The sequence below is a fragment of the Macrotis lagotis genome, chromosome 1, assembly GCF_037893015.1.
Source record: "Macrotis lagotis isolate mMagLag1 chromosome 1, bilby.v1.9.chrom.fasta, whole genome shotgun sequence".
NCBI classification, from domain to species: Eukaryota; Metazoa; Chordata; class Mammalia; order Peramelemorphia; family Peramelidae; genus Macrotis; species Macrotis lagotis.
Window position 1 is genome coordinate 908,986,240 of NC_133658.1, and position 123,107 is coordinate 909,109,346.

Genomic DNA, 123,107 nt, shown 5'->3' on the forward strand with positions numbered 1-123,107 from the left:
GTGACTTGATGTTTCATTTGTTGTCTTTTCCTGTCTATATTTGTCCATCTGGCTGCTTCCAATCCCCCAATCTCTCTGTGTTTTAGACAACTTTATTTTAATCTCTGTCTCTTCCTTTCAAGTTTTCAGTCTTTCTGGCTGTCTTAATCCGTCTTTCTCTGTATTTCACCCTGTCTTCACCTGTTCATCTCCATTTGTTTACTTCTGTATCCATTCATGTCTATTTATCCTTTGGTATCTGTACATTCCCAGCCTTTCTATCTCTCTGCTTTTCTGTGTCTCTGCCTGGCTCTGTTGTGGGCTGTATCTGTTCATTTCTGTGTCTGTCCGCCCATCTCTCAGAATGGCTCGATTCTTGTATGTCTCCCTCTGCATCTCTATTTTCCCAACTCAGTTTCAGATTCTTCCCCTCTCTTTAATGTATTAATATTTGGGGCCCTCCCTGAAGAACAGGGCTAGAGTCTCTTAAGGGGGAAAAGTAGAGTGGGCTCAGGCAGACTATGCCAGAGTATCTAGAAGTGTGACCTCCAAGTTCCTCAAAGAGAAAGATCCTCTATAGACTTGATATTCCCATTTTACAGATGAAGAAACTGAGGCCCAGAATGAGAAATGCCTCCCTCAAGGTCACATGGAAAGTCAGGAGACAGTGCTGGAGAGGGATAAGGATAATGCCACAGACATGGAACCTTCTAGGGATTGAGGGGCTGAATCTCAACACTTTTTTGGGGGGAGTCCTGCCTCAGGGGGAGGCAATCTGGAGTGGGGGGGATATACCCTCCCAAACAGTGGGTGTGGGAGCCAGAGCGTGGGAGCGGTAGGTCGGCTCCAGGCCTTGCTTCCTGTTGGCACTGCTGGCAGGCCAGCCCCACCCCCTAGTGCCTGCCCAGCCCCCAGTCCACCCACCCTCTTGCCTGATGTTCTTATCAGCCTCTATGGCTGGAGAGAAGACTGGAGCTACTCAGTATTTTGGCTCTCCAGCCCAGCCACTCCATCTTTTGGGGAGGGGGAACATATCTCCCAACTCTCCCCCCCCCATCCAAGTCTTCCCCTATTCAGTCTCCTGATAGCTCTAACTCTCCCCAAATCAGTCTGCCACTCCCTCCTTGAGCTTTCTCTAACTCATCTCCACCCCCACACCACTGTCATGGGATTCTAGAACCTCAGAGACCAGCCATTCAGTCCAGCCCACACCTGACCAGTAATAACTAGCTAACTAAGTCCTGCGGCATGAGGGCTGCCTTCCAACGTAGTCTCTGTACATTATCTCATCTCGACCCTCATCCCTTCTCCAGCCTAGGCAGCATGTGGTCAGCCAGTTTGAAGCTCTCCAAAGAAGGGAACTCATCACCACCTCAGACAACCCATCCTACTCTTCCGCACCTCTAATCATTTCCTGATGTGAATCTTAAATCTCTCTCTCTAGAACCCCTTTCCTCCCTAGTGTCCCCTCCCATCTCATTGCTCTAGCTTTGCCCCTTGGCATCAAGCACAACAGCGTTCAGCCCTCTTATCTCTAGCTTGAAGGCCGTGATCATCATGCCCTTTGTTTTTCTGTTCTCCACTTTCCTTGACTGATCTTCCCCTGGTATCAGCCTTCTATATTTTGTTGTCCTGGTCACTCTTCTCTCTGCTTTCTCAGTGTCTCTCAGAAGCAACCCCAACCTTCTGGATGAGTTCTGACCTGACCAGGCAAAGGCAGGAATGCCCCTCTTGTTCATTCTGAACAGAGCTTCTGCATTAGCTCTGGGGTGCTACATCACATGGTTGATTCACGTTAAGCTTGCAGTCCACCAAGACCCGGCAGATCCTTTTCACTCCAAATTACAGTCCAACTATACACCTTAAGCCTAAATTCTGAATCCCCAATGAACTTTCACTGGATTACTTTTGGACTTCAGGTCTAGCCTGTTGAGATCTTTAAAGATCCTGACTTTCTCATCCAATGTATTGGCTATCTCTTCTGATGTCGTGCCATTCACCCATTTGATGAAGTTGCCATCTAGGCTTCCATCCAAGTCAGTGATGAAATAGAACAAGGCCAAGGACAGAACTCTAGGCCTCCAGTATGGACCTTCGTCCTGGTTGACATCGATCCATTAATTTGGAACTGATCGTTGAACCAATGTTAAGTTTCCCCAAACGTTCTGTTGTTCCCACATGTCACTAGCCAAGTCACAAAAATAACAAGACTCCTAAAACCCAGGATCCCGGTGTTGTCCCCAGTTTGGTTCTACTTCCACCACGCTCCTCAAACCCAATGCTTGCTAGGCTCCTTTCAGTTCTTTCTTTCGACTAACCCGGGACTCTCTCGAATTCCTTTCTGCAGTGTGATGCCCTCCTCCCTTTCCCCTACTTCCTCAGTATCCCCACCTCCTATTTGCTTCACAACATTTATCGGTTCATCCTCTGACCAGTCCCTCCCTCTACTTTGATTCTTGCCCTAGACACATGGAATGTACCTGAGACTTGCAGGGACCTGTCCCAGCTTCACCTGCCCAGGACGACAGGGTCCCCATCCCGCCACTCCCCACCCCTGGGCAGTCCACCCCTCAATTCTCAACTGTCAGGGGCCCATATATCTTGATCCTTTAGCCGCACCCTACGCCTGACCCCGGCAGCTCGGCCCTTCAACCGCACACCCTTCAGGGACCAGACATTTTTATCTCTGGTCTTTCCCCTTTAGGGCACCAGGGCTTCAGGAGGCCTCACTTCCTAACCTCCAGGGCCACGGCCATCCTGATTCTCACTGGGACTCAGGTCCCAGAGCTTCCAGAATGCCCCAAGAAGGGAGAGTGGCTGAGGCAGTTGGGAGCCGTTAGTGCCAGCCTGGGCAGCTCCGTCTGGGCTCCCTGGAGGGAGGTTCCCCTGTTCTCTCTCCTATCATCCTAGCCAGCCGGTCCCGCCCCACTGTTAGACCGTTAGATAAGGAACTCAGACAGTCCCAAACCAGTTACTCCTCTTTGGCATCTCCAGAAACCATGGCCAGGAGGGATCGCTGGCCCACCGCTCTTGCCAGCCCAAGGCTTAGGATTCCCTGGCGGACGACTGTCCTTGCTCAGGGACCCAAGGGTCCTAATCTCCCGCCCGAACGGGAGCCCCGAGGAGCCCAGAACTTCCTCCTGGAGCGCGGGCTGCCTGGCTCACTCTGCCGGCTCCGGGACCCAAGCATTCCGAGCCCCAGCCCCTGCCCCAGGCTCTGGCCCCCGTTCACCTGGCATTGCCCAAACCACAGCATCTCGGCGTGGAGCACCATCATCCCGATTCCCGCTCCGGCCATCGCCAGCGCCCAGCCCGCCAGGCTCTTCTCCTCCTCCAGCAGCCGCTTCCGTCGCCTCAGGGCGCCTAGCCCTGGCACCAGGTCCATGGGTCTGGGGGCCTTAGGGCCGGGGGGACCGCGCGCCCAGGGTCCTGCGCTGCCCCCACCCAGCGCGCAGAGCGTCGCCAGGGCTGGCTCGGAAGCTAGCGGGGAGCCAGAGGGGAGCCACAGAGTCCGGGATGGAGCCAGAGAACCCGAGGCGCAGCCAAGGAGCGGGGTGGTGGTGGGGTTGGCGGGGGGATCAGAAGCACCAGGGCCCCGGAAAGAGTGTGAGAAAGTTTAGAGAGCCCCGATAGGGCTCAGACCCGGCTCCGAGCGAGCCCAGCAAGAATCCAGAGAGAGCGCAGGCGGGGACCGCTCCGAGTGGGTCAGAGGGAGTCAAGACATAGCTCCGAGAGGAATCGGAGAGAGAGAGAGAGCAGAGAACCAAGGGGGGCGCCGGACAGATGGGGGGCTGGTCGGAAAGGAGCTGCAAACGAGCACCGTCCCGGTGCCCGGGGTCAGGGCAGTCTCTGTACTCTGTACCAGCCAGAGGCTGAGACCCAGAGGGCAGGGAGGCTGGGAGGCAGGGAGGGAGGGGCCTGACCTAACCAGAGCCGGTGGTTGCCAGAGAGGGAGGGGACGAGGAGGGGCTGAGGCGCCTCCAGACACCCTCCCTCCCTCCCAGCTCTCTCCCCTGACCAGGGAAGTGCCAGGGGGTGGTGGAGGCAGAGAGGAGGAAGAGATCTTAGCCTCTTTTCCACATCACACAGCCCCACACACATTCTGAGTCAACTGGAGGGCAGAACCATAGAAAGTCAGAACTGGGGGGGGGGAACTCCCCCCAAATAGATTGTCAGAACAATTAGTCAATCTACAAGAGTTTATTAAGCACCTACCATGTACTGCTGGGGACTGGGGGACTGCTGGGCCTTGGGGATGTGAAAGAATGAAAAAGTCTCTATTTGAAAGGATTGCTGGGAGACCAAGGACAAAGAAACCCCCAAATGGGTGATCCTGTCAGATCTGAAAGAATCTTAGAACACAGAATGTCAACCTGGGAGAAGAATCTTAGAACATAGAATGTCCAGCAATGGAGAATGCCAACTGTATTCAGATAAAGAACTGTGGAGTTTGAACAAAGTCCAAGGACTGTTTCCTTTAATTTAGGGGAAAAAACTGGTATCTTATTGTCTGATCTTGCTCTCTCTTATACTTTGTTTCTTCTTTAAAGATATGATTTCTCTCTCATCACATTCAATTTGGATCAGTGTATACCATGGAAACAATGTAAAGACTGGCAAATTGCCTTCTGTGGGGGGTGGGGTGGGGGAGGGAAGGAAGATTAGGGGGAAAAATTGTAAAACTCAAAATAAAATCTTTAGTTAAAAGAAAGGAACATAGAATGTCAGCCTTGGAGAAGAATCTTCGAACATACAATGTCAGAATTGGGAGAGAATCTCAGGATATGGGGTGTCAGAGCTGGAAGAGCATTTTATAACTTAGAATGTCAGACTTAGAGAGAATCTTAACATATAGAATGTCAGAGTTGGAAGGGAAATTAGAACATAGAATATCACCCTAGACTCTGGAATCTTTTAAGCTAAGAGGCCTTTAAAACACAGAATTTCAGAGGGAGGAGTAACCAAAGAATACAGAATGGCAGAGATAGAGAGGTTCTTATATCACAGAATGTCAACTCCTCTTTCTAGCAACCTGAAGGGTTCCCTGCTTATCTCTTCAGTCATCTTACATATTATTCTCCTCCATCCACACATCCACATTCTATAGTCCAGATACAATGACTGACTACCGTTTCTCACACATGATTTTCCATTTCCTCTCTGTGCCTTTGCATTGTAGTCTCCCCCTCCCCCCATATCTAGAACACTCCCCTTCCTTCATCTCACCTCATAGAATGTTTACTTCTTTATAGGCTTAAGCTCCATCATCAACTTTTGCATGAAGGCTCTCCTTATCCTTCTAACTGCTGTGTCCTTACTTTTCCTTTCTATTTCTCTCCTTCCTTTAAAGAGCCTGTCTGTCTGTCTGTCTGTCTGTCTCTCTTTGTGTGTGTATATATATATACGTATATATATATATACTATATATATCTGTATCTATCTATCTATCTATCTATCTATCTATCTATCTATCTATCTATCTTTTTCTGTTTAAACTTAGGCATGCAATTTTTTAGCTTGTTTGAATGTAAGCTTCCTGAGAGTTTACAGGAAATGGTTCATTTTTACCCTTTTGTTCCTTATTATCTAGCATGGAGCCTGGCAAACAGCAAGTCTTTAATAAATGCTTGTTGGTTGATTGAGTATGTCTAGGAGTATTTCTAGATTGCAGAAGCTTAGAACTGAGAGGAATCTTAGAACTAGAGCTGTAACTCTGCACAAGGTGATCAGGGTCTTGACTCAGCAGCCAACAGTAAGGGAGGGGGTGTCAAACTCCTTCCAAAAACACAGAATTTCAGTGGAGGACTGCAGAGGAAGCGCAGGCACTCTGGGGAAAGGAAGTTTGACCAAAAGCTTGCTCCACCCTCCACCAAAACGACTGTACTCAGCCAGGATGGATTGACTCAGAAAGACTCATCCTTTTTGAAATGCTACTGTCTTTGAAATCAGGAAGATTTGAATTTGAATCCTGCTTTGGACATTTGTTGGCTGTGTGACATTGGGCAGTGTTACTTCTCTGTGCCTTAGTTTCTTTATCTGTAAAATGGGGCAGTTGGACTGGTATCTTATTGTCTGATCTTGCTCTCTCTTATACTTTGTTTCTTCTTTAAAGATATGATTTCTCTCTCATCACATTCAATTTGGATCAATGTGTACCATGGAAACAATGTAAAGACTGGCAAATTGCCAGAACCTCATTGAGGTTCATTTCTGTTCATTTAAAATCCCTGTTCCAATTTAAGCTATCTAAGCTTCATTTTCCTCATTTTTTTTTTTTTTTGGCAAGGCAATGGGTTTAAGCCACTTGCTCCAGGTCACACCGCTAGGCAATTATTATGTGTATGAGGCTGCATTTGAACTCAGGTCCTCCTGACTCCAGGGCCAGTGCTCTACTGAACCACCTAGCTGCCCCCATTTTCCTTATCTTTAAATTGAGTGGGATTAGAGATGTGATTTCTAGGGATCCCTTAAATTCCAAGTTTATAAAATTAATTTATATTCATATATTTTATATTAATTTATATAAAATTTAATTATGAAATAACAGCTAGAATTTATGGAGTAATTTAAGGGTCTCAAAACACTTAACATATGTTATTTCACTTGATCCTTACAACTCTTTGAGTGAGTTTATTATTAGACTCACTTTACATATGAGGAAAACGAGGCAAAAAAGGTTAAGTGACTTACCCAGGATCAGTGGAGCCAGTAAGTGTTTAGAGTTAGATTTGAAGTCCAGAAATCAATTCCTATGATTTCATAACACTGATATACTTGTGTAGTAATAATATTCTCATTTTACAAATGAAGAAACTGAAGAGTATTACATATGCAATTGATAGAATGTAAGCTCTAAGTGCATGGGTGTTTTCATTCTTTATCTTTGTATTCCCCCTCCTAACACAGTGCCCAGAACAAGCATATAAATGTTTGTTGATTGACTTACTGACTTACCTGAACTTCTAGAGTAAGTTAGATAGAGAACTGAGACTAGAACCCAGGACCTCTGACTAGCTATTGAGGGCCCTTCCCATCATGCTACACACCCAGCAACACACAAATATGACCCATAACAGCCTACACAGAATGACACACCAGCCCCATATAGCCAGGCGCGGGGAACATGATACACATAGAGGGACACACCCAGCAACACACAAACATCATCCAGAACGACACAACACATACACACACACACACACACACACACACACACACACACACATAAATGCCCCTCCCCTTGCCCATCTCCCATCGGTTGGGAGAGATGCCCACACACGGGGCTGGATCTCAGGAGCCACATAGACATGTCTAGTCTCCTACATGTCCATGCACATGCATTCACATATATACTCACAAGAACAGGCACAGGAAGTCCTGCTCAAAGTCGCATAGAAATCTGTTTCTGGTTCTGTTTCTCTTCCTTTGACCCATTTTAATTTCTCCATGGAGAAAGCGCACACAGAACTTGGAGGTGAGAACAGCCTCGGAGAGACACAGAAGAAACTGCAGGGAAATAACTTCAGAGACCAGAGAGGGAGAGAGACAATGGGAAAACCAGACAGAGGAATAGTTTTAAAAAAAAAAGTAAAAACATACATAAAAAGAGAAAGAAGCGGAAGAGTACAAGAGAAGAAGCTGAGGCAGAAGTGATATCTTGTTCTAAGGTTCCTCCTAGCTCCAATATTCTCTATGCTGAGGTCAGTGCCAGATCTGACATTCTACATTCCCTACTCCTTTCCAACTCGGACATTCTTCTGGTCTAACTCCCTCCCTTCCCCCCCTCCTTTTTTAGCAGGTGAATTTTAATTCTACCTTAGCTTTATCTGAGTGATCCTGGGCAAGAAATTTCACTTAGCTTCCCTGGGCCTCAGTTTCTTCATCTGCAAAATGAAGGGGATTAAGCTTCAGGAATTCTGAGGTTCCACCCAGTTCTAAATCTCTGATTCTACAAGTATGTGACCCAAAGAGACATAGGATGGAGATCCTAAGAGAGTTTATAGACAGAGACATATGAGAGATAGTGAAGCCAGAGAGATAAGAAATACAGATAAGGAGCAGGAGACTTAGACTTAAGAGAGATCTAGAGATAAGTCTATAAAAATAATGACAGACCCAGAAGAGAAACAGGCAGTGGGAGCGCCCTGTGGGGCTCGGGAGTGACCCCCCTTTCCTCCAGGGGCAGGACTTGGGGGGGTGTGTGTGCAGTGACTCAGTCGGCCTCTTCCCGTGACTCAGTCAGGACCTCACCCCTCGAGGGGGGAGAGGAAAGGGGGGCTCTGCCTGCATTGGGGGATGGGCGGTGGGGTGGGCTGAGTCACAGCCCGCCACTCGGGCTCCGATGCAGAGAGAGGCCGGGCGGAGGGGGCCAGGACGGGGCCTCGAGGCTACTGAGCTGCGGGGCTAGCTAGGACAATCGAGGCTCCGACGAGGGTTGGGGGGGTGGGTGGGATGGGGAAGGAGGGCGACGAAGACGCCTGGGTCCCGGAGGAACCCCAGGGACTGCAGGACCCGGACGCCTCGGAGGCTCGGACCGGGATTTCCCGTTGGCCGGGGTCCAGCCTCCCTACCGCAGAAGCGGCCGTATCTCCGGGCCTGGCGGCCGCCCAGGGCTGGGGACAAAGGAGCGCTTGACAAGCAGGGGGTGCAGAAAGATCACGCGACGCCCGGGGCTCCGGGAGAGGGAGGGTAGGGGCCCCGGGACATCCGGAAAGCGGAGGGGGAGGGGGAGACGTGGCCTGCCCCCCACCTCCTCCTGGGGCCACCTCTTCTGGGGATCCTGGAGCCTCCAGGGCTGGGGGGAGCCGCCACCTGGTGACAGCGGAAGGGACTGCAGACGGACAGACAGCCGCCTCTGGGTCCGCTTCGGCAGCTCCGTGTGCTTTTTCTACCTCAGGGGGGTCTTCTTTCCTGTTGGGTCTCTGTTTCTGCGTCTCTCCGCGGGTCTCTGTCTGCCTCTCCGTGGTTCTACCTCTTTCTGTTGGTGTCGGAAGCTCTGTCCACCTCTGCTCTGTCAATTTGGGTCTTTCTCTGGGTCTCCACCACCCTACCTCTCTCTGGGTCTTTCTAGTAGTTTGGGGTGCGGGGGCAGGAGGGGTAGTTTTGTATATATCGACTATTCCAGTCTTGACTTCTGCTTTTCCTCATCCTCCCCCCAACGTGTGACTGTGCGTGTGTTTGTGTGTGTGTGTAGACGAGGGTTGACTTCCCTACCCATGCTAGTCTTTACTTCTGCTTTTCCTCATCCACCACCCGTGTGTGTGTGTGTGTGTGTGTGTGCGTGTGTGTGTGTGTGTGTGTGTGTGTAGACGAGGGGAGACCTCCCTACCCACTCCCTTCTTCAGACCCTACGTACCCTGTCACTGTCCCTGGTGCTGAGCCTATAGGAGGTGGAAGAAGAGCCCTGTCCCCGGTGCTGATCTAGAACCCGACTAGTTGCTGTTGAGTGAGTGGGAGGGTGGAATGTAGTCAAGAGCCAAAGTCTGACCTCATCCCTGGGTCCCCTGTTGGTCAAGGAGTACGAAATCAGAGTCTCTGGGGTGATCAGGTATTAGTTGGATGCCTAGCAACTTTGACTGGAGAACCAATGAGCCTGGGGATCCTAAGGGAGGTTCTGCTCCCTAGTTCATGTGTGACCTAAGGCAACTCTTGTCTCTCACTTGGCTTACAATTTCCATCTGTAAAATGAGAAGCTAGACTACTAAACAGAATGTTTCCCCTTCATTTTTGAAGGAGATCATTACGGAGGTATGATGATGTTTTTCCTTTCATTCTGGAAGAAAACGATGACATCAAAGAAGGTGATACCATGACAAGCACATGAACTGGATTTGAGTGAGGGGGTGCTATGTTAAGTCACCAGCCTCACTTTCTCCTCCAGAGCCATCCGGATCCATTGGTCAGATATGAATCAGGATGACTGGAGATGTCCTTGGATGCAAGGCAATCAGGGTTAAGCAATTTGCCCAAGGTTACACCGCTAGTAAGAATCAAGTGTCTGAGGCTGGATTCAAACTCCCACTCCCCTGACTCCAAAGTCAGTGCTCTATCCACTACACCACCTGGCTGGCCTCGGAGACTAGACTAGATTATCTCTAAAATTCCTTCCACTGACATTCTCTGTTCTAATGTCTGTCCCAGCTCATTCCTAAAGTCCCTCCTAGTTCTCTATTCCAGGCTCTTCCGGCCTCTCCAGCTCTGACATTCTATGTTCTTTGATTCACATTGGAGGTTCAGATCTTGTTTTGTCCCTCCACTTACCCTTGGCCCTCCACTTATCACGTGCTTCCCATTTACTCTAGGCTCCCCCTCCTTTTCCTGGTCCTATTCCCTCATGTCACATGCTCCTTGGGAAGAGCTGCACCCCATCACAATTATTGGTATCCCTAGGTCTTGGGGGGGGCACAGGTTTGGCAGGCTGCCCTGTCTCATAGGGTCAAGGTCAACAGAAGGACAACAGTACTTCAATCACAGAAAATCAGAGCTGCAAAGAATCTCATTTTACAGATGGAGAAAGCAAGGTGCACCAGACCTAGTTCTGATCAGGGAAGAGCAAAAAAAAAAAATTGTGGAATAAAGACAGAAGGAATAGATATTTCATCCCTCAGGAATTTCAGGAGAGAATGTATTCAGTGGTCCAGACATGTTCCTCCCCATTTTTGTAGTTCAAATCCTGATTTCTAGTTATTTTACAGGACAGTTTCTGAAACATATCCTTAGATCAAAACATGCTCTGGTTCTTTATCTGTGTAATCTTAGTCAAATTCTGTATCTTCCCTGAGCCTCAGTTTCCTCAAATGTAACATGAAGTTTTCCAGGTTTAAATTTTAAGAATTCAATTTTTTTGTTTAAGCAATAAATTGAACCCTAATTTGTCATTGTTTTACTAGACAAGCTATGAGATATGCTGTTTTTTTGGCAAGGCAATGGGGCTAAGTGACTTGCCCAAGGTGGCACAGCTAGGTAATTATTAAGTGTCTGAGGCCAAATCTGAACTCAGATCCTCCTGACTCCAGGACTAGTGCTCTATCCACTGTGCTACCTAACTGTCCCTGAGATATGTTTTTGATTGACCTATATTGGTGGATTTTTTAATGCACAAGACAGAGTACATATTAATTCCAATTTTTCTTTAGCTATACAGGATAATTTTTGAGTCCTTTTTTTATTATTCCATGTATATTGTATGGACTTGAATCCTACTTTCCCCTCACCTTGTCATTGGATTGTCAAGATTAGTCATCATTTATTAATTTCAAACATAATCTCATTTTATCTTTATCACAATCATGGGAAGTATTATCATTATTCCCATTTTATAGATAAGGAAACTGAGATGAAATGATTGCTTAGGCTCACAGTACTTAGAAATGTCTGAGGTTGAATTTGAATTCAGGTCACCCCGCTCCAGTCCTGGGACTTTGTGTGGCGCCCCCTAGCAGTCTAGACTGATGGTTCTTGAGCAATATCCTTGGGACATATCCCTGATAGCTTGCAACAATGCAAAGGGCAGTTCTTCAAGCCAGACATTGCTTCCAGATGGGGTTTTTTTTTTTGGTTTTTGTGAAGCAGTGGGGGTTAAGGAACTTCTCCAAGGTCACACAGCTAAGTAAGTATTAAGTATCTGAGGTCAAATTTGAACTCAGGTCCTCCTGAGGTCCAGGTGCTCTATCTGGGGCAGCTAGGTGGTGCAGTGGATAGAACACCCAGGTCTGGGTGTTTATAAGATATTGTGCAGCAGACTCTGAAATACAGATTAATGTCTAGGGATAGAAATTGGACCTGGGTTAGAGAACTCCCAGATGAGGAAATGCCTTCCACCAATGCAGATTGGCACATTCTCTTCAAGTTATTGTCTTTTTTTTTTAGATTTTTTTTTTTGCAAGGCAATGGGGTTGAGTAGCTTGCCCAAGGCCACACAGCTAGGTAATTAAGTGTCTGAATCCAGATTTGAACTCAGGTATTGCTGACTCCAGGGCCGGTGTTCTATCCACTGCACCACCTAGCCACCCCCAGGTTATTGTCTCTTTAGAGAGTTGCTGAGAGAATTGAAAATTTCCCACTAGAAAGAATGCTGACAAACTGGATCAGGTCCTCAGGGGATCTGGGGAACAGACTCAGTCAGGCTCTTCAGAAAGAAAAGGATTGGGGGGGGTGTTTATAAGGGAAGGGAAGGGAAGACTTGGTGACAGACAACTAACTCCAGCTCTCTGAAGGGCTGCTGGGCAGAAGAGGATTGCTGTGGCCCCTCCCAGCTCTGACATCCCCTGTTCTAATGGTCTCTCCAGTCCAATTTGTCAACCTCTCTGCTGAAGAACCAAAGTTGAGAGCTCAGGGGCTGGTGGGTAGAGAAGCCGCAGAGATGATGACCTCAGGTGAATGTAAAGAAATACTTTTTAATAATAAACACTGTCCAAAGAGGAACAGGGTGCCTAGGCCCTAGAGAAAGAATGTATTCACTTTCAGAGGACAGCTGCCCTGATCCTCTCTCCCTGCCCACCCTGCCCAGAAGCACCAGATCCCTTCCCTCTCTAAACAAAAACAGAAAGGCTCCAGGATTGAAGGGAAGCCAGGCCTTCTTTCAGACCTCGAACAATAAGGGGATAGTCAGGAGCAGGGGCAGGGCCAGGAGTGCAGGGGCATGGGAGGGCTGAGTATTGGTGAATGGAACTTCCTGGACATTGGAGCGGTTATTACAGAGACTTCCCTGACAGCAGTTCCCTTTGAGATAGTTGTCTGACCAGTGAGTGGCAGCCCCAATAACAGTGCACGAGGGCTCCTGGCATGTCCTCATGTAGAAAGGGTGAGAGAAATCATCTGGGAAGGGAGGAGGGTAGAGATTAGCAGGAAGAAGGAGGCTCTCCCCGGGGCCGGGCCTCCCCCACTGGGTCTCTCCCATTCCTACTCACCAATGGCTAGGAAGCCTTGACCTTGGAAGCAAACACTCTGGCCTCCGTGACACTTGATCTTGTGGGCATTCTGGAGCTCACAGCCCTCAGCCGTGGTGCTGACACAGGCCCAGCACTCAATCCCACTGAGCTCAGTGTTTTCTGGGGCTGGGGAGGCAGAAGGGGACATTGCCAGGTCAGGGTGGATCTCTCCTGCCCCCCATTAGCCCCTGGCTCCTGAAACTGGTGACTTTGCCCACACATATCCCCATTCTGTCTATCACATATCCTGGCAATGAGGGCTTACTACAGGCAGCTAGAACTAGAAAGACCTAGGCCCCAGTTTTCCCATCCTTAAAATAAAGGATATGAATTAGATCATCTCTAAGGTCCCTACCAGCTCTGACCTTCCCTGTTCTAAGGTCCTTCCTAGCTCCTTGTTCTAAGGGACCCTCCAGTTCAATTTGTCAGCATCTCTGTTGAAGAACAAAAGAAGTTCAGAGCTCAATTTCTGGGGTCTCTAGAAGCCTCTAGGCTGCCCTGTTCCCCCTGCTTCACTTCACCTTGGCTGAGGTTGGGGATGCTGTTGTGGTCCTCAATCTTTTGGTTGCACAGATTCTCCTGGCATCGCAGTAACAGGGTATAGTCGGGGGGCAGTGAGTAACCCCCTGAGGTCATCTCCCCAGAACCTGGTCCATAAGAGCAACCCTTCTTCACTAGGGTTAGTGAGTTTCTGTAACCTGGACATGGGAAAGAGGGAAAGGAATGAAGATGTAACTCTGTCACGGCTCCTCTGCCTCATCCCAAGTTTCATCAGCCATCTTCAGCCATGGCATGTTCTTCACAAAAGCTGTCTCTGGGCCTTCCTATTCTGACCCATTTCGATTCCACATCAGGATACCTTTCCCTCCCAATATTCTTTTCACAACTTAGTGATCTTTAGTATATCAATCCCTCTCAGCATCTATAGACTGGACCTTAGTTTTCTTCTCTTTCCCTTCCCAGAGGACTGGACTAGAGAATCTTTAAGATGCTTCTCAGCTCTGACCTTCCTGTTCTAAAGTCATTTTTCCCTTTCGTAATTCAGTTGACATTAATATAAAGTCTTATACTTGAAGTTTTAAAAAGCAACCCTACAAATTCAGGAAGAAGCTAGGGGGCAGCTCATCTGAAAATGATCTGAGGGTCTTGGAATCCACATGTCCTATGTTCACCAAGGTATGACCTGGTAGCCCAAAGCTCAAGTGATCCTCAGTCAGGGTATAGCATCTAGGATTAGGGTGTTGTTGATGGTCCCCTGTAGTCAGGCCACGTCTGGAGGACCATCTCCCAGTCTGTATGTCACATTATCACAAAGGCAAACTAGAGCATGCCTGGGGGTAGGTGACCAAGATGGAGATTGAGAGATAAGGGATACTTGGAGGGGGGGGCATGATAACTGTCTTCAGCTCTTTAAAGGATTGTAATGTGGAGGAGAGACTGACTAGCCTTGTTTTGTTGGGGGCCTCATAGGACAGAAGGAAGAGCTAATTATGAGGCCCATGAGTAGCAGAGTCTAATGGGAAGATCTTGACTCATCTGAAGAATGTCTTAATCAAAATTGGGATGAGCTGCTTCATAAGGTGGCAGCTAAGTGGAACAATGAATAGAGCTCCAGGCTTAGGGTCAGGAAGACCAGAGTTCAAAAATGGCCTGAGACACATGCTACCTCCAAGACCCTGGGCAGGTCACTTAATCCTGTTTGCCTCAGTTTCCTCATCTGCAAAATGAACTGGAGAAGGAAATGGCAAATCACTTCAGTTTCTTTGTCAAGAAAACCTCAATATTCATACACAACTAAAAATGACTGAACAACCACAAACTTCATAAAGTAATGACCTCCTTATTGACAAAGGAATTTGAACCAAGGATAGAGAATCAATTGATACTGAAGAATGGATTCCTGCTCAGGAACAAGTTGGACTAGATGCTTTCTGAGGTCCTTTTCAGCTCCGAATTACCAAACTACCAGATCTGTGGTTCTGAGCTATGTGGTTTGATTCTGTCATCCCCTCTTGTTCTTTTTATTCCCTCCCCAATCTCCCTCCTCTTGTTCCCTACCTGTACTAATGGAAGTCACTGCCTCCAGACAGGCCTCTTGGCCTGCATCACATTCCACAATGGGCATCGAAAGACTGGAGAGATCAAAGGGACCAGTGAAGAAACGTTCAAAACTGTAGCACTGCAGCGCCTGGGTGCCTGTGGGAGACAAATGATGGGCGAGAGAGTGGGGAAGGGCAAGGGGATGGACCACTTTGTCTGAGCCCCACAGCTGAGATGGGAGACATGGGGGCATTGACTAAGGCATGACCTGCTGTATTACTCTCCTGTCCCCAATCTTATCTCCTCGCCTGAGTCTGGTAATGAACTGGACACACCAGCTTGTCCAGTCTTTACTCTCCTTCCCTCCCTTTCTTCATTGAGCTAATGGTAAAACCCTTCTTCCTCCAGGTAGTCCTCTGGGATTTCAAACAAGAGAGGAGATGAGTCACCTTTTCTATTCCCTATTTCACATCTTTGTCTCACTCATCTCTACTCTTTGGTTTCATCACATACCTGCTTCCTCAATGGGTAACAGAGAGAAATGATAAATTAGGTGTATTATATATGTATAAATGTTTATACACACATTTATATAATATATATATACACACACACACACACACACACACACACACACACACACACATATACACACAGAAATAGAAATAGACAATTGCATAGCATAGTTAAAAGAGCTGTGACCTTGGAGTCAAACACCTTGAGTTCAAATTCTGTCTTTAAAAATTTGTTTGACTTAATAAAGTTCCCTCCATTTTCCTCATTTGTAAAATGTGGGAGAGTTGGGCTAAATGACCATTGAGTTCCCTTCTGGCTCTGATTGTCTGAGACTGTGAACTGGTTCAAGGAGCTTCAGAGAGATCTCTTCCCCCAAAAGATCTACAGACACATGGAATCTGAGGTGACTTGGAAGATGATGAGACAGATGACAGAAGAAAGACAGAATACAGACACCAAAAGAGATTAAGATTCAGACATCATAAACACTGATCCATAGAGTATGCAGAGAGACAGAGGAGACAAAGATGAGGAGACATCAGAGAGGTACAAAGACCAAGAGATGGAGGGACAGACTCAGAGATGAGGAGATTCAGAGGCCAGGACAGGTTCATCTCAGGCAGGTGGGGTCTGGTCCCTCCCTCCCCTTCTATCCATCTTTCCCTTCCAGGAAGGCAAAAATAGGCTTGCCAGGGGATACTAAAGACCTCAAAGGGACCCAGGGATAGAGCCCTCTCCTCCTGCTGTCTGACTTCTGGAGTGGATATTTTTCTCCATCATCAAGTCTGCCAGAGAGGATAGTCAGAAGTCCTGCCTTCCGGCCTGATCCCCTCAAATGCCCACCCCACTGTGACCGGAGGAAGAGGGATGAGGTTGAAGAGAGGATGGAGAAGACAACAGAGCTCCCTTTTCTCTCTGCTGCCCCTGCCCTCTCAAGGACCCTAAAATGTGGATCTCTGCCCAGTCCTCCCTCCACCTCAGTCCCAAGTGGTTCACTACCTGTCAGTGTCACAAAGAGGCTGAGCAGAGACCAGGGAAGCATCATGATGATGGAGAGGCTGGCAGTGGGATGCTAAGAATGATGCTTCAGGTCTGGGAGCAGGTTTTTCTCCTCTTAACTGCCTCCTTTATCCTCCACCCTTCTTCTGCCCTCCCCCCCTTCACTCCCAGGGCTGGGCTTCTCCCGGGTGTTCTGAGGTGTGGTTTGGGACCTGGACCTCTGAAGAAGCTGGAACGGCCATGAGGGGCAAGGCTTTTATGGGTCTCCCCTCCTTACCTCAGGGCTAAGAAGATTAAGTGCTCCCTTTTACATCTTTTTTTCCCCAATTGATAATTTATTTTTATTTCATTTTTCCAATTCCATGTTATGAAAGTTTTTCAACATTCATCCACATGCATCTGCATATTTATAAGTTACATAATTTCCTTCCATCCTCCCTTCCCACTCCACTCCCCTCACTGGCAAACAGTCTAGTGAACATTCTGTATGAGGAATTAGGACTAAAGGAAAAAGAAAGAAAACCATGAGATAAGAAAAAACACAAGAAAAAATTTTTAAAAGTGAACATAATGTTTATTCAGATATTGTAGTTTCCCTGCCTCTTGATCTGCCCCAAACTATTGCCCGAGCTGTGTCTTCTCCACTTTCCAAAATTTGTGGCCCCCTCCCTCAAAATATCCTCCTCCTCCTCCCATTCTTGGTTTCTGACTTTCTCTTCCCCATCCCTGCCTCTGTCTCCCCCCCCCTTCTCTATTTTCTTTCTTCTAACTCTCCTTTTTCTTCCTTTTTTTCCCTTTCTATCTTCCTCTGCTGTATCTGGAGAGAGGAAAGCCCTGCCCAACCATGTTCCTATATAATTCTCATGGATGAATCTGATGTCATATGGATAACATTTCACTGGACAACTCCCTCCTTGTCCCATCAGCACAGTCTCCCAGCCAGTTTCTACAAGTTAGTCTTCAGGTACCCACTTAAGATCCTGCCTCCTCCCAGAAGCCCTCCATCAGCATTAGCTGATTCCAAGAACTCTTCTCTATGGCCCACATTCCCTGGAAAAATATGGTTCAGGGATGATTACCCTGAAGACCAGTGAAAGGGAACATTGAGGGCTCATGTGCCTGGATCATTATTGGTTCCTGAGGGACCCAGGTATAATTGACTGGGGTCTTTTATGTCATTCACCGCCCTCTTTTCCTGAGAGGTATCTTCAGCTCCTGGCTAGGCTCCTTAGGCAGGGCCATGATGAATGAGAGAGTCCTCCCTATTCAGAAGGGCTCTCATTACTTTCTGGGTCCTCCCTGCTTCTGGAAGGGTTAGAATTGAGGCTCTAGTCACTGTATGTTCGGACTATTGTTCCCAGAAGTTCCACCAGGACCAACTAGCAGAATTGAAGGTAGATCTAGGACTGAGCAAAAAGATGATGTGAACCCATATTTCTCATATCCATATATCTATTCCTGACCTCACTCCAAGCCCTGGTCCTGTTTTTCTACCAGCATGTAGGGTGTCTCCACCTTGATGTCCCATCAGCACCTAAAATTCAGTCCCAAATTGAATTCATCATTCTGTCCCCTAAATCAGGCCCTCTTCCCAGAATTCCTGATCTCTTGATGGCACCACCTGACTCCCTGACCTTTGGGTTCCAAATTTCAGAGCCATCTTTTGCTCTTCCTTTTCACTCCTCGACCACAGCAAATCAATAGGTACATCCTCCACCCCTCTCTGATTCATTCCCTTCTCTCCACTCTTAGGGCAACAGCCCTAACTTGGTCTCCATCACTCCTTGACTAGACTCTTTGAGCCAGAATCTCCTAACTGGAATCAGTGCTCCTTTCCTAGTGTCTCCAAAGGCACAGGTTTGATCTTGTCACATCTTATACAACAACCCTCAATGGCTCCTAATGATCTCTAGGGTAAAGCCCCTCAGGCTGGATTGTAAAACTCTCCCCAATCTGATTGCCTCCCACCTTTCCATCTTTATGTTTTACAGTTCTAATTCACTTACTCTAAGGCCCACCTAAACAGGATGACTGTCATTCTTTCATTTGGTCTTGTTTTCTCCCGCCTACATATATTCAGGAAGGTTGACTCACCTACCTGTAATACCTGCTCTCCTTATTGCTGGACACCAGAAAACTTCTCTTCCTTCAAGACTCATAATGTTGACTGGTGCCAGAGACTTTCCATCTTCCACTCAGATGAAAGAAGGGTTCACATTTTCCATAATTTTTTGCCTACTGGCAGCTAGGGGGCATAACACATGCAAGAGAGAAGTTCAAACATTGCCTTAGATGAGAATTTCCCCCTTGACCAATCACTTCATTTCTGTCTACCTCAGTACCTACTCAGACCTGAGACAAGAATCCAGGTACATGAGCCCTCAAATTCTCTCTTCTACTGACTTCAGGGCAACCATCCTTGAACCACATTTCTCCAGGGAATGAGACCCACAGAGAAGAGTTCTCTGGATCAGCTAATGCTGATGGAGGGTTTCTGGGAGGAAGCAGGATCTCAGGTTGGTACCCAAAGAGAGACTGTGATGATGGGACAAGGAGGGAGGTGCCCAGTTTTAAGGGTCAAATGAGATAAGATATAAAGTGCTATATATCTATGAGCTATTGTTTTTGTCTGTCCATCATGTGATTGGTTGTCCTTTATCCTGGAAGAGGACCATGACATCAGAGATATGATGCCATGACTTGCAAGTAAATTGGATTGAAGCTCTAGTCTCAGGGCATGGCTCTTTTTTCCCCCCTAAAAACATTTATTTCAGGCGGCTAGGTGGTGCAGTGGATAGAGCACAGGCCCTGGAGTCAGGAGTACCTGGGTTCAAATCCGGTCTCAGACACTTAATAATTACCTAGCTGTGTGGCCTTGGGCAAGCCACTTAACCCCATTTGCCTTGCAAAAACCTAAAAACAAAACAAAACAACCCCATTTATTTCTTACAACATAATAGTATTCCATTATATTCATATGCCACAATTTTTCAACCATTCTTCTGTGGAAAGGTAACCCTTTAATTTCTATTTCTTTGTTTTTAATATAAAAAGGGCTGCTATAAATTATACATATATTATATATATATTATATTCACACAAACACACACACATAGATACATAGGACTCACAATGCTTCTCTTTTTTTTATAAAAGATTTTATTTATTTTGAGTTTACAATTTTCCCCTAGTCTTGCTCCCCCCCCCCCATGGAAGGCAGTATGTTAGTTTTTACATTGTTTCTATGGTATACATTGATCTAAGTTGAATGTGATGAGAGAGAAATCATATCCTTAAGGAAGAAAATAATGTATAAGAGATAGTAAAATTACATAATCAGATAATGTTTATTTTTAATTGAAGGTCTTTGGTCTTTGTTCAAACTCCATAATTCTTTCTCTGTATGCAGATGGTATTCTCCATCACAGATAGCCCCAAATTGTCCCTGATTGTTGTACTGATGGAATGAGCAAGTCCATCAAGGTTGATCATCACCCCCATATTGCTGTTAGGGTGTACAGTGTTCTTCTGGTTCTGCTCATCTCTCTCAGCATCAGCTCAATGCAAGTTCTTCCATGCTTCCCTGAATTCTTATCCCTCCTGGTTTCTAATAGAACAATAGTGTTCCATGACATACATACACCACAATTTGTTCAGCCATTCCCCAACTGAAGGACATTCACTTAATTTTGAATTCTTTGTCACCACAAAAAGGGTTGCTATGAATATTTTTGTACAAGTGATGTTTTTACCCTTTTTCATCATCTCTTCAGGCTATAGACCCAGTAATGGTATTGTTGGATCAAAGGGTATGCACATTTTTGTTGCCCTTTGGGAATAATTCCAAATTACTCTCCAGAAGGGTTAGATGAGTTCACAGCTCCACCAACAATGTATTAGTGTCCCAGATTTCCCACATCCCTTCCAACATTGATCACTGACCTTTCTGGTCATATTGGCCATCAGGGTATAACTCTTGATAAAGTCTGGTCATGGATCACATGTGAGCTTACTGGGTGCTGAGACAGATGATAGGGTTTCTTGGTGCCAGAGATGATTACATGTCAGCATTCATACTACACTTTTGTCTATTCTTCCCAGTAGAATGTAAGTTCCATGAAGGCAAGGACTGTGCATTTTAAAATTTTGTGAAATTCAAATCTCAAAGCTCATTGGCATATGGACATCCTTGTCCTCCAAGAGCATGCTCTCTCCACCTCTGATGCCCTGCATGTGTGGATCTCTTTGTCTCTGTCTTCTCCCATTAGAATGGAAGCTTCCTTGAGGGCAGGGAATGTTTTTTTTTTTCCTATTTGTGTTTATATTTTCAGAATTTAGCACAATGCTTAGCCATAAGAACTTAATAAAGGCTTGAAGTGTCCTTGGAATGTTTCTAGGGACTGGGACAGGATTGAACTAGTGGGGCAGCCTTTTGGTTTTAGAGTTTGGGGACTGACTATTTAGAAATTAGCTAGGGCTATTTAAATCTTACCCTATGCTTATGAGAATCGTAGATCAGTGGCAATGTACAAACTAAACAGGTTGTAGGTAACCCAAGACCTAAGTAGCTCTGATCTCATGGAAAGCAAAGCTGACCAGTGACTGGTCAGAAGGGAAATGAGGAGCAAATGTCCTATTTTTCTACAGCTGATTTTCAGTAGGATATTGCTTCTCCCCACAAAGCCTTTCCTGTTTCCCTGAGTGCCGGTGGAGTTCCTCCCTTTTGTGGCTAGTCTGACATTTGCCTTGTATGTATTCTGCCTGTCCATAGGTGTTGACAAGTAGCTCCCTCATGAGACTGTGAGCTCCTTGAGGACAGGACTTGCTTCTGTCTTTTTTTCCCTATTCTCAGTACTTAGGACAATGTCCAGCACATAGGAATAATTATCAATTAATTAATCATTTCATTAATTATTAGTAGATGTCTGCTGATTTGACTAGACCTGCTACTTCTTTTCTGACCCAAGGATCATAGATAGAGCCACGAACAAAGAAGCATCACATCTAGCCCCCTCATTTGACAGAAGGAGGGAAATCTAGTCCCAGGGACCTTAGTGACTTGCCAAAGATCATATAGAATGAAGATAGGAAGTGCCTCAGCAGTACATTTGTGGCTCCTCTTGGACTCAGGACAGGCTGCAACCAGGGGTGACAGAGGCTTCTGAAGCAGGACTAGTTGGAACCTGAGGGTAGGTCAGTATCTTCTCTTTCTTGCTCCTCTCAGGGTCCCAAGAAGAGACAAGGGCTTGGGTCCAGACCCCCATTCTTCCTCCCCTGGCCTTGTCAGACTTGCTCACCCTTGGCAGAAGTCCAGCAGAACCTTCCCCTCTCTTTTTTTCCTGAGTGCCTGGCCTGAGGGCCTCCAAATCTGGATCAATGTCAGAGTCTGGGACAAAGAAAACCATCCACCTCTGGGCCAGGAAAACAGCTCAGAAGGAATTCCCAGACCTTTATGACACTTATTCAGTCATGTGACAAATGTTTATTACTTCCTTCCCTTTATCCTTTCCTTCCCTGAAGAATCTTCAGGGCCCTCTTCTTTAGCTGAGATCTAATTTTCTATTTATGGCAATGGGCTTAAATGACTTGCCCAAGGTCACATGGCTAGGCAATTATTTTATTTTATTTTTTAGATTTTTCAAGGCAATGGGGTCAAGTGCCTTGCCCAAGGCCACACAGCTAGGTAATTATTAAGTGCCTGAGGCTGCATTTGAACTCAGGTCCTCCTGACTCCAGGGCCAGTGCTCTGTCTACTGCACCACCTAGCTGCCCTTAGAGATCTGATTTTCTAACAGTTAGTCTCTGTGTGTGTCTCTCTGTTCCTCAGGTTACAAGATCTCAAAGTACCTTTCCTGTGCTGCCTGGAACTGGTCAAAGGATTAGAAGGTTTGGAGATGGAAGGTAACTCAGGATGATCTTACAAATAAGTAAATTGAGACCCAGAGAACGTTAGTCCAAGATCACATAGCTAATCAGTAAGAGAGTTGGGATTAGACTTAAACACATACTATTTCTAATATGTCACCTTGGAACTTAGTCAAGGTCAACCAACAAGGACCTTAATGGGTACCATTTGACCATGACCAACCTTGTTCAGTGAGTTCCTGATGCCAGACCCAGTTACCCAGTCTCAGCCAAGGAGACTTCTTGAACTGGGTCTACCACTTAATTCCAGAATCTTAATATGACTGTCATTAAAATAGTGAGGATTCTGTATGCAAGAAGGGAGGAGACAGACACATTAGAATTTGTCCTTGGCTCATCAATCAACCATATTTGCACTCCTCTAGACCCAGCCCCACCTTCTAGAAATAAGGCAACAGCAGAGTGGTAATCAGAGCAGTCAGTCATTAGGTCAGCAAACATTTATAAAGTGCTCACTATGTTCCTAGATAAGCTCTGAGGATATAAAGAAAAGCAAAAACATTGTCTCTGCCTCAAGGAGCTTATGGCCAGGCATCAAGGATGCCAACCAAAGTTCATCCACTTCAGCCTAGGCCATTACCAGTCATCTTGACTTGTGTCCTGCCATTGGACTTCCACACCTCTGGAATACAGAGTGAGATTGTCAACTTTGTGAAGCTCTGCCTCACTTCAAGACATAAGTCCAGAAATCATTGGTCTTCTTCAAAAACAAAGGACAAACAAAAAAAAACACATTCTAATGGGGGAGATAACATGCAAATAACTACATACATCCAACTGATATGATTGGTAGTTCAGTAACAATGGGTTCATCTTTTACAAGATGCATTTCCTGATCCTTCCAGTGCTAATGACTGTCTAGAGTTAAATCTTGTAGGAAGCCAGACATATAAGAGGGAGAGATAGAAGGAGAACAGCCTTCCAGGCTTGGAGGACACTCATTCCAGTGACCAAGAGACAAGAGATGTAATGTTGTATATGAGAAAAATAAGGAGGCCGGTGCAGCTGGAGCATAGAGAAGATGGTGGTCAGTGTCAGAAAACTAGAGATAGGATGGTTCTGTGGAGCTTAAGGTGCTAATAGATGACTTTATGCTAATGTTGGAAGTGAGGCATATTAAAAGTTTGAAAGTCATAATTTCTGGGTAACTTAGTCATTTTGTTAATAATCTCAATCAGTTTATTAATAAAAGGTCAGTGATACTCTTGAATGTCAAAGACCCTTGATAGTGGTGGGCTCATGGTTTATATGCCCTTGGAAGATCAGGTTTTCCTGAGGGTAGCAATCTGCTCTTATTGGCTGACAATAAGAAAATGATTATTATAATGGGAGGTGGGCTATATTACAATCATGGTCTTGGAGCATATGACTTGTCCCCCAGATCTTGGTCAAAGGGATTTATCAATTTCCAAATCACTTGTCTGACAAATGGGAGGATCCATATTTTCCCTGACTTGACTGAGTAAACAGAGTGAACAGCAATTCTCCCTTAAGTCCAAACTTTGACTTGCTTTTACTGTCTGATTAGATATTGGCCTGGGTAAGTGTTTGAGAAAGATTTCCCATTTCTGGATAAGGAAGTAGAAAAGGGGAAAACCATCAGTTCTGATTTAATAATTAGTTATTAATATGAGAGAAATAATCATTCCTCATAGGAGTCACTGGTTGTGTGTGTGTGTGTGTGTGTGTGTGTGTGTGTGTGTGTGTGTGTGTGTGTGTTGGTGGTGGTGGTGACAAAATCAGGAATATCTGCCTTAGGTAGATGGTTGAACAATGAGAAAAGAAGACTACTAATTGCTGTCTTTGACTGGAGGTGCAAGATGTCACAAATGTACTAACACTGTAACTTAGCTGGAATATCCTTTCTATGCTATGGTTGAGTAAACTTCCTTCATTAAAGGCTGTAATCTAGGAATGTTTCATTTCATTCCAATATTGAGCCTGAACCTGTTCTTAGTCAGGCCTGGTACAGAACATGGGGGACCTTAGACAAGTTCCCCTTTCTGGTTCTAACTGAAAAGATTCCTGGTTCCAACTCCGGGCAATGGAACTGGACAGAAGGAAGAGGGGAGGGCCAACAGAAATTATCAGCTGTTAGATGGTCAAGGACTTCCTCCCATGGGGCAGTGTTTTTGTGCCTGTGGAGGGGAGAACCTCCATACTCTGAGGATACTCAAGGACAGAAGTTGATTGTCCTCTTTTCTCTTTATACATGCCGGTACCTAAGGCCAGACATTCCCAAAGCGTCTTAGAATGTTTGAGAGAGAGAAATGAGGCCCAGGTTCAAAACTTTTGTAGTTTTATGGTCCAGTTTTCAAAGATTACAGCGTTCATGGTTGTAAGGTATTATGGCTCCCAAATTATAAGTATTCATTCACTAAATACCCTAAAATGCAAATACCTATTGTTTATGATCTCTAATCCATTTGCTAGTGCTTCAGGTGGGCTAGTAGGGATTTTATTTACATTTTACATCTCCCTAGCACCTACCAGTGTTCTGCATACAGAAGATACTTCATAAATAACTGCTGAATAAATGTGTAAACAAGAATATCTCCATCACCATGCATAGGTGATTCAAGTTGATGAGATAACTTTCTTTTAATAAATCTCCTAATGGGTTGGATTGGTTGGAATCTATGGAGAGAAATCTGGATCATTGCAGTAGCCTGCTGGTAGGTGTACCAGTCTCAAGTCTCTCCCTACTCCATTCCATCCTCTATTCAGCTATCAAAATAATTTTCCTAAAGTTCACACCCCTTCTTAATATACTCTTCTGACTGCCTATTATCTCCAGGAGCAAATACAAAATGCTTTTCTGAACATTCAGACCCTTTTATAACTTACTCCCTCTTATCTTTCCAATCTTCTTATACCCTGCTTATTCCCTAACACATGTCCATTACAGTGACAAACATCTATAGCAGAAAGAAAAGACCTTCATAGCAACATATTTTTCATAACAAAGAAAAATAAATTCCCACATTGGCCCTATCCAGTAAGGTTGGTCCCATTCTGCATTTTATATCTATCCCTTTTAGCAGGAAATGGGTAGCAAGAATAAACAGAACTATGTAAGAAAGATCTTAACATCACCAATAACCATGACAATGTGGTTGCAAGTAGGCCTTAGGAAGCATTGCTAACAATAAGACTGGTAGAAGAGATAGAAATTTAACTGAGCTAATGAAAATCCTTAAAGATGATGTCCTTATAGTGAGTGCTGCACTCAATATGCCAGCAAATTTGGAAAACCCAACAGTGGCCACTAGATTGGAAAACTTAATCCTAAAGAAAGGTAATGAGAAGGGATGTTCAAATTACTAAAAATTGTGCTCACTTCACATACCAGCAAGGTTATGCTCTGCAAGGGAGACTTCATAGCAGTACACGAACTGAGAATTACCAGAAGAACAGACTGGTTTCTGAAGAGGCAGAGGAACTAGAGACCAAATTGCCAACATTCACTAGATTACGGAGGGAAAAAAAAAAAAAGGGAGTTTCAGAAAAATCTCTACTTCTGCTTCATTGACTAAACTAGATTTTGACTATGAGGATCACAACAAAATGTGGCAAGACTTCAAGGAAATGGGAGTACCAGATCATCGTACTTATTTCTTGAAGGACTTGCAAACAGGCTAAGAATGAACAGTTGGCATGAAGCAACTGATTGTTTTCAGATTCAATAAGGTGTGTGATAAAGCTGCATGTTGTCATCTTATTTATTTAACTTTCATGCAGAATCTCATTCCTCTCTCTCAAACCTTCTAAGACTTTTTGGGAATGTCTGACCCTAGGTACCAGCATGTGTAAAGAGAAAAGAGGACCCTCAACTTCTGTCCTTGAGTATCCTCAGAGGATGGAGGTTCTCCCTCCTACAGAATTAATTTATATACATCATGGAAAATTTCAGGCTGAATGAATCCAAAGTTGGACTACTGTACTGGAGGAAAAAAAACAATTTCAGATACACAGATGATACTATGAGAAAGCAAAGAAGAGGGGCTGCTAGGTGTCAAAGTGGATAGAGAGCACTGGCCCTGGAGTCAGGAGTACCTGAGTTCAAATCTGCCCTCAGGTACCTGAGTTCAAATGTGCCCTCAGATACTTAATAATAATTACCTAGCTGTGTGGCCTTGGGCAAGCCACTTAACCCCGTTTGCTTTGCAAAAACCTAAAAAAAAAAATGAAGAAGAATTGAGAAGTCTCTTAATGAGGGTGAGAGTGAAAAAGCTGGTTGAAGTTTAACAGTCAAAAAAAAAAGATTTTAGTAATTGGTCCCATCATTACCTGGCAAATAGAGGTAGCAGAAATGAAAGTAGTATTACATTTTATAATTGGGCTCAAAGATCTTTGCAGATGGCACCAGCAGTTGTTAAAGTAAAAGATATTTGTTCCTTGGAAGGAAAGTTATGGCATATCTAGACAATATACTAAAAAGCGGAGATATCACCTGGCTGACAAAGGTCCATAAAATCAAAGTTATGGGTTTTCCAGGCTATAAGGAAAGTTGAGTGCAGCAGAAATGACACTTTTGAATTGTGGAAAGGACTTTCATGTGTCCTCTGGATAGCCAGGAGATTGAATCAGTCAATACTTAAAAGAGATTAATTCAGGCTATTCTAGTTTGGCCACATAATGAGAAGCTGGGGCTTAGTGGAAAAGTCCCTGAGGATGGGAAAGATTGAAGGCAAAAGGAGAAGGGGATGACAGAGAATGAGAAGGCGAGTTACTGTCATGGAAGCAATGAACATGATCTTGGACAGACTTTAGGAGATGGTGGAGGACATGGTGTGGGGCCTGGTATGCTCTGTCCCTGGGTTCACAAAGAGTCAGACATGACTAAATGACTGACCAACAACAAGAATGAGAGGTGGAGAGGGAAAAGTCAAGGTAATCAGATTAAAATTTATATGGCACTTTCACATTCGCCACACCCCAAGCTTAGGAGGGTGGAAGCCTGAGAAACATTGAAGTCAGAAGGAAGAGCTGACCCTAGGGCCTGCCACATCTCTCTTCAGACTTTCAGAGTCTTGGGCATGGTTTTTCTCTACCACCATTGGCTTGAGTTCCCCAACTGTTGCTCGGGAGCCAGCTGCACTGAACCATTTAACATAAATTGGCTTTTGTAAAGGGCATCTTTTTTTTCTTCAAAGATACAGTGAGAAAGAACTGTAAAACTGAACATTTCTCTTATGGTTTAGTCATTGGATTTAATAGTCTCCTCCTTTGTAGGTTTTACTTAGATAAGCTCAAGTCTCCAGGGTCTCAATTCTTCTCTTGTAACTTGTATCTTTACCCTTGAAACTTCACATACTTACTGCTTTGTGGGAAGAGATCACTTAATCTAAGAAACCTTAATCAAAGTTGTTGGGGTCTATTCCCATCACTGTGGACTACTCCCATCTCTCCCAAGGTGGGGGTTGTTTCAGCTTTGCCTGGTGATCTTGGGGGTGATGGGGTCCCTCAGGGGAGGTCCAAAAGATGGTGAAAACAAACCAAGATCAGAGGGTTTTTCCTTCCTGGTCATTCAGAATAAGACACATCTCTGCAGTTTGAACTTTTACCCTGTCGTCTTGTTCACTGCTTATAAAATACTCATCATGCTCAGCCTCACTCGGGGTCTCTGGCATTTGTGCAGTCACCGTTGACCCACTTTGTTAGTGTTTGCTCTACTACTGCTTAGACGGCAGCCAGACAATACGTCCAGAGAAGAGGCTCAAACCTTAGCTGTATACCTCCACAGCTCTGGGCCCACTATATTAGAATTCAGAGTGCTGAATGAACTACACTCCCCCAAATCTTTCCTTGCTCCTGGGGGCATTGATAGGCCTGGTGACCATATCCAATGGATGGTACCTTGCAAGGCAATGAGGTTAAATGACTTGACCAAGGTCATTCAGCTAGTAATTATTATTATTTTTTTATAGGTTTTTTTTTTTTTTGCAAGGCAGTGGGGTTAAGTGGCTTGCCCAAGGCCACACAGCTAGGTCATTATTAAGTGTCTGAGGCCAGATTTGAACTCAGGTCCTCCTGACTCCAGGGCTGGTGCTCTATCCAGTGTCACCTAGCCGCCCCCCAATCAGCTAGTAATTATTAAGTGTTTGAGGCTGGATTTGAACTCAGGTCCTCCTAACTCCAGGGCTCTACCCATTTGCACCATCTAGCTGCTCCACCTTCCATATTCTGAAAGCTTGCTGCTCTCAACTGAGTGGGAAACTCTAGTCTCCTGACCTAGAACAGAAAAGAACAAAGAAAAAGGTTGTTTGAGCTTCTTGGGGTCTGGCTTCTGGAGATGCCCGTGCGTCTGAGGAAGGTTCTGCCTGACCATCATCTGCTCCTGGTCTCCCCAAAGCCCTTTCATGCATGTGCCATCACTGCTCTCTCACAAGCTCGTTCCTCAGCTTCTCCACACTGCATCAACTGAGTAAGCTGAAAAGTTTGGGCACAGACAGCCTGGACCACTGTCATAGCAGCCAGAAACAGCCAGTTATAGTCAACAGCAGGCACTGTGCTTTGTCAAAGGCTGAGAACAGAAATCATAGGAACCATTGAGAAGGCAGAGAATGTAGAGAGACCTGGCTCAAAGGACAGACCCACTGGGAGTCTGCTCATCCAGGGACTGGAGGCTAAGGATGAGCCAGCCAAGGAGACAGAGGTGGAGGGCTCAGAGGGGCAGAAGAACTGTGGGAGAGCAGCATCAGAGGAGCAGGGGAAGGGCACTCATGACTCTGTCCTAGGGGAATGGCATCTAGAAGAAAGGAGGGGGTGGTCAGACCTATGAGACAGTGCTGCAGGGCAGTCAATGAGAGCAGGTGACCGGATGTGACAAGTAGGAGGTCAGAGGTGATTTCAGAAAGAGCACTTTTAGTGGGTCAGGGGGAAGCCAGGTTATAAGGGGGCAGAGCTTGGGATCATCGTGTTAGTTTGTCTTCACTTGTGTGAACACCTCTCCCTTTCCCTAAGGGAGAGGACCCTGCTTCTCATTTGTAAGAAATAAGGATTAGTTTTTTCTGAAAGGCATATAAATAGTCCTTATGAGCTGTTTGGGCTATGCTTCCCTACTCAGCTTCCTACGCACCCCCTGTCCAAGAAGGGTCTGAGCCTTCTGAGTTGCTAGGTTTCTGATGTCACCATAGCCTACCTTGATGACCAGAAGTGTTTCCATATGGAGATGAGGGGGTCTGAGTCCAGAGAAACCAACCCATGCTTGTTGCCTATCCTTTCTGTGTTATGGTAAAAGCCAACTGCTCAATGACTGAAGAGTGGCTAATTCACTTTGACCTCCACCACCATGAACTATGGTCCCCAGCTCTCGGACAGAAGGGGAATACTTTCCTTGACTTCTAGTCTGGCACATTCTAGGGACTTGTTGATTGAGGCATGGTAAAGAAGGGGAGAGAGTGGAGTAGAGATGAATCCTAGCAGTCTGGCTAGGACAAAGGGGAGGCAGGAGCTGGGTGAAGTCTGGCTAGGACAAAGGGGAGGCAGGAGCTGGGTGACATTAGAAAGGTTTTTACATTGGGGAAGACTGTTTGCAGGCAGAAAATCAGAAGCCCGGGGGAGAGGGAGAGGGAGATTGAAGGGAACAAGGACCTGGGGATATGGGAGGTCAGCTGTCTAGATGGAGAGTTCAGTGTAAATAATGGCACGATGGAATGACAGAACATCATAGCCAGGGAACATGGAATCCAGAATGCCAGTCTGGGAGGGCCCTTAGAACATGGGATTTCAGGGCTGGGGAATATACCTAGGAGATCCAAGCAGGGAGAGGCCATAGAAGATCTCCTATCCAATAAAATCTTCAATTCTGGCCCTCAGGGCTCCCACAAGCCAACCTACTGGTCCAGTCTTCTCTCTTCCCTTTCCCTTCACCCAGTCCCACCTCTCCCTGAGCCAGGCGGTTTTCCACCCCACTCTAACCTTGCCATGATCCTTTGCTCATGCTCTCCTTCTGTCTGGACTAGTCCCCCCCCCCCCCAACTCCTTCTCTTCAAGGTCCAGCTCAGGGGTCACCTTCTCCAAGATACCATGGAAGAACCCAATGGTTTGGAGTCAAATCCTTAGGCTTCCACTGAGTTTCTGGGTGACCCGTTCATCTCTGTTTCCTCTTATGATGAGGCTTAGGTCAGTACAGCAGCCAGAGCAGCAAGGAAGAGCTGAGTTCAAATATGACCTCAGACACTTGTGAACTATGTGACTCTGGGCAAGTCCCTTCACCCTGTTTGCCTTAGTTTCCTCATCTGTAAAATGGGAAGGAAATGAAACCTCTCAAATCTCGGTCCAGAAAACCCCAAATGGGGTCACAAAGCATTGTCCAGGGCTGAGATGGCTTCTTGGACCTCACTGCAGGCCCGGGTCCCATCCGAGAAAATCCCGGGGACCTGAAGCCCCGTTGGGCTGCTGCTACTGACACCCTGGGCGGTCACCTGCTGTCTCCGAGGGGAGCGCCGAGGATTTGGGGGTGCCCCTGGCTGCCCTCCCTCCTGAAGCTTTCCTGGCCATCTGTGCATGAATGACTGTTCTGCGGCCTGGAGTGAGCTGAGCCTGCAGGACTCTCCAGTCCTTGCTTTGACTTTGACCGCGGATGGGCAGGATTAGTGGCAGAAGCGGGATTCGAACCCAGGACTCCCGACACCCAGGAGACAAAGAAGCTGAGCGCTCCTTGAGGTTTAGGATTAAATGATCTCTAAGCGCCCTTCGCGCTATGACGTCAGCTTCCGGAGCGCAGCCAGACACGCCCATGCCGAGGTCCTCGGCACCTGGTGGGGGGGGGCCGGAGTGAGGAGCGGGGCGGGAGAGCGCACTCTCAGTCCTAATCAATGACGTTATCGCACCGCTTCTAGAGGTCGGCCTCTAGGCCGAGTGTCGTCACCGTTCATCACTTCCCATTGGTCGACTTGCTCCAGTCCGTCTGTCGCTAGGGGCGACAACCAATGAAGTTTCGGAGCTCGATTACGAGGGGGCGGGCCCTCTTCGGTTGTTAGGATACCAAGTTACGTGAGCCCTCCCCTTCTCCCTCCGCCCCTCTACGGGAAGAGGGCCAAGCTAGAGAGAAGGCCCCTTTCTCCTCTGGCCAATAGAAGAGAGGGAGGCGGGGTCCCGCCTACCCGGGCCAATGGGCGCGTTGTGCCTCGTGCGGACTGGCCAATGGCCTTCTAGAAACCCCTGCAAAGTCGCCCGGGAGACCCCCCCTTCTTCTTCGGGCTCTGCCCCTCCCCCGCCCCGCCCCGTCCCACTCCCTTCCCTTCCCTTCCCTTCCCTCAGCTCGGCTCGGCTGCCGAAGCCTGACGGGAGCGGGACGGAGCCAAGATGGCGGCGGCCGACGGCGATGACTCTCTCTACCCCATCGCAGTGCTCATCGACGAGCTCCGTAACGAGGACGTCCAGGTCCGGGCCGGGGCCGGGGCCGGGGCCCCGGGGGCCCGAGGTTGCGGGCGGCGCGGGCGGGAGGCTCGGCGTTCTTGAGATCTGAGGGCGGGGTGGGGGGGAGAGGGAAAGCGGGCCAATCGGCGTGCGCGTCGCTCGTCTCGCGCCGCCGAGGCCCGCTGAGACAGCGTCCCTGATTGGGCAGCGGCGCCGCTGGGGAGGGGGCGCCGGGCCCGGGGACCCCGGGCCGAGCGGATCTGTCAGGGGGCGGGGGCGCGGGCCCGGGGGCTGCCTCCGGCGCCTCCTGATTGGCCGGCACTCCAGGTTCCCACGGCGCGCTGGCGGCCTCCTGATTGGCTCTCGGGGAGCAGAGCGCCTCCTGATTGACTGGGCCTGGAAGGAAAGCGGGGACCCGGGTGGGGTAATGCGGGGGCGCTGCCCCTGCAAGGGGCGGGGCGGAGCTCCGCCGAGGCTCCTGATTGGTGGCTTGCGGGTTAAATCCCCCGCTGGGGCCGGGCCTCTGGAGGGGGCGCAGGTCCCGGAGCTTTTTCGGGCCCCCCCAGCCCCCCAGCCGCAGTTCGGGGCCAAGACCCTCCAGGGAGAGAAAATCCCCCCTGGGGTGGTGCTCAGCTGGCCCCGGGCCAATCGCAGAAGAGAGCCCGCCCCCTCGGCAGCTTTCCATTGGCGCAGGGGACAGCCCCGGTTGGGCTCCCGACCACACCGCCCCTCCCGGGGGCCTGGCCGGGTGGGACCCCCGGGTGGGACCCCCGTGCGGCCCCCTTGGGGCGGGCAGTGCGGCAGGCGGCGCCTTCCGTCTGGCCTTGGCCTTGGTCCTCCACTGCATGACCTTGGGGAAGGCACGGGCCCTCCCTGGCCTCAGTTTCCCCATTTGTACCACGAGGATAAAGCACTGATCCATCAAGGAGCCCCCTTTTGGGGTCCTCTTCCGACTGAGGCCGCTAGTGTCGGAATGAAATGGATACAGATAGCTAATAGGCAATAATCTGCTACGGGGGGGACCTCGGAGGAACGAAGGGCCCGGGGAGAAAGAAATGGGGGGCATGGGGGTGCCCGGGAAGGTCGTCTGTGGGGTGATGACCACCAGACGGGCAAGAATTCAGCTGGTGAAGAAGGGCATGGAGGTTCTTCCAGGCATAGGTTACAAAGGCAGGGTATCTACAGGGGGTCCAGAGTGACCCACTTCGTGTGAAGCATGAAGGGAAGAACTGGGGGTAAACTAGGAGGGCAGGGTGGGACCTGGGTCTTAAATAGGCAGAAGACGTTGAACCTTGGTCTTCGGACTGTAGGAAGTCTCAGGAGTACGTGAAATCTGTGTCATTTGGGAAGACACGAGTCTGGTAGCCCATGAAGGTAGACTTGGAGTGGGCATGGGAGCAGCACGACCTGCTAGGAGGGTCCGTGGACAGTGACCTCAGCCTTGCCTGCTCAGGCCACTAGTTCCTCTCACAGGACATAAGTGACTTTAGACAATAGCAAAGCCAATGCAAAGCATTCTGTAAAGGGTCTTGTCCAAGATCATGCCATTGGCTTGTAAGTGGTGGAATTGTAACTGCAATCCACATCTTCAGACTCCAATTTCCAGGGCTTCTCACTAAAGCTACACCTTCACCCGGCTAGTAACTTTTCTTAGCTCTCGCATGGGCCAGCAGGATCTGGTTTGGGATTTTTAGCCTCCTGTTAGGGGCATGTAGGTGGTAAGGTGAAAGAAAGTCTGAGTTTTAGAATTATGGGTCTTGGATCCAAATCCCAGCTCTTAGTATTTTTAACCCTTGTGAGTTTGAGTAGGTCACTCCACATCCCTGCATCTTGTTTCTTCTGTAAGGTGAAGGATTTGGACTAGACTCCTAAGACATCCCTCCCTCCCTCCTTCCTGTTTTAAATCTTGTGATCTCTTCAATTACTCCAACAAGCAGTACACTTTTATTAACAATGCCAAGCTTTGAGGAAACAAAAAGAGCCAAAAGACAGTTCTTGCTCTTAAGGATGGACTGTTCCCTTTGCAGTGCTCTGTTTAATGAATGGACTGAGCCAATCTGGAGTCCAGTGTTTAATGGATGGACTGTTCCCTTTGCCTGCAGTGCTCTTACCGCCCATCTTCTCCTTCCCTTTATCTTTCCAGATCTATTTTTCCAGGCTCAGCTTCCTTTGTAGGAAGCTACTCTGGTCACTTTAACTAGAAGTGATCTCTCTCCAAAATTTCACCTGACCATGTACTTCTCTCTCTTAGGTAATCAAAGAGTTTATAGACAGCTCTCTGTAGTTAGAATCTAGGTCTGAATGATCTTGATAGAGTTTTTTTTTGCAAGGCAATGGAGTTAAGTGACTTGCCCAAGGTCACACAGCTAGGTAATTGTTATTAAGTGTCTTAGGTCAGATTTAAACTCAGGTTCTCCTGACTCCAAGGTCAGTGCTCTATCCACTGCGCCACCCAGCTGCTCCCGAATGATCTTGAGAAGTGGCCTGGTGGATATGGTACTAGCATGGGCTCAGGAAGATCTGGCCTCAAATCCTCTTTCAAATACTTTGTAGCTGTGTGATGCTGGGCAAATTACTTAATGTTTGTGTACTCAGTTTCCTTATCTTAAAATGAGATGGTCAGGCTTGGCAGTTTATGATTAGTCAGTCAATAGATATTGATTAAATACCTGCTCTCTGCCTGGCACTGAGGGTACAGCAGGAGGGCCTTGAGGAGCTTATGATCTAATGGGGGAGACAACATCTAATAAGTATCTACAAAGCAAGCTCCATGGGGGATAAATAGGAAATAATAAACAGAGAAAGTATTACTCTTCCTACTTGAGGCATGGATTTTTTTCATGGCACTCTTGAGCTCAGAAGCCTTCAGTGACTTCCTCCAGACCATACTCTGCTTCTTGTGATTTGCTGTCTTTGGCTAGACTATATCCTCCCCTTCTGTTTTTTTGTTTGTTTGTTTTTTCAAGGCAATGGGGTTAAGTGACTTGCCCAAGGCCACACAGCTAGGGAATTATTAAGTGTCTGAAGCCCAATTTGAACCCAGGTCCTCCTGACTCCAGGGCCAGTGCTCTATCCCCAGCACCACCTAGTAGCCCTATATCCTCCCCTTCCTCCTCCTTAGTTCCCCTCTGCCTTGGCCAATGGGCTCGCCTCATTAGTTTCTCCTGGCAGCCCATGCTTTGATATGGTTGTGGTCTCCTCCATGGGCTGTTGCTTCATTTTGGTATCAGAGAACATTTGCTGAATTGTTGGAATGAACTCTGAAAGCTTTTTGTAAACCTTAAAGCTCTTTACCCATGTCAGGGAGCATTGTTCCCATGGTGCTGGGGGAGGCGGTGGTGATGGGGGAATCTTGGAGGGGAAAGAGGCTAGAAGCCAGTTATTCATTTATTCAGTGGTTTCTCCATCTGCACAGTCAGGAGAGTGTGGATGGTTTATAAAGGCCCTCCCATCTCTGATCGGTTTTGTTCTAAAGGCTCTTCCTCCATGCTTGTGTGGCTAAGCTCCATGCTTCTGAGACACAGATGAATAACAGTCTTGTCCTCAGAGACTTCTCATCTGGAGGGTTGAGTCACGCGTGGGAGAGGTCATTCTCCTTGCCAAAGACTTCCTGGAAGTGGTGGCCAGCAGGTGATGACTTTCTTACTCCCCCTCCCATGGGAGAGGAGGAAATGTGGCTCATTGAGCTTAGAAGGTTACTCCCTGATGGAACCAGGCCTTCTAACAGGCCTTCTGGCTTCTCCCCTCTTGAAACTGGCCTTCGTGGGCTACCAGACTACATTTTCTAATGTATAAATTTGTTTGTTCTGTTTTATCGTTATGGAATCTGAGGCAATTAAATTGCCTCATGCTACACAGAGATGATTCTAGAAGAGAGGCCTAGGAGTCATGTGGCTGATCTTTCTACCCCCTTTCCCCATGTTTCCCTTACCTTTCCAATCACTTTCCCATGTTACAGGTGGATATAAGCATTGCACCTCCCCCCTCCTTTTTTATTTTTGACCCTATTTGGGGTTTTCTTGGCAAAGATACTGGAGAGATTAGTCATTTCCTTCTCCTGTATCCTTATTTTATGGATGAGGAAACTGAGGCAGACAGGGTAAAGTCATATAGTGTCAGAGGCCAGAAGGGGAACTTAAGAAAGTGAGTCTTTCTGACTGAAGTCTTGGTAATGTAACCACCGAACCACCTGGCTGCCCCATGGAGCTTGGGCTGTCAAAGAAGGAAGGGCCCTGAGAACCAGAACTCAGAACTGGGAGGGCTTTTTAAACCCAGAACATGGATTGCTTAGAACCCAAGGTTCCTGATTGTGCACTCTGCAGATTGCTGCTGGGGCCAGATGGTGGATACTTCATCTCCCTCATGATAAATCTTTGTTGCCTGAACCCTCTAATCCCCCCCACACCTTTTGTAGATATGGTAGAGATCGGTGGGCATGGTCAGGTTCCTGAGTGGCCTCTCCTGAAGTCCTTGGTCGTTACCTTTGCTTTCTCCTGCAGCTCCGGCTCAACAGTATCAAGAAACTCTCCACTATTGCTTTGGCCCTTGGTGTAGAGAGGACCCGGAGTGAGCTCCTTCCATTCCTCACAGGTAGGGGGATCCTGCATCGAATGCTGGGAGTGGGAGTGGAGGGATGGGGAATGCTACCTGGCTATGTGGCTGTGTGGGAAGGGCATGGTGGGATTCTTCTGGGGCTGGGGCCACTCTTCTGGATTACCATGCTTTCGCTGCTATCATTGCTAGGAAGAGGGACCAGCCTCTTTTGGGGAGACTGTAGACTTTCACTGAACTAGGAGATCAATGAAATGTCCAATACAAATGTATCTGACTTTGTGTAAACTCTTTGACTGGCCCCAGAAGAGATGGGGGATGGGGTGCTGCAGTTCCCTGGGTCAGGAGGCCTTGTCTGACCGGGCTGAGTGTTTGCTGAGTCATGGGTTGCTGTCAGCTGGGAAGGAAGCTCTGGTGGCAGGTCTGGGAAGGACCGGGATGAACGCATTGAGCTGGAGAGGAATAACTGGCCTGTTGGATGGCCAAGGTAGAACCTCCTTCTGTTTCTCCATCTAACAATATGAACTGGATGAACTGGAAGCCCTGCCCTTGGGGAATGGGAGAGAGGAAGTGGCCGACACTTCCTGGGAGGCAGACCTGAAGGTCCTAGTGGCCTGCAAGCTTGGCAAAGGATCTTCAGTGTCAGCACCTCCTAGGAGGTTTCTTGATTTAGTCTGTGTGGGTGATGCCCACCCTCATACCTTAGAAGGCCATCTTGGAGTTGGTTGGGTCTGAAAATGGCATCATGCCTTGGTGGCCACTTACCCAGGCTGGCATGTGCATGAAGAGAGGGTGTGGTCTTTTTCTGGGTTGGCCTTTAAGTCTTTTTAGGCAGGTAGGTAGCGCAGCACCAGCCCTGGATTCAGGAGGACTTGAGTTCAAATCTGGTCTCAGACACTTGATGATTACCAGCTGTGTGACCTTGGGCGAGTCACTTCACTCTGACAGCCTCGCATCCAGGCCAGCTCAAATTGTCCCGATTCATGTCTGGTCCCTGGACTCAGGTGACTCTGGAGGGGAGAGTGAGGCTGGTGACTTAGCACAGAACCCCTCGCTCACATCCAGTCCATGGGCTTGTCATGGCGTCACTTCCCTGATGTCATCGTCTTCTTTGAGAATGAAGGAAAAGCATCATCAGCCTTGAAACCTTTCTAGCTTAGTAGGACATCTCAGTGCTTGACCTCTGTTCCAAGACCCCTGGAGAGTACAGTCATTTCTGTGCCCTCAGAGCATCTGAAGAGGACTGTAGTAAAAGGAATGTAATCTTCTCTTATACAAATAGAAATGTTCTATCCATACTAGGGCAGCTACATGGTAGAATGGATACAACACCAGGCCTGGAGTCAGGAAGATCTGAATTCAAATCCAACTTCAGATGCTTAATAGCTTTGGGACGCTGGGCAAGTCATTCACCCTGTTTTCCTCAGCTTCCTCATCTATAAAATGAACTGGTGCAGGAGATGGCAAACCATTCTAATATCTTTGCCAAGAAAATCCCAAATGGGGTCACAACGAGTTGGAAGCGACTGAAACAACCCAATAGCAACAGTGACAAAATCCATGTTGGGGGAGGTGATGATCCTCCTTTCCTCTTTCCTGGTCAGACTCCACGTAGATGGTTATGATCAGATGAAGACCCACATTTTAGGACGTGGATCCACAGAAGGCTGGGAGGCTTGGAGATCAGGTCCAGTGGAGAGTCATTAAAGGAACTCCGACCTTTTTAGCCTAGAGAAGAAAGAAACATTAAGGGGTGGAGTTCATTTGTTATCACAAAAAAGTTGATGAGCTCTTTGGAAAGGAGGAACTAGGCTTATTCTGCATGACTCCAGTGGTTTGGACTGGCCTCAGGAAAAGGAATTTTTGTGAGATTGTTGAGGGATGGTCCGAGAGGAGGGGGCTCTGCTTGCCCAGTTGGTCCCAGCTGGCTTCCTGAGGCCTTGACAGACAGACTCTGGGTTAGGCAGAATTTTCCAACTGGAGGCAGTCTCTAATTGTGAGGAGTAGCATTAAGGTTGGTGGGAATAGATGGAGGAAAGTGGTAGGAATTGAGGCAGCTGGACACCTCTTCCTGGGGAGGACCTCTGTTGTCTTCTTTCCTCCTCCTCCCCCCTTCCAATCTCCCCCCTCTCCTCCCCAGTTGGGACTTCATCCCAGTGTAAGGGCTCATGTTTTCCCCCTTTGCTTGTGACCCTTTTGAACCCCAGTATTCCGACTGAATCTGACTTGTTTCTACTTCATTCTTCTGTCCCCCATCAGTACTAGGCAGCCATGGGAAGCTCTTCCTCAGGTGAGGGATGTGATGGGAATTGAGAGTCAGGAATAAAAGTTGGAGGGGGTTAGAGGTCATGTGGCCTCTTCTCAGCCTCAGGGCAGAGTCTCTTCGACTGGGAACACTCTTCTCCCCCACTGTGCCTGCCGATTTGTTAATGTTTATTTTGATAGGGGGCCTTTGTCACTTTGAATTTCTGTGATTCTGAGTGATTCCTTCTTTGCAGGGCTATCTGTTTCAGGTTAATTGATAGACAGTTTTTCATACTTGACTGAAATCTGCCTCCCTGTATCTGGGGCTCATTGGTTTTAGTTCTGTGATCAAAAGGTCACTTTTAATACTAATTGTCTCTTCTGTGATACAGAAGGTTGATGTCTCCTTGAGATTGGTATTGGAACCCAAGGGGCCTGTTGGGATTGATAACTCAAGTCATGAAACCGGAGGGATCATGGTGCCTCTGCCAGAATCTAGAAAATTGGCAAGGGGAGGCAACCTCAATCTGTTGTGTGGGTGGGGCCGGCACCAGGCTCAGGCTCCAGTCAGTGTGGGGGAGCAGATTTCATGGCAATAGAGGGAAAAAAGGCTTCATTCATCCAGTTATCCAGTGGTGGAGCATGTTCTTTTTAGAAAGATTTTATTTATTTTGAGTTTTACAATTTTTCCCCCATTCTTGCTTCTCTCCCCCCACAGAAGGCAGTCTGTTAGTCTTTACATTGTTTCCATGGTCTACATTGATCTAAGTTGAGTGTGATGAGAGAGAAGTCATATCCTTAAGGAAGAAAAATAAAGTATAAGAAATAGCAAAATTATATAATAAGATAACATTTTTTTCCAAATTGAAGGCAATAGTCTTTGGTCTTTGTTCAACCTCCACAATTCTTTCTTGGGATACAGATGGTATCCTCCATCGCAGATAGCCCAAAATTGTCCCTGGTTGTTGCACTGAAGGGATGAGCAAGTCCATCAAGGTTGATCATCACCCCCATGTTGTTGTTAGGGTGCACAATGTTCTTGTGGTTCTGCTCATCTTGCCTTAGCATCAGTTCATGCAAATCCTTCCAGGCTTCCCTGAATTCCCATCCCTCCTGGTTTCTAATACAACAGTAGTGTTCCATGACATATATATATATATATATATATATATCAGAGTTTGTTAAGCCATTCCCCAATTGAAGGGCATTCACTTAGTTTCCAATTCTTTGCCATCACAAACAGGGCTGCTATGAATATTTTTTGTACAAGTGATATTTTTACCCTTTTTCATAATCTCTTCAGGGTATAGACCCAGTAAATGGTATTGCTGGATCAGAGGGTATACACATTTTTGTTGCCCTTTGGGCATAATTCCAAATGGAGCATATTCTTTTGAAAGGTAGTAACAACCTCTTCCTTGGAGGTTTTGAACAGAAACTGGATGACCACTTGTAATAGTTGTTGTGGAGAAGATTGTTGCTTGGGCTTGTGGCACTAATGGGCTTCTTCTGACACTTCTCAACTAGAAGGACCTTTTAGAGAGTGGCTCCTTTATAGAGGGAGCTGCTGAGGGCTGGTAGCAGCCACAGGATCTGGAGCTCAGGTGAAAGGTCAGGGCTTTTGGAGTGGACAAGGGAATTGGCTCCATAGAGGTGATAATTGATACTGCTCAAAGGATGAAAGAAGAGAATTCCAATCATAGCAGAGGGCTAGGGACTGGTCTTTGGAAGATCTGGTTCAGGTGTAGATAGAAGGCCTGTTTGAAGAGGATGGAGAAGATAACTGAGTGGTAAATGCAGTGGTAAATGCCTCCTGTTAAGGAGGATGAGAATTGAGAAAAGCCTTTGAATGTAATGATGAGGAAGGAAGGAAGCCACTCTGGAATTTTGGAACTCAAAATATAAATCTTAGAGCTCCTCTAGAACTTGGAGTGTCAGAGCTGGGAGCTTGGACTTTTTTTCCCCTGCAGTGTCTGCAGAGTTGTTGGGGGGGGGGGGCATCAGAGAATCAGGTCTATAGACCTGGGAGAATGGTGGCTTTCTGGATTCCTTCCCTTCACCTGGGTCCTTGGGGATCCTCAGGGAGGAGAGAGAATGATGAGCTTGATTCTGTCCCACAGACACTATCTACGATGAAGATGAAGTGCTCCTGGCATTGGCTGAGCAGCTGGGGACTTTCACCACCTTGGTGGGTGGGCCTGAGTACGTCCACTGCCTGCTGGTGAGTTTGGGATGAGCTGGGAACAGGGGTCCCTTACCCTAGGCCCAGGGGCAGTTCAGCAGATGCTTACCAGGCACCTCTTGTGGGCATTGTGATCTGGCCTGGGGAAACTGGGTGAGCGAGGACACCATCCCCACCCTCACGGAGTTTACAATCTAATGGGGTGCTTGGGAGAGAAGAACAGGAGACTATGTGACCTGGACACAAATGAGAGGGATGTGAAACTCATGGGTGGCTGTCCCTCTAGTCCTGGAAGGACCAGCCAGAATCATCTCTTCATTCACACTGGAGGAGGGAGGCTGAGGCTGGCCCATGGTCCCATGGGGCATTAGTCTCAGAGGCAAGAATTAAAGGGATTCTCCACCTCCACTCCAGGGAGCTCTCCCTGTGCTGGGGATGCCAGGGAGCCAGGCAGTGAGGTGCCCTTCACTGGGACATTTAAGGTCATCATGCCAGCCCCCTCTGGGTTCCCTGGGCCCCTGGGGAAAATCTGGAGGCTCATTGGGGCTCCTTTGACCCTTTATGTTTGAGATCTTTAGGCCCATTCACACACATAACAAGTGCCTTCTGTGACCCAGGGTGGGTAGGTAATGTGAGCTATTATCCCCATTTTACAGATGAGGAGACAGGCCCAGAGGGTGAAGTGAGCTGGCCAGAAGACAGATCTCTGGAATACAGTTAGAGTGTAGCGGCAGTGCGAGTGTAAGCTCTGTGAGGGCAGGGAGGGTGCCTCTGTCTCACCTGACGCTGCATACAGGAGGTGCTCAAGAAGTATTTGCTGACCTTGTTGTTGAGTCAGATTTGAGAACAGAACTTAGGGACCATTTAGTTTGAGACCCTCGAGCTCTAGAGAGGGGGAAGGGACTGGCCATGCTAGAAGGGCCACACTTTCACCAAAGGCAGAGGTCTCCCAGATCCAGGATTCTGAATGTGGGGGACCCATGTATCCCTTGTGTTCTGTGGCTAGATTACAAGGAGTTCATGCACTTGGATGGATAGTGAGCTCATCTTAATTTTCACTAACGTCTACCCAAAACTTAGCATTTCCTTTGATTATTGAAAAGTATTATTCTCAGAAGGGGATGATAGACTTTACTGGATGACTGTTAGAGGAGTCTGTGACAAAAAAAAAAAGATAAAAATCCCTGACCTAGAGAAATATCATAGTTTTCCAGAGGAGCAATCCAAGACCTTGAGCTGGGTGGGACTTGACCTTCCCACTTGCCTGCTACCTATGGGTGAGGCTTTAGGACCTGAGCTTGAAGGGGTCATTTAGCTCACCCCTTCATTTGTCAGGCGAGGTAACTGACTCCATAGAGGAGAAAAGACTTGCTCAAAGTCCCCCAGATTGTAAATAGGAGAGCCAGAGCCTGCCCCCTGCAGTGCACTGTGCTGACCACTAGGTTGACCATGTGGTCCATATGGACCTTCAAGCCTGGAGGCGGGGAGGGGGAATGTGCTGTGAGGAGGCGTAACCCAAAGCCATCTTTGACCAGGGAGAGCAGGAAGGGAGAGGAAGGAGGAGCCTGAGGGAGAGGGAAGGCTGAAGGAGCTGACGGGGCCCTGATGTTTCCCCCCCACAGCCCCCCCTGGAGTCCCTGGCCACAGTGGAGGAAACAGTTGTTCGTGACAAGGCAGTGGATTCCCTCCGGATCATCTCCCACGAGCACTCGCCCTCAGACCTGGAGGCTCACTTCGTGCCCCTTGTGAAGCGGCTGGCGGGCGGCGACTGGTTCACTTCCCGCACCTCGGCCTGTGGGCTCTTCTCTGTCTGCTACCCCCGCGTATCCAGCGCCGTCAAAGCAGAGCTACGGCAGTGAGTGCGACTTTCCTTTGGACACTCTGGTTATGCACTCTCCTCCATCCCAGCCCTCCTTCTGGCCTTAGCCATTCTTTCTAACCTCCGGGCCCAGCCTCACCCCTTTGTCCTAACCCTGAGGTCCCAGCCCCTTTCTTGGGGCTCTGCTCCCAGCAGCCCTTTGAGGGAAGTAGGCTTGCCTGTGCCCATTCACAGTGCTTCCCTGAGATGCTTCCCTGGGGATTCCCTATGCCAGGCCTCCATGTTTCTCACTTAGCTCATTGGCTGGCACGGAAGGATTTGCTGAATAAATACTTCTTTCTCTCCATCCTCCCAGGCCCAGGCAGCCGATTGTCTTGTACTGCCTCTTTTGCACTTTGGTCCCCTTGTAGCTGGGAATCAGATTGCCGAGCAAGAATGGCCCATAGAATAAATCACCTAGTCCCATGTGGAAAATGCTGAATGAGATTGTACATGTATAAGCTATATCAGATTGCTCACTGTCATTGGTGGGGGGGGGTGGGGAGAAAGGGACAGAAAATGAATATTGAAAATCATCTTTACATGTAATTAGAAAAAAATAAAATTTAAATTAAAAAAAAATTAAAGAAAATTATTTTGAACACAAAGTAAAAAAAAGGAATCACCTAGCGGTCAACCACTTCATTTTATCTACTAGCAATTAGGGGTCGGGCAAAGACCACTTGGTTGAGCCCTGGTAGAATTGGGCTTACTGTCTCCCAACTCCTGGCCTGGTTTCTTCTGACCTGGCCAGGCATGCCTCACATGGACACAGGTATCCATATTCTCCCATCAGTGTGTAAGCATGTTGATGAGGAGCCTTGAACACATTTCACATTGGACAGGCGGTGGGCAAGGGGCTCCTGACATTAGCTTTGACTTACTGTGTCCTCTCTCAGTCTCCAATGGGCAGGTAACCCTTGAAACGGCACCAAGGAGAGCTCCCTGAGGGCGGGAGCTCTGATTTCAGCCACTGCTGCCCAGGTGCCTACTGTCTGTAGAGTGCCTTGCCAGGCTTAGTACTGGGGAGGAGACAAACCTCCCTCCCTCTGGGGCCTCATGACCTGGAGCAGTTCTGTCTGAGATGCTTGTCCTCTCCTGAGTCCCCCCAAAACAAACCGGACGTGATACCAGCATAGGATGGTTATTAGCAGAATCTGAAATGGGCATCTTGTAAGCAAGGACTTAAGTGAAGGAAGTACTGAGATGATTTGGAAATGAATGCTTATGTGGGAAGAAACTGAGAAATGTCCTGAAGAGTGTTAAAAATGTCACTTGTGTGAAAACCTGCCAGGAGCCAATCAAATGAGCCTTGATAAAGCCTTTCCCATGTGTCAGATCCTGGGCTGGATCTGGGGCTTTTGAGTAGAAGAAACAGGAACAGTCCCCACCCCCAGAGCTTCCATTCCCCAAGGGAATGAGCTGGATGAATATGGATATGAGCCAGGCAGATACAGTGGAGGAGAATGTCCATGAGGGCCCCTCTCTGTCCATGAACAGCACTCAAAATTGCCAAGGGCCCTAGGGAGAACCAGCTAGGGCTGAAAACATTTAATCACCCTTAGGTGGGAAGGGATATTTTTGGTTAGGGATATTTGCTTTCTAGAAATTCTGATTTGTCAACTCCAACTTTCTTAAGTGCCCAGAATTGTCTAGTCTTGAAAAGATACAGGGGAAGTCCTTTGGAAGGCGATGCCATCTTCAGCTTCTTCCTATACGTTCCTTACAGGTACTTCCGGAACTTGTGCTCTGATGACACCCCTATGGTCCGAAGAGCCGCTGCCTCCAAGCTGGGAGAGTTTGCCAAGGTTCTTGAGCTGGACAATGTCAAAAGCGAAATCATCCCTATGTTCTCCAACCTGGCCTCTGACGAGCAGGTGAGGAGCCTTTGACTCTCCACCCCAACTATGGAGCAAAGGGAGGGGGAAGTTTGGGCTTTGTGACAACATTGTTCTTGGTCTTATCCAGTCTCTAGGGCTATGGGGTAGATGAACCCTCTCCTTAGTGATTCCCCAAAGGAGGAAGGGGGTGCCAGATTAGTTAAACTTGGCAGAAGGCTGGTGGACTCAAGAGCAGAGTGCCACTGCTCAGGGCAGGGACAGGTCAGGAAGCAACCTGGTGTGGGAGATCTTAGAAGGGATCTAGATCAAAGGTAGAAACTCTCAGAAGGAAGTAGACAAAACTCCCAGGATGGGAGCCAACTGAAAATGTCCCTGGAAAATGATCGATAGTGTAAATTGGTAGTTTTCTAAGTCAGTATGTTGACTTGAAAGAATCTGGTTCATTTGAGTTTGACACTCCTCCTCTTGTAGATGAGGCAGCTGAAGACCTGGGATGGGGTAGGGAATGACACAGAGAGGCAGGGGAAGAGACTGAGGGTTTGGTGGAGTGAAACGGGTCTTCTCCCTCTCCTTCTCCTCCCCCACTGGCCTTTCCATCTTCCTCTTCCATCATTTACCCATGTCTCATGAGGAAGGGTTGAATGAACCTCATGATATTTGAAGACTTCTGAAGGCTGTGAAGATTATGTTTAAATAACCTTTGTGATGGACAGGGTTTATAGTGGTTTTGCTTGCCTTTAGAAGTCATATTCAGGGGGGCTAGGTGGCACAGTGGATAGAGCACTAGCCCTGGAGTCAGGAGGACCTGGGTTCAAATCCAACCTCAGACACTCAATAATTACCTAGCTGTGTGGCCTTGGACAAATCACTTAACCCCATTTGCCTTGCAAAAACCTAAAAAAAATGCATATTCAGGATTAGCAAGGTTTCAGGGAGAAAGATTTCGACTTAATACAAAGAAGATGTGGGCAGGGGGTTGCCTTGGGAAGTGATTGGAGGTTCCTGATGATCTTGCCATCAGTATTAATGCTAGAAGGAGCTTTAAAACCTAGAATGATCAATATTGGGTCTGGAAGGAGCTGGGATCAAAGAGATACTGGATAACCACTAGTCAGGGGTATTATAGAGGGGATTCCTAAAAGAGATGCCCCAGCTCCCAGGTTCCGTAATTGAGACCCTCGGGGGCCTTCCTTTGGGGCCTCCCTCCTCTCCTTTCTCAGGACTCGGTGCGGCTATTGGCAGTGGAGGCCTGTGTCAATATTGCCCAGTTGCTGCCCCAAGAGGACCTGGAGGCCCTGGTTATGCCCACGCTACGCCAAGCAGCAGAGGACAAGTCCTGGCGAGTTCGATACATGGTGGCTGACAAGTTCACGGAGGTAGGTTGGGCTTGCTTGGAAAGTTGCTTCTGGGGGTAATGTATTCTTTTTTTTTTTTTTTTTTTTTGGTAATGTATTCTTAATTTAATTTTTTTCCCAGTTACGTGTAAAAGCAAATTTTAACATTAATTTTTAAAACTTTTGAGTTCTAAATCCTCTCCCTTCTTCCACCCCATTTCCCCCTCACTGAGAAAGAAAGTTATTTGATATATATTAAAAATATGTAATCATGTAAAACATTTCCCTAATAGTTATTTTGTAAAAATAAACACAAGGCCCCACCTTCTCCCCAAGAAAAGAAACCTCAAGAAAAATTAAGTTTTAAAAAAAGTATATTTCAATCTATATTCAGACACCATCAGCTCTGTCTTTGGGATGGATAGTATTCTTTATCATAAGTCTTTCAGAGTTGTCCTGGGTCACAACATTGCTGAGAAGAAGTAAGTCATTCTTGCAGATCGTCCTACAGAATTGCTGTTACTTTGTATGTAGTACATTTCCCAATGCATCTACTCTTGTAAGGCTTTCCAACTTTTACCGAGAGCATCCTGCTCATCATTTCATATAGCCAAATAGCATTCCATCACATTCATATACTACAGTTTGTTCAGCCATTCCCCAACCGATGGGCATCCCCTCAACTTCACCAGAAGAGAGCTTCTGTAAATATCTTTATATATCTGAGTCCTTTTCCTTCCTCTTTTTCATCTCTTCTGGAATATAGACTTGGTAGTGGCATTGCTAGGTCAAAGGTGAGGCATGGTGTTATAGCCCTTTGGGCATAGTTCCAAATTGCTCTGAATCATTTTACAGCTCTTCCAACAGTGTATTTATAGTTTGTCATTTTCTCTTTCTGTTCTATTAGCCAATCCAATAGGTATACAGTAGTACATCAGAATTGTTCTATTTGTATTTCTCCAATCAGTAGTGAGTTAGGATATTTAAAAAAAATATGGTAATAATTGATAACCTCATCTGAAAACTGGTCATATCTTTTGAGTGTTTATCAATTGGGGGGCTTATAGTTTTAGTAAATTTTACTCAGTTCTCTATGTTTGAGAAATGAAGTTTTTGTGGGGCAATATATTCTGAAATATCTACTTTCCTGTTTTGGGGAGTGAACGTTCGATTGCTCTGGGGCTGGTTCCCAGCACTTTGAAGTAGTCTGACTGGTTTGCAGAAGATAACACAAGACTGAACTGAGAGCCTTGACTCTTCAGAGTTTATGAATTGAGCTCAGTCTGTCCTGGAGAGCCTGGTGAGCCCTTAGTAGAGTGATGCTCACAGTACTGTTGTCCCTTCCTATTCCTCAGTTCTTGATTAAGCCTTTATCTTTTAGCTCACAGCCAGGGCCATGTGTTGCCTTCCATGTCTCCTGCCTTTTGGGACCTTTTCTTTCCTTCTCTAGAGAAGCAGTTGATGTACTTTGCCCTTTCCTACCCTGCCCATGAGTCAGCCAGGGAAGGATCCAGCCTTCTTTTTCTCTCCCTTCTTCTCCATACCATAATAGTGGCTTATATTTCTGGAACATCTTAAGAGTTACAGGGTGCTTTCACCTCATTAAGACTATGATATAAATAGCGTAGCATTGTTGTCCCCATTTTACAGATGAGGAAAGTTGCCCAGGGCCAATTAGTTGGTATGTGGTAGAACCCTGGGAGTGAAATCAGTGCTTTTGAACTGCCAATCACCTGCCTCACTGGGCAGTGTTAAGGCAAGATTTTTATACATTTTAAAGCACTGGGTAGATACCAGCTCTTATTTTTATTATTATTATTGAGGCCAAAGGATCATAAACCCAGAGCTGGACAGGATCTCAGTGACCATCTGTTCCAATGAGGAGATGGAGACCTTGTGGCTGGGCATTCACCAGATCTTCTTGTTTAATAAAAAGCCCCTTTTCTACTCAGCCATAACTGTGGTTCAGGGAAGTGAAATGATTTAGTGCTTAAGGTCCCCCAACTATTTAGTGTCAGAGCTGGTGTTTGAACTCTGGTCCATTGCCTCCAAAGACTGCCCTGTAGTTTCCCTGCCTTAGTTGTTTCAGGACAGAAGTAATTCATCACAATTCCATTCCACTTCCTATTTCAGGGATCTTTTTCCTTTGCAAAGGTCTGGGAATCAGTAGTTATTTTAGACTTAGTTCATAAGAGTCCAATATCCTGAAAAAGGGAAATGATGACATTAGAAGAGCCTGTGGGAATTGTTGTGGGCCCCTTCCAAGGCTACACTTAGCAGTGACTTTATTAAGTTGGTTCTGTTCAGCATGTCCAGACGGGCTGGAGAGAGGACTGGAAATCAGCCAAACTGCTCCCCCTCATCCTCCTCCCCCTCCACCCCTGCCCAGTTTCTCAGTGATGGTTTTCTTGCCAATCATCAGCCTTCTGAACCCTGCAGCTTTTGATTCTGGCAAAAACCTTTTCTCTCTTGATTATTTCTCCCTCCCTTATAGGTTTTTTTGTTTTTTGTTTTTAGGTTTTTGCAAAGCAACTGGGGTTAAGTGGCTTGCCCAAGGCCACACAGCTAGGTAATTATTAAGTGTCTTAGGCCAGATTTGAACTCAGGTACTTCTGATTCCAGGACCGGTGCTCTATTCACTGTGCCCCCTAGCTGCTCCTCCCTTATAGGTTTTAATGGCACAGCCATCTCCTGGTTCTCCTATACATTTGACTGCTTCCCATTCTCCTTCGCTGATTCTTTTATTCATGTTGCATCCACTCACTGTGGATGTCCCCTAGTGCTCTTCTCTGCAACTTTTTCCACTTTTTGCTGTCTGGTTTACTTGGTGATATCATCAGACCTCATGCATCCCATTATTATCTCTTAGGTAGATGATGCTCAGATGTATGTATCCAGTCCTAGTCTCTTTCCCGAACTATGATCCCACATTATCCATGGGCATTTCAAACTCATCATGTCCAAAACAGAACTCCACTTTCCCTTAAAATCCTTCTTTTTTTAAATATCCCTGTTAATGTCAAAGGCACCACCATCCTAGTCTCTAGGCTTGAAGCTTGTTGCCATCCACGTTGTCGGACTACTGCCAGATCTCATTTCTGCCATCATGGCATCTTTCATGTTCACCATTTCTTTACTCCAGAGCCATGGCCACAGTCTGACCCTTGTCACCTTTTGCCTCCAGATTGGTTTCCTGGCCTCAGGTCTCCCTGCTCCAGTCCTCCCATCCTCCATTCAGCTGCCGAGGGGGTTTTTCTTTCTGGCCATGATCACCCCTGCTCAGGAATTCTGCTGCTCTAATACCTGCAGGATTAAATGTCTTGGTTCCTCTTTGGCAGTGAAAGTTTTTTTTTAATTTAAATTTTATTTTTTTTTGCAATTACATTTAAAGATAGTATTCTGTATTTTAAAGATAGTTTATAAGATTTGTTTCACATTTCTCTCCTTTCCTTCCCTCCTCCCCCTTCCTGACATTGAGTCACCTGATATAGATTATACATATACAGTCATGTTAAACTTATTTCCCTATTAATCATTTTGTGAAAGAAAAATCAGAACAAAAGGGGGAAAAACCACAAGAAAGAAAAAAATTATAAAACAAGTTTTAAAAAGTGAAGTTAGTAAGTTTTGGTCTGCATTCAGACTCCATCATTATTTCTCTGGATGTGGATGCTATTTTCCATCACAAATCCTTTAGAAATGTCTTTGATTATTTGCTGCTGAGGTGAGCAAGTCCATCATAGTTGATCCTCACCCGTGTTGCTTTTAATATGTATGCTATTTTTTTGGTTCTGGTCACTTCACATAGCATCAGTTCGTGCAAGTCTTACCAGGCTTCTCTAAAGTCTGGCCACCCATAATTTCTCCCAGAAACATCACAATTTGTTCAGCCCTTCCCCCATTGAGGGCTGCCCCCTCCATTTCCAGTTCTTTACCACTACTGTTCTCAGCATGAAACTCCACCTGCCCTGATGGCTCTTTCCTACTCTCCAGTCAGCATCCATTTTCCTCCTCCAGTGTGCCATCCACTCCCATCTTGCAACTTCTTGATCAGGATGCTTCATATTCTGTCTTCTTTCTGTTTCTTTGTCCTGACTCTCTTACAGGCCCAGAATATGTCTTCTTGCCTCAACCTGTTAGTTTCCCAATTTCTTTCTAAACTGAGTCTTTTACAAAAGACCTTTCTTAGCTAAGCAGGCAGGACCCCTCAGATGACTTTTCATTTACTCTGTATAGCAATTATTGAGTTGGTGACACATCATCTCCTCCCATAGAACTGAAGTTCCTGGAGGGTTTTTCTTTTGTTTGGATTCCCAGGGCTTAATGTTGTTACTGACACACAGCAGGCACTTAATAAATGCTGGTTAAATGACCGACTGATTGTGCTATAAGAAACTGTTAGATTCAGAGAAGGGAAGATTATATGGGGGATGCAGACTTGATTTGTCTTCAGTTATCTTATAGGTTTTCCTTGAGCAAGGGATTAGCTGGGTTCTGCTTTGCTCTGGGATCGGGGGTGGGGGGGAAGACCTGTGATAGTTAGAGGGAGATTTGTTTTTGACATAAGAATATTTCCTTTGGGGCAGCTAGATAGCACAATGGATAGAACATTGAGGGCCTGAGTTTAAATCCGGCCTCAGACAGTTAATAGTTACCTAGCTGTGAGATTTTGAACAAGTCACTTAACCCCATTGCCTAGCCCAAAAAAAAGAATATTTCCCTTGTGGGGCCTCGAGGAAGGACGAGTGTACAGCATGCCATTCTCCCAAGTTTTTCTTGTTGCCAACCTACATAGATGCCAACTGGCACCTCAAGAGCGCTTGTGAAGATGACTCTCTTGGTGTTTCAAGGACCACTTTCTACATTCACCCTTCTCCCCTCTTCTAGAATCCTGTTTTTCTTGCTCCATCAGGGAGTGCATTTTAGCAAGAGTTTGCTAACTCTGAGGAAAGTAGAATAAATTGATAACTGTCTCCTTGACGTCAGTATAATTTAATACACTCCCTCCCCTCATTTTGACGTATTGTGGCCTATGACCCCATTTGGTACAAGCATGTCAGTTTTTCCTTTCCAAACCTAGTGGAAAGAGGCGGCTTGGTAGCCCAGTGGATAGAGCACCGGCCCTGGAGTCAGGAGGACCTGAATTCAAATCCAGCCTCAAACACTTAATAATTACTGTCTGTGTGACCATGGGCAAGTTACTTTAACCCCATTGCCTTGCAAAACAAAAACAAAAATAAAACAAGCAAACGAAAAAGACCTAGTACAATCTGGGGAAGCCGTTGATGTGTTGTCAGAAGACCAAATTGGAGAACCTGATGTGGGAGGGACCACAGGGGCCATCTTGCTTATCCTATTCATATCTGTATGAGAATCTGGTCTATAGGATAACTGGTGAGGCCTGGTCCTCTTTTCTTGTACCCTTCCCGAGGTGGCCTGTCTTCCTTTGGGCAACTTGCAGAATTCAGGAGTGACTGTATTCCCATTTATTTATTTTTTATTTTTATTTATTTATTTTTTTTGCAAGATATTGGGGTTAAGTGGCTTGCCCAAGGCCACACACTAGGTAATTATTAAGTGTTTGAGGCTGGATTTGAACTCAGGTACTCCTGACTCCAGGGCTGGTGCTCTATTTATTGCACCACGTAACTGCCTCTGGAGTGGCTGTATTTCAAGCTTCTTTTGGCTTCTTTGTAGTGTCCACCTGTTCTTTGCTGTTTGGGGCTGCACTCTTCTAACTCATTTTCCACACGGCAGCCCTTCTTTGAGCCTTGTCTTCTTTAGTTTGTATCTCATCATGCCTGTCAGTTCTTCTTCAGTCATATCAATGACCTTCACTGACCTGACACTGAATACAAGACTTCCATCCCCTGAATGGAATAGGGAAATAATCACTAAATAAAAATACACCAAAACATAGATGATGTTATATTTTTAAAATTGAGTCAGTGTGTAGCAGCAAAATCCCTATATACTGTTCAGTGGTTCCAGGTCCAAGTCTCTATATTCTTTATAAAACATCTTGCAGTTTTAATTATGGCCACCAAAACCACTGTGACCACAAAATTTTTTTTCAAGTAACAAAAAAATTGATTCCCTCTTCACCACATTAGGGAAAAAAAGATTAACACTGCTTTGACAAATTTGCATAATCAAGGAAAACAATTCCTAGATTGGCCATGAAAAAATCAGCATCTCCTTGTGTTGTTCAAGTCTTTCCATGCTAGAAGGAGGCTGGGAGAGGCGAGATGCTCCATCTTCACTCCTCTCAACTCAGGGTTGTTTTTGAACTTTGGTTAGAGTTCTTGAGGCTTTCCAAACTGATCATTTGTTAGTGTTGTTATTATAGACATTGTTCTAGTTTTGCTCACTTCCGTCTCCATCCGTTCATACAAGAGCTCAGATTTCTCTGAAGTCTTCCCCTTCGTCATTTCCTGGAGCACAATAATAGTCTGTCGCCTAAGTAGACCATAGCTTGTTTAGCTATTCCCATTCCCTAGTAAGCAAGCACTCCCTTAGTCTGCAGTTCTTTAACACCACAAAGAGCAGCGTTCTGAATACACTTGCACATGGATCCTTTTCTGCTTTTGAGCACACCCAGTGTAGTGACTGTTTGAGTCAAGATCCAAGTGACTACACCACTTTTCTATGGTTCCACAGCCTCCTCTAGAGTGACTGCTAGGTCATCCGTGTCCTTGCCAAGCAGGAAGTATCTGCAGGCTCCAGCATGTACTGGGATGATGAAATAATGCAAGGACCTGCCCATCTAGCCTCAATCAGCCCTAGACATGCCTAGTGCACTGGGCAGAAAGGAAGGGTCTTTACTTTGCACTCTGCACCTCCCTGCCAGTCCTGTCCCTTTATGGGAGGTGGGTGGGCCACAATGGGAAGGACCTGGAAATTGAAAAGTAATGTCCTAGATTCAGAACCACAGGAGAAGAGTTGAGGATAGGGACAGGATTTATGATTGCATTGTAATACGCAGTTCCCAGATGAGGAAACTCCTTCCACCAATGCAGGGAAGCAACTTCTTTGCAACTTAGTCACCTAAGAGCGTTGGTGTTAAACTCATCCATACTTGGGCATCTATGGATCTTTATAGTACACAGAGGACTGGATGTGGAATCAGGAAGACTCATCTTCCTAAGTTTGAAGTTGACCTCAGATACTGTTGTGTGACCCTGGGCAAGTCACTTATCCTGTTTGTCACAGTTTCCTTATCTGTAAAATGAACTGGAGAAGAAAATGGTGAACCACTCCAGAATCTCTGCCAATGAAGAGTCAGACATGACTCATCTGCAGCAGCTTAAGAATTTCCATGGGCCAGATATCAACTTAGTTTTAAAATGTGATATTATCTGCATCTTATTATATTTTATTTGTCAAATATTTCCTGTTTTAATAGTTTATTAGTTCCATTTTAATCTGGTTTGGCCTTTATTTGACATCTCTAGCCTAGAACACTGAGAGTTAGGTTCAGTGACTTGCCTACACTTGTACCATCACTATTTATCGGACATGGGACCTGAATGCAGATTTTCTTCTCTGCAATATCCTGTTCTTTATCTGGGGCTCTGTGGCGACTTTTTCATAGTTATGTGAGTCTGGGCAAATCAGTTGAATTTCCTGAGGCTCAGGTTCCTCTTTTTTATATATTTTAAACTTAATGAGAAAAAAAAAACTGTTGCCAAGTACTCAGCAGAATGTGAGAAGATTCAGTATAGAATGATAAATTTCCAAATCAAGAAAACTATATAAAAAATTCTACACAGCTTTTCTTTGCTTCCTTATAGGTTTTCTTTTGTTCTCTGCTGTGCACTTTTCACATTGTTTTTTCACCTTTCCCTCTCCTTTCCACCCTAAAGAAAGCTACAATTAAGCCTGGGTATGTATATAGTTATATATAGTATATATAGTTATATATAGTATGTATCTATAAACATATCTATAAACGTAAACATACATGCTCATGCAAGTATATATAAGTATATATAAGACCGTTCTATCCTTATTTCCACTTCTCATCCATTTTTCTGTAGCTCTTTTTAAAAATAATATTTATTTTCCCCAGTTATATGTAAAAACAATTTTTTGGTTGATGTTTAAAAATTTAATAATACACTTTCCTCCCAATTACATGTAAATACAATTTTAATGTTTATTTTTTAGAATACTAAGTTTCAAATTCTCTCCCTTAGAGCCTACCCCATCTCTGAGATGATATTCAGTCTGATATAGTTAAGTATGTGCAGTCTGTATTAGTCAAATTGTGAAAGAAAACAGATGAAAAAAAGCTATAAAAAATAAAAGAAAGTGAAAGCAGTAAGCTTTGATCTGTATTCAGATGCCATCAAGTCTTTCTCTGGAGGTGGATAGCATGTTTCCTCATGAGTCCTTTGGAATTATCTTAGATTATTGTATTTCTGAGGATAATCAAGTCATTTACAATTGATCCTCTTACATTGTTGCTGTGGCTTGTACAATGTCCCCCTGGTTCTGCTCACTACCCTTTGCATCTGTTCATGTAAATCTTTCCAGATTTTTCTGCAATCTGCCTGCTTGTCATTTCTTATAGAATAGTACTATTCTATCACAATCCTATTTTGCAACTTGTTCAGCCATCCTTAATTGATGGACATCTCTTCAATTTCCAGTTCTTGGCCACCACAAAAAGAGCTCCTATGGAGATTTTTGTATAAATAGGTCCTTTTCTCTTTTCTTTAATCTCTTTGGGATACAAGACTTAGAAGTATATTACTGGGTCATTTCATTGACCCTTCATTGACCTTTAGGCATAGTTTAAATTTCTGTGGAATGGTAGGATCAGTTCACAACTCGTACAGTACATTAGTATCCCAATTTTCTCACATCCCCTCCAATATTTCCCTTTTTTAAAAATAATTTTTTATATTATCAACCAATCTGATAGGTATAAGGTGGTACCTCAGAGTTGTTTTAATTTTTATTTCTCTAATCAATAGTGATTTAGAGCATTTTTTCCATTTGACTATAGACAGCTTTGATTTTTTTTTTTTTTAAAGTTGAAAACTGCCTCTTCATAGCCTTTGACTATTTTGTTTCCTGTTTTGTAAAATTGGGATGATTGCTTCAGGACTGTTAGGAAGAAAATCTTAAAATCCTATAGAAATACAAACTAGTAGTAATATTACATTTTAATAAATTATATATTATACGCTAGGTATCTACCTTGACAGCTTTGACACATGATAGGTCCCAGATACCTCATTACTGCTGACATTAAGTGTGTTGTTATTGTGGTAATAGCTTCCCTCCCACTTAGGAGAAATGGATCTTGTATAACTCTGCCCACTGGAATGGTGGTGAGAGCCAGTTCTGAGAAGTTGCCAAATCCCAGGCTAAGGAATAGAGTCCTCAGCAGTCCTTTCTGAGATTAGCACATAGGGTGTTTACCCAGCAGGAACTGAGGTAAGTTGTAACTTGATTATCAGCATTTATCCTCCCAACAAGACTTCCCCCTGGAGTGTGGGTTTGGCCGCGTGCTTGGAGCAGCCTAGGCCTGCATGGCAACAGTGGTTCTGGGGGAAGATAAGATGGGTCCTGAGTGGATCTTCCCAAACCAGAATGAGGCTATGGGGCAGCAGCATCAGGGTCCCACAGATGGCATGGGTGACTGGAGCAGTGAAGAACATGAGGAAGAGCCTGAAGATTTGGGGCCAGGCCCAACAGCCTATTCGTCCCAGCCTCTATACCAGGACCCTGAGCAAGAAGAAGTCGACCTGGCACCAGTGGAAGGTACTGAAGGTGCAGTCACAGACATTCAGGAATGTATCCACGCCCTGTGGCTGCACCTGCCTGACCCTCCTGTGGAGAGTGAAGATGAGGAAGAGGAGAGAGCTATAGCACTAAGACCTAGAACATGTGGAGCTGGTCAAACAGACAATGGCTCGAGTAAGCCTGGCTGCCCCAGGAGTCCCTGCTTGGGCCCAGGAGATTTCAGATGCCCAGTGGGAGGATGTGGTACAGAAGACTCTACAGGCTCAACAGGCAACCTCTACATGGAAGTGACTAGCAAGAACAGCTTCATTTCTTTTTTCTCCAATTCCAGACCTAGTTCCATCTTGATACACAACTGGATAAATTCCTGATCCCAAACTATTTGTTCCTCTTATTCCCTTCTACATCACAGGCAAAGTCGGACTCCTCTCCATAGATCCACTTTATTCAGTTCTGTACATATGGGGAAATCTGCCCAAGCTCAACCCCCCCTTAGCATGAAACACTTTGCAGAGAGCACCCTATGTACAAAAAAAAAAAAAGACTTCCTGAAGAAAATTCATCACTTGGAGGAGCTATTGGGTCCCCTTCAGGCCAAGAAGGGGTCTTTGTCTCAGTCCTTTCCCTGTTACTTTTGAATTCTCCAGATATCCTGGGCTGTTAGCGTTGGCACTTAGCAAAAGCACTATTTCAGAAATGCAACTGAAGATATTTGGAAATACCTTCCTATCCCAGACTCGGCCTTATCAACTACTCCAATGTCAGGGAAGGGTAGAGGACTGGGCTGCGGAATCTCTGTGGTCATAAATGGCCCTGGATTTGAACCTGAGTCAGGAGCCACTCTTTGTACAATGTCTGAAGATTATTCCACTAGTTCACAACTTTGGACGATCTCTGGGGAAATGGATCGACTAGTCAACAGACACTGATTTAGTCATTCAGTGCCTGAAGATGAAAATGAAATGCCCTGCCTGTCTTGGCAGACAGACCTGTAGCAGAAGCTGCAGAGTAGACTACCAGGACTGTTTTACCTGGGGAGAAGAGGGGATTAGTAGCAGTGAAGGAGGTGTGTTCTAGGGGCAGGAGATAGCCTGGTCCAAACACAATGACAGGAGGTGAATGTGAATGTGGTGGGAGATGAAGCAAAGAAGGTAGAGTGATGTGGAATGGGATAGGCCTGAGGGAGACAATGCAGAGGTCCAAGTGCTAAGCAGAGGAGCTTCTAGAGCAGCTCAAATTGAGCAGTCCGAACTCCCTCAGGGCAGCAGGGGTAGTTTCCTCCTATCACTTCTTAGAAGTGTGCTCCCTCTGTGGTCTTTAAATGTTTCAGTGGCTGAAGAAACTTTAGTTGTGGTTTCCTTGATCAATATTTTGGTAATGTCATGATAGAGTTGATACTTCAGGATCTCTGGGGAACTGAGACTGAGACTGAAAGCTCAGTGACAGACCCAACATCTCATTGGTGGTAAATGAGAGGGAGGTTCTGGGCCAAAAGCTATGCTCACCCTAAGATCACACATATAGTGCTGAACCCAAAGAGCGAGACAGAGACCAAAATTTGGTAAGTTTGTAGATCTTTTAATTTCCTAGGGACTGCCTGGGGATCAAGAGGACCCAAATCAAACAGTCCCTGAGTGTTCAGGGGGTAGGGTTTTTATATTGTTTTTGGGGGGGGGGGGCCTGTGAGCAAGCAGGATCCAGAAGCAAAGACAGCAGTTAGATATATTTTCTGTATTTTCTATACTACTACAAACATATGTAAACATGGTTCAGTATAGATAGGGGGCTGGACAGAGTGGGAAAGGGTCAGGATTTCTGTGTTATGTCTGAACATGTTTCCTGAGATGGAGGGAGTCACATATTCCAGGGCTTACTGCAGATTTGAGGGAGGAAATTTACTATCTGATGGTTCCTGCTGCATCTGGGGAAGAGGAGGCAGTCCTGGGAGGAAGCAGGAATTTTACAGATACAGCAAGATAATGAGGCTAACAAGGGGGCTTTGTGAATCTTAGACACATTTATGGTCTGTATTTGGGTCCTGTCAGACAATTTTTAGACCCAAAGGTGCCCAACCAAAGTTATATTTCTGAGGAGTTTCTTGGGACCCAGAAAGGTGTCAAGGACTCCTATACAGGGATTACACAAATATTGATATTGTACTTCAATAGTAAAATGGGCTCTTTTCTTTTACCGTCTTCAAATATCTGCCGGGGACATGGAGGAAGGATGGATGAGACTGACCCCAGTCAGTAGGGACCTCAAAAAACCCCCTGTAGACCATCTTGTACTTGAGTGCTTGAGGACCTTGGGGCGGTCCTCCCTCCAATGGGAGATTGAACTACTTTTGGAAGAACATAGTGATAATGCATGGTGGCCTAGAGCTTAAGGAGCTGCCTGGGATGGTCCTGAATCATCCTCAGGGGAAGGAGAGGGATACATTTGACCTGGGTGGGTTTCCTGGCTCTCAGGGGGCTGCTGACTCTCCTCAGTTTATCTTGTGTGAGGTCCCTTATCTCTTGAATTTTCTCATCTGTAAAATGAAGAGGTTGAATTAGATGGTTTCGAAAGTCTTCCAGCTCTATGATTCTCAAATACTAACATCACAGATATTTTATATAAACATTTAATTCAGTTCAGCAAGTATTTATCACTATGCTAGGTACCCTTCCAGGTAGGTCCTGGGCATATATAAATCCTCCATCATTTTCCTGGAAGCTGTAACACACCCAGAGATAACTATATAGTTATTTGAAAAGGGAAAGGCTTTGAACAGGAGTTGGCCGGCAAGCCTCACAGGAACAGGAGATTTTGGAGAAGAACCCATGATGAAAGGACATTCTGGGGAAGGAGGCCAGCCTATACAAAACTGTCGTAGTAGTGGTAATAAGGGTGGTAGTACATGTCCTTCAGTATCAGGAAATGACTTGCACCTAAGACTGATTAAAGTGAAGGGCTGTAGGGACAGTGAGGTGAGCCCAGTGGCCCAACATAGTAAGATCAAGATACTAGGTAATCAAAGGGAGGCCCTGACCTTTTAGAGTTAGGTCTTTCTGATTGCTGAGGTTCTTTGGCAAACTTTGGACTATCACCTGATGGCATATTCTTTTCTGGAATCCAAAAGCTTCCTCTCCAAGCCATGGAAAACAGAACTAGAAGACTCAGTTCTGGGAGTGCTGGTAGCAGTGCTTTTAGACTGGAAGAGTATGGAAAGGGGAGATCTGAATAGGCTAGAGGCAGGTGGTAGAGCCTCTAGATGCCAAGTGGAGGCATTTGTGTGTTATTTCAGAGGCACTGAAGGAGCTTGCGGCAGGTGACTTGATAGTCATCTCTATATGCTTGGGTTTTTTTGTCATGGCAGCAGCTAAAAAGGTGTTAATGGGATTGAAGGATGCGCTGAGAAAGCCGCAGCTTCCAGTCTGGCCTGTGGTCTGGTCAGTCTGCTCTGGGGCTCATGCTTGTTTTCAGGCACCATCATATAGGAAGGATGGATGTTGATCAGCTGGAGGATGCAGAGGATGGAAGCCAGCGGGATAAAAGGAAGCCATGTGTGAATTGGCACAGAGAATTAGGGCTGTTTATTCTGGAGAAGAGAACTTGGAGAGTGGATCCAGAGACTGCTTTCAATTGGCATGTCTTTACACTCTAAGCAGGGGGTCACCTAAGAGACCAATGGCCAGTTTGACTTAAGGAAACCCTTTGTCACTTTGTGAGTCCTTCACAGTGGAACGGTGCTACCCTTGAGAGGTGGGCTGCCTTCCCCTTGGCCTGGCTGGGCCTGGTCTGTTCATCTGTCCCCAAGAGTCTGAGTGCATACTGGTCACACTGGACAATGGGGCACTCCTCTTGCATCTCCAGTTCGCTTTTCTCATGGGAAGAAGGAGCTCATCTTCCCTCAGTCCTCCAAAATTAAGGCAGGTCCCTGCATGACCCAGATCTCTGATGGGTAAAGCAGCCTCTTGCTTCTGCTGACTTTGCTTCTATTCTTCCCAGTTTTCCTTGAATTCTTTATATTCCATTACGTTCATAAAATACAATCGCTCAGCAGTCCCCAGCTCCCGGAATTCTGCTTAGTTTGCAGTTGTTTTGCTTCAGCATAAATATTTATGTGCATTTTCTCATTCTTTGACTTGTTAGATATATGAAAAGCCCTCTTTTCATAGATGGGTGAGAGAAAGAGTGAATGAGAGAATGAATGAGAGAGGGAGAGAGACACACAAAGGAGAGAAAGGAGAGAGAGAGAGAGAGAGAAAGAAGAGAGAGTGAGTGCGCACATGCGGGCACACCTCTCACAGATGACCTTGATTTTTTTGAACACCTTTGGCAATGTTAGAGCAGTGTTTTGGAAGGAATGAAGAAGCACTATGAAGAGCCTCTGCTGTGCCTGGTTGGGATAGAGACCAGGGCAGAAGCAAGACAGTCTCTGGGCCCTCAAGGAGCTTTCATCCTAATGGGGAAGAAAGAACCCATTGGAGGGAATGGTGGTTAGGGAAGGGAGTTTTTGGCTGAGGAATCCTGGGGATGTGAGCAGAGCTTTGCTGCTTCCTTTGAAGAGAGGGAGGGCAGGATTGGTTGGCCTGCCTGCTCCCTGGTTGGCAGCTGCCCGGGCACCATTGCTTCTTGGTGGACAGAGCAACCCTATGAGGGGGTTTGTGGTCCAACTGCCCTGTTGTTTTAAAGGGGAGAAGATGCAGGTCCAGGGAGCCAGGGGATATGGATTGGCCCTGGTCCCACATTAGTGAGTAGCCCTTCAATTCAGACTTTGCTTCCTTTTGTATTAGCTCTAGAATCATAGAATTCTTAATCTGCAGTCACTTGTTTTTTTCTGAAAGGAGAGGAGGAAAATGGGAGTAATGGACTGGTCAATTGGATCTCCACCAGCATCTGACCATGACCTTGGTCTCATGGGCCTTGTGCCCTAGTTCCCAAACTAGCCAGAATTGAGGGGTCAGAGGCTGAGCCTTCCATCTTCTCTCTCCTCCTCATGTGCTTTCCTTTGTCATCCTCACAGCTCCAGAAGGCTGTTGGTCCGGAGATCACCAAGACAGATTTAGTCCCTGCCTTTCAGAACCTCATGAAAGACTGTGAGGCCGAGGTGAGGGCAGCGGCCTCCCACAAGGTCAAAGGTCGGTGCTTGGCAGGGAGGAGGAGGGGAGAGGAGGAGGGGGTGGGCCCTTGGATGGTGACAGACTTGCTCAGTCCTCTCCTTTCTTTCTCCACCCACAGAGTTCTGTGAGAATCTCTCTTCAGACTGCCGGGAGAATGTGATCATGACCCAGATCTTGCCCTGCATCAAGGTGGGTGGATGGGGCAGCCACAGGGGGAGCTGGGATGAGGGTGGAGCTCTCATTTTCCTCCAGCTCCGCATTGTAGAAGCTCCTCATCCCTGGGCCTCAGTCTCTTCCTCTATGTCCAGACTCGGTGTCTTAGGTCCTCCTAACCCACTTTTGAGAAAGGTCCTCCGATGTTAAGGCCAGATTGCCTTTACACCTCATTTTGATCAAAGCGTTCTGCACTGAGAAGTATCAAATAGAATGAGCATTTCTTTTTACCTAGAGTAGCAAAAGAGGAGCATTGGGCGAGACTCTGGATTCCTCATATTAGCCTTTTTGTTAAAAAAAAAAATCCAACCCTTCTGCAGTAGAACATCCACAAAGGTGATGGCTTTGTGAGCATAGGCAAAGCCACTTCTGCTCTTCCCATTTTACAGGTGGTGAAACTGAGGTTCAGAGGAAGCTGGGGGACTTGTCCCCTTCCCAGGGGCTGAGGGAGCTGAGCAGGCCTTGTGGTGGAATGTTGACAAGGTCACCCAGCCAGCTGATCTTAACTCAGGCCTGGGAACTCCCCGCCCCCCCCCCCCCAACGTTTTGATAATGCCATTTTAATGTAATCCATTTCCTTTATAATCTAAGGCAATTTATTTTATGCATTTAAAAATGGGGTCTCTAGACCTTCCTAGTCTTAACTCTTGCCCTGAAACCTGTGGGTCTTTGTGTTGTGAGCAGGATGTGGGGGAGGGGGTCAGGGTGGTGTGTTGGAGGAGTGGAAGTGGTTCTGTGAGGCCAGGCAAATGGTGGGGTGCCTGTTTGGGGGCCTGGTAGGCTAGCAGTGGGGACTGGAGTGTTCTTTTCCGGGAGGGGCATTTGCCCCTGGTAGGAGGTTTGTGATGCTGCATTTGAGGAGCAGCTGAAAGCAATGGGGAGACATGGACTGAAGAAGAGAAGTTATGGTGGGGAGGTGATCAATCCTGACTCCTGGGCGAAAGCCTTTGTTGGGCCAAGCTCCGCTGACAGGCCAGGGCCAATGAAGGGGATGGGAGGCTTGACTGTGACCAGAGAAAGGGTAGGGTTGAGCAGCCCCTGGCTCGCCCCTGTGGGGATAAGAGGGACTTCAGGCCAAGTTTCTGAGGGTTCTTTGGGCTCGACCTTGACCTCTTTAGGGGCACAGTTGGATTGAACCCACATGGTGGGTATTTCCTCTGGTGTCAGGTATTTGGACTTGTGGGAAAGAAAGAGAGAGCATGGTGGGCCAGAAGAACTCTGGAGGCTTGAACTGACACTTGCTGGCTGAATGACCTTGGGCAGGTCTTATAACAGGTGTAGGTCTCATCTTCAGGTGACCAGATAATTGAGGGCCCCTCCAGCCCTCACATCCTGGAAACATGAGTTAGTGAGAGCACAGCCTCACCCATCTGGAATCTGGGAACTCTACCTAGATACCACATGGGAAGCTGCCTAGGTTGATTCACTCTGAGAAGGAGACTAGGACCCGGGACTCCAGAGGGGTGGGGAGGGGTGGCAGTGGGTACTTTCCCTGAGCTTTGTGGGTAGTGGAGGCAGGAGGGGCTCTGGGTGTGTAGCTTCTGATCCAAGTCTCAACCTTTCTTCCCTTTCTCATCCCCCAGGAGCTGGTGTCAGATGCCAACCAGCATGTGAAGTCAGCCCTGGCCTCAGTCATCATGGGCCTCTCGCCCATTCTGGGCAAAGACAACACCATTGAGCACCTCCTTCCCCTCTTCCTGGCCCAGCTGAAGGATGAGGTGAGTGTTCCAGGGGCCAGATGTTTGGTTCACGGGAGTGTGAGGAGGTTACAGTCTCAAGGATCTCGAGATTAAGGGTCCAGAGTGAGGGAGGAGATGGACCTGCTGTCCGCTGCCCTGGTCCCATCCCATCTGGAGTGTGGTGTCCCCTTCTGAAAGCTCCAGGATAAGGATGGGCATTGATGAGCTGGAGCACATTCACAGGAAGTGACCGAGTGAGTATGTGGTGTGTGAGGGTGTGTTTGGGGTGTGCGTGTGTGTGTGTGTGTGTGTGTGTGTGTGTGTGTGTGTTTGGTGTATGAGTATGTGTGGGGTGAGTATGTGGGGTATGTGTGTGGTATGTGTATGTGTGGTATGAGTACATGTGGTATGTGTTTGTGTGTATGGTCTGTGCATGGCATGTGTGTGTGTGTGTGAGTATATGATTGTGTGTGTGTGTGGGTGATGTGCTATTTTTATGTATGTGTGGTGTGTGTGTGTCTAATGAACACTTTGCATGGACTCATGACTGCTTCCCAAGCACCCCTGTCCTCACATCCTGCGTCATGTGGGGGGGGGTGGGGGTGGTACAGCCCTAGGTGTTTGGTAGTGGCCACGCGGGGGGTTGCCTGCTATCTCTGACCTTTTGGCTCTCGTGCTTTGGTCTCCCCTTAGTGCCCTGAGGTCCGGCTTAACATAATCTCCAACCTGGACTGTGTGAACGAGGTGATTGGGATCCGGCAGCTGTCCCAGTCCCTGCTCCCCGCGATAGTGGAGCTGGCCGAGGATGCCAAATGGCGGGTGCGACTGGCCATCATTGAATACATGCCCCTGCTGGCTGGGCAGCTGGTGAGTATGAGGGAGGCCAGACACCCAGGACCAGTCAGACCAGGCATCAGCACAAGAGGGAGACATTGGGGAAGGAACTGTCTGTTGGCCTCTGGACCGCTTAAACTGTCCTTACCACAGGGGTCAGGTTCCCGTTTCTTGGGGCCCTTGTCCTAGGCATGTAACATGTGCCACTGTCTGGGTTTCAGCAACTGGTCTACCAGCTTATCTCAGTGAGAAGGAAGCTGATTAAAGAGTCACTTGGAGTCACTCCTTGGACTGGGTCCGTGGTCAAGGGGTGGGGTCCAGGTCCATGGAGATGGCTCTACTGCTTACTGGCTAGACTTGGGATCCTGTGGACCTCAGTTTCCTGAGCTTTAAAAAAAAGAGGTTGTTAAAACAGGATGACCCTGGAGTTCCCTTCCAGGACTTTGATGCTCTGATGGGGTTGGGGCGGGGGACTTACTTAGCTGATGGTGGAGCCCCTAAGCTGTCTGACAAGAGTGGTAGGAAGCCACATGATCAGATTTGTCCACAACTCCCAAAGATGTTTAGAGCTTTAAAGGAAATGGGTAAAAAAATAGTTTGATGTTGCTTGAATATCAAAGTTCTAGCTCAGAGCTCAGGTAGTGGATGTGAGCTGGGGGTGGGTGAGCATGGTGGGGGGTGGGAACAGGCTAGGACGAAGGAGCGACCCAGGCCCTCAGCTTGGCCCTGGGTGATTGTAGGCAGCTCCGAGGCCGGAGTTTCTAATTGGGCTAGGGTGGCAGGCTGGGAAGGAGGTGACTGGATCTGAACCCCATCTTGACTTGTGACAGTGGACGTGGGGCTCCTCTGAGTCTTCTTTTCCTTTTCCTCTCTACCTCAGGGGGTGGAGTTCTTTGATGAGAAACTGAACTCTTTGTGCATGGCCTGGCTGGTGGATCATGGTGAGTGGAAGGGCCCTTCTGCTGCAAGATGTGACTAGGGAATGAACCCTTCTTTCCTGCAGTTTCTACCCCCATCTTCATGTTCCTGGCCCTCTTTAGTGACAGGCCAGGCCAGGGGAGGGGAGAGGAGCCTAAAGGGAGTGAGCTCTCCAAGGTGCTGAGCTGGTCAGGGAGGTGAGGCCAGCACAGGCCTGTGCACCAGCCTCTGCTCTCCTCCTGAGCTATCTGGGTCCAGTGGTCAGATATGGGTTAGGATCACTGGTGGGGACCCTGGATGCAGTGGTGGACTTGGGCCTTCTTAATTTAGGGTCTCAGTTTGACCAAAGCAATGCCCATTCAGTGAAGAAGGCTTAATAGGAAATGAGACAAAAAATGGACCCCGAGTCCCACCGAAAGGAACGGGGCATTCCCCCACTCCAGCTGGCTTTCTCTGACTTTCCCCAGGCCTCCATCTAGTTGGCTTAGGGATTGGCTTCATGGGAGTTGGGCAGGTGGACAGAATGACCCCTTCTGGGATGATCCTGTGAGCCCATCTACCTTTACAGCCCTTGCTAGTGAATATACCTCCACTACTCGATGTAGTGTCACTGAGAGCTCCTTGAATTTGAAGTGAGAAGAGCTGAGTTCAAATCTTGATTGTGGACAAACGGAAGGAAGAAGAAAAGGAAAAAGGGATGAAGGAAAGAGGGAAGAAAGGGAGGAAGAAGGAAAGAAAAAGCATTTACTCCTTTAAGTGCTGGGGATTCAGAGAAGCTTGTTTAGTGGGAGGGGCAGTGTTTATAGGGTGGTGACAGTGGTGATAGGATGGCTCTTGTGGCAGTGGCAGGGAATCTTGATTTGAAAGGAATGAGCATATCAGTGGAGTAGGGGAGTGGGTTGACACACCCTTGGCCACCTCTGAGGGAGAGTTGACTTATTGTGACAGAACTGGAGAGTTGGGGAGAAGGGGGGGGTGGCGAGTCAGGGAGTCGGAGGGCGGAGGTCTCCAGTGTATTTTTGGACAAGTCACACTCCCCTTTTCTGGGGTTTGGCTTCCTTATTTGTAAAACAGGGCTGCCAAACATCCTCCTACATTGTGACCTGCTGACCTGTGCAGATTAAAATGTCATTGGGAAATATTTAATAAAAATATAAATACAGTATAATGTAGGTGCTCTTGGGCTCCTTGTTCTCACCTTGGTGACCCTGTTTCTATCAGACTTGGACACTTCTTGTATTTAGGATGTTTTGAGGTTCCTCTTTGTTTCCATGATCTTTGAGCTCCAATTTCCCACTATTTTGAGTCCAAATCCAAGTGTGTACTTCTCCCCTCTCCCCCTTCCAGTATATGCCATTCGTGAGGCAGCCACCAGCAACCTCAAGAAGCTAGTAGAGAAGTTTGGGAAGGACTGGGCCCATGTCACCATAATTCCCAAGGTCCTGGCCATGTCTGGAGACCCCAACTATCTGCATCGGATGACCACACTCTTCTGTATCAATGTAAGAACCCTGGCCCTCACATTGGAAAGGAGAAAGATAGGCACCTTGAGGGAGAAGAGATGGAGGGAGCTGGGGGGCTTGGGACCTGGCTCACTGGGAGCCATGGGAAAAGCTGCTTCTGCTAGGTCAGGGCCTGTGGGAGGAGGGTGGGGGGAAGCTACTAGGCAATTGGGCACAGAAGAGACCAGACCTCCTCTCTCCCCAGGTGTTATCTGAGGTCTGTGGGCAGGACATCACCACCAAACACATGCTGCCCACAGTCTTACGCATGGCCGGTGACCCTGTGGCCAATGTCCGTTTCAATGTGGCCAAGTCCCTGCAGAAGATTGGGCCCATCCTGGACAGCAGGTAAGTCAGGGGGACTTTGAGCAGGGGAGGAAAACCACTTTCTTTGCCTTTGACCAAAAATGAACTCTTCCCTGATACCAGCTGTAGAGGCTGATCAGTATGCCTCCCCAGCTTCTCACATCCCTTCCTCTTGGATTTCCATTCTGCCATCTGTGTCCCATAGTCTGGAGATCTCTGACTTCTTCGTAGGTCCCCTGCAGCTCTCTGAGACTGTAACCTATGACTTCTGTGGGTGGCCCACCCCTTCTGTCCCAGAGAGTGCTGATGTCTCCATGGTGTGTCCTTCATGGTCTTTTGAGACCATTTCTCAACATGGAGTCTGCTGAGGTACATGTGTACCCCTTTTTCATCCCCTTTCTCCTTTTCTGCCAGTACGCTCCAGAGCGAGGTGAAGCCCACCTTGGAGAAGCTGACCCAGGATCAAGATGTGGATGTCAAGTACTTCGCTCAGGAAGCACTCAGTGGTATGGCTGCCCGGGAGGGCTGGGGGAAGGGCTGCCTCGGGGAGGGGCTGCAGGAATGTTTTGGGGGGGGGCACTGGGGCATCTGAGTCTGTCCTATAAGCTCACTAAAGGGGTCCCTCTCTCCCTTCTTGTCTTATTCAGTTCTATCTTTGGCCTGATGATGGAAGAGGAGAGAACCAGTGTTTCTGCCCCCCTCCCTGGGTGGTGGGGGGCACCGTTGGCTCTGACTCCCAGTGCATGGTCTGACCCCTGGCTTCCCTCCCTCTCTCCAGCACGGCTCCCCTCCTTCCTCCCTGCTCTCCTGGGGGTGGAGGGCTGCACTAGGCTAGGGGCCCCAGGGGGATGGACAGAGCGGCTGCAGAAGGAGTGGAGTGGCCTACCTGCCCGCCTGCAGGGTGGGAGTGATAGGGCAGGATGGGGATCACCCAGTCCCTGGTCCCTGCTCCTGCAAGGGGGACCCCCCTTCCCCAGCCCCTTTCCTCATCCTGCTCTCCCCTTAACCCCCCATGTGGGTGGTTTATCGTGTCAACTGTGTGGTTTTAATTTTGTTCCTTTTTTCTTTTCACGGAAAAATAAATGGATGGAACTATCTGATTTTGTGTCTCTAACCCTGGGATGGGGAGGGGGTGGTAAAGGACCTTCCTCAGACCTTTCCCTTTTGGTTTTCTACTTAGCTCAGCATCTGTTAGATGCCCCTGAGCCCTGGCCCCTTATATTAAGAGGGATACTGGTTGGAGGTGTTGGTGGGGGGCGCACTGGTACATCTCTACTGGGAGTTCCCTCCCTATGGAGGAGTCTCCCTCCACCCCATCTCTGTGTGGCTCTGGCCCCCGGAGGCAAGGTGAAGAGTACAGATAATCTGGGAGAGTTAAGGGAATGGGGAGCCAGCTGAAAGATCGTCCCCTAGAGGAGCTAGTGATGAACAGATGAGTCCTGGTTGATACCTGGCCTGGAGGTCAGTGCCCTCATCTGAGAGCCTAAGGAAATTCAATGACTGGACCAGGGCCTCAGATACAGAACAGAGCGACTGCTGTAACTGTTGATCTGGGTTCCTGTGCCCAGGGCTGGCCTGCATCATGGTTGGCAGTTTCTTGGAGGGACGCAGGCAGAGGACATGTGCTAGGAGCTCAGCTCAGATTGCAGGTCTCCCCTGGCCTGCCAGCAGCAGCCCCTCTAGTCCACCTTGCTGCACTCCCCTTTCAAGGACCCTTAGGACCTGGGCAGAGCACAGGGCATCTAAATAATGGTGCCAGGCCCAGCAGGTATATTGGAATAGAGAGCTGCTGTGAGCATGGAGCCAGAAGGCCAGGCCTGGAAGGGCCCTGTGAACACTGGTTGGGTGACGGCTTTAGATTGTTCGGTTGTGTCAGACTCTGGGGTGTTCTTGGCAGAGATACTAGTGTCATTTGCCATTTCCTTCTCTGGCTTAATTTACAGATGAGGAAACTGAGGCAAGCAGGTTAAGTGACTTGTCCAGGGTCACCCAGCTAGCAAGTGTCTGAAGTCAGACTGCAGTCACCAGCACTGCTTGGCTCTGTCCCCCTCATTATGTATTTGGCACTTTATGATTTATCAGAAGGGGCTTTTCATGTGGTAACTTAGCCCCTTAGAGGAAGGGTCCTTCAGGGTAATCTCGGGCAAGTCCTCGTCATGTCCTGGAGACAAGCCCAAAGGACACAGACAAAGTAGGGAGTGACCTCAGGCATCTCTAACAAAAATGTCCTGGTTGTGTGGGGATTGCTGGGCCCAAGTGAACTCCTGTTTAGAGGAAATGGGGGGATGGCCAACAGGTTGCTCCCGGGACTGCTCATCCTCCCCTCCTCTGGACCAGGGTGTAGCAGGAGGCTGCACTGTTCCATTCCCCCTTCCTATGGGAGACTGGGCAGCAAAGACCTGGCCCTGCCAGCACCGCCTTCCCCTTTCTGGGTCTATGAAGTAGGCAGCTGGATGAAAGACATCATTCAGGTGGCCCAGTATAGAGAGCTGGCTTTGGAACTAGAGGGTTTGAGTTCAAATCCCAACAATTTGTTCTTAGGAAACCTGGCACAAGTCACTTCCCCTTGCTCAGCCTCAGTTTCCTCATCATCTAGAGGATTGAATTTGCTCCTTTTTAACTTGAGATGTACAGTTCAGTGGTTCAGTTGTCGTGGTTGAGTCCTACCCTTCATGATCCCAATGTGAAGGCTGGTATATGACCAACGGGTCATAGTTGTCATCTTTCAGGTTGCTGAGCAGTTTTGGGATGGTCACCAGGTACAGAGGGAACTAGCAGAAGAAGACTGTAACCAACTGCTATAAGGACCTGGAAGGGCTGGTTTGACCTCATTGCCTTCCATGCTAGGCCAGAGCGGCCACCGATGATGAGTAGAGACCTTGCAAAGTGGCCACTGATGATGAGTAGAGACCTTGCAAAGCCAGCCACAAAATTGACAGCCACCTGAGACTTGTACCTCCTCATTGCCTGCTCCTTCTGTAACTCTCCATGGATCATAGTTGTAGTAACAGTATGTCAACTCAGACACCTGAATGCCAGACCCCAGGTCTCAGGTCCCAATGGCCAACAGGGCTATCTGGCATTGTGTGTGGTAGTTCCAGGCCCATAAAGACTGGAGGATGCATACACAGCGATGGCAGGAGGTCAGGTTCAGCAGGAAGATACTAAAGGTGTAGACCATGTGATCTAAAGGCCAGTGGCCCAAGGCAAAAGTAACACATTACTTGGTAGGAAGGCAGTGAAGGTGATGTCAGTCACATCCAGGTTGAGGAATTAGATTCTGGTGATGTTTTGGAGAATGTGAAAGCTAGATCCCTAATCCACTGCCAACCATGCCCAGGATGGAGGTCACTGAAAGGATGACCAAAAACAGGTTGTGGGTAAATGTAAACCCTGCTAAGGGGTTTGAAGGAACCACTAATGAATCAACTGGAGGAGAGGATGTCTCCATGTTTGCTCACTTGTCAATTAGCCAACCTACATTATTGCTAATAGCAGCAAAGCATGTTTCTATAAACAGAAAACCCAAAGAAGTTAAAGTCTAAAAGCAAGTACGTGGCAAGGTCATGTGGAGTTGGATCCAAGAAAAAAGCAAGAACCCTAATTTTGGTTGTGATTTAAGTCTTACAAAGTATTGTTCTCAAGTTCTCATCTTACCTTTTGAAGATTTCCACCCACTGCTCCTGGGGCCTAAGAATAAATTTCCTCGTCTTCATGATTGTCTTTCAAATATTTGAAGACAGACCCCATGAACGTCCCTAATTAAAATATTTCTCCCCAAATCAAGTCTACAACCCAAAGGCTGAAAACAAGACTTCAGTCTTCTTTTATGCTTTCATTTTAAGGAAGTCTACCTGAAGCATCAATTGTACAGGTATGTGGTCAGAAATTATATAAATTTATATTGTATTTTTATGGAAAAAATTAAACAAAATAAAATGAGAGTTCTGGTGTTTTTTTTTTTTTCCTGGATCCAAATCCACATAATCTTACTAAGTTTTCCTTTTTTTTTTTTTTTTTTAGTGGGATGGGGTTTTGTTCATATGTAAACCTCTGACCTTAGAGAGTACAGCCTCCTAGTGATGGATTAGACCCTGGAAAAGTCCTGGGACTGGGAAGCAGAGCACACAGGTTGAAACCCTAACTCTTCTGCTGTTTGTCTCTGACCTTGGGCAAGGTACTCATCTTTGATTCTCAGTTTTCCAACTGTAAAATGAGAGGGACTTGGTGATCCCAGTCCTATGACCAAAGCCTGCAAGTCATAATCATATCTCTTCTGATTCCTGCTCTTTTCTGAGACCCCAGCTGTCATGTTCTTCCTTCCTTCATATCCCCATATTCTTCAGCTTCTCCCTTTGCATCTGTGCCCCACAGATGTCCTTCCTCTCCTCAAAGTCCCTGTGACCCATGCTCTTAGCCTGTAATGATGGATGACTCTTCTCAGATTATATCTGTAAAATAAACTGGAGAAAGAAATGGCAAAATGGGGCCATGAAGACTTGAACGTGACTGAAACAATAGAGCAACAACTTTGAACTATTAAGAGCCACATAAAGGTCAAGTCACCAAGTATTAAGTGCTTACTGTATACCCATATGTGTTTTGCTAAATGCTGGAGATACAAAGAAAGCCAAAAATAGTATTTGCTTTCAAGATATTCACTCTCTAATATAGGAGACAACATGCAAACAACTTCGTAGAAATGAGATATCGACAAGATAAATTGGAGAATTGGAGTGTAGGCATTACAATTAAAGGGGGAAAGATATATTATTGAAGGAGGGACTTCAGGAGAAACTTGAGGGAAGCACGGAAGCCAGGATGTGGAGATGGAAAAAGGCTTCAGGCCAGGAGATGGAGAAAAATCCAGTTGTGGACAGCCAGTGAAATTGCTTGGAGTCTTGTTGAACAGCCACAAGGTTGAGATCAGTGTCATATCTCAGGGTATGTGAAAGGGAGGAAAATGTAAGGAGATTGGAAAGGTTATGAAGAGCATTAAAAGCCAGAGGATTTTATATTTGGTCTTGGAGGTAATAGGGAGTTTACTTTATAGAGGGGTGATGAAGTCAGACCTGGGCAACATGGTGACACAAAACACTGGACCTGAAGTGGGGCAGACTACTCAGAATTCAAGTCCAGCCTCAAGTCACTTCACCCTGATCTCAGTTTCCTCATCTGTAAAATAAGCTGGAGCAGGAAATGGCACAAACTAGTCCAGTATCTCCACTGAGAAAATTCCAAATGGGATCACCAAGTTGGACAAGACTCACAAAAAAAAATCAGATCTATGGTTTTTGGGGAGATCAATTTGATAGATGGGAAGGGTTGTCCTCCAGTGGAGAAAAACTGGATGTAGTGAGACCAAGGCTATTCCAAAAGTCAAGGCATGAGATGATGAGACCATGAACCTGGTTATTTGTGGCATCAGAAGAGTAGGGGACACAAGTCAGATTTTGTGAAAGTAGATGCAGCAGGACTTGACAGCTGATTGAATCTGGGGGGTGAAAGAGTAGGAGTTGAGGATGACTTCATGGGTTGAAGCCAGTTTGACTTGGAAGATGGTGGCTCCTTTGGCAATATTAGAAAAATTGGATCAATGCCAAGCAATACAGCTAGCTCCCCTCAACAAAACTCTTCAAACAGGTCCAGACAATACACCAGATCAAACCTTGATGGGGAAATCAAATGAAAAGTCACAGTGACTCATTTTTCCAGCTTGGGTTGACAGGGAAAGAAATGGTTCTGTAGAAACTCAGGTCAGGAGTCTGCCAGGAGCATGTCAATCAGAGCATTCCAGCATAGGGAGAGGTTGGGCACCTACTGGGGCCCTGTAATAGGAATGTGTAATTCTCAGTTTTGTCGCCCACTACCAAGTTCCAGGTCACAGATGGAGACTGGAATGAGGAAAGGACCTCCACCCAGCAGTGATATTCTAACTATGGAGCAGCCACAGGTCCTATGCAGAATACTGGGAGAGGAACAAATCAGAAGCAAGGAGCTTCTGTGTGGTGTAGACCCTGTGAGCAGAGTGGGGTCTCAGAGTTCCAACTTCTGGCACATTCTGAAGCATGCAAAGGAGTAACCAGGGTGGTAATCCCCCTTTGGTTATTCTGGACCAATAAAGCTTCCCAGCTGGGAAGGCTGAGTCCAGTAGCATCTACTGTTGTTCAGATTTGAACCCCATTCAGGAGCTTTTAGAGTTCATCCTTCCCCATGTCTGGGGAGCTGGGGTGGGAGTGGCACAGCAATCAAACTTTTCTCTGGATCAGACACTTTGGGAGCACTGGAAGTTTGCATTTTAGCTGCCCTTGAAATCTTGAAACATCACAAAACTCAATACAATCTGAAGTCAGAAAGGAGCCTGAAAGTATAAGCAAACAAAAAATGAATCCATAGTATGATTATAGGGACAAGAATGCTCAAGACAAACATAGAAGAGAATGACTCCAAGACATCTAAAAGTAAATCAGCTTCAGCACAAAGTCAACTTAAATTTCTGGAAGAGAAGCAAGAGTTTTGTTTTTTTTTTTTAAAGGAGTCTAATATGTTTTTTAGAAATAAAATGAGAACAAGAGAGAAAAAAAATTGGAGAAGAAATGAGAACTATCGAACAAAGAATTGAAAAGAGAATGAACAGCTTGGTATGAGGCACAAAATCTGTCCTTGCAAAGTCCCTGAAAGTGTGAATGGACCAGATGGGAGCCAATGACTCCACAAGACAAAAAACATTTTTTTTATTACATAAATATTTGATTTGTTTTCCAATTATATACAATAGTAGTATCTACCTATCATTTTTATAAGGTTTTGAATTTTACAATTCCTCCCTCCCCCCACAGAAGGCAATCTTATAATCTTTACCTTTTTTCCATGCTCTCATGGATCAAAATTGAGTGTGTTGAGAGAAAAAACATATTCTTGAGGAAGAAATAAAATAATTGAGATAGCAAAATTATGTAATCCATGAGAACTTTTTTTTAAAAAATTGAAGGTAATAATCTTTGGGCTTTGTTTATTTTAGGGTTTTTTTAATTTTAGGGTTTGGTTTTTTTTTTGCAAGGCAAATGGGGTTAAGTGGCTTGCCCAAGGCTACACAGCTAGGTAATTATTAAGTGTCTGAGACTGGATTTGAACCCAGGTACTCCTGACTCCAGGGCTGGTGCTTTATCCGCTGCCACCTAGCCACCCCTGGGCTTTGTTTAAACTCCACAGCTTCTTATCTGGATACAGATGGTATTCTCCATTGCAGATCCTCTAAAATTGTCCCTGATGATTGCACTGATGGAATGAGCAAGTCCATCAGGGTTGATCATTGCCCCCATGTTGCTGTTAAAGTGTACAGTATTCTTCTGGTTCTGCTCATCTCACTCAGCATCACTTCATACAACTCTTTCTAGGCTTCTCTGAAATCCCATCCCTCCTGGTTTCTAATGGAACAATAGTGTTCTATAACATACATATACCACAGTTTGTTCAACTATTCCATTTGATGGACATCCCCTCGATTTCTAATTCTTTGCCACAGAGTTGCTGTGAATATTTTTGTACAAGTGATGTTTTTACCTTTTTTTTCATAATCGTTTCAGGGTATAGACCCAGTAATGGTATTGCTGGATCAAAGGGTATGCATATTTTTGTTGCCCTTTGGGCGTAATTCCAAATTGTTCTCCAGAAAGGTTAGATCAATTCCACCAACAATGCATTAGTTTCCCAGATTTCCCACATCCCCTCCAATATTGATCATTATACTTTCTGGTCATATTGACCAATCTAAGAAGTGTGATGTGGCACATCAGAGGACAACAAGAAACATTAAGGAAAAATCAAAAGACTGAAAAAAAGAAGAAAATATAAATATATTAGAGCAAAAGCAAGAGATCTGAAAAGTAGGTTGAGGAGAAAAAAATTAAGTAATTGTACTCCTTGAATATCATAACTGAAAAGACCTAGATATCTTATTTCACGAAATTTTTTTTTGTTTTTTGCAAGGCAGTGGAGTTAAGTGACTTGCCCAAGGTCACACAGCTAGGTAATTAAATGTCTGAGGTTGGATTTGAACTCAGGTCCTTCTGACTCCAGGGCCAGTGCTCTCTTGACTGCGGCACCTAGCTGACCCCTTATTTCAAGAATTCTTAAAAGAAAACTGCCCAGATCTCTTAGAATGAGAGGACAAAGTGGAAATAGGAAGGATCCACTGGTCATCTCCTGAAATGAAACCTCAAAATATAAACTTCCAAGAACATTTTAACCAAAGCCTAGCATTTCCAGGTTACAAAAAAATGTTAAGTAGCCAGAATAAAAGAATTCTAGAATCAAGGGACCATAGTCAGGATCACACTTGCAGGCATGGATAGAGAGGAACTTGGAATATGATATTTTTTTTGAGAGAAAAAGAAAAAAAATGTACTTAAGTCTGTTTGGTTTCCATCAGCTCTATCTCTGGGATGGATTGCATTCTTTATCATAAGTCCATCAGAGAAATGGCTTCCATATTTTCCCCCCACAGTTGCTATTGCTAATTGCATTTCCTTCTGTCCATGGAATATGATATTCTAAGGCAAAGCATATACGCTTATAGACGTGAGTGATTTACCCCATAAAACATAGTGCAACCGGAGTGGTGATAGTGGTGGGGAAATAGACTTTTAATGAAAAAGAGGAGTTCCAGGCATTTCTCATGAAAAGACTATGCCTTTAGAGAAACATTGAAGTTCAAGCACAGAAGCTGAGAAACATTAAAGAAAAGGATAAACATGAATAAACAGTCATAAGGGATAAATCTATTTAATTTCAAATATGGGGAGTTGATACATGTGTCCCTTCTGAACCCGATCATTATCTAGAGTCATAGAACGAATCTAATTAGACAGAAGGCTGAGAATGATTCTATTAAGTCTTAATGAGGTTAAGAAAAGAAAGGAAAGAGAAGGAAGGGGAATATATCAGGGAGAGAAGGGAAAGGAAATTTGGGGCAATTTTCTCATAATTAGGGTACACATAATTAGGGTAGACAACTACACAAACAAGGAGGATGGAGCAACAAACTCTAAACTGATCTAAAGAAGAAAAAATTGGGAACAGAAATATATTTTGCTCAACAGGGAAATGGGCAAAGGGGAGAAAGGAGAAGAGGGAATCAGAGAGAGAGGGTAAATTACAAGAGCAATTAGTTCTAAGCAAAACCAACTATAAGGATGTATAGAAATATTTGTAGCTTATTTTTAGTAGCAAAGAATTGGAATTTTGAGGGTGTGACCAAGGTTATGGTGTATAATTATGATGGAATATTATTATAAGAAATGGCGAAGAGATTAGTCTTCACACAAAGACTCATGAAATGATTCTGAATAAAATGGACAGAAAGTGGCAGTATATAGATTATATAGTATATAGTATATAGAGTTACTGGGCCTGATCCAGCCTCAGACACTTCCTAACAGTGACCCTGAGCAGGTTACTTCACCTTGTTTGCCTCAGTTTCCTCATCTATAAAATGAGCTGGAGAAGGAAATGGTTAACCCCTCTAGTATTTCTGCCAAGAAAACCCCAAATGAAGTCATAGAGTTGGACACAACTGAAAATGACTGAATAACAATAAAAATGATACTGATGAACGCCCCTGAGATTTTTGTTCTGGATTTAAAGTTCATGTGTTCAATAGTGTGAAGTTAAACTCTTTAGACTCTGTCTCTGAGGATACAAAGAATAGTTCTCAACTTTTTACTTGTCAAAGCCAACATTTTCTTGACCAACTGAAAAATACTTTTCCTGTAACACTTTAACACAGTAGATTCTTTTTGGATTCTGGTTCACCATAGTTGGTGAAATGGTTGATCATCATCAAGATATGAGTCATATTTTTCCTAACACAGTATGCAAATGGTCTCGAGCCCTCAGTTACGTAGGTATATATGGAACACAAATCAAAGAGAGATACGATAATTTTGGGAGGAAGACACCAATACCTAGAAGCATAGGGCAATGAACAAAAGACTTCAGAATCAGGAAGATTCAAGCCTTATATCTGACCTTTGGTAAGTCACTGACCCTAGTAATGGCCCAGTTATTAAAAAAGCTTTGATTCTCCCACAACTTTCTCCACAATCCACCTCCCCCACTCCTGGCTTTTTACCTCTCTTGTATGTGTATTTTGTCTTACCTCATTAGAATGTTATTGTGGTTTGTCCTTCATTCTTAAAGAGGACCATGACATCAAGGAGGGGGTGCCATGACCTGCAAGTGAATTGGATTTGAGTGAGGGGGACTGTACTAAGTCACCAGTCTTAGTCTTTCTTCTGGAGTCATCTGGGTTCAGTGGCCAGATGTGGATCAGGATGACTAGAGATGGCCCTGGACACAATAGGGGATCTTGGCCTTCTTAAACTGAAGTCGTAACAAGTTTTAGTTTGACTGTGGCAAGATCCATTTGGTGATTATGGCTAGGAAAGAAATGAGGTGGAGAATGGCCTCTTTTACTGAGTCAAAAAAAAAATCAGTTTGGGAGGGGAAGACCCTCAGAATTTCTGGCCAAAACAGAAATAATAATACCTTGAGGAAAGAGACTGTTTTTCTTTTTGCTTATCTTTATGATCCCAGCCCTTAGCACAGTAAGTAACCTGACACACAGTAAGTACAAAGGCTTGTTGCCTTGCCAAGTGAATGTTCCTTATCTAAAGCTTAGATGAATGCCTCAAGATGATTGTCTGGACTTGAAGGACTCATTAAGGAAGCTGTCAGTATAAATTCTGAAATAATGAGAAAATAAAACGATCATTCTCTTCTCCCTTCCCCTCTCCCCCTACTGCAGCTCTACAGCTCTTTCTGGGTCTGGATCAGGAGTCATGACTGTTGTTGTTCAGTCACTTCACTCTCTGTCACCCCATTTGGGTTTTTCTTGGCAGAGAGACTGGAGAGGTTTGCCATTTCTTTCTTTAGGCATTTTACAGATGAGGAAACTGAGGCAAACATGGTGAAGTGAGTAGCTCAGAGGAAGTTTAGGAATTCATACTCTGAAATATCAGACTGCAAATATCAGAGCTTGATTCATTATTTTATTGTCTAGGTTTAGGAAAGTGATGGAGAAAAATATTAATAGTGAAAATTAAACTTAAAAATGTGTTCTCTATACACCCCTCCCCCCAGGATTATTGTTAAATATTTACTAGCACACCCCTGATCCTTTTTGGTTCCAGTTTCCCTTAATTTGGTGATTCTGAGGAATGAAAGCCCTCTTCCTCTTGGTCTTTACAAATTGGGTGGGAGGGTGTTTGGAAAATATGCCACCAAAAATTGGGGAAGAAGTGGATGTGGCCAGAAACAACTATTGCATTTTAATTTCATCTTTTTGAAAACTCAATCCTAAAGCCAGTGCCTTAGGACACTTAGTCATACTGCCTATGGGGCAGCATTTTGTAATGCATCAGTTTTCAACCTTTTGGACTCAGTTCACTCTTAAAAATTATTGGGTGGGGGCTTCCCAAGAGTTTTGTTTATATGGATTATATCTATCTAGTATTAGGAATTTAAACTGATATAATTTAAAAATAGTATATGCATTGCAGCTCCTCTCAACAGTTCAGAGAGCTAGGACAGCTCTAGGAGACCTGCTCCACACACTGCTAGCCCCATCCGGAGAAAGAAAAACCAAACCAAACCAAACCAAAAAAACCCCTACAGAATCTGAATGGACACTACATTCACTTTTTAAAAAATTAGTCTTATGCATTTCTTTCCTGTCTCATGGTTTTCTTTCCTTTCCCTTAATCCTAATTCCTCATACTGAAAATGACACACAAATGTGTATGCAAAATATTCACATGACTGAACGAGGGTGGGAAGGGAGAGTGGAAGGAAATTATGTAACTTTAAAATATGCATATGCATATGGATGAATGTTGAAAAAACTTTCATACCATGTAATTGGAAAATTAAAATAAAATAACAATTGAAAAAATAGTTTACTTTTGAAAAATAATAGACCCATTTGTTCAATCATTTTCAGTCGTATCTGATTCTTTGTGACCCCCCCCCCTTATTTTTGCAGAGATACTAGAGTGGTTTGCCATTTCCTTCTCTAGCTAATTTTACAGGTGAGGAAACTGAGGCAAACAGGGTGAAGTAACTTGTCCCATACCTCATAGTTAGCCCATCCAGAGCCAAATTTGAACTTAGGTCTTCCTGACTTCAGGTCAAATACTCTTTCCACTGTGACACTTAGCTGCCCTATATAAACTCAATACATACTAATATGATTAGAAAATTTGAATAAAAAGAACTATTCTCCCCTAAAATAATTTTTAGAAGCAAAAACCATTAGAAGAATGGCACTGTTTTATATGGATTTGCAAATCTCTTTAATGTCTGGCTTAATGAGAGATAGCTTAATTGTCATATTTTCTTTTGAATGCAAACTGTTACAATATGTTGTTTTGGTTGGGATATAGAAAGAAAATCTGGCCTCATACAGATATGAAGTGGGAAAAGGGGAATATTTAACAGGCAAATGATGCCAGCTGGGTGGTGCAAAGTATAGAGTCCTGGACCTGTAGTTAGGAAGATTCATTTTCTTGAGTTCGAATCTGGCCTTAGACACTTCTTAGCTGTGTGGCCCTGGGCAAGTCACTTAACCCTCTTTGCCTCAGTTTCCTCATCTGTAAAATGAACTGGAGAAGGTAATGGCCAACCACTCTAGTATCTCTGCCAAGAAAACCCCAAAGAGTTGGACATGACTGAAAAACAACTGACCACCACTAACCACAGTATCGAGAATAGAAAATTAGTCTTGAAGCCAAGATTTAATTTAAAGTCCTGCCTTGGACAAATATTGATTGTGTGACTGATTCAGACTTAATCTCTCCACAGGATGAGTTCCAGGCTAGGAAAAGGGGCCATTGGAGCCTACCAGAGACTATATTGAAGCCCCTCACTTCAAGCAGCCACTTCAAGCAGTATCAGAAGTTGGGGGCACACCCCTTGAAGTCAGAAGATCTGTTTGGGTTAGAAACCTAACCCTTGAAACTACTTAAGACCTATGTAATTTTGAGGAAGGATTTCAGTTGTTTAGGCCTCAGTGTCCTCATCTGCAGCATGGAGGGATTGGACCAAATGATCTCCAAGCCCTTTCCAGCTCAGGTATCCTAAGACATCTTGGGATGCTTCAGTTTAGATGACATAATGAGACACCTAGTGACCATTCATTTCAGCAAACTCATTTCACAACTGAGAACAATGAGGTCCACTCTGCAACTCAGGGCTCTCTGAGGTATATAGGAGGCTTCAGAAAGAAGAGGCTGGGAAGCAGTGATTCTAGGACTCCAGTAGCTAGGGGAGGAGGGGTCTGGGGAGGGTCAGTCATGGTTAACAAGGGAGACTCATGGGGAAAGTGACCAGAGTCAAATGGTCAGTCCACGGAGAACATGGGGTTGAGTGGTTGGAAGGCTTGAAGGAAATCCATGATCAGTCCCAATCAGCAGGCATACTTATTTGTGCTGGTCACTATATTTGGTGAAGGGGGTAGGAGGAGAAGAAAGGTAAAGCCAGTCCCTGCCTTCAATCTAATGGTTATTGGTGTGTTCCAGGTGCGAGTATGATGGAGAACTCTTCAGTGCTCCCTCCAAACACTTTAGATACCACCTGCCCCACAGAGTCATCACAACTGGCTGTCCCTGAGGCCTTATGGATCATCTCTATCATCATCTTCTGCTTAGTCTTTGTCGTGGGCATAACCGGCAATGGACTGGTGATCTGGGTGGCAGGCTTCCAGATGACTCGCACAGTCACCACTGTTCTGTTCCTCAACCTGGCTTTAGCAGACTTCACCTTCATTGTCTTTCTGCCATTATACATCACTGGGATTATCCGGAAGAAACTCTGGTATGTGGATAAAGCCTTCTGCTCAATAGTTATTATCCTGGCTAACTTGAATATGTCTGCCAGTGTCTTCCTGCTGACCCTCATCTCTCTTGACCGCTGCGTCTCTGTCCTCTGGCCGTTGTGGGCCAGGAAACACCGCACACCACATCGGGCAGCTCTGGGTGCTATAGGAGCCTGGATTTTTGCCTTGGCCTTTACTATACCAACAGTCAACTTCAGGACCACAGAGGTTGGAGTGAATGACATTGACTATTGCTACTATGAATTTACTCCCTGGATTGGGACAAGAGATAATACAGTATACAATGATGCCCTGTATAAAAGCCACCAGTGGCCACTGGCACTCAGCCGCTTCATCCTCAGTTTTGTGATTCCACTCCTCATCATCAGTGTCTGCTGTGGCCTCATCACAGTCAAACTCTTGAGTAGAATAAACAAGATCAAGTCCAGACGACCCTTCAAGATCCTCACAGCTGTGGTGGCCGCCTTCTTCCTCTGCTGGTTCCCTTGCCACCTGGAGCGCCTAATAGAAGCTTCTATCTGCAGCCATCCACAGCTTACAAAGGTTCTGCCCTACCTGAGCATTCTTTCCACCCCCCTGATATTTGTCAACAGTTGCCTCAACCCTTTACTCTATGTCTTTGTGGGCCAGGACTTCAGGGCGAGACTGCTCAGGTCCCTGCCAGCTGCCCTAGAGAGGGCTCTGAGTGAGGAGTCAGCCCCGATTGGCACCACAGGCAATAGTTCCACCTTGGCATCTCCTGACAAAAATGCAAAGTCCCAGGATCTATGAGGAAGCACCTTTTGTCTGGTCTTTCTGAGAGCCCTGTCTGATAGTCTCTTTTCTCCTCCTAACAGTCTGTGAACTGTGTTCCAATTTCTAAAACCCTTTCTGGCTCTTATCTTTTGTGTTTTCAACCTCTCCCTCTTCATTAATTGCAGCCAGTATACCTTTTGATGATAATATTCCATGTTCTATGCCACATGGTTCCCTCCATGTAGGCTCTGGTCTTCTATATTGTATGTTCTCTAAGATCATAAAGTTGTAGAGAACATCTCACCCAAGGGTTCCTAGTAGCAGTGAAACCACAGGTCCAATAAAGATGCCTCTATAAGTAAAAACTGTGATTTCCTATGGCATGATGGCTGTGTATTGGTGTAACCATTCTGGGAAGTAATTAGAATTAAGTTTTCTTTTAAATGACTAAAGTGGATCTAATCTTTGATCTAGAGATTCCACTGGTAGGCATATATCTCAAGGAGATCAATGGTCATAGAGCCTTCATTACATTACTTTCTGTCAGGGGGATGAAGGAGGGAAAGGAGGGAGGGATGAAAAAAAGAACGTTTGCTGAAAACTACCATTATCTGTAGTTGGAAAAATAAATAAATTTTAAAAAGGAGTTAAATGGTAAAAGCAAGGGTCTTATGGATAAGATACCAAAATGTTTATAGCAGCAAAGAGCCGGAAACAAAGTAGACACTCATTGATTGGGGTTAGGCTAAACAAATTGTGGTACATGAATATAATAGGAAATTACTGTCCAGTAAGAAATGATGTCTATGAAGACCACAGGGACACACAGGAAGACTTAGATGAACTGATGCAAAAAGCAATTTCAGGGTCAAGAAAACAATATGCAAAATGATTGCAACAATGCCAATGGAGAAAACCAAAAACTGAATGCCACACATTTCTCCAAAAGAGAGATATGAAAATAAACTTTCCTCCCTTCATTGCCAAGTTGTCGAAAGAATACTGTTTATAATATTACACTTGACACTTGGCTGACAGTTTTGCTAAACTTCACCTGCTTCCCCTACCTCTTTTATTCATTGCCATAAAGGCTCTTTTAAGGGAGGAGGAGAGATGAGTATTTTGGTAAATGAAGGTGATGCAAAAACAAAAGACATTAATAGAGATTGAAATGTTTTTAAAAAGAAGAAAAAACTATGCTATTGCAATATATCAAAAGCCTGAATTTATGGGTCTGGGGAAAAAGATGTCAAAGATTAAAATAGCCATGAGGAATGGGGGCACAAGTCAAGTTACTAAATTCTAATATTTTAATCTTTAGAATTTGAATTCTAATATTTTTATCTCTGAACCAGACTAGAAACTGGCAACCAGAGGAAAAAGCCACAAGATACCATTTTGAGGTTAGTGAAAGTCAGTTGATCAAACAGCTAGAAATTATTTCTAGTCAATTAGAAAGTTACAGGCCTGTGCTACATGTATGAGAGAAAGAGTTTGAATAGAGCATCACCTGGTGGTAAACTCAAAATTTGTTTAGCTCTGAACAATTTCAAATCCCTTGACTAGGGTGTTTGTGTGTGTGTGTGTGTGTGTGTGTGTGTGTGTATGTGTATGTAGGTAGGTAGGGGGTTATTGGGAAGCGATGACTGAAAAAAATCATTTTAAAATAATAACAAAAGCTAGTGTTTATCAATTTAAGGCTTGCAAAGTTTTAAAACTATATCTATATCTAAGTTCAGTTGAGCTTCACAACAACCCTAAGATATAGGGGCCCTTATTACATTCATTATACAAATGAGAAAACTGAGGTAGACAGAGGTGAAGAGACTTTGCACAGTCACAAAGGAAGTGTCTGAGGTCAGATTTGAACTCAGGACAATTAGTCTTTCTGCTTTCAGGTTTGGTGCACTATACACTGTGCAGTCAGTCAGTCAACAAACATTATTCTGAGTTTACTCTGTATCAGGCTACTGTGATAAAGGATTCCAGGCATGTGCCCAGTCCTTGAATAGGTCCAGAATTGGGGGAGAGGGGGTTTGTCCTGTTTGGACATCAGGATGCCAGAATTGCTGCCTCAAAGAGGGGACAAAATGTAAGATGACTGGAAAGATCTCAAGAAGCCAGGTTTTGAAGAACTCTGATCTTTCATTTAGAATTAAAAGAAATCGCAGAGGGCATCAAACTTAGTCCTCCCATTTTACAGAGAAGGAGACTGAGTTCCAGAGAAGATGAGTGACCTTGTCTAGAGTCACATATCTAGTAGGCATATGAGGCAGGATTTGATTCCAGAAATCCCTGTTTCCAGGAATCCCTGATTCCAGGTGCTACTCTCTTCACTAGATCAAAGATAAATGTGAAGTCCTAGCCCTAGTGTTAAAAAAAATCCAACCTATGCAGCATTTATTTAGTTTGGCATCCTATATGGGAGCTGTTTATAATGCCTCAAAGCCTTTGCAATGATAATATCAAAGATCACTGATCATACATCATCATGACAGATACAATAATGATAATAAAGTTTGAAATGTTGCAAGAATTACCTAAAAGAGACAGAGACATGTTGTGAGCACATGCGGTTGGAAAGATGGTGCCAATAGACTTGCTCAATGAAGGGTTGCCACAAAGCTTTAATTTGTAAAAATTCAATATTTACAAAGCACAACGCAGTGAAGCACAATGAACTAGGTATACCTCTTGTGAATAGAAATACTTTGCAATTTTTAAAGAATTTCAGAAATTTCAGTAGTGTTATTATTGTTCTTCCAATCTGGTGATGATTTCGATTCTGTGAGTCTTCTGCCATACCAGTAATGTTGGCATAGATTTATAGATGTGTGCTGGTAAATATTTAGCAATGATCCCAAAGGGGGAGAAATGTATGTACATACTTGGAGGTAAAATCTGCATCATTAACATTTTCTTAAGTCTAGGCAGCAAGCCAAGCCCTGATTTCTAGCCTTTGTTGATTGCTTGCGCTGGAAATTTAATACTCAGCTCTAAATCCTGGTCAGTACTGACTCCATGGCACTCCTGATTTCAAGGTTGGGGGAAAGAGTCAAGAAAAGAAAATTATTCTCTGAGGAGTTAGGTCTCTTAATGAAGCCAAATGGATGTGACCTGGAATCATGGGGGATGAGGATGAAGGTGGTCTGGGCCAAGTCACAGAGCTCTTAAAACTAAGCAAAGTATTTTATCTATGACATTGCTTTTGAGTCTTCCAATGATCCTGTGAGAGGAGTCATTTTTATCCCCATTTTATAAATGATGAAACTGAGGCTGAAAAAGGTTAAGGTTAAATGACTTTCCCAGCATCTACTGGATCAGATGATCTCTAAGTGATAAAGGATTCTATGTATTGACATAATGATATGGGAGGACCTTTAATACTCTCATACTCCTTGGGCTTTAGAACAAGAGAAAAATTCTGGAGCATATTCCATGCGTCTAGGAAAGTGCCCTGGTTCCTTGCCAAAGGACATGACTGTTTTCTTCATCCTTATGACTTGGGTTGTACCAAAGAGGATGGGGTTGAGAGTTAGGAGGAACCACTTCATTCTAGGTTAGAAGAGGAGACAGGAAAAGGGCTCCTTTCTCTTCTTTCTGGTGGACCAACCTCTTGGAACACATTCAATGCCGAAACTGCTTTGGTGGTGGTGGGGGGGATTTTTCTTCTTTCAGTTCTCAGTAGCAATAGCAACCCATATCACAAACACGTAGCAATCATAATCAACCTTTGAACCTTGTTCTCTCTCTGTGTCCTGTCTCTCTTTGTCTTTGATTCTGTTCCTTTGTCTCTGTCTTGCTGCCTCTGCCTCTGTCTCTCTCTCTGTCTTTGTCTGTCTGTCACTTTTCCTCCTTCCCTAGGCATAGATCTATGAACATCAACCAGTGGTGATGAGAAATTTCTATCTATTTCTGAGTTCTGGAGTTCCTGGCATCCAGAGCTGGTGCTGGTGACTCAGGGGGAGTTGCGTCCTAAAATAACACCACTCCTGGGAGAGGAGTTCTACTGGCAGAAGGGTGCTGTACCTGAAAGGCTTAAGAATAGCAAACCATGCTTGGTTGAACTAAAGATGTGAACCTACTGTTTTTTGTTGCTTCTAACTTTCTGGACTCCAAATCTTGGCCTGAACTTTCTTGCCATCTCCTGGGGCCTCCTCATCATGAGCATCTCTCCCTCATGCCAGCCCCTTTCTCCCATTGGTGTATTTCTTCCTGTACCTCCATTTTGGGGAGGGGTTTAGGCTTGTCAACCTTCATTTCTCCCCTGATTTTATAGATTCCAGCACAATGCATTATCCCTTCCATATCTCAGGCCTTAGAGAGGGGTGCACACATGATCTAGAAAATCATGTAAAATATTTTGCCTTTAGAAAGAAATCTGAATTTTAAATTTTTTCTTCTATGGGGTATTTACTTTACCCTTTGTATTCTATGAGCAAGACAGAATTGAAGCTGAAAGGAAATGTGAGATATAGTAACCACCCCAGGTTTCACTTGGACAATTTGCGCCTGACCTGTGGTGGAGCATTCCAAGCTCGTATTGGTCTGATTAGTCTCTCATCTCCAACATCGTGATATCATTTTGGTCTTCCTTGATAGTGAAGGACAAGGACCAACTATCCAACCAACCAACCAATAAATCAAGCAACCGACCAGACAACCAACAGTACCTTATTGTAAAATTTAGGTAAAGCATTTGGTCATAGGCCCTGTGTTGTCTACTGGCCTTTGTGTGTCGTCTGCAAAACTCTCAAAAATTCCTATTTAATTTCTTCTGTTCAACCCTCGACATATAGTGAAACCATGATGGGGAAAGTCTCAGTGTAAAAGGGATATCTATACCCCTCTTCTGGGTACTTTATTCTCCTTCCCTTTTTTTAGCTCCCTTTTCTGATTAGAATGTAAGCTTCTTGAGGGCAGGAACTATTTTTGTTGTAGCTTGCATTAACAGCCCTAGTTCTTCCCATAGTGCCTGACATGGTAAGTGATTAAAAAATACCTTTTGCTTTGTGTCTAGGAGTTTACATTCTAAAAATATCAGAAAAGACAACATATAAAAGGAAGCAGGAAAAACGGAGGTGGTGGAGGGAGTAGGTGGGAACAAGTTGGAGAGACAGGAGCTGAAAGCCAGGAGGGGAGTGAGCCTACGGCTGTTTCAGACAGTTCTTTAAATGGGGGTTCCAGGCAGTAACTCATCAAATGGGAGAAACTGTCCAGCCCAGCTGCAGGGCAGGGAGAGTTCTCCAATGGGAGAAGGCAGTTGGGGAACAGATGGAAAAAAGTACAGAATCTGTCTAGTTTCCATTTGCTCTCCATGCTTGGGATGAATATTATTCTATTTCCTCATACTTGTTTCAGTCTGTGTTCTTGTTGGAATTTATTATGAGATGAGGTGGAGACTGAGGTACATTTATACTTTTTGGGCTTAATGCTAGTATGTTTCTCAATGACACCAATCTTTCCTACTACAGTAGGCAGAGTGATTTAGTTTTTCAGGAAGGATAATTGATTTTCATCTTTCTCTGACCTCTCCCTCTACTTCTGTCATCTTCTGAATGGGTTAAAGGGTATTGACATTTTATATTAACTCTGAATAATCCAAAATGGTTGTATCAATTGACAAATCTACTAAAAATGTATTTAGTATGCCTCTCTTCCCATAACTCTCCCAATGCTGACCATTCTCATCTTTTGTTAGTTTTGTCAATTTTCAGGATTTAAAAAAAATAACAATTGCTTTTGCTGTACCTTCCCAATAAAAAGTTTTTCTAAAAAAAGGTAATGTAGTTCAATGCGATAATTGATAATGGGGAGCTCACCAGTGGGGGCTCATGAATACTAGAAATGCTAGCAATTCTTCAGGGTTATCTCTTAGAACTCTGAGAAAAGGAGTAGTACAAGTAGGAATTGGGGAACTGAACCCAGAATGTATCCTACATAGGAAGGTGGTATCTTGAATGTTCTCTTTATATAAGGTTTTTAAGGAATAAAGTATGATTCTCTTTTAGGACTACTTCTACCATTTACTTGGATGAAGTAGGAGTCAGGCAGGATCAGAGCAGAGAGCTCCTGCACTAGATGTAGGCTCTCCTTGCTTGTAGGGAATTTAAGGAATGAATAGATTCATGGACTATTTCCCATATGGCTGAAAGTTTACAAATGGGTACCCCCTGGGTAGAATGATTGCTTCCTTCCTCGCCTTAATCACACTAGACAAGGATTAGTAGCTGCTGGATTTTCCTTTTATATGAAGAAGAAATAGATTCTGCCCCAGAATACTCTTTCCTTTTGAGTTCTTTTGCGACATTTATCTCCTGACTTCCTTCTGATCCATCTGATCTCTGGTTCTTCATTCAAGTCACCATGAATGTTGCTCCAGGATCTGTCCTGGCCCTTCTTTTTCATTCTGCACTCTCTTTTTTTTTTAAATTTATCAACTCCCATGGATACAAATTATCATCTCTATGCAGATGTACCCATGAAGAGGGAAGTGGCTGGACCTAGCTATAAACTATTGGCCATGACCCTACTTTACATCCTATAGGTCAGATTTCTTTTAAAAATTTTAATTGTTATCTTTTAAAATTTATTTAAATTTTTTCCTTGTTGCATGTAGAAATAGTTTTCAACATTCATTTTTGTAAAATTTTCTTCCTCCCTTCCTTCCTTCCCCCTCCTCCTCAAGACAGTAAGAAATCTGATATAGGTTATACATGCACAATCATGTTAAACATATATTTTTTTGTTTTTTGTTTTTGTTTTTTTTTAGGTTTTTTTGCAAGACAGTGGGGTTAACTGACTTGCCCAAGGCCACACAGCTAGGCAATTATTAAGCGTCTGAGACTGGATTTGAACTCAGGCACTCCTGACTCCAGGACTGGTGCTCTATCCACTGTGCCACCTAACCACCCTAAACATATTTTCTTTTTTTTAAATTTTGTAAACATATTTTCTTAATAGTTACACTGTGAAAGAAGATCAAAACAAAAGGGAAATACCTTGAGAAAGGAAAAAAACAAAGAATAAATTTTAAAAAAGTGAATATAGTATGCTTTGTTCTCCATTCAGATTCCATATTTCTTTCTCTGGATGTGGATGGCATTTTCCACCACAAGTCTTTTAGAACTGCCTTTGATCACTATATTGTTGAGAAGAGCTAAGTCCATCATAGTTGATCATCACACAATGTTGTAGTTAATGCGTACAGTGTTCTCCTGGTTCTGTTCAGTTCACTCAGCATCAGTTCATGTAAGTCTTTCCAGGTTTTCCTTCTATCTTTTTTTTTCTTCTTCTTTTCCCCCTTTTTTAGTATTTTGTTTGTCTCTGACTTCAGAGAAAAACAATTTTTAACATTTGTTTTTAAAATTTGAGTTTCAAATTCTCTGTCTTCCTCTCATTCCGAACCTACCTTCACTGAGAAAGCAAGCAATTTGATGTAGTTTACAAATGGATAGTCATGTAAAACATTTCCAAAATAGTTATATTATGAAAGAAAATATAGACAAAGCCCCTCCAAAAAAAGAAGCCTCAATAAAAATAAAATAAAAAAATATGCTTCGGTCTGTAATTCAGATGCTATCAGCTCTTTCTCTGAAAATGGACTACTTTCCATAAGTCTTTCAGAGTTGCCTTGGATCATAGTATTGTGGAGGAAAGCTAAATCATTCTCAGCTGATCTTTCTACAATCTTAGTATTACTTTGTACACAGTACATCCCACTTTGCAATAGTTCATGTAAATCTTTCCAGGTTTTTCCGAGTATCATGCTCATCATATATAGTAGAATAGAGTTCCATCATGATCACATTCCACAATTTGTCTAGCCATTCTTCAACTGATGGACATCCCCTCAATTTCTAATTCCTTACCACCAGAATAGAGCTACTTTCTACTTTAAATATCCTTGTATATATATATATATGTGTGTGTGTGTGTGTATGTATATATATATATATATATATATATATATATATATATATATATATCCTTTTCTTTTTTTAAAATCTCTTTTGGAATAGAGACCTAGCAGTGATATTGCTAGGGTCAGAGAATAGTCATGATTTAAAGCCTTTTGGGCAAGGATCCAAATTGCTCTAAAGAATGATTGAATTAGTTTACGACTCCACCAACAGTGAATTAATATCTCATTTTCCTTAAATACCTTCCTACATTTGTTATTTTCCTTTTCTGTCCTACTAACCAATCTAATAGGTATAAGGTAGTATCTTAGAATTGTTTTAATTTGCATTTCTCCAATCTAAGGTGAATCAGAACATTTTTTTCCTTTTTTAAAAATTTAAGACAATGGGATTAAGTGACTTGCCCAAGGTCACACAACTAGGCAATCATTAAGTGTCTGAGGCCAGATTTGAACTCAGGAACTCCTGACTCCAGAGCCAGTGCTCTAGCTACTGCACCACCTAGCTGTCCCTAGAACATTTAAAAATATGACTATAGCTAGCATTGATAACCTTAACTGAAAACTATTTATATCATTTATCAATAGGGCAATGTCTCTTATTTTTATAAATTTGACTCAGTTCTCTACGTTTGAGAAATGAGGTCTTTATCAGAAAAGTTGGCTTCAAAATTTTTTTCACAGTTATAATTCCTGACTGTATTTCTCTCCATCCTATTCCTCCCAACCCTGTTTATTTTATTCTCTCTCCTTTCATCCTGTCCCTTCTCAAAAGTGCTTTGCTTCTCATTCTGCTCTTTATGTCTTATAGTGCAATATCATTCCATTACATTCATATACAACAACTTGTTTAACCATTCCTTAATGAAGCAACATCTCTTCCATTTCCAATTCTTTACCATTACCAAAAGAATTTCTACAATTGTTTTTGAACATGTGGGTCTTCTTTTTTTTATGTTTGCTTTGGGATACAGACCATAGGTCAGATTACTGAAGGGAAGAGTCCTTGTCCAATTCACTCAGGTAGCCCATAACCAGTCATTGATAACAAAATAAGGTAAGAAATAAGAAATAGAAATAAGGTTCCCAAAGACTCACCGAGTGCCAACTCTGTTTGATTTTATAGAGAAGGAAGCCAAGGTGCAGAGAGAAGAAATTCTTTGCCAAGGTCTCACAGGGATGGAATAAGGAATCAATCCCAGATCTCTCTTCTGACTACAGGCTATTTCTCTCTTCTTCTCACTTCTAGTCCCTTATGGAGGACCTCTCATGCCCAGCCCAACACCAATGGGCATCAGAAGCTATTACCTGAGAAGGAAGGGCAAGTATTGTTCAAAACCATTAGTGTTTATTTGACTAATTGAAAGGATGGAACAATTTCTCCTGATCCAAAGGAACCAGTGGAAGGAACTTTGTGAAAGAGGAGGTTGGAAATTATGAGAGTAGGTTTCAAAACCAGAGAGCATTTGAATAGGGGGTGAATGAAAATGATGGAATCAAATGTTGCATGATGACACCTCCATCCACCACAGGGGACTGAAGGAAGGGGCCTTTCTTTTAGCTATAAGGATGGCTAGACCAGTGGATATCTAGGCCTGTGTCTTATCCAGGAAGGCTTTTATATGGAGTTAATAGTAGAGTTTGTCAAGCAGTAGGAGCTGGTGAGTCTTTAGAGCATAGAATATAGAAGACCAGAGCCTACATGGAGGAACCATCTGGCATAGAACATGGAATATTATCATCAAAAGGTATATTGGCTACAATTAATGAAGAGGGAGAGGTTGAAAAAGCAGCAGATAAGAGCCAGAAAGGGCTTTAGAAATTGGAACACAGTTCACAGACTGTTAGGAGGAGAAAAAAGACTATCAGACAAGGCTCTCAGAAAGACCAGACAAAAGGTGCTTCCTCATAGATCCTGGGACTTTGCATTTTTGTCAGGAGATGCCAAGGTGGAACTATTGCCTGTGGTGCCAGGCGGGGCTGACTCTTCACTCAGAGCCTTCTCTAGGGCAGCTGGCAGGGACCTGAGCAGTCTCTCCCTGAAGTCCTGGCCCACAAAGACATAGAGTAAAGGGTTGAGGCAACTGTTGACAAATATCAGGGGGGTGGAGAGAATGCTCAGGTAGGGCAGAACCTTTGTAAGCTGTGGATGGCTGCAGATAGAAGCTTCTATTAGGCGCTCCAGGTGGCAAGGGAACCAGCAGAGGAAGAAGGCGGCCACCACAGCTGTGAGGATCTTGAAGGGTCGTCTGGACTTGATCTTGTTTATTCTACTCAAGAGTTTGACTGTGATGAGGCCACAGCAGACACTGATGATGAGGAGTGGAATCACAAAACTGAGGATGAAGCGGCTGAGTGCCAGTGGCCACTGGTGGCCTTTATACAGGGCATCATTGTATACTGTATTATCTCTTGTCCCAATCCAGGGAGTAAATTCATAGTAGCAATAGTCAATGTCATTCACTCCAACCTCTGTGGTCCTGAAGTTGACTGTTGGTATAGTAAAGGCCAAGGCAAAAATCCAGGCTCCTATAGCACCCAGAGCTGCCCGATGTGGTGTGCGGTGTTTCCTGGACCACAACGGCCAGAGGACAGAGACGCAGCGGTCAAGAGAGATGAGGGTCAGCAGGAAGACACTGGCAATAGGATGACATTGGAGATTCTTGAGTAGGGAAATAACATGGTAAGATTGAATATGAGAGATGAGAGAGAGAGAGAGTGTGAGGGCCCAAGGATGACACCTGAGTTGTGGACTTGAAACCTGGGAGACTGAGGGTGCTCTCAGTAGTAAGAGAGGAGGATTTTGGGGAGGAAGATAATGAGCTCAGTTTGGGACATGTTGATACACTTAATACATATTTATTGACTGGTTTACTAACTCTCTTATTAAGCTCCAGACACTATGCTAAGCACTGGGCAGACGAAAGAAGGCAAAACCAGTTTCTGGCCTCAAGGATCTCACAATCTGGAAAAGTCTAGAAGTATCCATTGGGAGCAAGGAGTATTCCAACTCCTCCTCCAAGGACCATGTAGTAAATGTACCATAATTAATGGGCAATGGGGACTGGGAAGTAGCACCATTTTTTAAAATTTTTATTAAAGATATTATTTGAGTTTTACAATTCCCCCCCATCTTACTTCCCTCCCCCACCCCCCCCCACTGAAAGCAATCTGTCAGTCTTTACTTTGTTTCCATGTTGTACATTGATCCAAATTGGGTGTGATGAGAGAGAAGTCATATCCTTAAGGAAGAGACAAAAAATCTAAGAGGTAACAAGATCAGACAATAAGATATCTGTGTTTTTCCTAAATTAAAGGGAATAGTCCTCGGACTTTGTTCAAACTGCTCAGTTGTTTCTCTGGATACAGATGGTATTCTCCATTGCAGACAGCCCCAAATTGTCCCTGATCATTGCACTGATGGAATGAGCGAGTCCTTCAAGGTTGAACATCACCCCCATGTTGCTGTTAGGGTGTACAGTGTTTTTCTGGTTCTGCTCATCTCACTCAGCATCAGTTCATGCAAATCCCTCCAGGCTTCCCTGAAATCCAGTCCCTCCTGGTTTCTAATAGAACAATAGTGTTCCATGACATACATAGACCACAGTTTGCTAAGCCATTCCCCAATTGAAGGACATTTACTTAAATTCCAATTCTTTGCCACTACAAACAGGGCTGCTATGAATATTTTTGTACAAGTGATGTTTTTACCCTTTTTCATCATCTCTTCAGGGTAGAGACCCAGTAGTGGTATTGAAGCAGCACCATCTTGAAGTATCCAAGTCTCAGTGAGGACCTGAAAAATGAGGGAAATGAAGGCTTCTCAAGGATGATATTGACTGAGAAAAGGTCATTCAATTTGACAATGAAGAGATTAAAGACAACTTGGGAGAGGGCATTTTCAGTTGAATGCTGTGATTGAAAATCAGATTTCAGAGATCTTAGCAGAGAATGAGAAGAAGAGTGGAGATACCTAGGGTGGACATCCTTCTCAAGAAACTTAGCCAAAATGGAGCAGTCAGAAGTGAAGGAGGGTCACTGAATCCTAAGATAAAGGATGACACTTTCTCCTCTTTAGTGTGCTTTGCATTCACCACCTGACCTGGCACAATTTTCTGTCCTTGATTCCTCAGTGTATTTATTTACTATTTATTGAGATGCAAAACATGAAATGCCAGAACTTGAAAGTCCCAATAACAACATAGGTCACATCATTCTGTATTTAGCACAGGAAGGATATTAGAGCAAGATTGACAGAGCAGGGAAAGACCCTTCGAACTGGGAATGTCAGAGTTATGAGTGACCTTAGAACATAGAGCTTCAGAGCTGGGAATGACTTTAGAACATAGAATGTCAAAGTTGGCAGAGGTCTGAAAATATGGAATGGCAGAAGGTGGGAGGAACCTCAAGACAAGACGTCCGATTTAGAACCCAAAAGGAAAGAATCAAATCTTTGTTCAGTACCTACTAAATTCTAGAGGACAACTAGCTAGTCAAGAAGGTTTGAGTTCAAATTTGGCCTCAGATACTTGCCATCTGTGTAACCCTGGGCAAGTCGCTTCACTTTGTTGGCTTCAGTTCCTCATCTATCAATTGGGAACATACTGGAGAAGGAAATGGCAAACCACTCTGGTATCTCTGTTAAGACAACCCCATGAATTTCAGTTTTCTCTCATAGAGTAAACCTAGGAATCAGTTCAGGAGTTGATTCTTTCTAGAGTCTTTCCTAGCCCTGACATTCTCTGTTTGATCTCCAATAGCTCTTCTTTCCAAAGTCATGATGAAGGTAGGTGACCCAACATTGGCTGGAACCTTGAACTGAATGGGTGCTTTAAGGGAGAAACAAACAGAAATGACCAGTTAAAATTGGAACTCCAAGGTGGTAAATAGGGGGAATGGCTTCTTCTTAGCCATGGTGGTCTATCTGCCTCTTACTCTCCCCCCCCCACCCTGGGATGTTGAGTCAGTCCCCCTAAGTGAGTTAGAACATTATCTCTCCTACCCTCCTACCTTGGGTATGATTTGGGATCCTTAATCTGGGCCCCAAATTCCAAGTTACAGTTTTGCTTCTTTCTCTTGCATTCCATTTTCTAAGGGCCCTCCTAGCTCTGATGTTGGGTGTTCTGTATTCTAATGGACTTCACAACTCTGACTTTCCATGTTTCATGGGTCCTCCAAACTCTATCATTGTATTTCCTAAAGGTCCTTCCAGATCTGACATTTTATGCTTCAAGGACCTTTCAGATGTAAAGTTCTAAGGCTCTTCCAGGTCTGACACTGAATGTTTTGTGTTCATCTCTGACATATGCTGTTCCACAAGACCTCCCAGCTGTTATGGTTCATGTTTTAAGGGCCCTCCCAGCTCTGATTTTTCCATGATCTAAGTTCTAAGAACCCCACCAGACCTGACATTCTATATGTTTTGTGTTCTAAGAGCCTTCTCAGTTCCTTATTATTTTTCTTTCATTTTTGGCTAATTCTGAGTTCTGGTGGCACTCCTGTTTCTGCCATTCCTTGTTCTGATATGTCATATTCCAAGGGCCTCCACAGTCTGACACTAAGGCTTCTACAAGAACTGACATTCTCAGTTTATAGACTAGGAACCCTTAAGGATATATTCTAAATTTTTTCTTCTACGATCCTTCCTACTTGTGACATTCATCTTTCTTATATTCCTCTCACATTTGACATTCTATGTTCTAAAGGCTATCCTAGTTCTGACAATCTGAGCTCTCTCTTCTAAGGAACCCTTCAACATCAACATCCTCTTTGTTCTATGCTCTAAAATCCTTCCCAGGGCTGCCATCCCTCTCTCCACCATACCACCAAGGATTTTGGAATCTTGATTCTTTCCAGCTCATAGGATTTCAGATATCCTTGATCCTAACTCTGATCTCTTAAGAATGCATGTTTCTTTTTGTTTGTTTCTTTTTGTAGAGGACGAGAGGAAGACCATAGCTAGAATTCTTCTCTCTACTCTCTTTTTCCAAAGTCTTGTTATTGAATTATATTATATTAATCATATTACATCATGTCATATCATATATTCTATATATAATACTTTATGATATGATAAAACAAATTATATTATATCTAGCTACCATCTCTCAAATATTCTGTTATATACACTAATTGACTATACTCATGTTTGTCTCATTTAGAATCTTTTAGAGACATTTTTACTGGTCATTTTAGAGTAAGCAATAGGCTACTTGAACTGAGTTGAACTCCCCTTCAACAAATTCTGGTTACATAAAAATACAATCTCCCTTACTAGGCAAATATACTTATCCTGGCATGCATTACATAGGAATAGAGGAGTGCTACAGATTAGAGCAGATGAGAGAATATAGAAAAGTGAATTAGTTCTTTAACTCGGAAGGAAAAGAAAAAGATCTCCACTTGATTGAACAGAGAATACCTTACTAGGGGAAAATTCATTTTTTGTCAGTTTCTGGGGCATGAGAATGCAAATACTAGAAATTAAGAGCTGTGTGTGCGCGCACGCATGTGTGTGTGTGTGTGTGTGTGTGTGTGTGTGTGTGTGTGTGTGTGACACAGAGAGAGAGGAGAGGAGGGGGAGGGGAGAAGGAGAAGGAGAGATAGGGAGAGGGAGAGAGAGAGGAGCTGGGGCTGACTTTGCCCCAAGGTACCCTTTCTACCATTCATCATACTGTACCTGACCTTTCACCTGTCTCTCTTCTGCCCCCTTCTTCCTCCCACCCCCATCCCCAATTCTTTGTACTTCCTCAGGGTAGAGGACTCAGAGTTCTCTCAGTCTATTCCCATTCACATCTCCCTCTGAGTAGGAAGCTTGCAGACTCCTAAGCTATCCTTTAGGGTCCTGCCATAAGTAACCTTTGGACAGGTTTGTTACATATAGTTGAAAAGAAAAGTCAATTAGTGTATATAACAGAAATCGAGCATTTCATGTGCAAGCTTTTTTCCTCTATTCTGTAATGTATATGGAAGTGCCCATTTTATTTTATTTTTATTAGGTTTAGAATACTTAAAATTCAAGGAAAACAAAGAGTGTGGCCCAAACGTGAAGCAGAAAGTTGAGGAAATACAGATGTTGGGAATGAAGGGTTCCTGGACCTGGAAGCTTTCAAGTAAAGAAGAGTTTCTGGGGATGACAGATGACTTTGGTCTTTTGTGTATATTATTTTCCTGAACACAGGGGATTGAGCATCTGGAGATGGGCTGGCCTAGGTTACACACTTGTGGGCTTTGAAAGGTTGGAGGAGTCCACAGAGGTCCAGTAAGTGGAGTGAGTGGCAGAATCCACTTGTAACCCAGCACCAGAATACATGGAAAAACTAGCTCTGTGGAAGCACCTGCAGAACCCAGCCTTTAAGAGAATCAACTTAGCAGCTGCGATACCCTGTCTTAAAAGCAACAGAATGACTGGATCACTGTCTATGCCACCTGCAGAACTGGGGCCTTCAGGAAGGGAAGAAAAAAACGACATTCCCTTCCTACCCTCCTCCAAGTGATAAAAAGATAAATGAAAATCTACCAAATATTGTTGTTTGGCCATGTTTTGAGGAGGAACAATGACAGCATAAGATGATGTTTGGGTGAACTGGATTTAAGTGAAGCAGAATTGCATAAACTTCTCAGTCTCACCCTCTCCTCCAGAGTCACCAGATGACTGGTGTGGGGTCCTTGTAGGTGAAAGCCATCATGATGTGTACCTTTAAGCAGTGAAACCATAATGTGGTTTTCCTAGTAAAAGTCTCTAGCAGCAAAGGTCATGAATAATGTGGATTTTCTAGCAAAAATTTCTTTTAGAAAGCAATAATAATAATAATAATAATAGTGTCCCTATCAATGAAAACTATGAATAATATAAAACAAAATTAATATAAGTCAAAAGAAAACATACTGACCATGGTGACTAGTACAAGTTTTCCCATGCCTAGGATTCTATTTAGGTGTCTGAGTCTCAAGGCTAGTGCTGAGCAGAGGAAACCCCAAAAGATCAACCAATTTGCACTAACAAACCCTATAATGCCTCTTTCCTTTGTTTGAATTCTATAATTATGATGAGGGTTGGGGGGGGTTTGCAAGAATTCCAATGCCTTGTTTAGTCACTACCCTAGATTGCAATGATGTATCTCACTTTGCTTATTAAACTACTTAAATAATCAATGTGGAACTCTTCCATATCCTTCTTCCAAATCAGATTAGACCTCTTGTTTGGGGGAACCTTGAATATTTCAGTGAGGAGGGATTTTCAGGCAAGACGGCTGGTGATGTCCTGCAATGCATTAGATGACCTTGACATCTTTGATCTCTAACCAAGCCCAAAGCATTCCACAGTGAGTGCTTCAGTTGCCTTCATGGACTTTGGAACAAATTGTTCTCATCCACCCATTCCACTGGAGGAAATCTTTGCATGCTTGGAGTAGACACCCCCCACCCCCAACTCACTGATGAGTTTGAAGCCACCAGTTATCCTCACCACCTGGCAAGATAGTTTATAGGGGCATAACTGCTAGATATGCTATAGTTTCTTGGAGTCACAGGTGAAAGTTGAGTGCTAGGTGGACATCAAAAGTAGTCATTTCACATTTGCATCAGGGGAGCTTTCCCTGGGTTGGGGGATTAGAGAACTGTTTGGTGCCAACCACTTAAACTTTGAGTCCCTACTCCCAGGGAAGGCGCATATATGGAGGGAGAAAAGGTGACTCCTGATTTGGGAGGAGAGTTTGCACTTTGGTTTTTGCTACATTTTCTCAACCACTGTCCTTTTGTAAAAGCCAATCAATAGCAACTGGCTAATTGATATTAGAGTTATCTCTGGGGGGTTGCTACATCTATGAATTGCTATTGATAATCTTTAAACTTTCTACTTAGACTGAACATGATGAGATGGTGCCTGGCATGATTTCCTTCCACCCCAATTCCTCCAATCAATCTTCATAGGCTATGATTTTGAGGGACTTGTCCAGCCTGGATCATCTCCATCTTACTGATGTCCTTCTTACAGTATGGCACTCAGAACAGAATGTTAGCTCTACTTGTGGTCTGACCAAGGAGGAGGGAGGAAAGGTGCCATATTAGCGTTGTTTTGGTTGGAGTCCTGGACATACATGGTTTTATGCTAGGCACTTGCCAAGTCAGTGTGTTTTCTTCTGGTTTATATTATAGTTATACATATAGCTTTCATTGATAGGAATATTATTATTATTATTATGCCTTAGCACTGTTCTAAGAGATTTTTTACAAATATCTTACTTTATCTGGTGGACTTATCCCCATGGACAGACACTGACACCCATAGGGTTATAAAGAGCTAGATATGACTGAACAAATAGCAGCAACAACAGTGATCACCACCAGTCATCCCAAATTCCCCGATTTTAGAATATTGTGCTCAGTTTATTACATCTAAAAATTGAATTAGTACTTTTAGCTACTATGTCATAACAATACTTAATTGCTATGAAGTTTACTGATTCCAAATCTCTTCCAGAGAGATTAAATTCATCCAATCATACCTCCCTTCCCTCCCCCTGGCTTGTCTTTATAAAACTGATTTTTTGAACCTTAGTCTACATATTTACATTTATTTTTTATAGAGTCTCATATTTTAGCTTAGAGGTTGCGCTGTGTGTCTCAGTAACTTTTTCCTATTGAAATACCTGAGTTTCATTTATTAAGTTGTTGTTGAAAATCTAAAATATCCCAATTTTTCCCATTGCCTTCATCATTCTTCAACACACTAGTATTCTATCACATTCACAAATCATAATTTATTTAGCCATTCCTCAATTGATGGGCACCCCCTAAGTTTCAATTACAATTTTTTATATCTTATTTCCCTCATTAGACAGAGATCCTTTGCTTTCCTTTGTACTCCCAGGACTTAACACAGTCATGTAGTAGGTACTTAATAAAAGTTATTGACTGCTGCCTTGAAAACTTTGTCAAATAGTTTGTGGAAGTCAAGCTGTCCTATACTTCTATCATGCTTAGAACCTTCTAGTTTCACAATCTTGTCAAAGAACACAAGGTTACTTGGGTGTCATATAGGTTTGTTTTTTCCTCTTCTCTTTTTCCATTTTTTTTTAGTGTGAATTTTCAACTCATCAGCAGGTTGCTAGATGACTCAGTGGATAGTGCTGTACCTGGACTCAGAAAGACTCATCTTCATGAGTTCAAATCTCAGTTGTGTCACCCTGAGCACATCATTTACCTCTGCTTGTCTCAGTTTCCTCATTTGTAAAATGGAGAAGGAAATGGCAAATCACTCCAGTAGTTTTTCCAAGAAAACCCCAAAGGGGGTCACAAAGAGTTGGATGTGATTGAGTAGGTACAGCAAATTTCAGTCATCAGCATTCACAAACATTTTAATATTAAAAAATAAGATTTATGTGAACCTGTGAATTTCTATCTATAGCTTAAATTATATTGAATTTAACAAGATAGTAACAAAATTACAATGTTTTTGCTTTCCCTTCTCAACTTTGACTTTCTTCTGTGTATTTCTTAATGTCTTATTGATATCTTTCCTTTCTGTTTCTTGAATCTCTTTCCCTTCCTCCATAAGACAAGCATTGTCCACCAAAACAAATCACCCACATTGGCCATGTCCAGAAGTGATTGTGTCATTTGGCAACTCTAGTCCATTGTGCTAGTCCTGTGAAGGGGGGTGAGCTTTACTATCAGTCTACAATAATAATAACCACTAAACACTTTAGAATGATCATTTCACCTGATCCTCATGATAACGCTTGGATGTTGGAGCTATCATCAGAAGCTGAGATTAAGTGATTTGCTCAGGCTTACATAGCTAGTAAGTGTCAGAGGTCAGATCTGAACTCAGATCTTGCTGACTTCAAGCCAAGTAATCCATCCACTGCACCACCTAGCTGGACATATTGTGAAGAAGCCAAGCTGGCTCTTTGTGATCGCCATATCCCTTTCTAGACATTCACTATTCATTCATTTAGGATTTTGTTCCAGACTTTTGTCAGAAATTAAATCGACTATTCTTGGTTTACAGTTTTAGAGACTTTAATCTCTTCCTTTTTTTTTTTTTAAAATTAGGATAGAGCAGCTAGGTGGCTTGGTGAATGGAGCACCGGCCCTGGAGACAGGAGGACCTGAGTTGAAATGTAGCCTCAGACACTTAATAATTACCTAGCTGTGTGACCTTGGGCAAATCACTTAACCCCACTGCCTTGTCAAAAAAAAGACTTAAAAAAATTAGGATAATATCTGGTCATCTCCAGTCCTGATATACTTTCCCCATTCTTCACATTCTTTGCAAGAATACTGACCATGACTGAACAATCAATCATGCTTGCTAGATCCTTCAGTCTCTGAGAATGTAGTTCTTTTGGGCCCTTCTATATAAATAATCTGTTCAAAAAGTGCATTCCAGAATTCATGGGTCCATATTATGGATCTGTCAATAAATATTTAGAATAAGCACTCGTTTCATAAGAAATATTTAGAACCCTTAACTGTAAAGAGTTGAAAAGACTGTTTAAATCTGAATTACTCCTGTGAACCATTTTGCCACTCTGGTTTCAGTTCTATCCACCCTGAAAGTTAGAGTGAAGACTCCCACCCATCCTCTTGGCCATTCACAACACTATTAGTCAGATGTTCCAGAAAAACAGTTTATACTGATCGCCTCACTTGTATTCAGGCTACCACAGTCCCTTAACAAGTCACAAATATCCATGCCTTCATTTTCAGAGTATTTTCAACACCAATCAATAATTAATACCTAGGAGGTAGAATATAACGCAGCAGTCTTTTATCCCACCCCATTAATACAGATTTCAAGAAAAATGGAAATAGTTACCCTTTTTTGCAATGGCATGTAACAGAATAAAAACTTTGAGTAATTAAGCAGCACCAAAGTGAAAAGAACATTTTGTTTTGGAGCATATCACATGGAAAATGGTCCCTCATAAAATTTCTCATAAAGATCTTTCTTTTCAAGAAATCGATATTTTTTAAGATAATTTTGTAGCTTTTTATTAAAGTTAAAATTGTTATTTTAAAATATTAATTTTGAGTCAACTCTCTCTATATATAAATAAACTGGAGTATGGAATGTTGCTACTGTATATCTCACAGTACCATGTTTTTTGAAACCTCAAATAAAGTAACTCTCAAAATTAAAATAACTACTTGTATTATATATTTATATATATATATATATATATATATTCTAATTCAAGAAAATAAAACCAAGTAGAACTCACTTTTCTTTTCTTTTTTTTCTTTTTAAATTTTTGCAAGGCAACGGGGTTAAGTGACTTGCCCAAGGCCACACAGCTACGTAATTATTAAGTGTCTGAGGCTGGATTTTGAACTCAGGTACTCCTGACTCCAGGGTCGGTGCTCTATCCATTGCACCACATAGCTGCCCCAGGAACTCACTTTTAAATTGATATAAACCTACAACAATATTTTCATATTAAAAATTGCATTTCAGGGCCAGGTAGGTGGCGCAGTGGATAGAACACTGATTCTGTCAGGAGGACCTGAGTTCAAATAAACCCTCAGACACTTAATACCTACGTAGCTGTGTGACTTTGGGCAAGTCACTTAACCCTGTTACCTTGCACCCCCCCCCCCCCAAATTGCATTAATTTTTTTTGCATAACTGTGTATAGTGAAATAAACACAAGCACGAAAAATACAAAATGAAAATATTCCAGTTGAATATGATAGCATTCCATCATAATAGAGAATAACTTATGTAACTGAGGATGTCATCTGTCCTACTCAGTATGATGAGTGAGTCACATATGAACTTAGATGTCAACTATTTAATTTCCCTTCTTTAGAAAGAATTTTACAATAAGTTTGTTGTTATTATAGTAATGACATTAATCATTATGATTTTTAAAAAAATTTTAAGGGGGTGGCTAGGTGGTGCAGTGGATAGAGCACTGGCCCTGGAGCCAGGAGTACAAGCTACTTAACCTCATTGCCTTGCAAAAACTAAAAAAAAAATTTTTTTAAGAAACAGTGATTTATTTTGTGAAATATTTCTTAATAATTAGGTAAAATATGTAGAATTTTAAAACAGGAAATTGTCACATATTGAAGCCCAATATGTGGGCATGAAGTTATCTTTGTGTGACTCTAAGGGAGGTAGAATTGATATCTCCAGCTTTCTTTTCCCACCCTCACCTCCCACTTTTCTCCAAAGGAGATTTAATTCCTGCCAGGAGAGAAAGCAGAAGGTTGGGACCAGAAGCTTAGCCAATATGCTCTCCTCAGAGAAAGGGAATACTGGGATAAAATTATATCTCTTTACTCCCTTAAATACTATTGGTCTAGACTTTAGGGGATATGAATCGCAGATTGGAGCTAACTTCATTATTGGGAGGGGGTTTCTCCAAGTTGGATATTCAGGGTTTGACTGATTTCCTGTCCCAATACCAGTTACACAATGAATATACATATTGATTAGGAAAGAAATCCATTTATCCAAATCAGTAGCAAAATAAATATTAGAGAACGAACACAAAGGGGAATATGTACCAGATAATATAGTGTGAAAGTTTTCCCATTGGGAGCAAGAAAACTCAGTTTAATTAAGAGAGTTTTAGATCTCACCAGAGAGGAAATTCCCTATAGTCTCTAGAGTAGAAAGATGGAGATAGATAGGGCCATGATGGAGACTGCCAGAAGCTCTCTTGTATTCCTAGAACCTTATCCTTCAGCATCCTGAAGTGGGTTATCCTATTCTTCTATCTTTTGGACTGGAAGCTTGGAAAAGCATTCCAAGAAGACCCCACCAACTCTGACCCACCCTCCCACAGGGTAGGACATTTATCTTCAGCCATGAGGAGAGAGTCCCATTCCAAAGGACTATGGGACTGAAGTTACACTGAATGCATTATAAATTCTGAGAAGTAAACAGAGAGCATTAAAGACTGTGAAATGATCAAGATATATCAGGGTTTAAAGATTAAAATATTAATATTTTAGTAAAAGCAAAAAAGACTTTTGTACCATTGAAAATAAAAACTTTAGGGGCAGCTGGGTTGCACAGTGGATAGAGCACTGGCCCTGGAGTCAGGAGTACCTGAGTTCAAATCTGGCCTCAGACACTTAATAATTACCTAGCTGTGTGGTCTTGGGCAAGTCACTTAACCCATTGCTTTGCAAAAAAAAAAAAAGAAAATAAAAGTTTTAAAATTGGGTATTTCACCTTTATTTCCTTTTTGGTGTATTTTTTGTGTGAGTTTCATAATGTAACATTAAAACAGTTGTGTTTTTGTTGTTCAGTTGTTTTTTTTAAGTCCTGTTCAGCTCTCTGTGAGTTTGGAGTTTTCTTGGCAAAGCTACTAAAGTGGTTTTGCCATTTTCTTCTCCAGCTCATTTTACAGATGAGGAAAGGAAGGTAATCAGGGTTAAGTGACTTGCCCAGATAAGTGTCAGAGTTTGGTTTTAAATTCAGAAAGATGAGTATTCCTGACTCCAGATCCGGAATTTTTTTTTTCTTCTAATCGAGGGGTACTGTCAAAGTAGTTGGAGAGCACTGGTCTAGGACATGGATAATTTAGATGATTTGTCCATGGTCACAGAAATAGCATGCGTCAGGGATCGGTCAGCTCTAGTTCAAGGTGCTTCTCAGCAGCCCCTTACATTGAGCTGACATCTGCATCCTTGCAGATTAAACCTACTACTACTTCTAGTCCTCCCTCCCTCCTTCTCCAAAACAATACAAAATGGAAAGCTGTTTTTCAAAATCCAAATTTCCTAGAAGGAGCATGGCATTGATCGACATCTCCTGCCTTTATTATTCCATTCTGCTGTTGGAGAGAAGACACTCAATATTTCTGGCTGTGACATTTTTCCTCTATCATGCAAAGGACCTGTCAAATCCCTTTGAAATCCCATGGAAGGCTACCTCCTTTGAGCCCTAGAACAGGAGGCCACTTTGCAGCCAAGACGCTCTCTTCTCCCTCCTATTCCACGGAGGACGCTGGAGGCTACCAGAGAACTCATGCCCGGGCACCTTCTAGGGCGATGGCATGTCACTCCTGGTTTAATGACCCCCAGGAGAGTTGCATCAAGTGGATGCAATACCTGAATTTGCCACCAGATGTCACCACAGGGGAGCTACGCGCCTGGGCCTTGGTAGTAAGTCTGCATCGATGCTTTGTAAGGGCCGCAGTACCCGCACTGGCCACTAGATGCCCCCGGCGGCCGAGTTACTCTTGCGGTCCTCTCCCGCTGCTTCTCCATCTCCACCTCTGGCATCGTTTGTGGCAGAGGAAGCTCTGCTGCAAGGTCAAGAGGAAAAGGCTCCAGAAGGAAGCAGGGGAGAGAAGGAAGGGGAAGAGGAAGCCAGAAGGCAGGGGGATGGTGGCCAGCAACCTCCAGGACCTGTCTCCTGGTCCCCGGCCGGCCGCCTCCTGGGGTCTGCGGGGGCATCCCACCGTATCCCCAGGGAGCACTGTGGAACAGACATGGGGATTCCAGACTTTCTCTACATGAGCTGGACCCTGTCTCTCAGCAGCACACCCCCTCTCCCCCAAGCATTCTTGTCGACCTCTGACCCTCTTCTCTAGGATGACTTTTCAGTTTAACATCACAAAACAGAGTTGGTCTGGGCTGATGGGAAGAAGAATGATTTTGGAAATTTTGACAAAATATGTAAAACGGTTTTTACAGCTTAGGGGCAATTAGAGCCAACCATTTTTTTTGAATTGTTTGTGTGTGTGTGTGTGTGTGTGTGTGTGTGCTCTATTTCCATACATGTTGTCTAAATCTATCTCAAATAAGTTGGCATGTATACATATGATTTGATATCAAGACCACCTCTGAAGAGAGAAAAAAGACAGCAAAGCTAAGGGAGGAGCAAAAACGTTCCAGAGCATCAAGAGATTGGGTATTGTTGGTTTTCTCCTCTTTCCAAGAAGGATTGTTTTGTTGTTCAGTTGAGTCTGATCTGTGACTCCATAGACCATAACAAACCAATAGTGTCCATGGAGTTTTTTTGGCAAAGATACTGGAATAGTTTACCATTTCCATCTTCCAGTCTTGCCTAGGAGCATACAGCTAGTAAGTTTCTGAGGCTGGATTTGAACTCAGGTCTTACTACTTCCAACCCCAGTACTATGCCCACCAAGCCACCCAACTGTCTTCAAGAGGGGTGCTAGATTAGAATTTCCTCTCTTCCCACATCCTATCCTCCGATAAGCTGATCCGGAGTACAAAACAAAAGCACCGCCTTGGTCAATAACCCTGAAAGGAGGGAGGCTTGTCCAAGATTGGTGTCTTTCCCTCCTTCGATTGTACAAAAAAGTATCACGGGGCAGATAAGTGGGGCAGTGGAAAGAGCACTAGTCCTTGAGTTAGCAGGACCTGAGTTCAAATCGGACCTTAGACACTTAATAATTACCTAGCTGCATGGCCTTGGGCATGTCACTTAACCCCATTGTCTTACAAAAACAAAAAAAAGTTATGGGACTTGAAGAGAAAACAAGGGTATCACAAATAGTGAACTGAGTAAACCCTTTCATTAATGCAAATTTCTCAATCAGAAAAATTATACCGATTTGAGTATACCAGGAAATACACAAGAGAGGGGATAAGAATATTAAATGACTACTTTAAAGGTTTATTGAGACACTACTCAAATGAAATACTGTATGTGAAGCACATTTCCAAACATTGAGTATTTAAGTATGTAAATGCCAGATTTTGCTGTGAAAAGGGAAGGATTGCCCAATCCAAAAAAGCATGCACAATATATTCTTTCCCTTAAATAAAAACGTGAAGACTTGGTAAATCTCCTTCCAAAAATATGTGAAGGTGGTACTCTGTTTCCAAGATTCACAGCATGCCCAGGTCTCTGGGCAGTTTCCTGTCCATTTGATACATATTGATGAAAACCTTTTTAATTAATCAATGAGCCAGAACTAAGTATTCCATAGAAAAAGACTCCAACAGGTGAAATCATTCTGTCTTGCCTGGTGATGAGGGAGGCAGCACTGTTGTAGGCCTCTGGGGTGGGGAGGGCTGTGTGGCTTTTCCCTGATCAGAACATTTTTTCCCATTACTCTTTGTGGGTGGCCCTCAAGTCATATAGAATTATTGTGAATCATATGATAGAGAGATCATTTTTGTTGTTTGTTGTTTCCTATTGTTAGAATCATGTCACGATCAACATTTTCTATTGCTGCTTTATTCACTTATAGAAATATAACACCATTGCTTGTTAACAGGCTCCCGGGAGAGGGGCTGAGGTGCAAACTCCCTCTCTCCAAGGATGCCCCCAGTTCTTTGAACTCAGACTGGGTTCAGTGATGAGGGAGAGGATATATGCAATCCTTCTGGGGAAAATCATTTGCTATAGTGGCTAAATGTAGATGGCCTTTATTTCTCACAAGAACTCTTTAAGTGGACATTCTGGTTAGGAAGAAGAGAGTGTGAGTGCAGAAGATGTCTCCTTAGTCCCAACCTACCTGTTTCTGTCCCTGGGACATAGTCAGAGAGGGATACTAGAGGACCACCTGGTGGACTCTCTCTCTCTCTCTCTCTCTCTCTCTCTCTCTCTCTCTCTCTTTTTGCAAGGCAATGAATAAGGTCACACAGCTAGGAAATTAAAGTGTCTGAGACTAGATTTGAACTCAGGTCCTTCTGACTCCAGGGTGACTCCACCTAGCTGCCCCCCTGGTGGATTGTTTTTGACATCCCAAAGATTCATGCTTTTCAACCCAGCTCTGAAATTCTGTTCTGAAATCTCTTCCATCTCTGACCTTTCGTCTTTCCAGCTCTGCAATCCAGACCCACCAGGAAAGGATAGGAGGACTTAGACTTTGAGGGACTTCAGAGCATGAAGACCAATGTCCATCTGTGGACTTTGAATCCCTAGAAAGCAAGGCTTCTTAGCCCTCTCCTGTGTTCCCACAGCCAATGGGTAAGACATTATTGAATAATGGAGAGCACTGGATAGTGAATCATTGATTGATGGATGCTTTTCCTTCCTTCTTGAAGAAGATTGTGACATCAGGGAGGTGATGATATGATGAGCAAGTGAATTGGATTTAAGTGAGAGAATGCTGTGCTGCGTCACCAGTCTCATTTTCTCCTGATTCAGTGGCCAGTTGCAAGGCAAGCAGGGTTAAGTAAATTGCCCAAGGTCACACAACTAGCGTCAAGTGTCTGAGGTTGAATTTGAACTCAGGTTCTCGACTCCATTATATCACCTAGACCTAGGTTCAAATCCTTCCTCTTTCGTTAAGGCCCTTAGGCAAACTTCTTTCCCCCTATAATGCTCAGGAAAAGGGGAAAGAAGAGGTAATAGGAAACTATATAGTGCCTACTGTTTGCCAGGAATTCTGCTAAGAGGTTTTTCCAAATACTTTCTCATTTGATCCTCACAACAGGCAGTTAGCTATCTCATGTGAGTTCAATGTCAACTGTTTACAAGGCACGAAGACAGGTGTCAGAACTTACAAAGACAAATCCAAAAAAACCCCTCCATATTTTCATCTGTAAAATGAATGTCTAAGGTTCCTTGCAGTTCTGTTTTCATGTGCTTGAAAATGTCCCCCTAGGCGAGTCTCTATTTAGAATTTCAGAAAGGGCCAGATTGAGGTTTTAGGCAAAAGGCCAGACCCACCAGGGAAGTGACTCTCCCTGAGTGTGACCCATGGGGTATGACTTCATCTCTAGACCCAATTTCTTGGGGGAAGGGGTCCCTGCCAGGCTCACTGAATCACCCCTGAGCCAGAAAAACACTGGCAAAAAAAATAGTGGTGCCTGGCTTTGCTGAGGCGCTGAGGGATTGACAAAAACATTAAAGCTAGCATTTTTTTAAGGGAGTAATTTTATTGACTTTTGATCTTCCTCTTTTCAATCCCCTCCTTCTTCCCTTTTTGGGGTTTTTTTTTGTTATAAGGAGTGACTTTTCTGGAAGGAGATGGGGAAATCTGGGGATGTGGAAACAATAAAAAAAAACTCAAATTGTCTATTCCCCTCAAAGAAGGCATGGTACCTTGAAGGTGCCCCAACGTCACCAAGTGGAACTTCAGTCTCCATTGGTTACTACTCAGCTAAGTCCAGATTTTGGTGATCTCTCTCAGGCTGCTTCCCTGGCCCTCTCCCTTCCCCGTTCTAGGAAAAGACCTTTCCTCACCCCAGTATTTGCCTTTTTCCCCAGGACCGTGCTGAGAAGGTTGGCAAGGTTGAGGCTGGAAGGCTGGGGGAGCAGGACTAAGGTCTAGAGGAGACCAGTGTTTATTGTGAGAGCAAACTCTGGGAAACTTGTCACAATCTGGGGCCCCAAAGTCACAGCAGGAAGGGGTCATCTACTAGAAGGAATGGGGGCTTCCGAAGGCAACCCAAGAAATCTGTCATAGTGCAGGGAAGGGTTTGGGATGGCATTGCCTTTCCTCTGGGAAGGCTGGAGAAGGGAAACTGGGGATCAGAGTCTTCAACCATTCCTCTTTCTTTATGATTCAGTATGTTTACCTATCAGTGAGTCAGGTCAGGTAGAAATTGGTGAGTCCTTAGAATACAGAACAGGAAATGGCAGAGCTGAAAGGGCCTAAATAACATGAAAGATGACATTCTGTGTTCAGAACAGAAGTTGTCAGGGGTAGGAGTGAACTTCTCATTGGAAATGCCAAAGGTGGCAGGGTCCTTTGAACCTGGAGTATTAGAGGTGCCAGGACCCTAGGAATTTAGAATGTCAAAAGTTGGAGGACCTTTAGAACCAAGAAGTTGAGAGGAAGCTTAGAACTGGAAATGTCGGGGCAGCTAGGTGGAGCAGTGTAGCACCGGCCCTGGAGTCAGGAGCACCTGGGTTCAAATCCGGTCTCAGACACTTGATAATTACCTAGCTGTGTGGCCTTGGGCAAGCCACTTAACCCTGTTTGCCTTGCAAAAACCTAAAAAAAAAAGAACTGGAAATGTCAATGGGAAGAGGACCTTTTGAACCTAAAATATCAGAAGGGAAGGATAGTTAGAATCTGGATTATCAAGATGGGAGGGCCCTTAGAACCTGATATATCAGAGCTAGGAGTGACCTTAAAATATAAAATGTCAGAGTTGGGAAATCTTTTTTAGATCTTAGAACACAGACCACATGAAGGCAGGCCCCACAGAGAGACAACAGAAGATTATATACCTCTTCATAGACCCTTGGTTTCAGGATCAGGTGTCAAAGTAGAACTATTGCCTGTGGTGCCAGTCGGGGCTGACTCCTCACTCAGAGCCCTCTCTAGAGCAGCTGGCAGGGACCTGAACAGTCTCTCCCTGAAGTCCCGGCCAATGAAGACATAGAGCAAAGGGTTGAGGCAACTGTTGACAAAAGCTAGGGAGGAGGAGAGAGGACTCAGGTAAGGAAGAACCTCTTCAAGGTGTGGATGCTTGTAGATAGAAGCTTCTATCATGCCCATCACATGGAAAGGGAACCAGCAGAGGAAGAAGGCGGCCACCACAGCGGTGAGTATTTTGAAGGGTCGACTGGACTTGACCTTCTTCATTCCACTCCAGAGTCTGACTGTGATGAGGCCGTAGCAGACAGTGATGATGAGGAATGGAATCACAAAACCAAAGATGAAACGAGTGAGCACCAGGGTCCAGTGGCGGCTTTCATAAAGGAAGTAATCCTCTTCATCTTCTACCTCATCCCAGGGGTCAAGTTCAGAGTAACAAAAGGTGATTCCATCTTTTGTGGTCTCGGTGGTTCTGAAGATGACCGATGGGATAGAGAAGGCTAGGGCAAAAGTCCAGGCCCCTGCAGCTCCCAGGGCTGCCCGAGGAGGTGTGCGGTGATTCCTGGTCCATAATGGCCAGAGGATAGAGACACAGCGGTCAAGAGAGATGAGGGTCAGCAGGAAGACACTGGCAAACATATTAATGTTAGCCAGGGAGCTAATTAGTTTGCAGAGGAACCAACCAAAGGGCCAGTGGGGCTGCAGGATCGTACTAATGATGAGGAATGGCAGGAAGGCAGTGAAGATGAAGTCTGCTGAAGCCAGGTTGAGGAACAGAACAGTGGTGACTGTGCGAATCATTCGGAAGCCTGCCACCCAGATCACCAGCCCATTGCCAATTATGCCCAGGACAAAGGCTAAGCAGTAGATGATGAGAGAAGTGATCCAGAAGACCTGGTGGATGGCAGATCGGGGTGACTCAGTGTAGTAGTCAGTGGCATCTGAAGTGTTTAGAGGGAGCACTGAAGAGTTCTCCATCATAATCACACCTAGAACACATCAATAACCATTAGCTTGTCAACCTCTTGAGGGCAGGGACTGGCTTTACTTTTCCTCCCCCTACCCCCTTCACTAAACACAGTGACCGGTACAAAGCAAATGAGTCTGCTGACTGGAACTGACCATAGATTTCCTTCAAGGTTTCCAGCCACTCAATCTGATACTTTCCCTGGTCTGACCAATACCCCTTCTGGTCACTTTCCCCAAGAGAATCTTCCCTTTTAACCATGACTAATGCTGTCCAGACCCCTCCTCCTGTAGATTCTGGGGTTCACTCATTTCAATATTTACAACAGATTTCCCCCCAAAGCTTCCTAAGTATAATATTGAGTCCTGGCTACTGGTGTGGTGAGAATCCTTTCCCTGACTCTCATTATTCTCATTTGTGTCCTGAGAGAGGGTTGGATTTAATGGTCTTCAAGGTGTCTAGGGTCTTTGTTTCTCTGATCTAAATTAAGAAATTTGGGGATTTCCTAAGACATCAGAACTGGAAATTCCCTTTGAGAGTAGAACAGGTGGTCAATCAATAAAGATTGTTTAATCACCAGCTAAGTATTGGGGATACCAAAAAAGGGCAAAAGACAAACCCTGGCCTCCAGGAGCTTACAAAATGCAGAGTGAGTTATAGACAGGATATTTAGGAAATAATGAACAGAATGAAGAGGTGCTGAGGAAGCTTTTCAGGAAAGGATGGGATTTTACTTGAGACTTGAGGGAAACCAAAGAGATCAATAGGCAGAGTTGTGGAGAGTGTTCCAGTCGCAGGAGAGAATTAGAGAGAATGCCTGAAGCTGAGAGATAGAAGGTCTTGTTCATGTAACAAGTCACTGGATCAAAGATGTAAAGATTGGAAAGGTAGTAGGGGACTAGGTAATGAAAGAAACCAAACAACATTTGGTATATTTGATCCTGGAGGTAATAGGAAACTACTGGAATTTCTTGAATGGGTGTGTGTGTGTGTGTGTGTGTGTGTGTGTGTGTGTGTGTGTGTGTGTGTGTATGAGAGATAGAGAGAACCAGAGACAGAGAGGCAGAGAGAGAGACAGGGCATAGGACTTGAGCTTTAGGAAAATCATCCATGGTTGAATGAAGGATGAATTGCAGTAGGGAGAACCTTGAGGCAGGCCAATCCATCAGTAGCTATTGGATTTGGGTGGGGGGGAGTGTGTGTGAGAAGTTGAAGGCCTGTTAGGGTGGAGACAGTGTCAGGAGGAAGAAGGGGAAGTATGCAAATGGTTAGGTCTTATCAACTGGATGGAACATAAGAGATAAGGAAATTTAGAGAAACTTGGATGGTTTCACATATCAAGTAGCTTAGTCAATTGTGATTTGCCCACTATGTCAAAGTAGAAGCAGATAAAATACCCCTTCTGGTCCTTCTTCCCTAATTCCCTCTCACATTAGTTGGTCAGATGGAGAGAGAGAAAGAGGCAGAGAGAAGGAGGAGGGAACAATAGAGATGAAAGCAGAGAGACAAAGGTTTTAGGAGTAATTCTGATGGGTTGGCTTTTTAGTGTTGTTCCTTCAGAGCCCCCATTAGTGTGTTTTCAACTGATAATCAGCCAGGCTTAATAGTTTCTTAGAAAAGGTTTTTAGTAAGATGAAATAGGAAGAACAGTAGTTACCACTCCTCCCCTTTCAAATCTGGGGTACATTTCCCAGTAAATAAAGGACAAGATAAATCGGCAATGGCCATAGATTTAAGGTACAAAGGTAGTACACCAAATTTGTAGGAAATATTTGTATTCTTAGTTACCACTGGATGTTCTTTTGATAAACAGGAACAAATTTCCCCCAGTGTCAGCTCTCTGCTGGGCTCAGACCAAAGGAAACCCCAGTATAATCTGTAGCTGATACTTCTTTCTAGCACTAGCAGCTCTGCTACTTGAAGTTTTCTTGTTTATTCCCTATCAACCAGTGACTATATTTAAATATATTTAACATATTCAACAATTGTCTGTCTTGTCAACACCCCCTTCACTGCATTTCCAGCATCAACCCTAAATACTCCTCGTATACAGTCTCTACCCTTGTTCAGGACACTTAGGATACTAGTTCTGGTCTCTACCTCTAGCCTAAACTATTGAAATAATCTCATCACAGTTCTTCCATCTCCAGGTTCCCCCTTTCCAAGCCATCCTCCATAGAGCTTCTTACAGTAATGGTCCAAAAACACAATTTTTGTCCTACTCAAACATTTTCAGTAGTTCCTTTACTGCCTTTAGGATAAAATACAAAATTCTCATAGTGATATTTAAAACCCTCCAAGATCTGGTCCCTACCTACCTTCCAAGCTTTTGGAATGACTTTATATTAAATCATATTTACTTTTCCACACCAGGCTGTCTGCCCTCTGCTTCTCGTTTTCATCTCCTTCCCAATAGAACCTTGGACTCCATGGATGGAACACTGGGTTCTGCGAAGCAAGTTTTGCCTTATTTTCACTGGAACCAGCCTTTACACTACTTATTGGTCATCTGCACACCATAGAATTCTCCTTTTGCAGCTCTCTACTTCCTGTTATGTGTTGGTTTCCTATTTCAAAAGAGGTTTTTGAGGTTAAGGGATATTTTGCTGTTTGCATTTCAGGCCCCAGTTCTTAACTTAGTGTTTGCTTAAAAATGTTTTCTGTCTGTCTCTCAATCACTCTTTTCCTCTTACTTTCTTCTCTTTTCTCTTTTCCTTCCTTCCTTCTTTCTTCTTTTCTTCTTTCCATCCTTTCCCTCCCTCTCTCCCTCTCTTTAGCTCTCTTTTTGTCCATTTTCATTTCTATTGCTCCATCTGCTCTCTTTGTCTCTTTCTTTCTCTCCATCTTACTTTCTGTTTCTCTATTTTTGTCTCTCTCCATTTATCTATCTAATCTATGTTCCAAGATTCTTCCAATTCTGAAGATTAGATATCCTGTGTTCTAGTCCCTTTTAGACCTAATCTGTAGTGTATTTTTCCTTCAGGAGATATCAATGCTATGCAGCCATCCACTCCATTTCACTGCAGAGGAGAAAAAGACATTGAAATGGTGCTGGCCCTTAACATGCTTACATGCTATGGGAAGAATTCAATACATGTACAATATTAAGTCAATAAGCAAGAAGCATTTTAAGTCAATAAGTGCCTACTATGTGTCTATGCTAAAAATTGAGTAAGGAAATAAAATGTAATATGGATTCATTTTAAAGAAAGAGAGAATACTAATAACAGGATGTGGGGAAGATAGCGAAATACCCTGATGTGGAAGGTGGCACCTGCATTGGTCCTTGAAGAGAGCTGAGGATGTTATAAGATAAAGGTGAGTAGAGACAGCATTGCAGACTCAGAGGATTATTTGAACAAAGATCTGGAGATGAGATGCAGGATATGGAGAACAGCTTACAGACCAGTTTGTAATGGTGAGTTCAAGAAGAGGGATAGGATTGGAAAAGTTAGATGTGAGGCAGATGGTCTTGGCCTCTAAATGTAGGCTGAGAATTTTGTACTTTATTTTACAGGTACTAGGGAGCCACTGAAGATTTTCGAGTAATGTAGTGAAAAAAATTCTTTGTTTTAGGACTATGAACTGGGCAGTCATTTGGATAAATTGGAAAGTGGAGCCAGGGAGGCTATTGCAATAGTTCAGGTCAGAAGCATTGAGGACTAGATAAAGGTCTGAACAAGGGGTGGGGTATGGGGAGGCTGGGTAAATAGAAAGAATAGTGTCAAAAGCTGTCATTGTTGTGGAAAGTCAACAGAACTGAGAATCCAGTTGAATATAATAGTAGTTGAGGGTCAGGGAAAGAAACTCTGTGGTATCAATAGAAATGGGGAAATTTGATTTAGAGGGAAATATAGCATTCTGTTTCTGAGCTTGAGAAGTCTATTAGATGGTTTGTCAGGGATATATAGCAGGCAGTTTGAGAACATTGAATTGAAGTTCTGAAGAGATGTTAGGGCTGAATATCAATGTTTGGGAATCATCTAAAGTGATAATTACTGTCTTAGAAGTTGATAAGAGAAACAAGTAAGAGGCTGGAGAGAGGAGAAGAAAAGGAGGAGGAGGAGGAGGAGGAGGAGGAGGAGGAGGAGAAGAAGAAGAAGAAGAAGAAGAAGAAGAAGAAGGAGGAGGAGGAGGAGGAGGAGGAGGAGGAGGAGGAGGAGGAGGAGGAGGAGGAGGAGGAGGAGGAAGGAAGGAAAAGGGGAGGGGGAAGGGGAAGGAGGAGGAGGAGGCAAAGGAGGAGAAGAAAAGAAGGAGGAGAAGAAGGAGAAGAAGAAGGAGAAGGAGAAGGAGAAGGAAAAGAGGGAGAAGAAGGAGAAAGAAGAAAGAAGAAGAGAGAGGAAGAAGAAGGAGGAGATACAAAACAGAGTTTTGAGGCATATCCATAGAATAGGAATATGATGTAGCAAAAGATACAGAGAAGGAGAAATCACAGTGATAAAAGGAGAAGCAACAGAGAGAAACTCTAACCTGGATTCTATGTTCTAGGCAGGCCCCTCCCAACTCTGACATTATATGTTTTAACGTTTTATCCTGCTCAAATCTGGAAATGATTGTCCAAAGACTTTTCAAGTTATATATGGTCTTCTTAGCTCTTAAACTTTATATCCTAAGGAAAACCTGGGTTTGAACTCTGCTAGTTGTGAGACTCTGGGCAAGTCATTTCAACTCTCTAAGGCTCACTTAAGAGTGTGTGTGTGTGTGTGTGTGTGTGTGTGTGTGTGTGTGTGTATGTGTGTGTATGTGTGTATGTAGATGGATTCAGTGACCTCTAAGTGAGGAGAGGAGAGTCATTTGCTGATCTCTAGAGTGTCTACAAGTTGGGGAAAGAGACCCAGAACACACTTTCTCTTCTCTCCTACAGCCACCCCCTCTCCTCTTGGAGAGTTGGATATTCAGATTCTTCTTTAGTCTCCCCTCCACCGACTCCCCCCATCCAGGTGCCCAGACTCACCGTGTGCATCGATGCCTCACTGATCTCTGGGCTCCTCTGGGAGTTGATTCAGCCCTCAGTTAAAGGACAAGGAGGGAGTAACTGGGATTGATCCACAATTGCATAATTTGTGGTCAAGACAGCACATAATCCCCATCAGGGCAACTTTCTGGTTATGAGTAGGAGGTGGAAGAACTCAGCTCATCACACTTCCTCCTGGCAGACTGTCAGATTCAGTTCCTAACCCAGAGGCCCCTGACCCCTCTCAGGAATCCAGGTCTCCATCTCCCGTCACTGTCTCCTTTGGCCATCCAGAGACATGCATAGGGATGTAGGGCACAGAAAGAGAAGGAAAGGGAGACTGAGACCTTTCCCCAGCTTGTGTTCCTAGACTCTCTCCCCTAGGTGTTCCCTGGGCAGAGGCCCCTTCTCCCATCCCCCTCTAAGGATCTTTTCCCCTCCCTTCACCAACATTGGATTTTTTGGGAACACTGAGGTTTTTGTTTCAAATGAGCAAGTGACTGGAATGTTTACTAGGGAGAAGTGACCAGAGAAAAACAGGGAGATAGGGAGGAGTAAGAAAAAGACCCAGAGAAACTGAGAAATAGGGAAATCTTGAGACAGAGAAACGGAGGTAAAGAAAGATGAGAGATTCAGAAGAGATAGAGAAAAAACAGCAATGTATACACGTGGTGACAGAGCTGTGCACATCCCTAGGTCTGAGTCTATACCCATCTTCAATTCAGACCCGTACTACCCTGGTTAACTTTATCCTGATACTAGAACAGGACCTAGAAGAGGGGGGTGTCAGGACATCTGAGATCCTGAGGAATAAGACCAAGAGTTCAGGATGTCTGGGTCCCTGTGACAGTAGATACATGTAGTTTTGAGAGTGGTGAAGGCTCTGGGGTTTTTATTTGGCATATGATAAAAAATCGTGGGGAGATAACCCTGGATGTGGGAAAGGAAGGAGGAGGAAGAGGACTGAGTTGTGGCTCCAGCTGACCCAGGGAATTAGTTCCTTAATTTGTCTGTCTGACCTCCTGATGTTACCTCATTATACCCCATACCTTCCCTTCCCATTGAAGCAACTTGCCTACCTCCACCCATTCAGTACTTCCTGCAGGCAGGAGATGGACCCACAGGAATAGAGACACAAAGAAATAAGGCAGAGGGATAGAGGCAACAGAGAGGGACAGAGACAGGACAGAGAGGAGACATCAAGATATTTATAGTGAGCAATATAGAGGACACAGAGAAGAAGACAAAGGGAAAGAGAGATGGGGAGAGAAGAGAAGAGGAGAGAAAAAAGAAGAGAGAGACAGAAGAAGAGAAGAGGACAATGAAAAGAGAGAGACAGAGGACAAAGAAGACAGACAGACAGAGAGAACAGAGAAGAGAGAGAGAAGAGGAAAGGAGAGGAAAAAGAAGAGAGAGACACACAGAGGCAGACAGAGAGACAGAGGGAGGAAGAGAAGAGGACAAAGAAGAGAGACAGGGAGGACAAAGAATAGAGAGAGAGAGAGAGAGAGAGAGAGAGAGAGAGAGAGAGAGAGAGAGAGGACAGAGGAGAGAGAGAAGAGGAAAGGAGATGAAAAGGAAAAGAGAGAGACACACACCTACAGAGGCAGACATACAGACAGACAGAGACAGAGGACAAACGAGAGAGGACAATGAAGAGCCAGAGAGTCAGAGAAAAAGATGGAAAGAATGAGAGAGAGAGAAGAAAAGAGGAGAGGAGAGGAAAAAGAAGAGACCGAGAGAGAGACAGAGGAAGAGAAGAGGAAAAAGAAAAGAGACAGTTAACAAGGAAGACAGACAGACAGACAGACAGAGCGAGAGAGAGAGGACAGAGAAGAGAGAGAGAGAGAGAGAGAGAGAGAGAGAGAGAAGAGAAAAGGAGAGGAAAAAGAAGAGAGACACAGAGGCAGACAGAGAGACAGAGAGAGGATGAGAAGAGGAACAAGAAGAGAGACAGAGACAGAGACAGAGAGAGACAGAGACAGAGAGACAGAGAGACAGAAAGAAAGACAGAAAGAGACAGAGAAACAGAGAGAGACAGAGAGAGAGAGAGAGAGAGAGAGAGAGAGAGAGAGAGAGAGAGAGAGAGAGAGACAAATTCCAAGGCAAGGGGAGGGGATGGCTCTGACCCAAACCCAGAATCTCCCACTCAGTCCCATTTTAGAATATTTTTGAAGCTCCGGAATAGAGGCTGAGACCAGCAGCCTGGGTCCCCAAAGGATGTGAGGTCTGGGGGATCGGAGTGCCTGGGCCCCCAGGGAGGCAGAAGCTGGGGGCCCACATTCCTGGGTCTCTGTGGCCGCCTGCTCCCGAGCTCCAGTTTTAGAAACATCTGGTTTTATACAGCTGCTCTGCCTCCCCTCCCCCCTCCTGATTCACAGGCTCTCCCTCTTTCCCTCCTCCCCTCCCCTCCCCCCCGTCCAGGGCAGGCTGAGGGGTGACTGGACGTCTAGGTCCTGGCTCCAGGGTCAACTTCCGCCCTCCTGTCACGGCCTGACACGCTCCAGCCCAGGCCTGGCCCCGGCTTAGCCTCCGCCCCTGGAGTTTGTAGGAGGGAGAAAAGGAAAAAAGGCAAAAAGGGAAAGAGGGAGGAAAGAGGGGGAGAGAGGATTGGGGTCGCCCTCTGGCTTCATTCACCTCCAGCCTGGGAAAAATGGATCTGCTCCCCCCAAATAAAAGCTAGCTGCAGGTTCAGAGTTCTCTCCTCCTCCAACTCCCCCCTTTTTGACAGGAGAGAGAGAGAGAGAGAGAGAGAGAGAGAGAGAGAGAGAGAGAGAGAGAGAGAGAGAGAGAGAGAGAGAGAGAAATGAAAAAAATGAATTGCTTTGAGTCTAGGGCCTCAGGGTCATGGACTGGGGAGACAAGGGGGAGCAGGCACCTGAATACCATCAGTAGCCCCTGATGTTGGTCATTTCCCCTCTAGTGTGACTCCGTTTCCAGTCTGGGTTGGGCCCTGTCAGGAGCTCCCAGAGGAGTCTGAACTACCCCTGAGCTCATGTCTGAGAATGGTAAGGAGCACTTGCCCCCCGCCCCCAGCCCTTTGCCCTTCAGCCCTCACCCTACTTCCCAGCATCGCTCCTAATCCAGGGCAACGGTCTCTCAGGGAGACTCCAAAATACAAGGGTGATTTAAATCCGCAAAGTCGCACACACATAGCACTGATTCTGACCCTGGGGCTCATGAATTTAGCATTTGCCATACTGTTAAAAATTATTTAAATTTTTTTAAAAATTAAAATGTTGCCAAATTGTTAAAATATTGTTCAAAAAAGATTTTGATAACACTCCTTCAAATGAGTATGGCTTTCCTCTGGCAGACTGTACTGATCTTGGGTAGGGTCTGCCAGACTTCAGCACACTGACAAAGGGGTCGAGGACCCCCTTGTCAGAGAGACTCCCAGAGGAGAGAGACTCAGAAACACCCAGAGACTCAGAATCAGAGGAGAGATTTGGACAGTCAGAAGAACAGAGACCCAGAGGGACCCAGAGAGTCTGAGACACAGTCTCAGAAACAGACTCTCAGAGACACAGAGACACAGAAATACAGAGATACGTAAAGGCTGAGAAATCTGGAGTCACAGAGACCCAGAGACAGAAAGATCCAGAGACATGAATACAGACTGAAACATATAAAAGTTATTACAGACCCAGACTCACAGAGGTTTACAGAGACAGAGACAGAGATCAAAGGACAAAGACTTAGAGAGACATGAATACAGACTGAAACGTAAAAGTTCAGAAATATAGACCCAGAGACACACAGATTCCCATAGATTTACAGAGACATGAATACAGATCAAAACTCAAGTTCATAGACTCAGAGAGACATGGATTCACAGAGATTTACAGAGATTCAGAGATCTGCAAAATCATACAATGGCTCAGAAATACGAGACTTGGAGATGTAGAGACCTACAGACACTTAGAAATACAAGGGGCAGCTAGGTGGCTCAGTGGATAGAGCACCCACACTGGAGTCAGGAGGACCTGAGTTCAAATGTGACCTCAGACTTTTAATAATTCCCTAGCTGTGTCACCTTCGGCAAGTTACTTAACCCCATTCCCTTGCAAAACAAACAAAAAAAAAGAAATACAAGAAGGACTCACAGACATCCAAACGTTCAGAATCATAGAGACTTCCAGAGACTCTCCTCCAGAAGGAGACACTGGCTCTCCAGGCCTCAGGTGGGAAGGGGTTCGCCCGCTTGGTGGTATTCTCTGGGGATCTTTCTCCATTTCCTGAAAAACCTGCAGCCTTGGCTCTGCTCTTTCCTAGTAGCTGGCAGTTTTCCCTCTTGGGTCCTGGGATACCTAGATTTCTCCTCTCCTGTCCCAGAAAGAAATCTAAAGACGTATGTCTTTGACCATTGGCAACATGGCCCGGAGCTAGACTATGAAGGCGAGAAGTCCAGGACACAGAAGGATTTGAGGAGGATGTAGGAGGGGGAGCTTGGTGAACCATTGCTCTTCCATTACACTATCAAAAACTTAGAACAATTTTCCCCTCCAAACCCATGAAGTCAACCGTTTGATTCCAATCCCACTGTACCGTGCCCCACCCCAGGCTTGAACCACGTTTTCTGTTCTCCTGAGCAGCAAAGGGAACCAGGACTCCCAGCATCTCAGAGGCAGAAGAAGCCTCAGTAGTCTTGTGGGCTACTCTATCAACAAAGGGTTGTCCAGGCTTTGCCTAAAACCCTCTGAGGAGGCCAAATCTACCACCTCCTGAAGCAAATCAAAGAACCCACTTAAAGGGACTCAGACATAGTCCTGGAGAGATTCAGACACTCTACAGGCACAGCCACATGGAGGAGAGGCAAAGGGGATTCAGAAGACAGAGAGAGGAAGGGGGAGAGACAAGAGAAAGACAGACAGAGAGAGACAGAGAGAGAGAGAGAGAGAGAGAGAGAGTGTCACAGAGATACAAAAACAGACATTGAGAGAGAGACAAAGAGGGACAGAGGCAGGGAGGAAGTCAGAGAAAGAGAAGACACAGAGAGAGGAGAGGGAGAGAAAGAAAGATGGAGAGAGGGTGGGGAAAGAGAACAGAACAGAAAGATTGAGAAAGAGAGAGAAAGAGAGAAAGGCAGACGGAGACAGAGAGAGAAACGGAGAGAGAAAAGGAGGGGAGATAGTGAAGTGACAGAAAGTGAAGGGAGACAGAGAGAGAGGAGAGGTGGAGAAAGGAGAGACGAGAAAGAAGAAAGGGAAAGACAGAGACAGACAGGAGAGAGAAAATACTCTGAAAAACAGTCCCAGATCTAGGGGGAAACAAAGGCCAGGTTACTTCTCCCTGCCTCAGGAGTTGGTGGCAGGACAAACACTTGTCATACATATTATGGTGGAGAATCCAATCCCTATCCAGAATAGTCTTGTGGGCTCCAGTTAATTGACCTCGGGCAAATCTCTCAACCTGGGCGGCCTCAGTTTCTTCATCTGTAAAAGCAGGGGGTGGAGCTGGATGGTCTGTATGATCTTTCCCAGTTCTCCAGTTTTGATCCTGCTGGGGTGCTCATATGTCCCTGGGTACTCCAGCCCCAGTCCCAGAGTTACTTTTTTCCTCCCATCATCCTGAGCCCCCAAATCATCCTCTCTTTGAGAGCTCAGCTTAGGAAACAAAAGGTAATGGAAAGAAAGAAAAACTCCCAGAACTGGGAGGAAACTGGTCTCATCTAGGTTAACTTAACAAGAGAAGGGATTTCTTCTATAACGTCCCTGACTAGTGTTCATCCAGGCTCTGCCCCATCTCCTCCAGTGAAAGGGAGCTCACTGTCTACTAAGTAAGGCACCATTTGTTGTTACGCTGGGGAAGACCTGAGCTCCAATCCAGCTTCAGATACTTATTAGAAGTGGGACTCTAGCTAAGTCACATCACCCGTGTGTCTCAGTTTCTCTCATTGTAAAATGGGGTTAATAATAGCACTATCTCCCAGGGATGTTGTTGTGAGGATCAAATATATTTTAATTATGTAATTATAAAATGCTTGGCACAGTTCTCAGCATCTAGCAAGCACCATATAAATATTATTATTGATCTCCGTCCCTTTCTCTTTCTCTGGCTCTATCTGTCTTTTCTCTATCTCTCTTTGTCCCTTTCTCTCTCTGTCTGTATCTCTTCTCTCTGTCTCTCACTTTCTCTGTCTATCTCTGTCTTTAGTGCATCTCTCTTTCTGTCTTCCTCCCACCCCAATATGACCTTTCAGGTACTTAAAGGGACAGTCAGATGCTTGTCTTCTTTTTCTCCAGGTTAAACTTTTCTGTAATTTGTTCCACTGGATGGTATTAATTCTTTCCCTTTACTACTCTCCCCATTCTGTCACTCCCTTCTTGATACTGGCATAGCATCCAGAATAGAATGCTATCCTGCAGACATGGCCTGCCCTGAGTACGCTACAATGAAACCAACTTCATATTCCTTGTCCTAGATGCCATCTTCTTCTTAATGTGTGCCAAGGATCACATGGACTTTTATGTTAGCCATATCCCATTGTTGGCTCCTATTACCCCAGATCCTTTCCCTGCAAAGTTATTTTGCTAAGCCTCTGCCATCTTGTAGTCAGACCATCAGGTTTTCGGATTTCATTTAGTCCTCTTATTAAATTTCAACCATTCAGATCTGTCAACATCTTTTGGTTTCCTGACTCAGTTATCCTAAAACTTAGGTATCCTTCCCAGATCATCTCTAAACCAATAAACATGCCATCTGGGCCACCATCCACATTATTAATTAATATCTTAAATAGCACAGGGTCAAAGAGAGATCCCTGTAGTACTAGAGACCTCCTTTTATATTGACTTCGATATATTAATTTTTGGGGGGGCTGGTCTTTTAACTAGTCTTGAATGAATTGAACTGTATTAGTCATTATTTAGTCATTTGATCTGTCTGAAGACTATGAGAGACTTTGTCAAATGTTCAGATAAAATACTCTAACATCCTTCTGATCTATTAGCAACATCCAAAAGACAAAAAATAGAAGTGTGGCTAGTCTGATATGATTTGTTCTTGATGAACACAATCAATTTTCTTCAGCATAGCTCTTCCTTCCAAGTGTTCACTCCAGGAGATATCCATTCAGGTTCTTGGACTATTTGCTTTCTATTTTGGGTTCTGAATGCTTAGCATCTTGTCTGATGGATAGCATCCCATAATCCTTAATGAATACAGTTTAATTCATTCACATTCCTTTGAAAATAACTTGGCTCCTGAAAATCTGGAAAGTCTTTGTCTTTATTTGATGCTGTGGAAGTCTCTACTCTTATTCTTCATCATCCTTCATCAAATTTATTTATATGTCCTAAAAATAAATATATTTATATGTAAATATATGAATAATTTAGTATATTTATAACTTTATATGTATGTATATAATTGGTGTATATATATATATATATATATGTATATATGTATATACTAGTTACTAAAGAAAATCATTCTTTTTGTACCTGGAGATCTAGTTTGTTTAGATTTAATGACTTGAGTTCATTGAGGGCATTGAATTATTTGTTGTCTTTATCATCTCTACTCCCTGTTGACCATTCCTGTTCTGTCCTTGCCCTGCTAAAAACCATTTTGCTTGGTCAGGTAAACAGAAGCAACAAAAAGGTTTGAGTAGTTCTGCCTTCTCTTCATTGTTTATTTCCTCCTTTAGTCACATTCACCTTGCACGGTGGGTGTTCTTATCTCCTTGCCATCTTCCTCTTAACTTTCTCTTGTGCTTAAAAAAGCATAGGAAATGCTATTTAAATGCTAATTGACTTGTCTCTTGCCCCCCAGTAGAGCTCAAAAAAACTATCTGAATGATCCTCAGCATTCATTACCAACCTCAGATCATTCTGAACTTTAGTCATTCTTATAAAGAGAGGGGGGGGCTTGCTTGGAGAAGGGAAACAGAAGGAAAAGGAGTGTATGGAGAGGGAAAATCAGAGAAAGTATGGGAAGAGAATTAGGTGGAATACTGGTAGAAGGAGAGATGAAAGGAGATAAGGAAGAGATGAAAAGAATTGGGGAGAGAGGAAGATAAGTGATGAAGAGAGTTGGAGAGATGGGGAGGTTGGGAATATAGGGAGATATGGGAAAACTTTGGGGAAAAGGAGATATGGGGAAGATGAAGGGAGACAGGGAGGGATACAAAGCATGTGAGGGAGTGAGAGATGGGAAAAGTTGTTGGAAAATAAGGAGAGATGGCAAATATGGGAGGGAGAGACATATGGGGAGATAGAGAGAGATAAGGGGACATAGGGAGAGAGCAAATGTGGGAGGAGGGAGAGATAGAAAGATGGGGAACATGTGGAGAGATGGAGGGAGATGTGGAGTTAGAGGGGAGAGATGGGAGATGGA

General features: G+C 44.6%; 6 protein-coding genes and 1 pseudogene across 13 annotated transcripts in view; 3 read left to right on the forward strand and 4 right to left on the reverse strand.

The window, feature by feature from the left end:
* Window positions 1-7,849, reverse strand: part of KCNN4 (potassium calcium-activated channel subfamily N member 4) — a 16,702-nt gene extending 8,853 nt beyond the window's left edge. The window contains exons 1-2 of one of the 4 annotated variants that reach the window (XM_074219447.1): window positions 7,795-7,849; window positions 7,337-7,499 (exon numbers count right to left, since the gene is read on the reverse strand). Coding sequence is in view for 2 of the 4 variants with exons in the window: in XM_074219445.1 (XP_074075546.1) it covers window positions 3,212-3,364 (153 nt within the window). In the remaining 2 variants the exon portion in view is untranslated. Of the gene's footprint in view, window positions 1-3,211; window positions 3,911-7,336; window positions 7,677-7,794 lie in introns of those variants that run through there. The other 3 variants (XM_074219446.1, XM_074219445.1, XM_074219444.1) reach the window with 3 other exon arrangements.
* Window positions 7,850-12,369: 4,520 nt separating this feature from the next.
* On the reverse strand, window positions 12,370-16,549 carry LYPD5 (LY6/PLAUR domain containing 5). The gene is made up of 5 exons (XM_074192738.1): window positions 16,464-16,549; window positions 14,967-15,104; window positions 13,430-13,606; window positions 12,888-13,034; window positions 12,370-12,795 (listed from the first exon to the last, which is right to left on the reverse strand). The coding sequence occupies exons 1-5, from the start codon at window positions 16,507-16,509 to the stop codon at window positions 12,560-12,562; spliced, it is 744 nt and encodes a 247-aa protein (XP_074048839.1). The 5' UTR covers window positions 16,510-16,549; the 3' UTR covers window positions 12,370-12,559.
* A 15,083-nt stretch (window positions 16,550-31,632) lies between these two features.
* Window positions 31,633-67,174, forward strand: LOC141509713 (uncharacterized). Its single transcript, XM_074219448.1, has 15 exons — window positions 31,633-31,778; window positions 36,254-36,344; window positions 40,670-40,770; window positions 42,354-42,586; window positions 44,319-44,466; window positions 45,651-45,806; window positions 60,529-60,643; window positions 60,744-60,814; window positions 62,422-62,556; window positions 63,211-63,384; window positions 64,232-64,292; window positions 65,617-65,771; window positions 65,977-66,119; window positions 66,492-66,583; window positions 66,725-67,174. The coding sequence occupies exons 1-15, from the start codon at window positions 31,701-31,703 to the stop codon at window positions 66,739-66,741; spliced, it is 1,770 nt and encodes a 589-aa protein (XP_074075549.1). The 5' UTR covers window positions 31,633-31,700; the 3' UTR covers window positions 66,742-67,174.
* LOC141509717 (male-enhanced antigen 1 pseudogene) lies at window positions 45,816-60,521 on the forward strand (annotated as a pseudogene).
* A 97-nt stretch (window positions 67,175-67,271) lies between the features above and the next one.
* On the forward strand, window positions 67,272-86,499 carry LOC141509714 (formyl peptide receptor-related sequence 4-like). 3 transcript variants are annotated; one of them, XM_074219449.1, is made up of 3 exons: window positions 67,272-76,111; window positions 78,939-79,208; window positions 79,655-86,499. In XM_074219449.1, the coding sequence occupies exon 3, from the start codon at window positions 79,663-79,665 to the stop codon at window positions 80,740-80,742; it is 1,080 nt and encodes a 359-aa protein (XP_074075550.1). In that variant the 5' UTR covers window positions 67,272-76,111; window positions 78,939-79,208; window positions 79,655-79,662; the 3' UTR covers window positions 80,743-86,499. The 3 variants fall into 3 exon arrangements, with proteins under 3 accessions (XP_074075550.1, XP_074075551.1, XP_074075552.1); XM_074219450.1 differs by having other exon boundaries at window positions 78,939-79,072; XM_074219451.1 differs by lacking the exons at window positions 67,272-76,111; window positions 78,939-79,208 and adding an exon at window positions 79,233-79,338.
* A 4,034-nt stretch (window positions 86,500-90,533) lies between these two features.
* Window positions 90,534-96,343, reverse strand: LOC141508715 (N-formyl peptide receptor 2-like). The gene is made up of 2 exons (XM_074217564.1): window positions 96,257-96,343; window positions 90,534-91,289 (listed from the first exon to the last, which is right to left on the reverse strand). Exons 1-2 carry the CDS (start codon window positions 96,341-96,343, stop codon window positions 90,534-90,536), a joined length of 843 nt encoding a protein of 280 aa, XP_074073665.1.
* A 7,379-nt stretch (window positions 96,344-103,722) lies between these two features.
* On the reverse strand, window positions 103,723-114,911 carry LOC141509718 (formyl peptide receptor 2-like). 3 transcript variants are annotated; one of them, XM_074219452.1, is made up of 2 exons: window positions 114,768-114,911; window positions 103,723-109,835 (listed from the first exon to the last, which is right to left on the reverse strand). In XM_074219452.1, the coding sequence occupies exon 2, from the start codon at window positions 109,825-109,827 to the stop codon at window positions 108,760-108,762; it is 1,068 nt and encodes a 355-aa protein (XP_074075553.1). In that variant the 5' UTR covers window positions 109,828-109,835; window positions 114,768-114,911; the 3' UTR covers window positions 103,723-108,759. The 3 variants fall into 3 exon arrangements, with proteins under 3 accessions (XP_074075553.1, XP_074075556.1, XP_074075554.1); XM_074219455.1 differs by lacking the exon at window positions 114,768-114,911 and adding an exon at window positions 112,174-112,352; XM_074219453.1 differs by lacking the exon at window positions 114,768-114,911 and adding an exon at window positions 112,132-112,352.
* Window positions 114,912-123,107: the final 8,196 nt, after the last annotated feature.

Excerpts from the sequence above, each read along its gene's own strand:
- LYPD5 (XM_074192738.1), bottom strand. The coding sequence starts at position 16,509 with ATGATGCTTCCCTGGTCTCTGCTCAGCCTCTTTGTGACACTGACAG. Across the intron at positions 13,607-14,966 it reads AGTGACTTCCATTAGTACAG|GTTACAGAAACTCACTAACC; the intron begins GTAGGGAACAAG and ends TCCCATGTCCAG. Across the intron at positions 12,796-12,887 it reads TCAAGGCTTCCTAGCCATTG|ATGATTTCTCTCACCCTTTC; the intron begins GTGAGTAGGAAT and ends CTCCCTTCCCAG.
- LOC141509713 (XM_074219448.1), top strand. The coding sequence starts at position 31,701 with ATGGCGGCGGCCGACGGCGATGACTCTCTCTACCCCATCGCAGTGCTC. Across the intron at positions 40,771-42,353 it reads AGTACGTCCACTGCCTGCTG|CCCCCCCTGGAGTCCCTGGC; the intron begins GTGAGTTTGGGA and ends TCCCCCCCACAG. Across the intron at positions 42,587-44,318 it reads GTCAAAGCAGAGCTACGGCA|GTACTTCCGGAACTTGTGCT; the intron begins GTGAGTGCGACT and ends CGTTCCTTACAG.
- LOC141509714 (XM_074219449.1), top strand. The coding sequence starts at position 79,663 with ATGATGGAGAACTCTTCAGTGCTCCCTCCAAACACTTTAGATACCACC.
- LOC141508715 (XM_074217564.1), bottom strand. The coding sequence starts at position 96,343 with ATGGTTTCACTGCTTAAAGGTACACATCATGATGGCTTTCACCTACAA. Across the intron at positions 91,290-96,256 it reads TGGTGACTCTGGAGGAGAGG|AATCTCCAATGTCATCCTAT; the intron begins GTGAGACTGAGA and ends TCCCTACTCAAG.
- LOC141509718 (XM_074219452.1), bottom strand. The coding sequence starts at position 109,827 with ATGATGGAGAACTCTTCAGTGCTCCCTCTAAACACTTCAGATGCCACT.